The sequence below is a fragment of the Notothenia rossii genome (genome assembly GCF_949606895.1).
Source record: "Notothenia rossii genome assembly, chromosome: 1".
NCBI classification, from domain to species: Eukaryota; Metazoa; Chordata; class Actinopteri; order Perciformes; family Nototheniidae; genus Notothenia; species Notothenia rossii.
This window is the reverse complement of record NC_136912.1, coordinates 77039270-77183448: the sequence shown is the minus strand read 5'-3', so window position 1 is coordinate 77183448 and position 144179 is coordinate 77039270. Positions and strand designations below refer to the sequence as shown.

The following is a 144179-nucleotide window of genomic DNA, read 5'->3' as shown; positions in this document are numbered from 1 at the left end:
TTTCTGGTGAGCAACCCCAGTGAAGGTATGAACAGAGTGAATGCATTTTCGTTTCAACTTTAACTATCAAAAACAGGTTTTTTACAGTACCCCCTGTTGTGATTCCTCACAAACATTTACTGGAAAGGATGCAGATGCTGATGTCTGCAAGTGGTTTTATTGCCACATTATTAAGTACATGCATTTAACATGTGGGACCTTACTCACAGCCGGGATGAGAATGCAAACAGTCTTGATGAAGCAATTTTTCCAGGAATATTCGGATAGCCCGTCATTTTCCACGAATGACTGGTTTGACTGCAGGGTTAACAGGCTCTAATACTCTATTGGAAACTTCCCATGGAAAACAACATTTATTGCTATTGGTAGTGGCTTTTTTATTGTATTTACTGCAACATCTTCCGTCTTTAAAACATAATGAGGATAGTTTTGCAAAGGTGTTACAGTCTTTGTTTCTTTTTGGGGGCTTTTTTAACAAATTGGTGACACATTTTTTAAACTGGATTAACAGATTAATAGTAAATGAGCATATTCAAATATAAAAAATATTTACATTTTCCGGCTCCAAATCCTTAATGACTATGTTTAAATAACTCACTTGGAAGAAATTGCTCAAACCCATTCTAAAAAAAAACTTAATGACATGGGTTAGAGGCTTGTCTTATTTCCATCCGTGACCCTTCACAGTATATCTAATTTCATTGTGACCCACGACAAGAGCTCTGATGCTGTCTGCCCTTGTATCCACTCTAACCTTGCTAAGAGAACCATGAATGAATGATATCAGGGTCTGTCGTCCTATTCCCGCTCTTTGCACTTTTTTTTATCTTTCCAATCTCATCTCCTCCACCTCCAAGTTGCACTCGCATGTCCCACTGACATAGCCTAGTAAAAAGAAGAGATTTGATTTGATAAAGGAGTACGTGCGTGCATATGATGAAAGAAAGATAGAGGGAATACAGAGACAGAGAGAAGTTTATGGGACAGGTGGCCTCCCCTGTCACTCCTTTACAAAGGTGACCTCCATGTCTTTGTAAAGGAGTGACAGGGGAGGGATGGCTGAGTTATCTAATCAAGTTAAAAACAGAGCAAATCATTTCACCAGTACAGGGAAATTACACCCCTTAAGTTCTTCTCTGTGCAGCATGAAAGTGATAATAGGGGAGTGTCTTAAAGTCTAAAAAAAATCCCCAATGTATATTTTACATGTGAATAAATGACAGAGGCACAGTAGAGAGAGAAAAAGCACATTCGACATTAACATTTTGAACTATACAGTCGATGCATCTTAAACAAAACTAAAACATGCTAGTGTGGAGAGCATATTTGAGCTCTTTAAAAAAAAAGGTCTTGGACATTTGATAAACTAGACCATATATAGAATAGTTGTTTTTAATGTTACCAATCAGGTCATTTTATCTCTGAAAGATAAAAAACAAGAAAGGTATATTTCAAGTTTGATAATTGGATAAGAGGATAGACACACAGGAGTTCAAGACAAAGGGGGAGTGCATACAACTCTTATATAAGCTGAACAGACAAAGACTTTATTAACATGCTAGGTAAATTGAAGATTCCCGAGCCTACAAATTGTTAATCCACAAGGGTGCAGTGACAAATGTGGATTTCTTAGAATCTTGGTTCCGGGAAGCTACGTGTGTGTGCTCATGTTATCTTTGCAGCCTAAAAGACATATTTTCTTCAAGAACATTTTTACTTTTGGTCCTTTTATAATTTCAAGAGAAAACAGTATTTTTCATGTCAACTCGATCTGCAAATTGAAAAATGTCAAGCAAACAGTGCAAGTATGGGATTTAGGGTTTCGGCTTTTTAAGTCTTCACTTATTATTCAGCCTTAAACCAACTTCAACAAACTGTATGTTTGCTTAACCCTTCTTCTTTCCTGATGGCTGAAATGTCCACCAACACTGAACACAACAGCTGATGCGGACTTGGGAGCAGCATTAATAAGGCAATGTGCGTCAATGAAACTGGTTTTCATTTTCCCAGATGTTGATTTTTTTGTTTTACTTGGAAGGACTTTGTCACGATCCGTCTGTGTTGTGTGTTGTCATGTCTAGATCTGTCTTTGTTTTCCTGTTTTATTTTGAAAAGTGCCCCCCCCCCCCCCGTCTTGCCTGTTGATTCCTGTCTCTGTGTTCCCTGCCTGATTACCTGATTGTGTTCACCTTGTGCCCCTGTGTTTTCTCCTCCCTCCTCACCTGTGTCTTGTTTGTGTGTGTGAAGCCGACAATTGAGCAGCCCAGACCAAGCAAGGAGGCAGAGGCAGAACGTCCAAAATACAACCCGGTGTGGGCATTTATCACATCATAAACATATGACACAGCCTCAATCTGCTGCCCACATGAACACAGTCACCAGCCACCACAAGGATCTCACACACACTACCAGCCCCCTAACAGACAGGGAAACAGAGCCTAAATACACACACACACACACACACACACACTAGTCAGCAATTAGACACAGGTGGGGGGGGGAGGAGACAACACAGGGCACCAGGTGCACACAATCGACAGCAACAGACATGGGGAAAGGGGAACACTTTTCAACATAAAACCAGGAAACAGACAACCTAAAACACAGACAGATGCACACACTACATACATTTCGCCACCAACAAAGCTACACAATTCGTAACGGAGGCTGAGATCTATGGCCCCAAAGATCACCTCCGTTACAATGAGCTAGTCTTGTGTGCATTTAAGTTCTGTTTTTTCTGTCTGTCGTTGTGAGAGTCTTGATGTTGCTGGAAGGATTTTGTTCAGAGAGATTTTTGCGTTTTGCCTTGCCTTGTTTTACTTTGTTGCCTGGCCTAGTTCCGCAAATAAAGTATTTTGGATATCAACCAATCTCCTGCATTTGGGTCCTGTGTAACTTGCCCTCCAGCCATGACAGACTTTCCATGATGATTAAAGATTCTGGCAGTAAACACTGCATGAATGTAAGAAAGATATTCTTCATACACTTGTCAGTATGTGCATAAGTCTAAATAAACCAGTTGAGTAATTATGATTGCGATCTAAAACGTCCCATTGAAGACCTAAATCATAAGCAGGTGGACCAGAGTGGCAACATTAAGGAACCTGATCTAAATGAGAGATTGCATGTACAGGGTACATTCAGTATCCAATATTTTTAATGTTGGCTTCATGTAAGAGCATACATTTACTATGGCCCCAAAGGGTTAAATATCCTGTCTTTTTAATGAAATGATGTGGCTCCAGCGTTTGCGTCATAGTGGTTTTATGGCCAACTGTAGGGTCAAATACTGCTGCTCTCGGAGGAATACATTGTTAACATGACAAGCTTGGTCCATTGATTTTAATTTGCATGTAGAGTTATTAAGTTGTCTTGAAGGATCTAAATATCATGTTGTAGAAACAGAGTAATATTTCAAATATTAAGACTTGTTTTCCCTTATTGACAATAAATTACATAAGATAAAATACAAAGAATAAAATGCATTTTCTGATGTCTGATTTAGTCAGTTCTTAAACGTTGCCAATAAACAAGCAAAGCACCCATTCATAATATACATTGCTTGAAGACAAAAATGTGCAATTACTGTTACATTGGCTTCCAGGTGTTTCCTGAGGCTGCATTAACCTTGAAAGTGAAGTACCGGTAAGTAAATCGGTCTCATGACGGATATCTGGCTATTCATATCCCTTGAGCCAATTAGAAGACAGATGATGAAGGGGCTGAGGGTGCAGAGCAACACCACCACCAGGTTATTTAAAGGACTTTGGCGAGTCCTCATTGTGCTTACGAAAGCAGTGAGAGAACAGGTGGACCCAGCTGGCAGTGTTTTGGGGAAAAAGGCCACCACTTCAAGGTTGTCACCAGAGCACTGACAATATCTGCTGACACACCCAGTGGTTCTCTAAAACAGATATGCAGAAATACATCCATGATTGCACAGAATGAATGAAAAAGGGGTGCACGTTTATCACTGGCCCCAGCCTGGTAGCAGCAGAGGCAATGGCCAGATTGAAGACAGGCGATTGATTAGATTGATACAAGAAAAATAGTAAAAAGCTATCATCCAGAAAACGTACAAGATACAGATGCATGAGGTTTTGATTGCTGAAAGATTATATGATTTTTATCCCTTAGGCTAGGACCTCCGATACACTTACATGCATAGACATAATAAACTGTGATAATCGTCTCAATTGTTCACTCCATAAAAGAAAGGAGGAAAAAAAAACTTTTAACTGAAAGCTAGAATGAGGAATGCGTGTTTTCCTGTAGCGTGACACATTTCACAGTGGTTTCTGTTTCCTTTTCTCTGGTTCTTCCACAGCTGTGTCACTAAGCCCTTTGGTTATGTTACTCTAAATGTTATAAATCATTTAAATCATGCTGCTCTCACGCACCCTTCCAAAATTATAGAGATCTGCAGCACATGGGAACAATTGTCTGGCTTGCGTGAGAGCTTGTGATGACACACGTGTATGTGTTTGTGTTTGTGTGTCTGTCTTTTACTTGTTCCCTCGCAATGCCATTCCTTCCAGTAATCTCCTGTACTTCAGAGCATTTATGGTAGACTAAATGACAGACCCAGGACTCGAACTTGGGTCATTTTGTTCAAGAACACATTCACTGACCAGTACATAACCCTACCATCAGTCATGATTTAAATTGTTTTCAAAAGTATTTCAACCAATAAAGAAGCTATGTATTGCCTATATCATGCTCTGGAGGCTCTTGCCTGTCAAGTTACACGTATTTATATAAGCTATTATATAATATACACTGAACAAAAATATAAATGCAACACTTTTGTTTTTGCTCCCATTTTTCATGAGATGAACTCAAAGATCTAAAAGATTTTCTATATACACAAAATAACCATTTCTCTCAAATATTGTTCACAAATCTGAAAAAATCTGTGATAGTGAGCACTTCTCCTTTGCCGAGATAATCCATCCCACCTCACAGGTGTGGCATATCAAGATGCTGATTAGACAGCATGATTATTGCACAGGTGTGCCTTAGGCTGGCCACAATAAAAGGCCACTCTGAAACGTGCAGTTTTGCTTTATTGGGGGGGGTCTGGGGGGGTCAGAAAACGCTAGGGTTAACCCTAACCCTAACCCTAACATGTTACCCATCTCCTTCGCATAGAGTTGATCAGGTTGTTGATTGTGGCCTGTGGAATGTTGGTCCACTCCTCTTCAATGGCTGTGCGAAGTTGCTGGATATTGGCAGGAACTGGAACACGCTGTCGTATACGCCGATCCAGAGCATCCCAAACATGCTCAATGGGTGACATGTTAGGGTTAGGGTTTAACCCTAGGGTTTTCAGACCCCCCCAATAAAGCAAAACTGCACGTTTCAGAGTGGCCTTTTATCGTGGCCAGCCTAAGGCACACCTGTGCAATAATCATGCTGTCTAATCAGCATCTTGATATGCCACATCTGTGAGGTGGGATGGATTATCTCGGCAAAGGAGAAGTGCTCACTATCACAGATTTTTTCAGATTTGTTAACAATATTTGAGAGAAATGGTTATTATTATTATATAGAAAATATTTTAGATCTTTGAGTTCATCTCATGAAAAATGGGAGCAAAAACAAAAGTGTTGCATTTATATTTTTGTTCAGTGTATATCTGAGTAGGGCATGCCTTTGCTATAGTATAATTTGTTATTTAGCTTCCAGGATAGAAAAGATGCAATCCGATGTTACGTGTCTAGAGTACAGGCCACACAGAACATCACAATCTAGAAAACACAGAGTATATTACATACTGGTGGGTTATTATTGTCAATAATTTGAGAGAAAATTAGCCCTTTGGTTGACTGTTTCTAATACAATCAAGCATTGGTTGGGCTTTTTGAATTCCTTCTTATTAAACTTATTTTTCAGCTTAATATTTCATCATGCTCTTTTCTCAGATTATGACATATTTTTCTAAGATTTTCAGTGCAGGGGTTTTGATTTGTTCCGACATGTTGAACTGAGCATGTGCATTGGCCTGGTTTGGCCGCATAGCAATTGCTTCTAACTAACAATGGTGAACGTTGTGGTTGGAGATATCCTGGACATGTGTCTAACAATCCTCATTGGGGCGGCACAGTGGTGAGTTTCGTCAACATTGGCATTATAAGAGTTTTGAGTGATTAAAAGAAAAGAGGAATTCAACCCAAAATTGAAGTAAAATAACATTTTGTAAATGTACTCTTTTACTTAAAGTTAAATCAACCACAATTATGCTACACCAACAGGAGGGGATCTCAAAAAACGATTTGGGGAGTGTGTGGAAGTAAATGAGTACACATGCAAATTGAGAATAAAAGATAAAGAGCGATGTAGACAGCCAGACAGCAGACGCAGCGAAGTGGGATTTTCACAGGGTTTTCCTATCACAGGAATGACCAAGTCAGCTCTGTCGAACAGGTTGCCAAGGCAACTGTGCTTGAGTTGAATACTGAGACACACATTTCTCTGTGGGAGAACATCGCCACAGTCACATGCAGGCAACTTGTTGTACAGCAGGTACAGAAACAGATACAACTATACCACAAACTCAGATTCATGCTAAAAATACCGTAAGATAATACCCCTAAATATATACTACCACAACCCAGGTACCTACTGTATATAAAATACCATCTAGTATTATATAGGTACCTTGATTGTGGTATGTTTGCCGGCATGTGTGTGTACAGTATGTATGTATGTTGGTACACAATTCAAAAAGTTCATATATTATAGGATCTAAAACTATTATATAATTTAAAGAATCAACAGAATTAACTCTGCAACCATGTTGGTATAGCAATTGAGTATCTAAGTCATTGTACAAGTCACTTTTAGTATACTTTTTTTTTTTTTTAAACAGATTTTCACTTAGCTTTCAAAAATGATAAATTGGATTATAATGGCACATTTTAACTACTTCTTGAAATGTTATAAGCTAGACCAATCATTTATTCAATAAAATGACCAGCATATTTATTTATAATATTAAGAAAATATGTATTACTTGGGTGTAATAAATAAGAGTCATGTCTAATACCATGGACGTTTCTTATTCAGTAAATAAGTACAATCCAAATGTGCAATTTACATGCTCCTTGATTGATTATAAAGGTTTCTAAATGTATTTTTGTTCTGAAAAAATTACATAATTTGGTCAGGTAGTTTGTATATTCTCCAGCCAAGGGGTTGGGTGATTAAGGGGCTGGTCTAGTGCAATAATCAGTCTAATCAATAAAACATGACAGTAGGCTATGGAGCTTTTATAATGATACCGCATGCAACTGAAAGCTTAACTTTAGCTTCTGATATGTTAAGTTTCAATATGAGACTGAGGTTATTTTACACCATTTACGGTTCTTTCTAGATATCTCCAGATGTCTAAAATAATTGTATCCAAATGCAACCAAATTCCTTCATTAAATTCCAAGAACATTTTTTTTTAGGTTTCCAAACAAAGGATTATGAGCCAAAAAATAAAACTATAAAATACTTAAGGTAGACGGACAGACACACCTACTTTCACATTTAGTTGTAGAAGGATACCACATTTTCACAAATATAAATAACACATGAATCAATATCGGACCAGCAGACCATTGATTTACCATGACGATGAAAACGTTCGTTTTTGTTGATGCACGAGCAAAACGGTTGATAACAACTATGTCACTTCCGGCGTCCATGAACAGTCGCACGTTCGAAAAGGGTTCTATCGTTGGTTTCAGGTTTCATCCGAACAGTGCAAATAAGGAAATAATAAGTTGTCCATAAGCGGTAAGTGTTGTTTTTTTTTCTTGATAATTACCGGAGCTTATAGTTAGCTAGCTCTGTATTGAATGTAAACATTAGTGTAGCTAACAGTTTCTACTGCTAACTGTGAAAACTATGACAGCTCCAAGCTCCAAACTGAGGCTGATTCGGCGTTAGTGTATTTATTTGGAAATGTATTTTACCTGTGTTTTTTTTGCATCTCAAATACTACTTATCATGTTTTAAAAAGAAAAACACATTTTACTGGCTTAGAAAATAGTCAGGTGTTTAGCTAGCTCAGGTAAACAGCAGCGATCCACTACGGCCTAAACATTGTTTGAATCATGCTTGAGAAGTAACAAGCCTGGAGGAGCAAGCTTATTTTAAAACCTATGTTGAATAGGAGTGTGCTTTTGTTACTATTTGCCAACTTTAATGATTTGTGTACATGCTGAAAGTAAGTCCAGTCCAGCCCTATACTATATGTCATACATAAAAAAAAATTTTTTTTATATAATTGTTTGCCAGATAACAAGAGTTGGCCTGTGTATTTGTGGCCTTAATCAATGCTACTGTAACCATGGAGACCCTTTGCATGAAGTGATCTAAATAAACGTTTCATTAGTAACTGGGATCAACATTTATCATAATTTTCTCGTTAATGAAATTGAAAGAGGCAGTGACCACAACATCTTTAGTAAGCCACTTGCTGCTGCCACTTTATATGAAATAATGAATAAAAGCTGGGGGGAAACCAGGAAGAATGGAAATGTACTTGCCAAAAATGTTTACCTTAATTTTTGACAATCCATAAATTCAATAAAGTGTTCACGTCATGTTGCTGAAGCCTATATTCGAATTAAGAAAAAGAAAAAACTCAAGGCAAATGGTTGTTATGGAGGCTACTTGTAAAATACTTACAGATTGTTATTTTGAACCTTCTTTCCAATTATGGATTACAGATTTACAGCATTTTTTTCTGGTCAGTCCTCAAGGTTTAAATGAGACAGTCAAGCTCAGACACAAGTAATCTAGTCATTTGTAAACATGCAACCTTTTGACAATACTGAAAAAACAATGGAGCCATTCAGCAGCTGGTTGAAGTTTATTACGCAATGTTGCAGATGGTGTGGAGTAGAGAGTGAGAGGAAGGGGATACAAGACTCATAGGCTTTGTCATCTGAAACAGCTGAGTAATTGTGTTTTGGCTGAAGTGTGGTCAGTTCAATTTACTTTGTTCGATTGGCAAAGCTAACAGCATCATAATGTTTGGCAGCTTAGTAAAAATATGACCATATTATTTGTTTGTAGAAATTAAATCTGGTTAATAAATCACTGAGTATCGTTTCTAAGAACCGTGTCATTGATATCTGGGGAGATTTAAATAAAAAATATCAAAGCCCGACTGTGCACACCCCCATGTGATGTTTAGTTAAATCATGACAATAAGCAAATGTTGTTGCATCTGATGATTCGCGTTCTGGCTTGGGCTTCCATCTGAATTGTTCCATCCCGTATCAGGGGTTGCATTGACCAGCTGCATTCTGATTTCTGCAGTCTGAGTCATGGCCAGCATGTGTTTATTCTCAAATAGCACATTTCGCTTAAACACTTGTCGAACACTTCTGAAAAAACATTTGACACAGTTTTGTATTTGATCAGACACATTTTAAATATAAATCAGAGAATATGATCTCACTGTTTGAAATCTACACTATTCAAATCAATAGTCACATGCACTAAAAGGTACAAATGTTGAATTTGTTTTTAAAATAGGCTCTGATATTGTGGTCTTATCCTTTGAGGCATTGGCAGTAGATATTTTTAAGTTGTCTTAAACAAAAGCTAAGTACAGATGTAAGATGTAGCTCTGCGCTTTGGGGGTATCGCGTTGGAACAACTATTGCATCCCAGAGGCCTTCTGCATGTGTGAGAGTTCAAGCAGAGTGAGTTCAAGCAGAGGTTTGTGATATGTGGGAAAAGCTGTTGGGGAGAGAAGGGATTGCCAAGCCTGAGAGTGATGAGGGAGGAATCAGGTTTCAGTTTTAGGTGGACTTTTCCTGGGAATTCAGCCTGGGAAAATGAGTACACTCTGTTTCCTGTGTAGAGCTGTGAAAACGAAAATGAAAAGTCAAAATACTTTGGATAAATAATTGATATAGAAGAATAAGAATCCTCTTTGGCAAAATCCTGCTCAAAATAAAAATCTTAAGATTCAGACATAAGGTAATTTGCTTCCAACTTAAAAAAATGTATCTCCTACCAAGTCATGTCTTGATTTGTTTTTGGTGAAAACCAATGGATTAGACACTTTTACAAAAAAAAGGGTATGCCAGTGAAGTAATGAGAACATTTATCAGGGACCTTCACGAGGCATTGGGTGTAATTGTCCCCATGGAATGAATCTCTACTTTTTGATCGAATATACAAATATAAAGAGGTAGGAACTCTTTCTCAGCCGACTCACATGGTTAGATATAGAAAGTGTTATTACTGAGACATGGTGACTCATTCATGCTGCTTTTGCCTTGGATCTTTTCCTGGGGGAAGCCTCACAGTATGAGCTAGAGCGGAGGAGCAAGGATTTCCTGAGAGGTTCAGTAAATCAGATCTGTCTGCATGGTTAGGAAGACACCAACATAAACACCATTTGGAGAAAACCCATCATCTATGTTTGTGAATGATCTGAACATTTCTGTTTTTAATTATAAAGCAAAGTTATTATTATTTATTTTTTATATAAAAAATATATTTAACAAGTTTTCACATTTGGCAAGTCTGCAAAGTATCTGAACAATCAATGTTAAGGTGTACTTTTAAATTAATTTCTAGGATCTTTTAAAGCGTTTCATTTATTCACGCTTTTTTGTGTGTTTTCCAGGTCACAAATGGACATTGCTGTGAAAAATTAACTGGCTATACAGACGTGAAGGAAAAGGGCAGAACATCTTGGGACAAGAATTTAATTAATCATCAGGTAACAAAATTAGATTTTTCACATTAAAGTATTTGTGGTATTACAAAAATACAACGTATATATGACAGGGTATAATTAGCGTTATCAGAGGTGTTGGGTAGGTGTCTGTGTTTTGGCATTATGAAAGTTGCTGAATTTAACGCAGAGAGTTCACCGGAAGTGACTGCTTTGGGTGAGCTCCGTGTGTGTGGGTGAGCTGCAGCCTTTTGTGAGGAAAATAGATTTGATTTATTATTTGACACTGAGAAGATGGTGTGATAAAGCGGTGAGTAATTGAATGCAAGGCATGCTGTGCCTTCTGGGTAGAAGTGCTTCAGCATGTTTGCGTATGGGGCGTTGGTTTTGATGATTTTTTGTAGCCTATATCTCCTGCTGCATCCTGGAAGAGTGTCAGCTAAAGCATGGTGAGCAGGACTTTGATATGTCAGTTCAAATATTTTGTTTGTGGTGCATTTATAATATATATATATATAAGCACTGATTGTACTGAATACACATTAATAAAGTTGTTGATTGATTCCCAAGTGGGTCCACAGGACATTCCTCAGTACACTTGAACATAGCACAGACCAGAAGGACACATTTCAGTCAACACTACCAAGTAAAGTTTTAGGAAAGATCTAATACAGTATCATATTGTGTTTTGGGATACTGTATTGATTCTAAAAAGAGGCGGACATTTTTTATTAACATTAAGCTGCAAAGATTAACTTTGTACTTAGTACTAACGATTAGCTAATACTAATTCACTGACAAAGATATGTGACGTTTCAATATATATGCCCTGTACTATGATGTTGGATGTGAAGGGCATGCAAATCCTCATCCAAGTCTTCTGAATGCAGGAATAGTTTGCCTTTTTGATTTCTATGCATATAGTGGTGTAATAAGATCATATTACTTAAGATTCAATACAAAAATAGGGTAGTGCAAGTCCTTCTTGGTTTCTTTGCCTATGTATTAAAATACCTTTTAAGAGAGGGGGAGCTGGGGAACCATGATTACCAGTCATCTTTTATATTATGCCTCAAGACTTCCTCATGATCTACTATAGTATGTCAGATGCAGGTTCATTCTTCTCACTACTGTCGGATAGAGCAGTTCTTAAAAATATTTTAGGATCTATTTTAGGATGACTCATGAAATATGGATTCATTATTAAATGCGTCATTGGGAGGGCTCCTACCGGCGCGTCACAGCACACACGCACACACACATAACATATTGGTAACCTTGTTGTGGGTGTCCAGCCGACACTGAATGAGCCAGTAAGCAAGCCTAGGCAAGTTTTTCTCTTTTTTCTTTATCCGCAACTTATGGGGTTTTCTGTTCCAACCTTAGCTTCAGGCAGAACAGTCATTTAGTTCAACATCATCTGTATAGGGGGCATTTCTGGTTAAACGGAGCCCAACCTTCAAATTAAATTAAAAAAAGATGTAAATTTATTTTTAAATGTCCCCTTGTATTTTCTAATAAGCTATTAGGGAGTGTCTGTCTCATGTCTTTGCTATTTGTGTTGTCTTTTAAATACTTTGCAACTCCCTGCAGTGAGTTCATGTGGCTCCATTCTGTCATCTCAGCCATGCTGTCCAAGCAAAGGCCGGTACTCTTGGGAGCGGCCTAATTTAAACCTCTCCACTGTTTATAAATAAGCTGATTGTATAGCTAGTTTGGCCTCTGTTTATTTAGGCTTGGGCCCTGTGTGGAAATGGTAATTGGTGTGAGTAAGAGGGACTTATTGGACCGGTGTTGACATCCTGGAGATCATTAGGGAGACCACAGACCAGACTGGGCCAGTATCAGAGGGATGAGCTCATATTTTCCACCCCTGTCTGAGTCTGGAGGGGAGAACTTGAATTTCAGAGGGGGCTTGTAACAGGGGTTCTCTCTAGATTGGGTTTGGGATCATAGGATGGTCCAGGCTTTCACACCAAGTACTTTGCTGTACTTGGTGCCCAGCACTTAGACCCCGTTTACACGAGGACGAAACGGGTTGTATGCGCATAGTTTCTCTTGCATATAGCCCTTTCGTTTACACGAGGCCGTAACAAAACGATAGAAATGGACCCCGCAAACGATAACGGGTCCCAAGGTGGATAGATTTGCAAGCGAAACGCTCTGGGGGGTCAAACGGATCCGCCTGTACGCCTCTATACGATCATTTTCTGATAACGATGAAATAGCCCCGCCTCCCTCTCCCCACGTCTCCCTCTCCCCACGTCTCCTGCTCAGAGATCAGCTGCTGGGCTGTCAGAAGAGGGGGAGGAAAAGAGAAGCTCCGTTTATTATTCTTATATTCTTATTATTCTTCTTATTATTATTATTATTATTATTATTGTATAGAGTCGTTATCAATTTGTTTTAAAGCTCAATAAATAAAAAAGAAGACCTCTGGCCGGCACTTTTCAAATTTTCTACGGAAGATTTCAACTTTAACGGACATGTTTTTTTAACGGAAACTATGCCGCATGGTTCCCTCGTCCCTTGGAAGAGGCGGAGAGGTGGGTGTTTTCATCTGCTGGTGGACTACCGGAGAGATATACAGCAGGAGCACACGCCGTCCACCGTGGAGAATAAACAGAAGGGCAACCATGGCAACAATGCTCCGGGGTCTTCGTCGCTGCTTTTGGTGTATATTGTGGCGGCTGCAGCGCCACTTACAGGCCTGGCATATGTACTACAGCGGGTCGAGCGGTGTCATGTGAACGAACACGTTAATTGAGCCGAATGCGTGTGAACTAAGCTTGGGCGGTATCATTTTTTTCATACCGTCATACCTTGCTGACATCATACCGTGGTATACGGTATATGACTGTATGACTTGGGTCGACTTGAGCGAGGTGGCGTTCGGCGGCAAATAGATGTTTCGAACGGTATTTTATATGTTCGGTGTAAAATGCAGCCCGAGCCGGTAGACGCTCGCAAAGTGCTGCGACATGCGCGCAAGTGCAAAACAAGGGCTGACACATTGTGCAAATGGCACATTTTGAGATCGGATACAGTTTGTAGATGTCCGACGTTGTTTCCATTGTGAGCTAAGTTAACAATATATCATCATACATAAACATTTTCCGGGAGTAAATACTTGACTTATTGAATAAAGTTTGCTATATTGACTAACTAGTTTGGCAATATTATTCCGTGCATGTGTTAAAAACCTTATTTCCATTTCATTCATTGGATTACTCGCGTGAATGTTTAGCACGTGAATGCTTTCATTTTTAAAACCGTCCGACCTCCACTACAAAACCATCAACCAGTTGCATAGGATTAAAAAATGTCAACACTCACTCACCCCGTCTTAAACATTCCCAAAGAAGTGCCTCTGTCTCTCGTTGTGCTGGATTAAGTCACTGGCGATGAGTAAACCCAAAATAGTCCCAAACAGGCGCAGAGGCATTTTTCTTTTTTACTAGTTGTCCGAGTTCGGGGCCGGCAAATGCTGCCGCCATCTTGCTCAGCTCAGCTCTGTGCTGAGCTCTGAGAGCGGGAAAGACGGACTGCCCTCCCCTGCCCTCTGCTGGCGCGTGCTGTGCATTACAACCAATGTCGTCCCTGTCAAAACTCCGTGTCAGTGTAATAGAATGAAATGCATCTGTGATTTGGCGCACAGTCTCTGACGTCACGGTATTGAAAATCATACCGACGGGATTTTGAAATACCCTGGTATACCGTAATACCGTCATACCGCCCAAGCCTAGTGTGAACGGAAGACTTTTTTTGAAAACGCATACGTTCCCGTGTAAATGGGGGTCTTAGTACCCCCATGGAACTAAGTACAGATCGCGTTCACACCGGAATAAGTTCCCTGAGGAAAGATTACGCAAATGAAGCCGCTGACGTCACTTCTTCTTCTTCTGCTTTGGGTTTACTGGCAGGCCGCAAACCACTTCACGGCGTATACTGCCACTCGAAGTCCCCGGCCGGAAGTGCCCGGAGTTGGGGACTGGCTTCAGTAGTCCCAGCAGGTTCCACTGAAGCCTTCCGAGTAAATCGTCAGAATGCCGACACCTCCTCATCACTCCACCGCTCTCATGTCTTTGTTGGTGTTATTCTCTCTCCGTTGGTGCGCGGGGTTAATGCTAATAATGCTAATGCCAGCAAATATAATGGCGGCTTCTCAAGTTAAAAAAAGTTTTACGGGGCGTGGTTTGCAATTCGCCCAGCCAATCAGAAATTGGTACTTTTTTTCTCCCCAGGCTGGTACCACTTCTCTAGCAGGCACTAACAATGGGGGTAAAAGTTCTATGAACTAAGTTCTCTTTTTGGTGTGAACGCGAAATTCCAGGAACTATCAGAACTAAACGGAAAAAGTACAGGTAAAAGTACTCCGGTGTGAAAGCGCCTAATGTGTTTGGTTTTAATCTGGGGCTACAGGGCAGGGAAGCAAAAGGAAATGTAGTCATACAAGACTTTAATTGGAAGTTTAAAGTGTCAATGAGTTGCATTTCTTTTTCTTTTAAACTGAACACATGGAACCATTTGTTTGTGTGGCTGGTATAAAGTCAGACTGTCTGAATATCTTTCAATGTGACCCAGGGTTTGCGCCAGATTGTTCAGCCCGCTGCCCGTGCCAGATTTGTAGAACACTTTCACAGACAAATAAACTGAACACACACTCTGCAAGGTTACGTTACTGCTGACTTCATACACACTGCACACACATGCTTGCTCTTTCTCTCCCTCAACAGTGCGTACACTCACCATGGTATCCTGGGCTGAACAGTGGTGGTTCGATGTTCATAGCCAGTTAAACAAAATCATAATTAGTTAATTATTCTCTGCCTTTCTCTCACTGCACTGTGCTGCGTTCACATCGGACGCGATGCGACGTTTGGGGGCGGCGCGACTACATGTAAAGTCAATGCAGAGATTCGGACAGACGCGAATTCGCTCCGACGGCGAGCATGAAGCGGTTGATGCGAATGTCGCGGCGCGATTGAGGCGATTGGAGGGGCCCGCGACAACCGCTCGAGTTCAATTTGTTCAATTTGTTCAACTCGAGCGTCAAATTCCCGTGACACGATCTCGTGGTAGCCAATCAGCGGTGAGGATCTCAGCCTGACTTTGCAGCTACAAATACAGACAAATATCCCCAGTGCCATCAGACTAAACAATCCAAGTCCAGATCTAGCAGTGTGTGTGTGTGTGTGTGTGTGTGTGTGTGTGTGTGTGTGTGTGTGTGTGTGTGTGTGTGTGTGTGTGTGTGTGTGTGTGTGTGTGTGTGTGTGTGTGTGTGTGTGTGTGTGTGTGTGTGTGTGTGTGTGTGTGTGTGTGTGTGTGTGTGTGTGTGTGTGTGTGTGTGTGTGTGTGTGTGTGTGTGTGTGTGTGCGCCTGCCTGGGAAGGGCAGCAAGTAGGGTAAGGACAGAGAACAGTGTGTCGGCCTGCTGTACTAACAGACAGAGTATCAAGAGTGGCTACATGGCACGTAGGCACTCGACATGGCACGCTGCCACTGCCACAACATATCGCCCTTCATGCCTTCCCCTGCCGCTGAGAGGAAATAGAGTTGTTTTTGTTTCACTGCACTCACTGCTGGCTAATCTGTGGGTGGCTGTTTGTCTGTGTACATTAATTGACGGGTGCTTAATCATTGTCCCTCATCAGGGCACTTTGAGGGTTGGTGTGAGTTCGATCAGAGTGGAGGTTTGCAGGGATGTTGCCTCAGCAGCGTGCAGGAAATGGCTCGAGGCCATGGGGCATGAGACGTGACAGTTGCAACATGAGCACAGGGAAGTCCCTGTATAGAGATGACGTTGACTGAAAAAGTGTTGACATACTTCCAGGTTAAGGTAGAGTACTCTTTCTTGGTAAAAAAAGTGACAGGGATAAAGATAGAATCTCATTTTTATCAGTTTCAGGTTTCTTTTTACGAATTTCAGTGCATTTTTAATAGGGGTGCACCGAATGGGAAATTCTTGGCCGATACCGAAAATAGGAAACAGTTGGCCGAAAACCGAATGCCGAAAGGCCGAAAATGATTAATAGAAATATATATATATATATATATATATATATATATATATATATATAATGTATACATTTTCTACCAATGTTGTTCAGCTACCTGATTATGGAAAAAGACATTATTATGGCAAAACTTAACTTAACTTAAATAATAATCACTATTATGGGTCCATAAAACATTTATTCAGCACTTTTGAATGCATACAGTAAATTTAATTCCAAGTCAAGTGCATTTTCTTTTCTCTGTAGGATAACTACAACAAAGTGCATTCAGAACAAAGCCAAGGTGCTTTAAAACTGCATAAACATCTAGGCCAGTAGGCCTACAACAAAATAGTGTAAATAAAGACTGTAACAGCCAGGCCTTCAACAACAACAAATGCACCTACAGTATAAGTGCATGCATACAAATGTGCAAACTGGATAAATCCACATGAATGTAACTATTTACAAATTAAATTACAATTCAATTTCAACAATCTGTAAATAAGGCTGTCTGTCCTCATAAGCAAAGTAGTAAACATTGTAAAAAGATACATAAATTGAAAACTGGATACAAAATCCACAATCAATTACAAATTAAATTACAATTTCAAGAATCTGCAAATAAGGTGGTCTGTCCTCATGAGCAATGTAAACAACATTGTATCATTTAGATACCAAAAGTACAATATATTGAACACTGTGCTGCTGTCATTTCCCCCTAATGATAACCTGAGATGGTGAATTATAACTCACAATGAAAATTGTTCAGGAAAGTGGGTAGCGCTGAACAGTCTCTCGCTGTCAGTGCTTGTGATTTGATCTTACTCCGCATATTTGTCCGGTTGTTTTGATTTCAAGTGGTGGAGTAATCCCTGGTCTTTGCAGTTACACCCCCTCGAGAAATGTCAGCTGAACACGTTTTACAAATCGCAATCAGCGCCTCTTTCTCTGATATTTTTAAATATCTCCAAGCGCCAGACATGTTGGCTGTGACCCAGCCGCGAGCATGGTCGCGCGCCGTGCTTGTCGCCGCGTTTTGATTACGTCATCACAACAACACGTTAGGTTACCAACGTAACCCTGTTCCCTGACATTTGGTGATATTTTTTCGGCTGAAAGCCGAAAGGGCCTTTTTAACCATTTTCGGACGATAATTTTCGGCGGCCGAATATTCGGTGCATCCCTAATTTTTAATGTGAAAAGGTGACTCAAGTTTGGCATCCAGGCGCACTATCAAGTATCACACTTCCTTCCATTTAACTTTATCTGGAGGGCGATGCACTCGTCACCTGCTTGAGGGCAAAATGACTACTCTTTACATTATTTTAATAATGTATTGTTTGTCATTCCTGGAGCCCAATTTTATATATGTATAATTTTACTCTAACCATAAGCCGGAAAACAAATATACTTAAGGTGATAAGACATACAAAAATAAATATAAAAAAAATGAAACTGTCCCTGAGTCTGGTGGTTTTAGTCCTGATGCTGCGGTACCGCCTGCCAGAAGGCAGCAGACAGAACAGTTTGTTGCTGGGGTGATGGGGGTCTTTGATAATCATGTGAACCTTCTTTCTGAGCTGCTGGGTGTAGAGATCCTCCATGGATGGCAGCTACGTACTGGTGATGTGCTGTGTAGTTTTCACCACCCTCTGTAGAGTCTTACGGTTGAGGGTCTTAACATACCAGGCTGTGATGCAGCCGGTCAGGATCCTCTCTATGGTGCACCTGTAGGTCAGGATCCTCTCTATGGTGCACCTGTAGAAGGTCAGGATCCTCTCTATGGTGCACTTGTAGAAGGTCTGGATCCTCTCTATGGTGCACCTCTAGAAGGTCAGGATCCTCTCTATGGTGCACCTGTAGGTCAGGATCCTCTCTATGATGCACCTGTAGAAGGTCAGGATCCTCTCTATGGTGCACTTGTAGAAGGTCTGGATCCTCTCTATGGTGCACCTCTAGAAGGTCAGGATCCTCTCTATGGTGCACCTGTAGGTCAGGATCCTCTCTATGATGCACCTGTAGGTCAGGATCCTCTCTATGGTGCACCTGTAGGTCAGGATCCTCTCTATGGTGCACCTGTAGAAGGTCAGGATCCTCTCTATGGTGCACCTGTAGCAGGTCAGGATCCTCTCTATGGTGCACCTGTAGGTCAGGATCCTCTCTATGGTGCACCTGTAGAAGGTCAGGATCCTCTCTATGGTGCACCTGTAGGTCAGGATCCTCTCTATGGTGCACCTGTAGGTCAGGATCCTCTCTATGGTGCACTTGTAGAAGGTCAGGATCCTCTCTATGGTGCACTTGTAGGTCAGTATCCTCTCTATGGTGCACCTGTAGGTCAGGATCCTCTCTATGATGCACCTGTAGGTCAGGATGCTCTCTATGGTGCACTTGTAGGTCAGGATCCTCTCTATGATGCACCTGTAGGTCAGGATCCTCTCTATGGTGCACTTGTAGGTCAGGATCCTCTCTATGGTGCACTTGTAGGTCAGGATCCTCTCTATGGTGCACTTGTAGGTCAGGATCCTCTCTATGGTGCACTTGTAGGTCAGGATCCTCTCTATGGTGCACCTGTAGGTCAGGATCCTCTCTATGGTGCACTTGTAGAAGGTCAGGATCCTCTCTATGGTGCACCTGTAGAAGGTCAGGATCCTCTCTATGGTGCACTTGTAGGTCAGGATCCTCTCTATGGTGCACCTGTAGAAGGTCAGGATCCTCTCTATGGTGCACTTGTAGAAGGTCAGGATCCTCTCTATGGTGCACTTGTAGAAGGTCAGGATCCTCTCTATGGTGCACTTGTAGGTCAGGATCCTCTCTATGGTGCACCTGTAGAAGGTCAGGATCCTCTCTATGGTGCACCTGTAGAAGGTCAGGATCCTCTCTATGGTGCACCTGTAGAAGGTCAGGATCCTCTCTCTGGTGCACTTGTAGGTCAGGATCCTCTCTATGGTGCACCTTTAGGTCAGGATCCTCTCTATGGTGCACCTGTAGGTCAGGATCCTCTCTATGGTGCACTTGTAGGTCAGGATCCTCTCTATGGTGCACTTGTAGGTCAGGATCCTCTCTATGGTGCACCTTTAGGTCACCTGTAGAAGGTCAGGATCCTCTCTCTGGTGCACCTGTAGGTCAGGATCCTCTCTATGGTGCACTTGTAGGTCAGGATCCTCTCTATGGTGCACCTGTAGGTCAGGATCCTCTCTATGGTGCACTTGTAGGTCAGGATCCTCTCTATGGTGCACTTGTAGGTCAGGATCCTCTCTATGGTGCACCTGTAGGTCAGGATCCTCTCTATGGTGCACTTGTAGGTCAGGATCCTCTCTATGGTGCACCTGTAGGTCAGGATCCTCTCTATGGTGCACCTGTAGAAGGTCAGGATCCTCTCTATGATGCACCTGTAGGTCAGGATCCTCTCTATGGTGCACCTTTAGAAGGTCAGGATCCTCTCTATGGTGCACCTGTAGGTCAGGATCCTCTCTATGGTGCACCTGTAGGTCAGGATCCTCTCTATGGTGCACTTGTAGGTCAGGATCCTCTCTATGGTGCACCTTTAGGTCAGGATCCTCTCTATGGTGCACCTGTAGGTCAGGATCCTCTCTATGGTGCACTTGTAGGTCAGGATCCTCTCTATGGTGCACCTGTAGAAGGTCAGGATCCTCTCTATGGTGCACCTGTAGGTCAGGATCCTCTCTATGGTGCACCTGTAGGTCAGGATCCTCTCTATGGTGCACTTGTAGGTCAGGATCCTCTCTATGGTGCACCTGTAGAAGGTCAGGATCCTCTCTATGATGCACCTGTAGGTCAGGATCCTCTCTATGGTGCACCTTTAGAAGGTCAGGATCCTCTCTATGGTGCACCTGTAGGTCAGGATCCTCTCTATGATGCACCTGTAGGTCAGGATCCTCTCTATGGTGCACCTGTAGGTCAGGATCCTCTCTATGGTGCACTTGTAGGTCAGGATCCTCTCTATGGTGCACCTGTAGGTCAGGATCCTCTCTATGGTGCACCTGTAGAAGGTCAGGATCCTCTCTCTGGTGCACTTGTAGAAGGTCAGGATCCTCTCTCTGGTGCACCTGTAGAAGGTCAGCATGCTCTCTATGGTGCACCTGTAGAAGGTCAGGATACTCTCTATGGAGCACCTGTAGAAGGTCAGCATGCTCTCTATGGTGCACCTGTAGAAGGTCAGGATCCTCTCTCTGGTGCACCTGTAGAAGGTCAGGATGCTCTCTCTGGTGCACCTGTAGAAGGTCAGGATCCTCTCTATGGTGCACCTGTAGAAGGTCAGCATGCTCTCTATGGTGCACTTGTAGAAGGTCAGGATCCTCTCTCTGGTGCACCTGTAGAAGGTCAGGATGCTCTCTCTGGTGCACCTGTAGAAGGTCAGGATCCTCTCTATGGTGCACTTGTAGAAGGTCAGGATCCTCTCTATGGTGCACTTGTAGAAGGTCAGGATGCTCTCTATGGTGCACCTGTACAAGGTCAGGATCCTCTCTATGGTGCACCTGTAGAAGGTCAGGATGCTCTCTATGGTGCACCTGTAGAAGTTGCAGAGTATCCTGGAGTCCATGTTGAACCTCCGCTGCCTGCGGAGGAAGAAGAGCCGCTGTCGAGCTGTTTGGGTGATGGTATTAGTGTGAAGAGTCCATGTCAGGTCCTCAGTGATGTGGACACCTAGTAACCTGAAGCTGCTGACTCTCTCCAAATTAGTCCCATTGATGGCGATAGGCCAACTTGGATTTATATTTTTGTGGATCTTTTTCAAAGAAATGAACCATCTAAAATTGTTCAGCACTAGCCGTTTATGGCGCAAGAGCAAAGATTGTGCAAGATTAATATTTTACTTCTGCAAGGGAGGATTGCAGATGTAACATTTGATAAATGTACCAGTGGCACTATGGTGGCACTATGATACCTTACCCCCCCCTTCACTTGCCAGATGATACTGGCAGTTTTCCCCAACATACAGTTATCCCTTCTAAAAATGTTTTCATACAGTAACAGAATGATGACCCATTTGAATTTGTCTTGCCGTGTGTGCTCGTCCTTAGAAGAGCTCTGGACCTGCAACACAGATGCAGAGAGAATACATCGCTGAAAAATAGCCAGAGCAGTGCAACACTGCACCCCACTGGTGAGAGACATGTGCAAAGGTGGAGAGAAAGTAGGTCAGAGGGAGGGAGTTGGAGGGTCTGGTTCCCGACTGTATGGATTGGAGGGAGACAGACAGATGCAGGGTATAGGGGTGGAGAGAGGGAACAAGAGGCCTAAATTGGATGAGGATGGGAAATCATATTTGCTTTTTTTATTTTGAATCTTCCACTTTTGATGTAATCTGGTTTATTTTATTATAAGTCTTTGCCAACTGGAGCGTTTATGAAATGTTCCAAATATATTAGCATCCTTGCCCTTATTCTATTTCACAAATGTAGGTGTCACCCATCTATCTTCTACAGCAGGGGTGCCCACACTTTTTTGGCTGGTGAGCTACTTTTGAAGTGACCAGCTAACCGAGGTCTACCAACCAAAAATAAAAACCCAAATTGCAAGGGTTGCTGAATAACACGTTTTATTTTTACATGGGATAACTACAATAGGGCTGCAACAAACGACTAATTTGATTATCGATTAATCTATAGATTAATGAAACGATTAATCGGTTATTCGGACTACTACTGTGTGCCTTGCACAATTTCTCAAACGCTCTTATTTAGCCATCAACTTTTAGATTTAGTTTGAGGTTGTTTTAGGCATGTGGAAACTAACAATGAAGACAATAAAGATGAATACTTGATTCAAAAATACATATATTATTAAATTAACTTAACAAATTGTGAACAAAATTAACATTGCTTTTTATTTGAATTAAATAAATAATATTTCACATCAAAAGAAACAACAATGTTTTAACAAATCTTATTAAATAATCTGATGACAGAACTGGAAAGAGAATAGCTGAAACTTTAACAAAATAAATAACTCAGTTACCTCTAATCATTAACCCATGTTTGTATAATGTAGTTAACTCCGTGTGTTGCTGCTAGCATACATAACACCTGACGTGGAAACGTTACTCGTGGATGGGGCTACAGAGCTACTCGAAAGACAGTCGAACCCGGTGCATTCCTCCGTCTGGATGTGGTGCACTTTTGCAAAATGTTTAGACAAATTGCTCGTGTTACCGCCCTTACATGCTAAACACTTTTGGTGACGAGCATTGTCCACCTCAAGACGGGTAACATGTAACCACACCTTGAAGCGCTTCTCTCCACCATCTCCTCCGTGTGTTGCTGCATGTAGCGGATGCGTGTGTGTAAACTGCCCCGCCCCCTTGCAAACAGACGGGGGAGAGAGAGATCTCTTCTGGATTGGAAAGATAGAAAATACACCGACCATAGACGCATTTGTTTGTCTTTTTGCATGTTAGAAACGAGTTGGCGACACTAAGACTAAGAGATAATGTTTGTGTAGCAATAATACATGACCTTTCTCTTTCTCAACTCGCTACTCGGAGGGAAGTCGCTGTCATATGCCTTGTGAACACTCCGATAATGCCTCTCCACGTTACCTTTCTTTGGCAGAGCGACGCTTGCTTTACAAATAAGGCAAATAACCTTTGAATGTGACATCACAAAAAAAGATTCTCCCTCCCATTCTGTGTGGAAGTGGTATGTCTTTAGCTTTTTGCTCGTTCCCGCACTCAGTTTGTTGTTTGTCTCTCCCGGCACTTGACTGATTTTGTATCGCTTTGCATTCTGTGTTAACAGACTGGAAAGCAATAGGTCGCTTTTTCTGTCAATCAAGTCAACTCCTGAATTAAGTGGCAGGGAGGCCAAAGGAGGAGGGATCAAAACCTGTTTTGTCTATTTTAACGGAGCTGGATTTTTTTAAATTTATGAATGACTCGCGATCTACCAGCATTGCCCCCGCGGTCGACCGGTCGACCGCGGTCGACGTACTGGGCACCTCTGTTCTACAGTATCTATCTATAATTATGACAATGAAATGAAAATATGTAATTGGTGATACTCTACCTGCAGGTATCAAGTTTATAGTTTAAAGCTAAAATATTATAGCTGACCTGTATTACCTGATGCTTTCATAGTTTAAACTGGGTTTAGTGTTGCAGTAACCCAGCCTGAATTTGATAGTGTGGATGTTTTATCTTGATACAGGAAAATCAAATAATGGCTTTGACTTGGATATCTCTTTTTCACTGTGTTAAATGTGTGTTTTTAACAACTGCTTATATATGTGACTAACTTTCACTGACTGTACTGAAACACAGCAGCTGTAGAGGTGGAAGATGGGTTTATTGGAGAGATATAGTATAACTATATTCCAGATATTTGCAATGTGTTAAAGTGAACAGTAGATGGCGCCAGATAAGTTTAATCTGGGGTTCTTGTTGTGAAGTAAACCAATTTAGTTTTGTTCATAATTACCTCCAATTGCCAATTCTGAATGTGCTTTTCTCTCATTAAATTAAATTAAATACATTGATTCATTTTCAGCATTTTAAAATGTGACCACATTTCAACATTTCAACACTACATTGCTTTTATCTGAGGATAAGCAAAGGAAAATATTAAGGTTGTTTGTATTTCTTTACAAATGTGTGTGTTTACTGCAGCAAAGGACGTTTTGACCTTCAATGGCCGACTTGTCTCCCCTACAGAGCCACATTAATATTCTCTACAGGTTGTGTTCCATCCTAGTTGTGTGTACGCCCTCATCGAGACTTTCAGTTGTTAATTGTATATGCTGGCATCAGAGTATGTGCTTGCCCTGTGAACAGTCCATTCATTTTCACTTAGTGACAATAGAAAGAGGTGTTTCATGGCTAACATGACTTTGACTTCTGCTTCTAAGATCACGGGTTGATAACCATGTTACACGCTGAAGTGCACTAATAAGACTTGTGGCTGCACTGTTTTAATGCTATTAAAGCACTGCAGTTCATAACATTACTGTAAATGTAGCATTTAGCTGACACTCATGAACACTACATTTGTTACAGTTTCTTATTCATGACATTTCGGAAGATTCAAAACCTAATTAAATTGATCTCTCAACTATATAAAGCACCATTGGTGTCATCTTTTTTATATATATTTTATTTAATAATAATACGAAAACATTAGGTTGCAACACAACCTTTATTTTTGTTTTCAGTTATTTTCCCCAGACATACTTTTTTTTTTTTATATTGGTAAAAGTGTTTTAAAAAGGGGATGTAGGCCCACACATGACAAATGACGACTCTTTGCAATATTTTTTTTAAATGCGATTACATTGTTGTAGTTTGGAAAATGTCTGAATTTAGGTTCATTTAGATTTATACTTTTTCCAAAGAATGAGGTTAAAACCCGTCAATATAGTGATAATGGGAACATTTTCTGATGTACTACACGTAAAATCCCGACCTATAGCTTAGGCGTATTGTCTAATCCGTTTCATATTACATGAAATAAGTGTGTTGTTATTCAGGCTGCTCAAACTCCTCCAGCTCCAAAACAGAGCTTATAAAGCATTAGGCTTTATTTAGCAAATCCCCCCCCCCCCCTTCTTTCTCCCTCATGCTACACTCCTCCACTCACTGGCATGGAAGCATTGGTCAGCTGCAAAATAAATGTACATATTTTCTTATTTGTTTGACAAAATATCAGCCTAGTTGCCACAGACATTGTCAGTACAATGTATTGATGCCATTGCAGTAGGCTGAGCAAATACTTAGCTATTTCTCCCTCCTCAGCATTAAAGCTTCAACACCAACACAGTGCTATTCATCTCCCATCAGTGAACACAAGATGGCAGTGCAGGATAATGTGCTTGTTGTCTCGCAGCTAAGAGAGTGAACAGGGGTGAGAGATGAGGAGTCAATGAAGAAGAAAATAGGAGATGAGAATTTGAACAGAACAGATGAGGTAGATAAGGAGACAAAAGAAGGGGAGGCAGCAGAAACAATCAAAAAGGTGAGAGGACTGGGAAGTCACAAAACACAGCTTTGGGGTGAAGGGATAAAATGAAGGGGGAGGGGCTAAGGGAGTAATAGCTGGGGGCAGGGTTGGAGGGAGGGGACCCTCTCTTTGGGGAGCATCTGCTGGAAAAGGAAAGACAGGAAGGAAAGGACGGAGGGAGGTGGCGTGTGACAGAATAAGCCACATAAAGGCAGCATGAGAAAAATCACGGGTTAACAAATAGAGACAAGGGATAAATCAGTCAATGAAAAGGGGAAAAAGTGATAAATGTGAGAAAGAACACTGGACGGACTCTCCATCACATGGCCTTAAGCATGACCGGGCAGGGAGGCACTTGGCTGGCTCTGGTTAAAGCATGACGACAGACTGACAGATGGGAGGAGAAATACTTATTTGTCCTTCTGAAATATGTTGATGATTTGCTATATACACACAGCATATACAGAATACGTACAAGGATTTTTGCATACAAAGTAATCTGTGTGAACACCAAACACTATGCAATTAGTTTTATGAGGCAGAGCCACTAAATACTGGGCTTCCATGGGAATGCTCAAAGGACTTTTGGTATAGTGTACTGGGCATTCCTATCAATTATAATTTCCCAGGAAGGCATCTCACTCTTCACAATAATCAAACGGATATATAAATTACAAATCGAATAAAACAATTCTTAATAACCAGAAGTGAAATTGAGTTTGTTTAATTATCTGTAAAACTACAGATTACTTGTGTTTTTTTTAAAGAGACCTACAAAGTAGTATTTGGAGAATTAAAGTACAATCAACAACTCTCAACTATTGGTGGAAAAAAAGACTATAAAGTGCTTTCTTTTAAAAAATATAGATAAATAGTGCATGATTAAATATTTGATTATGCTTTTTAGTTTTTTTATTATAATTTTTTTATGTTGAGTTATCTTTTGGTACTACTACTAACCCCAGGCTTTTTATTCTTTTCATTTTTTTCTTTCTGTCTTGGTCACAGCAGTACTTGTGTATAAAGTATAACATTTATAAAGCTAGTCAAATAGTATATAACCTTTTTGAGTTTAGTATTTCAGACTAATTTCACGTTTATATATAAATAATCCACACATTTGAAAGGTGTTTTGATTGTGTTTAGTATGTCTGACTTTACAAAACAGACCTAATACATTGAAATGGGAAACATGTGTGGATGAGTTATACAGTACATTGCCATACTTCATTGCTTACTCTGAGGTACATACTTTGCATGCATTGTAAGGGTATACAGTAGGTATTGTAAGATTATGAAGACAACTGTCATACTACATACATACAAGAACAATTAGCAATAAAAGTAATAACCCCAGAAAAAATACAATAGACTCAGTGAATTAAGTATCATTTTAGTATATTATTTGTTGTTGTTGTTGTTTTGTAGGTTTATCTAATTGTAAGTCTCCTCTGCTCTTTGGTTTGTCCACATAGCCCCCCCCCCTTTTCTTTCTTTCTCTCTCTCTCCCTCTGCCCCCTCTCATAGAAAATGAATCAACACACACACACACACACACACACACACACACACACACACACACACACACACACACACACACACACACACACACACACACACACACACACACACACACACACACACACACTCAAACAGAAGCGCACACCCCTCTCCGGGGGCTCTTCTGTCATCGGCCCTTCCTGCTCGTTGGTTGCAGCTGTAGGTTGCGTTGCCATGACGTCACGCGGTTCGATCCTGTGCAGTGTGAAAGCACAGGGACAGAAAAAGGCAGCGGATTGAAGCAGACTGGCAGAAAGAGGGAAAGGTGGGAGGGAACGGGGAGAGGAGGAGAGAAAGAGAGCGCAGAGTGAAACCACACCTTATTGCAATGAGGGCGGGACACAGGCAGCCACACACAAGCAGCTACTACAGGAATAGTCACTGTGCAGCAGAGAGTTATTATAGAGTGTGTATGTGTGTGTCCTGACCATGGGCTGTCACTTTGCTCACACCTGCATGTTACTCTATCCGCGACCGAAAGCAAATAATTAATGTCATTCACCGCTTGGCAGGCTCGGCACACTGACATAAGGTAGGGAGTGCAGGGGAGGGGTGCATGTGTGTTTATGTTTGTTTGTTTAGCGGATTTGTGTACCTCCTGTATGAACTCTGCTCCTGTTTGGTGGCTGATTCTCTGCCTCTATTTGTATGTGTAAACATGCGTTTGTATTTAGTAATTGCGCACAAGTATTTGTCAAGCAAGAGCGGTTACTAATGCAGAGCTCTCCTGGCCCATGTTGTCAGGAGATTCAAGCTGTAAGCCATGTGACTCCACGAAGAGCTGCAGGGATTGGCTGAGGCCATCTCTGACCTCAGCAAACTGCCTCCGCCCCTCCCTAACAATACCGCCCCCCTGCCAAACACACACATGCATAAGGCTCCCTCCCTCTCGTTCTCTCCTCTCTCTCTCTCTCTCTCTCTCTCTCTCTCTCTCTCTCTCTCTCTCTCTCTACCCTGCCTCTTTTATTTATTTTTTTCCTCTAGTTAGCCTTTTCCCCCAACCTCTCAGCATCCTCGGCTGTATGTGTAGGTTAGAGCCGCAGCAGCAGCAGCATCCATGGCTTAAGCCCCAGCTCTGATAGGCAGCTCGCCCGGCCAGGCCCCTACCCCTCCTCTCTCTCTCTCTCTCTCTTTCTATCTTTCTCTGTATCTCTCTCTCTTTCTCTCTCTCTCTATCTCCTGGGCTATTTGACAGGCGACGTCTGGGGGTGTTGGAGGCTCACTGTTAGCCAGGGCGTTAGCCACATGCACACGGCTGCTCTGCTGCCCATCAATTCTACTGTATCTCTGTGGTAACCAGGGGCTTCTTCTCTTCTCTACCCCCCGACACCTCCTGCTTTCAATTCAGGATCCTTGGAGATAGAGGAATGCAAATCTGCAACCATGATGGAAGGTAAGATGATTTTTTAAATGTATTATGAAATCCCCTTGGCTGTTGTTATTCAGGGTAATCCCCCTTTATGTCCTTGTCCTACTGCATCTGCTGTCAAGCGTGTGTGTGTGTGTGTGTGTGTTTGGGAGGTTCAAATGTCATAAGCTGCCCTGCTATTTTGAGTGCATACATTCCGGTGACTTGCGTGTTATTCTTAGGAAACGGGCACAGCCACTGAATGTCTACCACAGCGGCACAATGGCGAAGCTAATTGAACCGTGTGTACCTTTTGTGAGTGTTTCTGCGCGTGCATATGTCTGAGTACCCCCCTAACCCCACCCCCCTTTTCCCGCTTCCCATCGTAAAGGATTATTTGGATTTATTGTGCAGGACGGCTTATGTGCCCAGCTGGCTCACTTGTATAAATTCTCTTTGTATGGTTTCTCTGAAACACATACAATGACACATGCGTACACACTTGCAGTACTCTATGTCTCAGCTGTGTATCTGCTCACACTTCATTTTACCCTTTTTACTCAGCACTCATCTGTGGATTGTATGTCTGCACGGGTGGGTGCATGCGTGCATTTGTACCCACCCAAGGTTGCAGTTATCCCTCTCTGCGGGGTTAAGTGTAGGAGCAAAAGGAGAACTGATGTTTTTAGTTTCGTGTCCCTTTAATTGATGACATCATCAGTAGGAAGGCCAATGATGGAGGCATGAATCCCTACAGCTCTGCAGCTGGCACACGAAAGCCTCCATCCCTCCATCTGTTTTATACGATATCTAGTTTTCCTTGTCTATTGTTCAGGAATCGAACAATATCCTAGACCACTTGCCATTTGTTTGAGCAGAACAACACAAATATAACGACTTATACTGAATGAACCTTGGGTTATGTAAGCTTCCATAGTCCACGCTACATACGCAACACTCTGAGGCAGTGAACATTGGGAGAATGGTTAAGGTTATTATTGTTTACAATATTTAGCCCCTACAGTTATGTTGTTTCCTCAGAGTGGTTACTTTTGTGTATATGCTCCAAAAAACATAGACAATGTTGTCACTCAAGCCTAAACTGGTGTTATATAAAAAAGGTTTCACCTGTTTTTCTCGATTGACAAGATTATTATCTCTGACAAGGAACACTTTTTGTAAAAAAAACTGTTGGTTTGATCCCCAGCCTCTTCCGTCAGCACGTCAAAGTGTTCTCAGGCAAGATAATGAACCACAAGTTGCTGTAAATGTTGATCTCTCTGAAGCAGATTAAACTATTAATGTGTGTGACTTGGTGAATGCTGACTTGTGTTACTGTAAAGTGCTTTAAGAAGTCACAAAAAAAGCTATATAAATGGTGTCCATTTGCAGTTTATTTTAGAATTAACAAGATTGTTAACAAAAAGATTCAAAATCGTGCACTAAAATCAAGATTGACTACGACATTTTTGATATTATGACATCCCTATTAGTGAATTAACTCAATGCCAGTGTGTCTGCTGCTCAGGAAGAATCTCAATCGCCTGCTGTCTGTTTGAGTTGATGTCTATTAGTGCTTAGAAAGGAATAATACTATGCTCCCCTCAGCGATCTCTCACCAGAGAATAAAGGTTTTGTTTAGTTAGTTGCCAGGACATGTTATTTCAGTAAAAAGCATGTTTAAAACCATTCAGTGTATTGATTTTGAACTAATAGCTCTCAGATATTTAGTTATCTGTGTAGACTGGTGATTCTGCTTGGACACATTTTACAGAATTGGAAGTAACAATATGTTGAGCAAGATGCCAGTGAGAAGAGTTGAGTGAAGTATTGAGCATAGAAATAATAAAGGTTAACTTATTGTATTATAAGATGAATTTGGTTTGTCATAAAAAAGTTAGCACTAAATAAAACAATAAAGTCCCCATCCATTTGAATTACTGCCACATGCCAAACAGGTTCCAATTATTAAACATAGTTATCTGACAAAATGGGTTTGTAGATCTGATTAACTTGATAAATAACTTCTTAATCGAAGGAGACCATGATTAAACTGCTCTTCATGTCCATTCTCAACGTCAACTGCCCATGCATGAAAGGTACAGGTCTGTGATTACATGCCTGCCAGTGTGAAGTCAGAGTTCATCTACATTTAAATGTAATGATTGACATTTTATTCAGGTGAAACTGCTGAAAAAACAAAAATGGCCTCGCCTATATCTTTGATAACAGTAAATTAAACTGCCCTGCTACTGTATCATAAAAAGCAAACTGTCTGGAGCAGGTTGTACTGACAACAACCACACTAGCAAAGTTGAACACACACAAACTACTAACTAAACTGCATTGATAGGTTATCATTTAGAATAGATGATGTGTTGTCTTGTGTATAAGACAACCTATGACCTCCCTGCCCTTGTCAGACTGGGACAGTGTTGTGATTTGAAGCACGCAGCCACCTTTATGAACAATAGTTTCAAATATACACTCATGCTGAATGTCATAATAAAAAATGTTGGATCTCTAAGAGTAATACAAACATAAAATGCTATAGCTTGTAGTTAATGATCAACCCTGTGTGGTTCAGTGTTTTCTTATAGGTATTTAGTTTATGATACTAAAAAAGCGTGTTAAAAAAAAGTTGAAAAAAGTGCAGTAAAGGAACAGATTGATCCAACATGTCTTCTTTTTTAGTATCTAGAATTCACCAACTTTACTTTAACTTTATGACAGTAGGAAGTTACGAGCTAATCGACTGCCCTGTGAGCCTGCTGTCCTGTCACTCTCTGTATTTGCCACAAGCCAAGTTGTTGTGTAACAGTTGTGAAGAAAAAAATAGACCGTCTGCAAACTGCTTTCCGTCCATTAGCATGGCTAGCAAAGGCTTAGCATGGACTGTTTGAGGGCAGGATTACAGTCAGGTGTTAAAATTGGATGCTAATCCTGGTTAGCTCTGCTTTTTAAAGCCCCATGTCATGGCCGCGTAACACAGTGGGTTATTTTGGGAGAGAGGCAGGCATTTAATAGTCCGTGTTAGTATTTGTGATCACACCCCCTTCCCACTTAAAACAACATATCAGTTAGAAATAGGGATTCCGTGATAAATATAACTGTTTGTGGACTTTGGCCTCCAGATGATGGTCACTATAAGACTCGCCCCCTACAGTTCATCCAAAAAATCAGACATACTTTCATAAAAACCTTTTTCTGAGCTGTGTTTATCACATCTCTTCTTATAGAAATGTAATGTTACTTAACATGATCACTTGAAATGAATTTCCTGGGTTTACTGTACGTGGGATTACTCCATCTGTGGCTGTGCATGCATCATTTGTTGGGCGGGTGTATTTTCAAGTAAAGTATCTCCAGTATACTTTTCTGTGCTCACGAGAGCTTTCACTTCTTGCGGTGGTTGTTTCACCAGTAATTTGCTCAGCTCTCCTCAAGGTAATCACACTGGTGCGGCATGGGATTCCTGATCCCTTCAGACTCTGAGGATAGCAGCGGAGGAGGAGGCTGAGACATGATAAAGACAAATGTGAAGTTTAGTAGATGCAATTTCTAACAGAAAAAGTGCAGAGTATCACTCCTAAATCCTCCTTTGCTACTCTTTCTTAACATACAATAATGCTTGTAATGACCCTTCGACCTTTCATCTAGCCTTAACATTAAGCCAGAACTCCAAGAACTTGAAATAAGAGCAATTTATTTTAACATTATAAAAAAATTGCACTTTCAGTCAGGGACAATTATAAACTGTGTTGTTAAATTGTTACAAAAAGTGCTGAGTTAATTGATGCTTCCAGTGGGAGAACCCTTTTGAATGTAATGAGTCCATGGCATTTCCTGTCGCACAATCATCAAGAGAAACATTATAGACCCGGCACTGACAAAGCTCCAAGAATAGCAGAATCAGTGTGTTGTTAGTATTTCTTGAGTATTTTGCTGCAGTTTTGTTGACTCCATCCAATCATTCTATGGCTTGTAATGAACACTTCTGCCTCTCGTAGCCACTAACAAGGCTTTAGACCTGTTGTCTTGTTAATCCTTTAGTTAGTAGCAGTAGGAATCAGACTGTCACCGGGAGGCCCCGTACTTAAGGATGGCCCGGCTGAAACTTGGATAAACCCTTGACTGGAATGCTGCAGAGTAGAGGGCACAGAGGACACAAGGCCATATGGTGGGCTCCACTTAATTCCTTTAACGTTCCATTATCCTACTTTATGTTACACTTGATTATAATGTGCTTTTGTGATGATAGCCTAGTTGAGGGATTGTAAAAGAATACCTTAAATCGGTATAATTGTATTGTTTTTGCCATGATACAAAAAACCCAACAATTAGGTTCTAAATCCTCTCATTGTGGCTTTGCACATGGTATACCAGCATGCAGGGTCATATCCACTGACTCAGTTCATCAAAAGCATCTCAGCGTAAAATGTCATCTCTTTCAATTAAGTTGTAACAAAATATGTTATGTTGCTCCTCAGATTCCTGTGGAATAACCACTGTGTTTTGCCTATGGGTCTAATGGCAACATTTTGACTACAGCTTATCATTTACACATCATTATTATCAACATTTGTTAGTTTTGCTCAAGGCCTGCTCACATGAGCAAAAATAATCAGGCTGTTGGAGTCCTAGTCGTGTTTTCCAAGTTTTCTCTTTTCAAACCGTAAGCTTCATTAGAGGCATGTTTTTCCTTCCAAACAAACTCACTGGAGCAACATTGATTTAAACATTAAAAAAGAATCATACTTTTGTGTTGGACTCTAAAGCTAATGTTTTGTTCAGCCGTATCATACTATAATTATGATACTGTTCCAGCCTAACAGACACAAAAACTGTGTTATTGTATTACCACAAACAGCATTACCCTCTGAGAGAAAGAATAGTGATGTGTAATCATTCGGCATATCTCCGGTTAACTCTGCTCAGTTTATCATGGCATCCAATAGGCTGTAGCTCTTGAAGAACTCTGCTGCCATATGGTTTCCCGGGTAACGACTGTGGGCCTGACTCATGTCTAGGTTGGAAATCAGATGGGCACAGGCTCCCAAGTGCACATTTTCATTGATTTCTGAATAAATAGGTTTTTGATGAGTTCATGTGGGCAGAAAAGCATAAAAGATGATGACCCAGGCTTGTCTATGGTGAAAACATTGTTAACGGTAGACGTTTCCTCTTGAAGCCCTCTGTGCAAGGATTTATACGCCGCTACCGGTTGCAGACCCCAAATGAGTAATTTAATGTCTTGCCATTGGCCCAAACATATAACTCATGTGGGCCGATGCCTAAGAAACAGCCCTCAGTGGCCTAGCAGGAATTCAACAATGGTGTTAAACAGAGCAGCACACCGTCTGTGAGTGTGAAATGCATAATTGTATCTTCCTGCCATCTGTAACAATTGGTGCTACTTATTTGTCATCATGAGTCATAGTTTGAGTCTGTTTTTGCTGGTTTTATTATAATCTGGTCCTCCGTAGACTCAGCCGACTATCCATCCACATTTATAGCAAGTGAAAGCTTCACAGGTATACAGTGAAGCACAGTACGATGTTCATGCTTTAAATGTGTGGTTGCAGTACATGTGTGGGTCCAAATATTTAGTACGTACATGGTCATGCTGACTTAATTGGAATATAATTACATTCATGTTTTTCAACCGTATATAAATGAATGTAAATATGTGTTAATTGAAATGTTTGCAAAGGATGGGGAGGTGTTTTCCAGAGTGAAGTGACAAGTCTGAGTCATTGGCAATGCCTAATAATAACTAATGCTAACACGACATCAGACAATGCTGCATTAAAAACGTGTGCATGCTTGTGTGTGTTGTTGAATGACTCACAGTAGAATGGGTCCATTGTGACTGTGCTTGAAAATAAGTTTGCAATGGAGACCCAAATGAACTTTCCCACAATAAAGACACGTATGCAGGGACAGACACTCAGAGCGGCATGAAGAGAAAAAAGTAAAAAATCAATCAGCTGGGACTTTTTTTTCACACCTCATTCATTAATCTTAACAACAGCCCTTCACATTCCTTCTTGTTTTTGTGCACTGTAGACACACTTAGATACAGAGAAGCATGTGTATTGATTCAAAGCCAGATAATCAGACATGTTTGTGTAGTCTAGTGGCAGCGTCTTACAGCATAATCATACTACGGTTGTCTTTATGTCCTCACATAAACAATTAGCTTAAATCTTTATGTTTGCCATGATCATGCTTACATTATGCAGAGTAGTTCAAATGAAAATGTTTGCATTGTAAACCCTTCACATACATAAGTAGATAATAGTCCTTTACCTAAAGCGGACATATTATGCACATTTTCAGGTTCATGTTTGTGGTTTGTGTTTCTTCTGTGACTTTAGTGTTCAAACATGTGCTTTTATTTTTCTCATGATGCCTGTGCTGCAGCACCTCTTTTTACCCTGTGCTCTGATTGGTTAGCTGGCTGGCTCTGTTATTATTGGTCAAACGCTTAGAGATGTTTCGTAAATGTCCTGCTCCTTGGCAGATCATGTACAATATGTTGGAGCTTAGCCAATAGAAGTGCCAGTGTTACATATTGTAGTAATGTCATTATTTCACGGAAGGAAACAAAGGAGTCCAATAAAGGCGTTTCAGGCACGGGGGGAGTGTGTGGGAGAGAAAGTCCATCTGGCATAATCTTTGGGATTTTAGCATTTGCAGAACATTTACATGCATAGGCATTTAAACAACACACTACAGGAAAGGGTAAACCCCAGGGCCTCTTTAAGGTTTTCATACTTAAAAATATATATAAGTACTTGCTTCTCTTCTTTCCATCATTGCCATTCTGGTTTATTGGAATTGAAATGTTACACATAGCACATTAAAAACAAACAGGATGTTGCAGAGACTGCTAACCAACAGGGCCCAAGCAGAGATTAGAGGACCCTGCTGTCGAAACAGTAGGTGATTTGCTATCAAAGATGTGTGGTCTTCTAATTTAATCAGTGGATGTTGTTTTATCATCAAAAGTGGTACTTGTGTTGAGACTGCTGCTGTTATACTAATACAATCGCTGTGGTGGCACCATGGGGGCTTTTGAGTCGCAGATTTTGACACGTAAGGTGCAGGGAAAGTCTCTGATGGATCCATCCACAAGCAGAATTCGGAGAACAAATCAAATAGTTTATGATCTTGCTGTTGTGTTTTGTGTCAACAATATACAAGTCTTATTTGCACATATTTGTAGATATCATTCGGTGTTATCTGTTTGACTGACTCATCTCTTGGTCCTTTCACCCTCCACAAGTACGGTAGGTGTTTTGGTCAAAGCGTAGGTCCTCGGTGAGCCTGACTTCGAGGATAACAAGGTCTTCCTGTATCCCTTTCTGAGTCCTGAGGCACACACACATTTAAAAAAAATGCTGCTTTCATAATAGTGTCTTTTACAGAGTCCATGGCAGTGCTGCCAGGAGAGTAGCAACCAATTAGAGAGGAGATAGACAATGAGAGACACACACAGAGAAAGAAGCTGACACAAGATAGAAAGGGAGAGTCTTTTCAAGAAAGCCATTTCCAGGAAGAAGCAGGTTAACAAAATGAGGAGTGGTAGGGATGGACAAATAGATGAACTGAGTTAATGTGCATGTAGGATAGCGTGAGAGGGGAAGAGATACACAGGGAGCAGCAATGCGTGTGAGAGCCCCGAGGGAGAGGGCCGAGGACTGTATAATCACAGTGAAAGGCCTGTGTTTTGTTGAGTCACTTCCTCGCTTGTGGCTTTTTTTGGAATCTGATCAACTCATGTGGTGGGAAGGGGAACTAAGAAAATATTAAAGGGGTAGATTTGTCCTAGATTTTTGTTTTGTTATGATTTTGTTCTACACTTATTTTTTGTCTGGATTAGCATATTTTTTCAAAATGGCAGCTTCAGGTACATTCTGATTTGCGTCATCACTTCTGCATGTACAGAATATAAATCAACTACATTGTGGATTGGTTTACGAATGCATTGCTCTGCTCACAGAAAGTTGTGTTGCCCTGTCCAAGTAAAATGACCAGTGATGCATGTACATGCAGTTGCTATGTAAGCCCATGTACTATCATACAGTGCTCTAGTGGCATCTTTTTAAAAAGGTTTTTCCTTTCTCCCCTCATATCATTCCTTCTCCACCTGAGGACCTTTCTTGAATGTCTAGGCTTCCATTATTTCCATTTTTGCGCGTTGAAACTTTTGAGAGAAATAATTGATTGTACCCAGAAGCGCATTTTTTCTCGCCGATCAAGCCATTCTGCTCCTCTGCTGTCCTTCTCTATTTGATGTCTTTCTATCTCTTCTTCGCGCTTGCTCTCCGTTCAGACACAACCAACAAATACGGAGTGTACTGTATATAACTTAAATAACACAACAGTTACAATAGGATATTTCTAGTACATATTAGGGATGGGAATTTGAAAGCAAATGTATATTCGACCCCCCAAAAAACGGTTAACCGAAATGTGCATATCCTATAAAAAAAATATACATACTGTACGTGTTCAAATGAGTATAGAAACCAAGTCGAATTTGTCAAATGTATTGAACTGGTGATCACAGTTTGAACAGTTGACAGCTATAGATCTAAAGCTTTCATGCTTAAAACATAACTTGGTTTTTAAATTAAAGAGGGATCATACAAGAACAACATAACGGGTTAGGGTAACGTAACCCTATTACAACAGAGACCAACAACCTATAACAGGGCCTATGCACAGAATGCAGCTATTCAATATTCATTCTTGTTTAAGAATATGAGCATGTCTACATGCTCAGGGGAGAGGCAGGTGCAGAGACGATTCACAATCAGGCCAGCTGTAGAGAAGACCCTCTCAGCTGGAATTTGGGCATAAGATGAGGTTTGAGTCTGCGTGATCTGCGTGTAGGGAGGGGCAGCAGCCATATCATTAGCTAGAACTAGCTAGATCTGATGGATTTGGACATAAACGCGAGTGAAGTATAACCGGACGCAAGAGAGAGAGAGATCAGCACCTGCAGTTCTGCCCGCTGTGAGGGACCGTGAGCGGAGCAAAACACACCTTTAGCCATAACGCACTTTGCTATGGCCTTGTTTATTACAATAAAAATATTCATAACTCATATTCGAATACCTGAATAATTTCGAATATTCGATTAATCGTTCCCATCCCTAGTACATATAGTTGATGGATTTTAAAGTAAAGGAAACAAATTGTGGAATTCAACGTCCAGGAGAACAGCAAGAAGAAAGAAGAGAAAACTCAAAAGTGTTAGCAAACAGGGGATGCATATATAATTTATACTATATAATTTATATTGTTTATAGTAGATGATCAGTTTGCGTTGCCAGATGTGCTCGCGGCAGTCAAGGAAAAATATTATCGACTCCAGAACTATCACTGAGGGTCGTGAAACGGTGCTTCAGCGTGTCTTTTGTGAACAGCCCAATTGGTAACACATGGCAACACTTCAGCGTCCAGTATGGCAGTCACGTCTCACTGACCAGGGCCAAAACGTAGCAACCCCCCTTCTCCCCCTCTAACAAGCTGTGTTGCGAGACTCCACTCATGTCAGTGGAGGAGACCGGAGAGAAAGCCGTCTCTGTGTGCTCAGCTCTCACTGAGTCTGTAGTTGGAAGCTCTGTTGCTTCAGGTTTTTGTTGATTTGGACTTGATTAGCACGTTAACAGTCGCAGTGGTAAGCGACGTGGATAGACACGGTGGCAGGGAAACCCCCCCATGGAAGTTGGATTTATTTGGCCATATAATATTAATGTGCTTCTTCTCTGCATAATGTATTCAGCTTCCAAGCCGACTGTTAGTGCTTGGCACAAACTCCTTTGACTCTACTTAATTAATTAATTAACATGACATTCTATTGCAGTTAAACCGATTTAATTTGTGTGGTATTTTCTTTTCTTTTTTTGTCAATTAAACATCAGAACACATGCTCACATACACCCTACTCATTTTGAGTGTTAATGATGAGATGCTGTGTTCTGTTTTTTGGTGTACCCACTTACCTTCAACTTGCATCATCTACTTTAATTAATGATTCCCTCATTTTCCAGAATACCTTTCATAAAGCCCCAGGGAAACAGCATGACTTATTTTTAACAATGATTTACATTAAATGAAATAATACTGTAAAGGGTGAAACAGACGTGTAATAAAAATGCTGAATATATAATGACATATTAATTAATAATAAGTATGCCCCTGTTTTTAGTTTGTTTTCCCTGCATTTTGATCTTGAAATAAATATTTGCTCTTGAAGCCGACATTAAAAACCTGCATTGATATTTTAGCTCAGCTACCCCTTGTACTTTATGTGCAGGAGTAAGGAAATACAGCAGGGAGGAACAAAACAGAGAATGAAATACAAGATATATGTGCTGACTGACTTTTTGTTACGTTCTTTTAGGCTTCAGTTTCCTCCTTCCTCCTTCCTCCTTCCATTTTTCTTAATATTTTCTTTCGGTGTTTATTTTATTAAAAAATGTGGCATTGTATTTGTCCATGTGTGTGAAAAACCCCTGTCTTGCCATATCTGTGGATGTGTTTAAGTCCAGCACTCCCCCTGTGTTTGTGCTGTATGGCTACTAGCCTGACTAGTGCAAACAGATGTCAGCTTCAATCAGCGGAGGATGCACGAGCACAGTGATGCAGGGACACAGCTACAGGAAGAGATTAGCAGCGTTTAGATTGAGACTGGCTCGCTTGAGTGATGTAGTGATGAAGGAGAGATTTAAAGGTTGCAGAAAGAGAGATCAAAAAGAGATGTAGGTTATGGAAAGAGAAATGTAATTCATGAAAGAGGGATGAACAACTGAGTGTTTTGATGATGTGATTAAAGAGAGCGGTTGTAGATGTGTCTCGCCAGCTGTGTGTGACATGTTTTTCAGGATCATACTGTTCGCATAGACAGTCTCGGTTTGTGTAAGTGTGCACTTGTCTTTGCTCTCTGTGTACATTAGGCTGTAGGCCTGATTGACATTCAGGCTTGTGTGCAAGAGCTGAAGATAAATCCTCTGCATTCTTGCAGTATTTTAATACTTTGGAATTCAGTGTGTTTACATGCACAGATCTGTGGGACTTTCAGTTGAGTGTCATGTTATTGGCCACTATACAATCATTAGTATCTATACATTCATCTCAAAGTACCAGTCATTATTAACTAGTGCAGTGCCCATTGAAAGTGTTAGAAGGGGCTGAATAATTGGCCTCTTGTAAAAATGAATATCAGCATCATTCGTCACACTCAGGCTACAGGATGAGCTCATCAGCCCATTGTATATAATGTATGATTTAAGTAAAGATTATAGATAAAAATCACAGTAAGAATAATTGCATGGTGACTTAACAGATCATCTTGGAATGCTTTCAGATGAAATGCTGTATTCTTTTATCATTCATGCGTGACTTGTATCCCTTTTGCATTTTCACTTGCACAGTGACCTCAAATCCGGGCTTACACATTTATGTTTGCATGAATTGATGTGCCCATAAAGATGAGCTTGTTGTTGCGCGAGATGATAACTGATGCTGAAGAGACGGCCCTTCTGCCAGCCGTTGTCCCAGCAGCTATCAGATTGGTGACTCATGGCAGATAGGATTTCATTAGCAGACATCAGGCCCTTCACAGAATAGAGGAGCCATTGATTTTCACCATATCAGCAGGGAGAGAGGCAGAGGGGAGAGAAAGGGGAGGCAGGGAGACATGGGAGTTAGAGGTATAGTGAAGAAACTGCACATCAGTGAAACTAAAACACAAGGCACAAAGCACCTGTCACCTGCAGACCAACTGTGAATCACTAGTCTGGAGTACTGAAGGAAGCATCTGCTGAACAATGTGTCTATAATGAAAGATGGCCGCATAGGATTTTTGATATTCCCTTAGTCTGTGAGTCACTTTTTATACCAATATCTGCCATAACTGCCAAGGGAGGAAGGAGAGAGAGCCTCTTCTTCTCGACTAGGATACTGAAGTTTGTAATCTCCGCTGCACCTTAGCTTCTGTGCTTTTGTTTGTTAAGGTCCTTACACACCGAGCCGATTTTCGGCATCGATAGATGTTGGGCCATCGATGAGCGTCGACTAGCGTCGGTGAGCGTCGTGTCGCCCTACTCAGATTGGTGTGTACTGCACTGTCGTGTCTTTTCGGCTGTGCCGACACCTTCCGCCACCGATTCGACAAGTTGAATCGGTAGGCTGTCGGCCAAAGTCCGTCGGCCAAAGAAATCACTCTGATTGGCTGTTCAGCTTGGCGAATCAGTGCATAAGAAGCGAAACGGAAGTGAGGGACAGGATCAACTCCTGAACAACAACAAAAAGCCCGCGTTTTATCCAGTTTATACACAACGATGGAGAAACTTAACCAGAGTTTCAGTGTTTCTACCATAGACTGTATAAATAAAGGTTTCTGTTCATGGTGAAGCAACGTGCCTGCGTGTTAAGGTGGAACCTGAGCATTCACGTTGATCACCTCTCATTATAACTTTATAAAACTATAAATATTAAACTTTACTTCATGTGTTCATTTGAGAACAGCTGTTACATACAGTACCTGGGTGAAGGTTACAGTTCATTTAAATGAAAGATACAACGTTACTCCACACTCATGGTTCAGTCCACCTTAAGAAATAAGACCGACCTCGGAAGCAGTTGTGCTTTTAAAAAAACCTTTATTGACACGAGTACACTTTTTTATAAGAATATAGTCTAAACCACAGAAATGACTCCGGAAAAGCTGCAGATATAGCCATAAGAAATTAATGCAACTGATTTAATCCGTGCGGTTTGGCTTTGTGAAGCAGGTACGCAAACGGTTACGTCATGACGCAAACGATGACGCAATGACGCATTACCAGTTGCACTCTGGGCGGTGTGAAAAGAGCCAGAGCTAAACCGAAGAACTGGTTCTGAAACTGAAAAGCTCCAACACGGAGCTTGAACAGGAGTTGCGTTCGTGTGAATGTGGTAAGAGTCACCACTGTATTGAAGTCAAACGAGAGGCTATACTAATTTTTCCTCATTCATCCCAATTAAGAATTTCCTTTAAAGTTGGCATTGGTGAACTGTCAGACTAAGCAAGATACAAAATGGGGTCAGAGTGCTGCCAAATGCATCAGTTTACACAGAACTGTACTCGGTGATCAGGCTGAAGAATAGAGAACCGCAGTGACGAGTCCAAAAACCCGGAAGTAAGTTAGCATTTTTAGCACTTCCGGTTCCTTCGTCAGAAAGCAATGCATTTTTTCCATAGGGTTTTGGAAAATAGCTCGAAATAAGGTCTGTGGTTGACACAAATTTAAGAGATAAATCACGTTGTGTTCTACGACATTAAATACATCAGCAGTGACCCCACTGGTGATTTTTGAAGAGTTTATGTGTCTGAAAAACAATGGTTGTTACCGAGTGGCTGAATAGGACTACAGAAATTGTCGAGGCCGTTGTACGTCATTACGCCTAACACGTAAACACTCACGCTAAGTTTGTTTTCCCCTGTGTTCTGCTTGAAAGCAAGTACATGCCTATCTTTAGTATCTGTATATCTATATCTGACCATTAGAATCTGTATTTTTGAAATTGTCGTTTTTAACACCGTAGTTTTACAAATGATAGAATAATTAATTACCAGTGTTTTCCAATTTTACTCGGCAGTTCGTTTAGTTAGCTAACGTTAGCTAAAGCTAGCGCTACTAGTTAGCTACGCGATGGTTTGTTGCTTTGCTCCGGGTTGCAGCCACAGGTCTTCGCATGAAACGTGCTTGTTCTATCGTTTCCCGGCCAATGTTTTCCAAAGGAGAGTCTGGATTCGTGCCATGAGGTAAGCTGACGTTACATTTTTGTCCATGTCACGGTGAAATGTAAATGATGGGTAGTGACTGTATCACAGTTTTAGAGATGGCACTTCTGAAAAGACCGCAACATAAGTAAAGATAATGAATAAATCCGATTAAAACCTGTGTGGCTTATATGATAAGTCTAATTAGTACAAGCAGCATAACGTTTCACCATGTAACTAAAGATTGTAGTCAGGGAAATCAGTTTGACATATTGAACTAATAACAAATCACCTCTTGCTGGCAGAGAACTCTCTGCTCCATAGCTTCTCTTGGACGTAAAATCACATGTACATTTTACATTTATATTCAATTTAATATCCCATCCCTCACATACTTTTTTATATATAATAACTTATATTTCGTTTTTCTTGTTATGCTGCTGCAACACAAACATTTCCCAAATTGGGATCAATACAGTAATATCTTATCTTAATTAATTAAGAAATATAACTATTATAATTAGTGTAGCAGCTGACACCTATTTTCTATATGGATTAATCTACCATTTATTTCTTTAGTTAAATTTTGATCTATAAAAATGTCAAAATAGTGAAAATGTTCACGAGACTTATCAAAGTGCAAGGTTATATCTTTAGATGTTTTGTTTTAGCCTCTGTACTGTATGTCTTAATGCTCTTATGTGACGGGGTGACTTCTATGAAACTAATATTGTATATCTTCCCAACAGACGAGCTGACAGGAAACCTAACACTCTAACAACCACAACATTGCAAAGGCGAGTAAATGTAAATGAAAAACGATTCACAATTTTTTTATTTCTTCTTCTTTCTTGCAGTGAGGTGAAGCTGACCTTGCACTTGGTGCCAGTAAGGATGTTCCTCTCGCAGGCTGAATGTTTCTCCTTCCTTACTGACACAGAAGCCCTTGATTCGCAATGCTTCACTAATTGTCATTTCCCTGGCTCCGTAGGGACACTTTACCTCCAGCACAACGGAAGACCCTACCAGACCATCTGGAGATGCCCTCAACAATCCTGACTCATGGACCTGCATCTGGGTTGCAGTGGTGAATGCCCTGACGCCCTCACATTCATTCATAGGCCCCCACTGTACAGACAAAACACCATAAAGTAGAGATGTCCCGATCCGATCACCTGATCGGGGATCGGAGCTGATCACGTGATTTTCAAAAGATCGGAACCGGGAGAAAAAGATCGGGGATCGGGTTTTTTTTTAAAATAATTTTTTTAAATAATTTTATTTAATGTTACAAAACAAAAATGACAATTTTCACGTCTTAAAGTCATCCTGAGGCCTTAGTTTTGGTTTATAATTACACAACATCATGTTTGTGTTGCTTCTTTTGGGCACTCTGTTGCCAGATTTGAGAGAAATAAGCAACCAGCTCTTGGTTGCTTATTTCTCTCAAATCTGGCAACAGAGTGGGCATGGCGCAGTGTCTAATAGTAGCAGTAAGCTAACGAGAGGCTACATTCAGCTGGTGACTCCGGACTCCGGACAGAGAATATGTCAGGAGTTTGGAAGTATTTTAAAATTGAAAGCGAAGGCAGTGTAACAGCCAGATGCAATGTTTGCAAGGCGGAGGTTCCGCGTGGTGGAAAGAACAGAGCTACGTTCAACACTACCAATATAATACACCACCTAAGAAACAAACACCACCAAGAACACGTCGAGCACAAAAATATTTGAATTGTGTTACTCCAGTAAGATGGAAATATAATACTTTGTTTATTCATGTTATGTTAACATGTTATGTTAAGCTGCTGTTGTTCATTGCATTAATACTAGACTAGTTAGTCTTAAGGCTAGAATTATGCACTAAGCCAAATTTATATTTTATTATTTGTGACTGAATGTGAACTTGTGAAGCTAGTCAAGCTACGTCTTTCCAATAGTTATTTTTGTTTTGTTACTGCACCATCTGTACTCAATTTGTTTACATGGTTATTTTGTGGTGAACCACTGATAAGCTTTATTTTGTTTTGATCCAATGCTGCTGTGAAGCTATCCATGTTGGATAGAATGGGTCATTTCAATAAAAAAAAATACCTTAAGGGACAACTTGAATGCTTTTTCCCTTTTTTTTCTCTTAATGCATTGCATAAAGATCGGATCGGGAAAAATCGGTATCGGCAGATTGTCCAAATCAAATGATCGGAATCGGATCGGGAGCAAAAAAAGGTGATCGGGACATCCCTACCATCAAGGGCCTGTTGTTGCCCTAGCACCCTGGCAATAAGGGAAGCAGTCACACGCTTTGACCTCAGGACAGCTCCAAAGTTGCTGGCAGTCAACCTTCCTTTCCTGAACAAATGCCAGTTTGGGTTGGTTCGCTGACCAGTGGTAACCACCTGAATTGCCCTCTGTTGCTCTTCAGACAATGCCATGCTTGCCACAATTGCCTCAGGTCCCTGATGCCCAACAGATTTGATAATTTCAGGAACAGTAAGTGTTTCCAAGCTGCAGTGTTCCTCTTCTGGCTTGGGAGAGAGAAGCCAAGAAATTCCTGAGAGCCTGCCCCCGAGTCTGTCCCTCAGCCAGTCACGATCTTCGGAGGTGGGCTCTCTTGTCAGCGGGTTAAATTAGTTATTGGTTGGAGGAAATAGCTCCTCCACTGAATGTGTACGTTTAGCTGCCTTTGGCTTCTTCCACTGACGGGGTGTCAGTGCAGCTGAAATTGTGGATGGCAAAGATGGCTCATGCAGCCGCATGACTGCATTTCCATTCTCCACATGGGCATTCACATTTTGTGGAGAGAATTCCCTCTTCTCCTGTAGATACCTGTGGTGGTGGGATTGTTTTATTATTTAAAATATATTTACATTTGTAATGCCTTCCCAATTATCCCTTTAATTGTTTATAGCCTACTGTATGTTTATTTCATGGATATTTCCGTGTTTTCTGGTGTGTAATATTTGTAATCTTGGGGCCTCTTCTCTTTAACGTCTACATGCTACCACTGGCTCAGATAATAATGAACAACAAAATAAGTTACCACCTACTGCAATGGTGTCTTCACAGGTCTCACTAAAAAATCTATTAGAAAGCTGCAGCTAATTCAGAACGCTGCTGCTCGAGTCCTCACTAACACTAAGAAAGTGGATCACATCACTCCTGTTCTGAAGTCTTTACACTGGCTTCCTGTGTGTCAAAGAATAGATTTAAAAATACTGCTGCTGTTTATAAAGCTTTGAATGGTTTAGGCCCAAAATACATTTCTGACCTCCTGCTAAATTATGAACCATCCAAATCTCTCAGGTCTTAAGGGACTGGTCAGCTTTCTGTCCCCAGAGTCAGAACTAAACATGGAAAAGCGGCGTTTAGTTATTATGCTCCAAATATCTGGAACAAACTCCCAGAAACCTTCAGGTCCGCTGCAACTCTGACTACTTTTAAATCCAGGCTGAAGACTTTTATTTTTGTCGCTGCTTTTAATTGAACTATTCATATCTTCAACTGCACTGTAACTTTTATCCATGTATTTTTTCTTTTAATGTTTATTTTATGAGCTTTTCTTTTTAATGACTGATTTTAAATGCCATTTTCTTAATGTCTTTCATTTTTTGTAAAGCACTTTGAATTGCCTTGTGTTGAAAAGTGCTATATAAATAAACTTGCCTTGCCTAATAAAGATTTCATGTGACACATAAAATGGATTTGTTGATGGGAATTAATGTGAATAAATTAACTCTAGGTTAACGGTACTCTTGCTATCACTACTCACAGACACTATAAACCTTGTCCCTCATGCTAGCCCTGACAACACCGGTAAGCACACCTTCATCTAGGCTGCACTGTTTTACGTGTCCTGACTTGTAGTGGTTCTCTCCTCTATCTACACTCTTCTTGTCATCTTTGTAAAACGATATCAGACTGGTAATTGACACAGCCATGACTTCTAGTTAAATTCAGTGTGGCTAAAATGAAAAGCTTTGTTAAAATATGTAAGCGCGCGAAAGTCAAAGTCAGCTTTATTGTCAAAAATTCTACATGTGTTATACATCCAGAAATCTCGAAATATCGTTTCCCACAGTGTGACATGTATACATAAAACAAAACAAAAAGGTCCTAGATAAACGTGGTATACAGTAAACAAAACAAAAAGGGCCTAGATAACCGGGGTATACAGTTTAAAATGTTAAAATATTTAAAGTATTCAATGTGCAGTTTCAGTGCAAGTGAGTTGAAACGATCTTAAGTTGGCGTGACGTTGAAGTCATGCGACCCTGCTGCTGTACTGGCTTGTAGTTCGTCTATAGCATAACGTTAGCATTTTGCTTCTGGCGTCTAGATTTATGATTCAAAAATTATAAAAGTAGGGTTGACATGTGGAGATTATCCGGCTGAACAAAACGTGATCCCTCTCTTAAATGTGTGTCAACCACAGACCTTATTTCGAGCTATTTTCCAAAATCCTATGGAGAAATTGCATTGGTTTTTGACGAAGGAACCGGAAGAAGTTTACTTCCGGGTTTTATGACGCGTCACTGCGGTTCTCTATGGTCACAATAACCTGTAACCAACATAAAGTCAATAAACCAAAATGATTTGACACTTCTGTGCTTAGCCAGGCAGTATAGGAGAAAATAAGTGTAAGAGAGGGGAGTGGATGTGAACTGCATGGAGATGATTTATAGTGTTTCTCATCACATTACAGAATCACCACTCCTGCCAACTGCAAAACATTTTCTCAGAAATTCAGCACCTCATTGACCTTGTTCTTCAGGAACTGAGTGAGATTCATATTCGCTCAGTGGGCATCATTTCCAAAAACCAATGAGCTAGGAAGACCCATGTGATTAGAGAGTCATTTGTCCTAATTAGTAAGGAGTTTGGAGTAAAAGAAAGTCACTCCCTTCACTTTACCATGAGGTAAACCACTGCTGGTGGGAGTGATACAGAAAAAGAAGTCCTGTCTTATTTGTCTGGAGTTAAGACTGGGCTGTCCATCACCACCTTTAGGTATAATTAGGAAGTGTCGTCTTTCAGGGTTGTTTTTGGATTTGGATTAAGGACGAAAGCAGGATGGTTAACCCCCCTAAGAATGTTTTATCTTTCTGTTCCCCCTGTGGTCATAAAGCTATGGCAAATATTACCTTTGCTCACATTTGAGAGTTTGTAGTCTGCAGCATCTTTGTCCATGTCAAATATTTCAGCTCTTTTTTTTTGCTCTGCTTTATTAGTCCGCATCATGGGGCTAGAATCTACTTTGTTTGTATCCTAATGAAAGAAGTTGCATTATTAAAACCGTCCCAGTTAAACTACAGTATATGTAAAGTTAGGTCTAAACAGAATTGTGTGAAATGTTTACTCAAGGTTCTTGCCCTAAATGTAACTGCAGAGCTAAAATTATCTCTTTGGTTCCTCAATAACACATTCAGAATTCATGCCTGCTGCTTTATTTCATTGACCTAAAATGTAAACTCTTATAAAACATCAGCAATACAAAAGGGTGTTTAGTATTCATTTTAATCACAGTGTGCGCCAGATAGAGAGAGGGGAGCAGGCTGTAATCCAGCAGTTTTAACCCTTTGTAATATTTCACTAAAGCACACTATTGTAGTTCTGCTGGATGCACGCTGCATGGATCTGTTTCTATGTGCAATAAGTGTCTGCACATCAATGCTTCAGGACTGCCGCTTGTTTAACAGTCGCTCTGTCCTTCATTTGGCGTGACTCCAGTGCAGCAGTAGTTGCAGAATTCTCGGTATGTTACACAACATGCAGTCACCAGGAAGAAGGTCCTTTTTTTATCTGTTCCTGTTACACAAGATGTGTACTGAACATAAGCACATACATAAATATGCCAGCCCTATTGAGAAATAAAGTGATGAACAGAGCTAATAGGCACTTATTAAGCTACACTAAAATAAATATAATTAATTTAAACATTGAGCATCCTGTTATAGACAGTTGAATCATCATTAAAACTGATGGCCTTGCTGCACATGGTGTGAGAGCACAAAGAAACTGAGCCAACAGGTTGACTGAAGTTCCTAGATGGGGTCTGTACTGTAATCTGCTACTGTATGTTAAGATAATATCTTCAGGTATTCACTGACTGTGTCTTCTACCATGAGGGTAAGTAGATGCAGTCAGAAGTTATATAAGATTTTTCATAACACCAGATTGCTGGCCATTACTGTGACACTGCAATTGATGGTTTGCTCCCTCCAAGTAGTTCCAGAGCTTGTGGTTCATCACGGTTTCTCCACATCCCCTCTCTCTTTCTGCCTCCCACCCTCCATGTGTCACTTTCGCTCCCTCTCCTCTCCAAATTGCGCTCCACCTTTTTATGAAGTTCTTTATCTGAGAGCTGTGAGAAGATGCAGTCAGAGGTTTGTCATAAGCCCTTGCCTTAATTAATGAACCAAAGACAGTCAGGACATTCTTTTGGCAACTAAAAACGGACCAAAAATATAATCTGGGTGTGAACAGGGGAGGGGTGGAGTCAGCGGTCTGCCTCAACCAGAATGAACTGAGATTAGATTTTTTTGGAGGGAATAAGGCAGATGTAATCCACAGGAATTTGGGCCAGCTTTTACGTATCCTGTCTCAATGAGAGGAACAAGAGATGGAGTACATTTGTTGTTGATCTGATCCATTTCAGGCTTGTCACTTCTGTGTTTCTTCAGAGCCTGCAAAGTTGACACTCTGTTGGATGCTCTCTTCTCTCATTGCCTCCTCCCTTTTCTGTCCTCATTTTCATGTTATTTTTTTCTACAAACGAAGTAATTTCCTGTGCTCCCCTGGGGCACATGGAAGGAGGACGTGACCAGGCTGCATCCGAGCTACTGATACATATCAACTTTCTGTCAGGCCTCATCTGGACAAAACCACACAGACACACACACAGAAACACACATAAACAGAGAGCCTGGGAACACATTGTGTTCAGCACTGCTTACTGCTCATGTGGAAACTTTTCATTCTGGGCAGCCACATAATCTGACTGGCAATCTACTGTATGCCTCTCTGCCTGTGTCTCGTTCCCTTTTTATCACACATGGACACATTCTTACATGTCTTTCTCACAGACTGTATTCACAACACAATCATATAGCTGGCATGGTAACAGGAAGACACCCGATTGGCTGCTGGAAAAGCACTGCCCAGAGGAGAAATGATGCTGGAGTCACATCCCTCTTCTATGTCTCTTTCAGTTGTGGCCTCATTCATCCTGCTGCTGTGTTCTGCCTACTCCCTAATTGAAATGTTGGTGTTTTTGATGATCCCCTTGAAAAAAATGTAACTCCATGCACACTTTAGCGGTACAAAATTAAGCAATATATTTAAAACTGAATTCCATAACGTTTAATAACACTAAAGAGATACACTTACTGGTTCCATACTATGAATTCAACTCTAAAAATGCTAAATCATATATTTCCCATAGTACAATTGGACCGCATGTTTCATTGCGAAACTCCTGACATCAGTTTAATAGTGTGTTATAAATCTGTAGTATCCAAGGCCATGCTGAGAGAACCCCTGGTGACATTGTAAGTGTTATTTTCTCAGACTTGACCAACTTGATTTGTATAGGCAGTAGTTCTCATGACCCATGACACTTATTCAAATAAGGCCGCAATTAAGGAAAAATATAGAAGTAGTCATTTCTCCTGTCCTTAAATGTCACCGGTCAAAACTAAGCCATGATGCTTCAAAAGTGTTCTATTACTCAAACAAATGTCTTTGAATTTAGATGAGTGATACATGATAAGCAAACTAACTGGCTAATCAGTCAATAAAATAAGAAATTAATCATATGCCAATATTAATCATACACCTAATCAGATCTTCCATACAAAAAGTAAAAATTGGATGAGTGGGTCTTTAAGTAGCATGTCTCTAGAGAATCTGAAGTGCTTAGTCTATCTGGTCTTTGTGAAGTATTGAAGCAGTGCTGACCTATGAGGAACTGACACTCTGATGAATGGGCTTATTTGTATTAACAGGATTTGTGGGAGGAGAGGTTGTTTAGTAATTACCTTCTGCTTTACTTAGAGTAAAAGAGGAAAGGGAACAGAGGCAGGAGGAACAAAAAGATAGGGTTGACACTGACAGACTAAAAATATGGAAGTGAAAAGGGTTTCTGCATGAGGGCCATTTACCTGATTGGTGCATTGGCTGACAGAGAGGTGATTTGACATTGAGAAGAGATTCCATATACACTGGCAAACTGCCAGGATTATATCTGCTAACACACACACATTCACACACACACCTTTATTATAGAACCTTCATATAAAGCTGTGCTGTGGATCATCAGGAACATGTTCAATGGGTGTAATTGACAGTTGAAGCAGAGTTTCTGTAGCATTCCGTTTTCACCATTACACTCATTTAATTGCCATGTTGATTCTTTCCATAAAGGGTCAGTTTTGCCATCAAAGCAATCCAAGCCAATAACACTCAAATTGCTGCTCCAAGATTCCACTTCGGGCTTCGACGGTTACATTTACCGAAAACTAGCTTGTTAACTTAAGTTTCTTATATTCTTAAGAAACTTTCCTAAAACTGGTTTACTGTTTTTTTTGTTGTGTTGTACATCGTGTATACAGTAAAATAACAACTGAGCAAATGCAGGCAGATTTAGAAGTTGTAGCAATATAGACTACATGTTGTTATAGATTGGCCTAAGCAATCAGCAGTTTCCAGTATTGGCTCTCTCATTTCCAGTTTTGGTAGAGCATTGAACGATATTGATCAAACTGTCTTTTACAGTCAAGTCACAAGGCTGTGTGTTTCAGGTTGATACATTCACAGAGGAGACAGAGAAGACTGTTAATGAATGGAATTAAAGTTCACCTTTGCTCTACTTGACAACAGTTGATGTTACCTGGCGTTAGTTAGTGAACATAGATAATTGATGATACTTCTGCTCAGAAAACAGCACTATATCTCCAGTGTTTAGTTTGTTGTATCCTTGCTCTCCCCACTGTGTGTTTGCAATGATACTGTAAAATGTAAGAAACTGTAGGACGTGTGCTCAAGCGTCAATGGGCTGTATCCAAGTTTCTGTTTAGTAGCTGTTTATTCTTAATAATTTTTGGCCTCTTTTCTATCTAAAATTATAAAATGTATTCATCGTGACTCATTAAATGTGGGCTAGTTCTTGCTTCTTAGGTAGGTGTAAGCGTGTGTTTATGTGTGTCAAATGTTTTCTCACCACATACCCGCCACCCTCCTGCTTATCATCCTCCATCTCCTTCACATATATATTGTATTTACATTTGAAATATATATCCATCCATTCATTTGTGAATCACACTTCATTATACACCCACACTGTATTTTGCCTTTGGCTCATTTACTTTAAATCATTGCATTTGATATTAAAGGAAAGGGGAAATCTCTGGAGAGTTGAGTATTTTTATGGTTTTGGCATTTTGGCTTTCCAAAATCTTAGAGTTGCAAACAGATGTCAAACAGTTTAAAATGAAATAGTATTTTGGTATGTTTTGTATGGGTTGTTAGACTAGCAAATCAAAAGGTTTTTGTGTTAAATGTGGTCGAAAGCTCCATAGAGTTACATTCAGGACCATTGATAGGTGAAGTCAGCAGTATTAGCGACCTTTGCAGTCAGTTAAAAAAAAGATTGGCATAGATTGAAATAATTGGTATTTCTGCCGCCAGTTGGGCTACGCTGCAGTGCTGTAACCGACAGATAATCCAAACAAACATGTTTACAGGATTGGACTATTGATCACTTGTCAGCAAACACAGATCACATGGCAATAAACACACAAGGGAGCACATCAATTACTATATATACAGGCTGTGGTCGTACAGTGGGCAGACTCGGATTGGTTTGTTTTTCTTATTTTCTAAGACGGAGACTTTCACAAAAATGTCTCTTTCTTTCTTATATTTTCATCTTTTTATTTCAAGTTGGTATATGGATTTATTTCAAATATATATTAATATAATTTGATTTTGATTCTTTACAGTCAGCACTTGGTCTTCTGAGTACTTTAGTTGAACTATTTTTAGACTGTGTGCAGCTTCTTACTTTAGCACACTGTGCATTCCAGTTTAAGGTTGGTCTGTCGTTCGGAGTCAATTATATTTTGTCACTTTTAGAAAATTACATCTAGGAGACTCTTGATCAATATGGAATTGTAACTGTGCCAGGCTGGAGCACTGAACTTATCTTGAGCCACTCTTGAATGAGAAGAGCGATCATAAAGATCCTTGCTGTTTTACTCCTGAGCCAAAAACAAGCGGATAAAAGGAAACATTTAAATTGCATTTGCTTAAAGGTCAACAGTCATATCAGGCATATAACAGCCTGGCTTTTGGTAAAGGGCTGCAACTAACAATAATTGATATCATCCACTAATCTGCCAATTATTTTCTTGATAAAAAGATTGGTCGTCTGGTCCATCAAAATGTCAGAACAGTAAAAATGGCCAAGGTGATGTCTTTAATTAATTATCTTATTGTGTCAATTCAAAACCCAAATATGTTCAGTTTAATTTTTCAGACATTAATGCATCTGTCGGTTAGACATGGTTGGTACTCAGAAAACTACATTTTACATGAACTACAACAGGATCTTTGTTATGTGTAAGTAAGACAAGGCTGAAGTAGTCCAAAATTCCACTAAATGTAAACCCAAGGCCTTTGAAGTATTCATACTTTATCCAGTATAATATATTTGCAGATGTGTTGCATCATATAACAACGTGTCGTTAGATTTCCAAGCAACCACCTTTTGATCACATTACATTAACTGCTGGAATAATGTTTCTAAAATAATGATTATACAGCAGGGATAGAAATGTAAAACGTGAACTTGTCAGGATCCCTGTAGGTCGCAAATCACTCGAAGGAGGTACAGTATTCTACATTAGTTATTTGTTGTTGGTGGCCAATAGCTAAAACATGGACAGAAACAATCTTCAAAACCAGACCATCTCACTCTTTCTTACATCATATGTGGCCTTGCTGTCCCAAAGGAGGCTTAAACTGACACAATAAATCATTTCTGTCCAATTGTCTTCCAGAAGACAATCTTCAGGTTTTTGTTATGCAGTAAATAACACTTCATTCTCTCATCTTACTGGCAACCATCAAAGTGTTTTCTCCACTCTTTTCCTGTATTGTGCAGATGCGGGGGCGATCAAATTCAACATCTTTATCTGTGACTTTATTTAGCCATTTTACAATAGTATTATGCATCTTTAGGAAAACATGTACAAGACTAGAATAATTTTCCCAATGGAGGAGGGACAGCAGTCTCTTTCACGAGCACACAGGACGCTAGTGAAAGAGGACAATGTGCACAAAGTGTACATTTTGGGAGAAGGCATCCAAATAAGACTGATAGCTTTACTTCTCTGCAGCATCCGTGGAAGGACTACTGGTCTAGCGGAACTGAATGTTGAATGTCATTTCCACGCCCAAGCCAATGTGCCATGTAAAAATAACAATGAAATGCAGCTGCGTAAAAAAGAGGATATCTTTCTTGTCTTGCTGATGCATATTCCTATGCTAATAGGTTCTGGCTGGGCAGCTCCAGATGACATTTCTGGGTACTGTCAGAGAAATATGGATGGTAGAAAATAATTTCTACTTCCTGTCAGTGGTGTCTATGGTGATCTGGTTTGATAGGCGGACATGACTAAAATAGCTGGGGAGTCGTCTCCAGGGGACAGTCAGGGGCCTATCGGGGGTTTGACAACTTTACTCTGACAACAACCATGCACACACTGTTTGTCTGGAGACATTTGAAGGAGCTTGTTTGAAAAAGTGTTATCTGTCAACTATATGCCATCTTTAAGGCCCCGTCCACACGGAGACGAAACGGGTGTTATCCGCTATAGTTCTTTATCGTATGGATGCAGTGTTTCCCCTACCATTGTCTTGGAGGGGCCCTGCGCACCCCCAACGAAGCCCCGCGCTACCCCCTGAAAAGTTGTTTTTCTTTTTTATAAAAAAAAAAGTATATATACTGTACATATAGCACCAAATTGCAACTAATCTATATCTACTGTCCCTTTTCACATTGAACATGTGCTCTTTTATTAAATAAACAACGCTTTCATTTTAAGTTTCGTGTTTTTGACCCTAATGCTGCGTTCACACCGAACGCGATGCGATGTTTGGGGGCGGCGCGATTACATGTAAAGTCAATGCAGAGACGCGGACAGACGTGAATTTGCTCCGACGGCAAGCATGAAGCGGTGGACGCAAATTCCGCGGTGCGATTTAGGCGATTGAAGGGGGCCGCGACAAACGCTCGAGTTCAATTCTTTCGACTCGAGCGTCATATTCGCGTGACGATCAGCGGTGAGGATCTCAGCCTGCCGTCACTGACTTTCAACCAGAAAACATCAGCCGTTAGCTGTTAGCAGTTAGCACACAGAGCTCACAGCTCCTCATATCTGTTCAGGAACTGGACAAAAGTTAAACAAGTACAAACCACAGACTGTCTGTGTCATGGTGTCACAGTCGCTGGTTTATTTATGTCTGTAGGCCGTTGTTGTGAGTGTGGACGGAGCATATACAACGTAAGCTTAGCCTGGTCGACCCGATCTTCATTCAGAAAACAAGCATTTTAAAAGGTTTTTCGCCTGCTGGCTTGTCTGCAGACTTGTCAAGCATTAATTCATGGTTTTTACTAACCCGTATCAGCATGTTGTTACTTCGGCATCATTTAGAAACGTGTATTACAATTTAATCACGGTAAAATATGTTCATTTTGTTCTAGTTGTAGCTCCCGAGCCAGCGCATCTTGTTTGAATAAACACAGCTGACAGCCGCGGTGAAACTCGAGCGTTTAGAGCGATGCGATAGGAGCGATTAGAGCGCAGCGAATATTCGCATCGCGTCCGATGTGAACGCAGCATAAGAAACACTGATGCATTAATCAATAACAATAATCCACAGCTCCTCTCTCTGCTCTGGAGGATTTAAAAAATATATGTCCCAATGCGGAGAATAACCAGAAAGGCAACCATGCTCGTGGGGTCTTATTCGCTGCTTTTGGTGTATTTTGTGGTGGAAGTACAGCGCCACTTACAGGCCCGGCATATGTATTACAGCGTCTCCAGCAGGTCCAGCGGTCTCGTGTGGACGGACACGTTTCTTGTGCCGATTCCGTGTGGACGGAAGACTTTTTTGATATCGACCTCGGTTCGTTTTCGTCTCTGTGTGGATGGGGCCTAAGTTGTGGCACTGTTAGTGTCAAGTTTAGAATTACTCTTAGAGTCTGTGAATGTGCAACAGACGGCACTAAAAATGTCAAAAATATTTTTAAAAGATCTCAGCACTGATCCCTGCTGGTTCGCAGGAACTTAGAATTGTGGTTTGATAGCTTTCGAAAGAAACTCTTTAACTTTCACAGCATGTATCTTAAACTCGATCTTGCAGACTAACACATCAGCTTGATAATGAATCACATTATCTTTTAGGAATAAAACATACATTTTCTGTCTTTATAGTTCCCATATCCTCCTCTCTGATCTATTAAAATCTTGTGTCAATAAATGAAGGGACGAGTGAAAATACATCTTCTCTCAATGTCTTTGTGGCAAAAATCCATGTTAAAAGCCACTTTGTTGGCCCAGCAGCAGGGTCATTTACCACACAGTCCTTGGTAGAGGCTATTTGAAGCCTTGGGGTTGGAACCATGAGAACTGTCTGTTTATAGAGAAAGGAGTGAGGATGGTGAGGGGAAAGGATGAAGAGGGGGGGACAGAAGGAGAGATGGACAGAAAAGTGCTGCAGATCATCTTACAGCCAATAATATGTGGCATTAATCTTATGCCGTGGTGAAATGATTTTGTGATTGTTGGACAACTTGGGTATGTGATTAGTATTTACTGTTCTCAGTCAGGCTTGCTATTTGTGATTGATAAGTTTACTTTTTTAAATTGCTTTGTCTGTATAAGAACATTTACCAGAGCACAATTTGAATATAATGTTTCTTTTTTTCAAATAAAAGTTGTCACATTCAAGAAAAAGGAGTAGAGTGAACATTTTTGTTTAAAAATGACCTGAAATGTATTGAAGGTTGTATGTTGGTGCTGAATAACCTTTTTTTCAACTGGCTAATCTATCTTTAAGCAATAGTTGTTATATTTATCTAAATCAAATGAGCATAAACAGACAAATTAGCTATAGAATTGAAACAGAGTGATTGCACAGATGGATGCGTCAACACCCTCTTGGCATTATCAACATCTTTTGTTCATCCTTGTACTGCCAGCATGCTGCTATATGGTTTCTGGCCCTGACCCACTTTTCTTAGGAGTCTGTGACGTCACTCGATGAAACATCTCTTTTCCACAAAAAGAGTGAATCTGTGCAACCAAATAAACATGAACCGTCACATTTCTATTGTGTGTTTGTGAATACGTTGGATACGTTATGTTCCAGTTAATAGCTCACAGTGCAGCCACCTGGACAGTATAGTCCTGGTCTAAATTTAGTATCCACAAGCACAACGGCAAACTGACGCCCTCTCTTTGTGTTCCCTCTGCCACACTGAAACACACAGTGAGGATGAAGATGATGGCTGGCGACGGCCATTCCCTCCCAGCTTTCTGTTTGTGCGGTCAGCTAATGAGACAGAAGATATTTGCAACACAGCTCTTCTTCGAGTGGCCTCTTCTGTAAGATTCCCCTTCCCATCTTTATGTTAGAGGCAGGAAGCATATAGGAAGTTGTGACTTAAATCCTGAGCAGGGAAAAAGTAGGTGGGGGAGATTGAGTAAATGGCTGTCTTCCTTCCTGTGCTAGGAGATATGTTGTGACCTGCACAGCATTGTTTGTGGTACATTTTTACAAATGTTGTTTGTGTCTATGGCATGAGTCAAAGTGAAATACAGAGACTTACTGTCTTGTAGACATGATGGCAGCATTATAGCTGCTGAAAAGAAGCATATATTCTTTGTTAGCACATCCAGAGCAAATAATTAGTCTCCTCTGCACTTCTTCTTTCAATAATACATTTCAGTGTTAAATCTCTTTAGTTTTTCAGCTCTGCTCAGGTCTGCATGAAATAAGATGGAGGTAGCTTTCTCATATCTGCACATCACGTGTCTCCTCCTGATATTAGAGCATTTTTTTCTGCCATTGTGAAGTCATTGTAAGTGTATCTGCCAGCAGCCTTTCTCTCTTCACCTGCCTCCTCTTCCTGCCTCCCAGGGCCAGGAGGATGGATGAGTCACTCCAAAAGCCTTTTAAAGCTCCCGTTTGCAACATGCCTGTCTGTCTCTGCATTCGTCTACCGTATGCCAGTCTGCCTGTCTCGGTGCATGCTGTCTCCCTGTCACTACAGTTTTTTACAGCCTGTCTTGTTTGCAGTTTGTTTTGTACTGTCTGCTCGTATATTTGCCCGCCAGCCTTCGTCCTGTTCTACTAATTACTTGTCTCCTTGTCTGCTAACCTGCTTGCCAGTGGAACTTAGTCAACAGCTTGACTCAATACCAACAACAACCCGACGCACCGTCTCTTGAACAAGTTGTTCTCCCTCCTGAGCCTGCTACACAGGAATATACTGTAGTCACTAACATGTTTTTCCATCCATGGGAAACCTGAAAATTATTCAGGCACTAAATTAGATTTAGAAAATGTTTTCAGTTTTCATGTTCCATTACAATAAAGCAACAAATGAAAGTTTAAAAAAGGACGTAAAATGCTCTCTTATCTAAAATAGTATTTAAAAGCCATACATGTCAGAATTTTAACCAAAACTGGTGTAGATTTACGATTTTGGTAGCTTTCAAATCTTTGATGTCCTTTCTAAGTTGATTCTTATGTCAGGCTTGAAACAAACTCTTGTGCACATGCACTCCAAATGAATAATGGGAAAGAGGTATAATTGTTGTTTCAAGATGGTATATTTTATTAAAGGCAGTGTTAGTCCTAACCTCTAACTGTAGGTCGAAGAGTGGACCTCACAGTTATGATAATAACACACTGCTGCTCTGAGCGATGTTCCTCCTCTTGTGAGTTTGTTTTCACTTCGTGGGACCCTTTGTAAAGTTAGCTTTCCACACTTTTGAGATTATTCTCAACCTTACATTATACATTATTTTCAGAGACCAGATAAACAAAATGTTGAAAATAAAGCTCTAGAAATGTAGTCCCACAGAAAAAAAAACTGGACATGTATGTGTCTTGGAAGCAAAATGTCTGAATGTGTTGGTCAGTGTACCGTTGCTGTTCAGTTGTCAGCTAGTTTTTTTTTTTTTTGGCAGTGTCCTTTCCTGCTTGGCTTTGTGTCCTTTGGCTTTCCCTACAATTACATTACTGTGTCTTGAGAAGAGACCACTAATTATGTTAGCACTTGTGCTAGCATCTCTCTGAACGGAAGCCATTAAGTCATTAAAGCTGTGTGTGTGGCACACTGTGTTATTTCACGTTAATGAACACCAGCCATACGGACTCATGTATTCTTTCACGTCAATGTCATCCAATCAGATTTAGATCCTACTGCTCTTTAAATTTGGGATGGTCATTTATTGCATAATTTTTGAATTGCGCTGGTCAATTAGCTCATGAATGGATTCAATTTCTGCTATGGTTTTTTTCTGTGTTTGAAATGTGTGTATACAGAGAGACTTCAACATTAGACCTTTGAATGATCTGAAGATTAAGGTTACCTTATGTGTTTTAGTTATGCCAAACTGCATAGCCAAATAGAACAGAAGAAAATGGGCACTGTAAGGACAGATATGCAGGAAAAGAGCTCTTGTCAGTTGCTGCACCTAGGCCTGTTTTTTTCATATCTTTAAGCAGTCTATCAAGTGTTTCAGTGCCATTAAGTTAAACGATACTCAATGGACCCACAAGACAAACAAACAATAAAACTAATTAAAAGTGAAATAATTATGCAGATTTTAATCCCATGTATTGCATACTTTCTGTAGCCAGGGTACAGCTGCCATGTGGACCCCGTCCCGTTCAAACAAAATACTCTTTCATTAACACAGCTGTAAACCTGGCAGCTCTTGACTGGGGGTGATTTACAGGAGAGGGAATTATTCCTAAAGTGGAAAAGAGGGCAACAGAGAGGCATGAAATCTAGAAAGACATCAACTTAAGTCTGAAACATCATGTCAGTGTGAAGACATTTAAAATGTTGGACTTTTCAGTGGCATCATTATAAATTAATAAACTTAAGTGAAAAAAACAACGATATAAACTTAAACTAATGTGTTATACATTGTTGGCTTTGCAGAACAGCTGTTGAAGGAAAAATTAAAGCTCCCATTCTCTACTACGCTACAGCCTGAGAGAGCACACAGTGTCCTCTAACAGCGACCTCAGATAGATGCCTCACCAGGATCAGAGAGAGGGAAGCCGTCAAACCATAGCATAAAAGAAGACAATCTTTAGTCTGGCCTTACAGGAATGAGTCCTTCATTAGTTTGAGGCATAACACTTGGTCTCAGTTATGAAGAGGTGTCTGTCTGTGTGCACATTTCTTTGTTTCTGGAATATACAACAGAATGTCCAAACAACACATACTCAGACCCCCACAAACTGTATGACAGTTCCAGCACTCTCCATAAATACGTTTTTTTTCCTGACAAAAATACTTGAAGGTATTTGGCATGTATTGAATGGCTCGGATAACTTTGGTGGCTGATATAAAGCAGATGCTGTTTCCAAACACCTGATCTTCTCCCATAAATATTCATCAGGCTCTTTTTCTTGAGGTGCGTGCATGTGTCTCCATATGCTCTGCGAGGACGTGTGTGCATATCTTTGTGTATAAAGGGACAAGCCTGTATTTTGGGAATGTGCCGTTGTTCTATATTTATGTATGTGGGTTATTTTTCTCTAAAGTTTGAGATTTTATTCACAATGGTCGGATTCAAGGTGGAAAACACCGTGAACAGATTTGAGTAGTAAAAAAATTGCATCAAATGAAAGAAATTGACATTTGTCTTTTATTTATGAGTGAAGTCTCTGCCGTTGAATTTGAGTACCAGACACAGATCAAGAAAAGAAGTGTGTGTGTGTGTGTGTGTGTGTGTGTGTGTGTGTGTGTGTGTGTGTGTGTGTGTGTGTGTGTGTGTGTGTGTGTGTGTGTGTGTGTGTGTGTGTGTGTGTGTGTGTGTGTGTGTGTGTGTGTGTGTGTGTGTGTGTGTGTGTGTGTGTGTGTGTGTGTGTGTGTGTGTGTGTGTGTGTGTGTGTGTGTGTGTGTGTGTGTGTGTGTGTGTGTGTGTGCGTGTGTGTGTGCGTGCGTGCGTGCGTGCGTGCGTGCGTGCGTGCGTCTAAATGTGTTGGTCAGTGTACCGTTGCTGTTCAGTTGTCAGCTAGTTTTTTTTTGCTAGTGTGTGTGTGTGCGTGTGCGTGTGTCTGAATGTGTTGGTCAGTGTACCGTTGCTGTTCAGTTGTCAGCTAGTTTTTCTTTGCTAGTGTGTGTGAGCAAGAGCAAGAGCAAGAGCAAGAGCATCAGGTTCCTGCTCTAAGGCTCAGTGTGAACCTGCCTGTGGTGTAAGGAGGAGCTAGGTTGTTCATGAGATGATGTGATGAGTTCAGAACCAGGCGAGGAAGAATGAGAGTCGAGGAATTCTTAGGAAAAAAATGGAGGGGGACAACTGGGCTTTCATCTTGGGTAAGAATAAGCTGGAGCATTTAAGAAATTGTTGTTTGACATATGTGTACAGTACAATTAATAAAAGTAATCATATTGGATCTGTAGTGAAGCTGGAATAAACTAGATTTGTATTGCGATTGAGTTCCTTTGAATGAAATAGTACATGATTGAGTATTTCTTTTTTAAACATGAAGCTATATAGACATATATTAAAAAAATACATTGCTCCAGTTCAAAACAATGGCATTTTGGGGGATTTTCCTACGGGGATCAATAAAGGTCCATTTTAACTTATTTTTAAAAAGATATTTGCTGTAAACTTCTGTTATCACTTCAGTACATCCATGACAGTGCAGCAAAACGATAAGAAAGATGACGCCAAAAGCTAGAACAAACACACAAAATCTGCAAATCTTTCACTGATAGAAAATGGAGTGTAAAATAAGGAGAAGAGAAATGTTTTTCTTTTTCTTTGTAAGGTTGTTTCTACACTGCACACAAATAGGTTTGGATGTTCATACCATCCATTTCCTTACAGAATACAATTTAATTGCCTTTTTTAAAGTCCAGACTTTGCATTCAAGACTTTATTCCTTAAATCTTCTAAACTGTTTCTTAACCTACCTCTCTCACTTGTTGCTCAACAACAGAGCCATTATCGGTACTTACTTTCAGTCAGTGAGCAGCTCCATTAGTGAAATGATCCACGGGTAGTTACGTGTCAATGACGTCTCACACTTTTTTTGGCATTATTGATTGAAGTTTTGTATATTTACAGCTGTGTGTCCTACAACAGATTTGTGCACCATACAGTAGCTCCTGCAGTGTTGTTCAATTCTTAGCACATTGATTTTGGCAGTACTGATATTTCATTTCAAAAAAGTGCCTTGAGAATTGCAAGGCTGTCTGTCCATCTGGGTCTACCGTGAACCAGAGTCCTGCATCGGGTCGGGTATCCGCGGGTACCCGACGGGTGACCCGCAAAAAAGGTGATTTGCGGGTGGTATCTTTTCAAACGCTTTTTTCCGGGTTCACTTCTTGGTAAAACAAAGATGATGCGGGTCCGGTTGCGGGTGTTGCATAATAAATATATTTAAACAATAATAATTTAGTTTAATGTTTAAATCCTCAGACCTCTCCTCCGCGGTACCGAGCATAATCATAACCTCTGCAGCGCATCTATCTGCTGCTGAGCGCACCACATTCTGAATGGCTGAGGTGAAGCTCTCTATAGCGGAGAATACAGCATTTTCAATAACTCTTCCTCAAGAGCAAAATCCAACGTCTGGGAGGCTTTTGGTGTCATCCTAGATGGAGAAAATAAACAACATCCCAGGCTTTTTGAGCCAAATATGCAACTGCGTGTGTTAATAATTGCACGTTGTCACTGCTTATATATATGCGGGTTCGGGTCGGGTTGCGGATCATGTGCCGGCGGGTCGGGTCGGGTTGCGGGACTAATTGGCAATATGTGCGGGTAGCGGGGCGGGTTCGGTACTGCACGTCACGGGTGCGGGGCGGGAGCGGGTCTTGAAAATCAGACCCGTGCAGGACTCTGCCGTGAACCCATTTTTAGTTCTGAAAGACAGTGTTTGCCTTGACAGCGATGCAGCCAGTCACTCAATAATACATAAAAACGTCCTCTTTAATCTCCTGGATGACAGATGAGGCGCAGCTGACACCACCTAACCTTTAACCCACCTAGATACACCACCTTTTAGTCATGCCCTTGGTGTCTCTAATTCGCCTTGTTTCTCTTGTTTTTTCTCAGGATTGAAAAAACGTACCAGGAAGGCCTTTGGGATACGGAAGAAAGAGAAGGACAATGACTCCACGTAAGTCCTTCACTGTATGAACACAGAGCACATTAGTCCTTCTACTATTGAAAGTATTCACAGTGGGGCTATTCTGTGGAGCTGGCTTAAACCTCTGAATTTGAGTAGTGTCCATATACATTACAGCAGAATGAAATTATGAAATGAAAATACGTAAGAGCCATTACAGGATTAGTATTAAGTATAGGTCTTGTCAAATGAATGTTGGACGGCTGCTTCCATTGAACAGGCACAGTTTCAGAGTATACCTGTCAATTATGAGCTACAGTGGATTTTGTATTGTATTAATCAATTTGTAAAACTCCCAGTATTAATCTTATGTGGCATATGGTACTATTGATTTACAGAATAATAAGCACACCTTAAATATACACTGCTTGGGAAATTGCTTCTTTACACTTAGCTGAAATATTTACTATACTTATCATGGCAGATTTGTTTAAAATTATATAAATAAAGCAGGATTGAAATAAGGCTTTGAACAGTTGGAAAAAGCACATAGTGAGCTTGCAAAACCTCTGTAACAAAGATCATTTTACAGGGGTGTTTTTTAAGCCGTACATGTCATGCTGCTAAATGTTTGTGTGCTGTGACGTTTGAGTGAATTAGCGTGTGGGTAAAGTGGCTTGAAAAGGTTTTCTTTGAATACCGCTTTTTTAAATATTTTGGCTTGACTAATTACTGTGGCAAAGCACTTGATTTTCAAATGAAGAGCTCATATGGGAAGTGACTTTCATGCTTTCCTTTCATCTCTCTGGTTCTTTAAACTCTCACAGGGGGTCCCCAGACAGAGACAGCGGCGTAAGTAACAGAACAAATGTACGGTAATACATATCAGCTAATTCATATATTTGTAAACTTGAATTTGACATGAATATTACTGGAGGAAATCAAGTCTGCTAATTGTGAGGTTCATTTTATTTTCTGTGTTCTTTATACTTGCCAGGAACCCCAGGAAGTTGAATCGGTACTGAACCCTAGTCCCTAGTCCTTTAAGTATATTAATTTCTAGTTAAGTCTAGACTAGATTTTAGAGATTAGTCTGGTTATAGGCATCAGTGTACGTTCTTAAACTCATCTGTCGCTCAGTGTTGCTGTTTTGACTATCAGCAACTATTATTAGCAAAAAACGCACCAAACTAAAGAGTCCTTTGGTGAAGCTTGAAAAGACCAACGTCCTGAAATATTATCCAGCACTGTTGGACAATTTGCATCATGTTGGATAATAACACTAATCATCGCCATTATTAGGTCAATAGTGACCAGGCGGATGAAACGGGGAACAAATTAGGGCCTCTGAAAGGACGACGGTGGAACAGTCTCACATGACAGCCAGAGTACACAGGATCAGGGTTTATAGGCCGGTATTAGCTACGCCGTAGTTTCCTTAAATAGTAGCTAGCAAAGACACACATCCAGTTATGGCACAGAATATACTGTACCTTCTCTGTCTGCTGGGGTTTTAATCAAAGTTTCTCTCTCCTCTCAGTCTCAGAAAAAGGCTAACGGGGCCCCTAATGGCTTCTACGAAGATATTGACTGGGAAAGATATGTAAGTAATAGGACAATTATTAACAGCTTTTTAGCTCAGTTTCCACGACTGCTGCTTTGTTTTCATCTGCATCGATTGACCTTACAGTGTTTATCCATATTATTGTAAAATGTGTTATTGACTAAATGTGGAAAAAGCATGTTTAAAAATAGTTCCACATACTGTAGCACTGTATATCTGGTTGAATGTTTGATATATTCTCACATGGATTTTAGCTAGAGATTATGACATTATCATTATGCACTTGGTCATGTTTCGTGCCTAATTAACTTGTGCTACTCCTTGAACCAACTGCTATTTGTCTGTTAGTATTTTATCGGCATACAACTAAATTCATTGCAGCGTGTAACTCAAAACATCCAACAAACATCTAAAGAGATTTATACTTTGTGTTCCAGAACTCTCCTGAAGTGGACGACGAAGGCTACAGCCTCAGACCTGAGGAGGAGTCCGAAGAGGGAGATATCCTCTGCACTGCTTCATTTGTCATTTAACACAATCAATTTGTCTATTTTTCTAGCCAAGCTATGTTGGGTCACAAAAGTGGGTCGCTTCCACTGTTAGTACGGGATTTGTGAACTAAGTCTACTGACATCAGTTTGCGTAGTAAATCTCATTCTCTCCGATAGAGAGGCGAAGTCACGCCCATCTACTTCCGACCTATGGGAACTTATTTCGGAAAAATTATGTATTGAATTCAATGGAGAGAGAAAACGTATCTTTCGATCCCGTTTGAATTGTGCCATGAATTACACATATGATGTTTGTTAAAAAGGTCACAATTTGTCTTAAAACTGTTGAAATATAAGACTATGAAAAATACGCAACCAGAAAGACTACAAATCCCACAATCCCGGTCCCGCATGCTGGCTCTTACGGAACCGACTAACTCCCCTTGTGTGTATGTACAGCTCTAAACATGCCCAGACTTGTGGTGATTTTCACCTCTTTTAATACTTTTCTGCTCATTCTGAAAGAAAGAAGTGAAATGTGCTAACGTGACGGCCGTCTTGGTGGGTGGTGCGAGACCAGAGATGTAGTTTATTGAGCGTTTCACACAAAAAAAGTGTTACTTCACAGTTTTACGACACATTTTAATTTTTTTGGCTTGAAAAATTATCTTTTAAATTGACAAACATCATATGTGTAATTCGTGGCACAATTCAAACGGAATCTAAAGATAATCTTTCTCTCTCCATTGACTTCAATACATACTTTTTCCAAAATAAGGTCCCATGGAGGTCCACCGGAAGGGGAGGGACTTCGCCTCTCTATTCTGCTGGAGTTTCCAAATCAGTGGAGTCGCATCTAAAAAATAATTTCCTTGTGTTTCACAGGGATCTCGAAAGTCAAAACACAACTTAAAATAGAGTGATGAGGATGTGTTTTGAGTCCTTATCAAAGCTTGAAAACATTGAACTAACAAAGGTCTAAATCAGTTAGACGGAGCAGCACGTAACACTGTTACAATGAGTCATTGGTGTTCCAGACTCCAACAGGAAGTCATAGATTAGTGTTTGAGAAAAGCCTCATACCCCCTCTCTGATACGTGGAAATATCACTCTGATCAATGTACTGATTAACCAGCCTGCCAACTCATATTGAGCAGAGGTGATTCTCTGTTTGTTATGCTGGCAATACTGTATTCATCCCTTTGCAATTAGCTCCTCAGTGGGTTGACAATTGTATTTGATTTAGAGACACCATCGGCCTGTGGGCACCAAAATCAAGTCAATATTTGTATTAGGTCTTGTCTAGAATTGCAAAGAGGTTGTTTTTGTTTCTGTTGCAGGAAGACAATCATTTAAACATTCAATACAAGTATGGACAATGATTAGGAATATGGAATACTAACATGAAAGTATACAAAGTTAAATTACAAAAACATATACATTTAAATTGTGATTTGGGTCATGTAAATCCTGGACAGTTTAAGGTAGGGAACTTTGTTTTTTCCTTGATTCTGCACCACCGCCCACCACCAAAAAGACACACTTCTTTTCCTCTGATGAGTCGGAAGGAGAGGAGGACCACAGGAAAAAATTTAAAATCAAGATCAAGCCGCTGCCGTCAAATCATGTCGTCGCGGTGCCCTCGGTCGACGAGCTCAAAGCCTCCATAGGCAACATCGCCCTGTCCCCGTCTCCTATGGTGAGTAGCTCTGACCTCACTGCCTCTCACTGCTGGCTTTCATTAACACACGCCTGTGTTAAGATGGATGTTAAGTGCATGTGCTAATCACTTTTGCTTCTTCTTCCTTTAACTGCATTTTATCAAGATATATTTAGTTTGTAAAGATTTTTCAGTGCATGTCTTTCTAGTTTCTGCTGAGCTAAACCTCCTTTTGTACATTTGTATTCTACTTTATCCGACTGTTTCGTTTTGTTTAATTTATTGTTTTGTTGGGCCTTTTTTATGACAACATAACTCCTTGGTTATAATAAGCCAGTATGCAACAATATGTCATTATGTATGTCTGGTTTGAGCCTTAGACTGATTACCAATCCATCTCCCTGTATTTTTTAGTCAGTTCAGCTGTTTTATATGATAGTTTTAGTTCCACACGGCTCATTTTTGGGGCTTCTGATATTTGAGCTGTGTTGTCTTGTGTAGTCCGTTTAGTGTTGCAGCTCAGTTATTGAGTCCACATCAAAGCACACATCCCCTTCAAATTGTCTGTTATCGGCATTAGGACTCCAAAACAGGGTTTGGCCTCCCTCACTTACCCACAATTCCTTTCTTCTTCAGTGAGGACAGTTAGCTTGGCCGCCGTCTTGAATAATTCAGGTAGGAAAGTGGGCACAATGGACCTGTGTGTCAGTCTGCTGTACAGTGAGATGGCTTGTGGTCATTTGATCTTCTGGACTCAATAATTTAATCCAGCTTCTGTGTGCTCACCCACTGGCTCCGTTAACCTGATCAGGTGTGAAGGATGTTCCATGCTGGTAGTGTTTGCGTTCATGTGCGTAATACATTGGAGACATTAGTGGTTTTGGCCATATTGAGTAGTTTGCTATTGGTCGATCGATGAACATTAAATCATTAAGAATAACTCTCATCATGGATTCATCCTTAAAATTTGAAACAAGTGAACTAATAATTCAATATTTGAAGGTTGCAGTTTTCTTATTTTAACATCTGAAACATCAGTTAAAAATAATCTAATGAATATTTACCAAACTCAGGACATTAAAATGACTGGCCTGTAGTCGTGATTACACAATTACCTTTATTCACCTCTATCATTTCAAATTAGCATCACGTTTGCCAGGGCAGAGCTTTACCCCCATGCATACATTACACAAGTCACTCGTCACTCGGAGTCCCTGGTTACTTTGCGTTACCTTGGCTATGGACTGACAATAACATGTCCCAATCAAAAGAGGAAGACAGGCCAAATGTAAACAGGCCTCCAAAAGCAAACTGCTTCTTTCTGCTTGTTTCCTTTTACTTCCTTTTCCTTGAAGTGATCCAGGAGAACTTTTATCCCAGACTAAAACATTTAGGTCTTGGCTGTTATTTTCAAAGTAAGACCTAAACTTCAAAACAGCCCATTTGAATATCATTGAGATTCCCTCTTGACGTTGGGTTTCTGCATGTATCAATATGTCAAAAATGACAAGCAGACAGATTCGAAGTGTTGGACATACCTAGAAACTTAGTTTTATATTTATTGGACTGAATGAGCTTAGTTCATATGGAAATATTTTGCATATTCTACATGAATTATGCATATATACACACAGGCTGGAAAGAGGGACATGATGATGCAGGTTAACAGCTTATTTCACAGCAAACCTAGGCCAGGATTAGCTGTTCACATCATGGTATGAGGAATACTGGGGAATGTGTAGGTGGTGTGATGAGTACATACTACTACGCCAGATTCATCTGTCTGTATTAATGATTGCAGTTGATGTTGATGGCTGTCTACATTCTGAATGCCCTCCCTTTTTTTATTTCTCTTTTGTTTCTCATTCTTTTGCTGCCTCTAATAATGCAAACCTTTGTAGAAGAGTCCGGTAAGCATTTTGCCTTGCATGCTGTTGTGTGTGTGTTTTTCTTGTTGATAGATTCTACTATGTTGAGTTTTTGCTCATGTGTGTTGCCAAAAATAGAACTACAAAGGACCAGTTAGTAATAACTTAAGGCTTTATTATTGGTGTGAGTGTGTGTCAATGTAGTGTTATTTATAGGCACATTAATGCATGTGCATGTGTTCGACTGCTCAGCATTCTCATGGCACGTGCTGATTTTTTTTTTGCCTCGAGCAATGTTTTTTCCACTGACTAAGATGTCTTACATCAGATTTTAATTGGTCCTAGAGTCAAGTTTGAGTTTTTTACATTCCAAATGTCACAACTACAAGCAGTAGAGTAGGCGAGGAAAAGGTCAGGGATGGAGTTAAGAGGATAGAAACAAAAAATATATATCGTGTTTTCACATATAATTCTCCTCTGTTTTGTTTTGTGCCAGCATTTTAACAACAAAGGCTTGAACTTGAGGACAAACATCCTATTTTTATAATGAATTTGTCATATTGTATAATATGTGCCATTGCTGTAGCCTGCTCTATGTTTCGACAAAGATTCCCCTTAGGTGAGGTCGGTCACTTTACAGCCAAGACTACACTGTTCAGATATGACCTGCCTCAGTTACAAAATGTGTTATATCTCCAGCACCAAAAACAGAGATGCAACATATATATATATATATATATATATATTTTTTTTTTTAAATAACCAGGACAAATAATATGCTCTTATGATTTCAAATATATCACACATTTGTAAAAAACTATCTGTGTGCAGAGACCAATGTGATTCCCTGGCGGGCTCAAAGGTCACTGTGTTTAACTCTGAACACTTCCTGTTGTTCTTCCTGTTTGCTTACGGCAGGGAGATAATGATTGGTTATGACGAATAGAGTTGCGCAGTGTCCTGCATCAGTTTACCCAATGAATTGAATCCCTTCCACCAGCCAGTCCCACCCCTTTGTTGCATCACTTTAATCACTCATGGCTCACTGCACAACTGGAACAAGAGTAAGAGATGGAGGGGAGAGAGGGTGGATGCGACGGAGGTGACGCAGGCAGATGGAGAGATTTCAATCAAAGAGACCAAAGAGGGGCAGATGGGAGAGAAGAGAAAATGAAAAGAAACTTAAAAGGATTAAACGGCAAAAATGACATTGGTTTAAACAAAAACATGATCATAAAAAGGAACAAGGATAGAGATGAAGATAGAAATTAGAGAGCATTTGGATAATATTCAGTAACAGCAGGTTCACAGATGACATTGAAAATTCAGGCAAAAACCACAATTTATCTGAAGGCCTTGAATCTTTACCCTTTGTTTTTTCTCACCATAAACAGACAAAAAAGATGACAGCATAAACATAAACACACAGATGAGTTTAAGTTCAGACTTGGCTATTCTTTATACCCGTATTATCCAGGACTTATTTAACTACCTGCATTTATGCTCACAAATCCTATGGACATTTTATCGTCCTGGGGCGATTACAGATACCTCCTATCTTAAGTCTTAAGTTAAGACTTAAGACTTAATCTGAGGTATAATTTTTCCCAATTTGGTATTAAATAAGCAATTCATAACTTGCTTTATTTCATGTTGGAACATCTTAAATACTCAATCCAATATGGCTCATCATCTGTTCTGTATGTTACCCTACAGTAACACCTAACAAGCAAATACGATAAATAGCACTTAACTTCAAGACAGGTGAGTTGAGAACATCTGCAAGAAATACAAAGATCCTTTTTAAAGGGATATTTAAAAAAAAAAAGTGAAAAATATTATCATGGTGAAACAGTACCTGGGAAAAAAGTGGAAGTAGGAGAGAGGTTATTTAAGATTTTGCGAAGTAAGGATCAGGTCTTAACCCGATTACCAAACAGTTCAGTTCTGCTGCAATAAGATGTTTCTGTAATTCTGCATCTTATCCCCCAATCTGTGCGACCAGGCCCCTACTCTTTTCGTCATATGATGTGTGCTTTACTGATTTGTCACTCTCTGACCAGGTGTCTCTTCTCTCTTCCTTTTTGCTGGTCACAGAGACGTAGCCCGGTAAGTGTCCTTTTCCACCGCTCCCTGGGGTTAGATACAAATAATGTCACATACTTCCCGTACACTTCTGCTCCTCACCCTGTTCTTAGATTCGATTAAATAAGACAGGACATTCGTAGATGGGTTCAGTGGCTGAGGCGTGGGTCAAAACTGTCAACTCATTTGTTTTGACATTAATATTTAAAGGTATATACGGTAAATAAATACATATTTACACCAAAAAAGAAATACTCCTAGATTCTCAAGATCAGTAGTGTGCTTGTTTTGATCTTGAATAATTTCTTGCGAGGTCTCTGTAGTGGGAGAACATTTGCACTTTTGACAGTTGGACCCTTTGATGTCTTACTTCAGTCACTCCCCATCGTCGTGTCTTCTTCTCTCATCTGCTGCTGTCTCTCCTCCTCTCTGCCCTTATCTGCAATCTGCCTTTCTTGGCCTCTTGTGTTCCTCACATGGTGAATTCATACAAACCTAAAGACGAGGGTGTTTAAGATCTCAGCTGGAGAGGCAATATGATGGTGCTGTTGCCTCTCCAACAACAGTACTCGTTCCTTTTTTTACTTTCTCACATTTGAACTTTATCAGGCTCACGCCTTCTCTAGTACCAGGGGTGGCTTTTTAAGACTTCAAAGCATGTTTTGAAAGCTTTCCAATATTTATTTGTGGCTCTGACACCTCAAATCACTGCTTACAGCACAGTTGGCTGACTGCAAGCAGCAGTTGCCATTTTCTAATGTAACAATGTTATTATTACTGGAATACCTTGGTCTCTTTAATTTAAACTGCATCTCTTATAGCTAATAGATATCTTTCCTTATCCGTATGATGTAACGGATGTGATTTGTAAGCACTCGCTGTGCCATATTTCACTGAATATACAGTGTTCAAATAATCACTTTATAAAGCATGTCGGCCAAGTGCTACAGTGTCCCTGTTTTTTGTGTCAAGATGATAACCTTTATTGTACGTACCCTTTATTTCTTCTTATTTCTCTGCTGTCTAATAAAGTCTAAGTTATTGCTTTAGAACAACTGTGTGTGTGTGTGTGTGTGTGTGTGTGTGTGTGTGTGTGTGTGTGTGTGTGTGTGTGTGTGTGTGTGTGTGTGTGTGTGTGTGTGTGTGTGTGTGTGTGTGTGTGTGTGTGTGTGTGTGTGTGTGTGTGTGTGTGTGTGTGTGTGTGTGTGTGTGTGTGTGTGTGTGATGCCTATGTAGCTGGTCAGGTAGTCTCATCAGATTAAGTAAACCTGAGGCTGTAGTTTCCTCTCTGACCTTCAACACTGTAGAACCTACATCAATGTTCTTTTAAAACCTATGTGGCTTTTTATATCAAAAATAAATGTGTCTTTGATCTGCCATTCAACTACGTGTTATGTTTTCTGTGAATTTGCAGTGTTCTTTGCTTAAATGGGGCTATGTAGGATGCTGATTCTAGTTTCATTAAAGACAGTTGTATTGTTGGAATTATTACAACGTTGTACTTGTGCGTGACTGTTGCTATTTTGTGTCTTTATTTTTTACATTTTACTGTAATTTGTTCATGTTTCAGGGTTTGAAAAGGAACACATCCAGTAAGTATCAATCTTGTTGCACCTTAGGACACGTACATATTTAAATATGGTGAATTACAGAGAATGTGATCGAGAACACATGTGGTAAACATATTTAATTGTAGTTCCAGGGGAAGAGATTGCCAGACCGAGGCGCATCATCCCTACTTTACCCACTGTGTCCCCAACTCTACCCACTGTGGCCCCAACACCAGCTCCAGCACCACAACCCCCCAGGTATGACCCTCACTCTTCTCTGACAACAGACACCTATTTCCCTTAGAATTTGTGAAAAGGGGTTTTATGAGGTACCTATTAATCCTACCTATTTTAAGAATATTAAAAACTGTTAAAGTGTGTGCTAAATTCAGAGATTAACCCGGCTTCATTTTACTGTTCTGTGCTGTTAAAAGATGAACCTTTATTGTAAAGATGTGCAGTATATCTGCAGTGTACAAGCTAATGGAGGTGATGTTAGTGGGGATATTCCTGGCAGGTTACAGTAGTTATGTCATGTCATCATTTATTTGTCTTCATTACTGTGTGACTTTAACTTTAACTATATTTATTTGTTGTTCTTTTCTTTTCGCTATATCTGCAAAGCGTCTTTGAGCACCTGTGAAAGCGCTAACAAAATAAATCTATTATTATTATTCCAAATATATTACATGTAGCACACAACAGTGTGCTACATGTAATAAATTCATGCTACCATAGAAAGAAGGGAACAACATTAGGTAATACCCTTGTCTTAACTAAAGGCCGAGAGATTATCTTATGCGTTAGTTCTAACATAATGGCATAAAAACACACCCCGATTTTGTTTTAGATTTCGCCGAACCTTTGCCTTCCCACAAAAATATAAGATGTCTGGGACAAACACTGTTTGTTTTGTCGGAGGCCCTCTTGAGGCTTCAGTGCATCCACAGAACTGTCACTGTGTTTATCTACCAAACAACACTGTGCTGCTTTGTGTGCTGCGGGGACATAAGCGCATGTTCTTCTAGTATAACTGTTTGTGTTCATGGTGGTGATCATAGTCTTCCTCTACATGTGTTTCTGTGGTTTGTTTGATGCCAGACTTTACTGTCCACATGAGGCTGTTGTCTGTTGAGTGCCGTTAGCCATGGTCCAGCTGCATGTTTAGATATTCCTCCTGTATCACTCTACATTACTACAGAACATTGTTCTACTCTACACTGCATGGTTTTGTCACAGCACAGCCCTTATAATGAACCTGTAATAACTAATAAAAATGATTTGTAATTGTAGTAAATATTGAAGATATTTATTTATTTTATCATGCCATTGCGAGCTTTTGCAATAGCTGTAGTTTATGGTTCCACACGTTAAGAATTGTCCAAATGAATTCATAATACATTTGTGAAAGCAAGATCAAATTCAGCAGATTTTAAAAAGGTGTATATCTAGGGATACTGATGTGTTAAGATGCTTTCTACCTGTACCATGATCAGATCACGTAAGCTATACTTGCTGCTCATTCCTAAAATGTCCTTCTTTACAATAATTGCTCTCCTAATGTCGTGTGTGTGTTGCAGCAGTCAACAGACACCGTTCTCTGAAGACACCACAGCCTTATTTGGGCCTCCCTTGGATACAGCCTTTGGAGAATCAAAAAAAACTGAAGGTAACCCTCCTCCATGGTTATTTGTCAATCCGTGTCTTTGTCTATTTATTCTGTTTACGTCTTTGTGTCCGTTGTTAGAATATGTCTGTGTTGACAGTTGTTTCCAGTGTTGTTGTTTTTCTCAAACTGTGACACAATGAAAATATCTTTCTGAGCACACATTTATTGTCTCAAGAGTGCCAGATAAGCCCTGCTCAGCTGTCAAAGCAGATACCCCCCCCTCCCACACCAATTTCTCTAACACTGCTGTTCTTCCCTCAGTCTTACAAAGCAGTTGTGGATTTACTCAATCTGTCATCATTCGGGTCAAAGTTGAAATTGGCACCAGTCATGTTAATGTTCACGGTGCATTTGTTAATATGCAGACTCCACTGTCACCCTCTATCAGCCAATCCAGTTGGAGTTAGACTCTGAGAGAGTTCTTAGCTGTTATGCAACTGCAAGTCAGGCAACATCCAAGTGTAGGCATGCGTGATATAAATTATTATTTAGTTGGGGTAAACATTAGTTTGCACTCAATTGTAAGGCTCAGGTGCAGGTTGCTTAAACCAATGTATTCATGTATAAGCTTGCAATATTTGGATTTTATACGACCAGAAAAAGGGTGTTAAGCTATTTTGTTATTGCTGGCAAATGCTAAATGTAAAAAAAGCCTTAAGAAAAATTAGGCTCTCATGGCATGCCAGGGCTAAGATAGTATAGTCAATGAAAAAAAATCTATCAAAACATTTAGACTAGGACAGATGTGTAGCAAATGTTGTTCTTTATAAAACGGACAAGTAAAATCAAGCAATCTGATTGGTTCTTAGCAGTGATATACTGAGCGTATACCACGGGTAGAATTGTAAATTACTTTTCACAACAAGTCAGTATCCCTCCGCGTCTGAGAAAAACAGTATACCGTTGGGCTGAAAATCAAACTGCCTGCAGTTTGCTTTTCATACTGGAACAAGAAAGCAGCGGAGAAGTAACGGGGCAGAAGCTGGGCAGAAGCCCTCCTTTTTGACGCATCGGTCCAGACATAGACATCAAACGGCAAAACATATTCAGTGTGCAGTTCCTTTGGCATTAGGGCAGGGATATCTAGATACTTTTGAAGGTTTAACATAATGAATTGTGCTACTTTTAAAGCAAGCAACGATGTTTTCAAATCTGTAATCAAAGAGGTCCGCAAAAACGCTATCGACCAATCAGATTGCTTGATTTGACTTGTCAGTTTTATAAATATATTTTAATTTCTTCCGTTACGAAACAAACTTACAAAGCTTAAAATGGAAACATTTAAGATTAACTTCGACCTCCGGGGGGGTCTTACTATAGTATGTAGGAGTGGATTGAGCAGTTCCTATCTCCAGAAAAAAAAGCACCTAAACTACAACATGCAGAGCTACGTGAAGAGCAGGTAGACCAACTGGAAAAGTAGCACCATTCAAAAGCTTTCTGATGCGGGTCTTGAAACAAAGCAGAGAAATTATGACCGTTAGTGGCCACAGGTGCGAAAGCTCTCTCCAGAGCTACTGGAAGCCCAATCTCGGGGACCGGAGAAAGTGGAGCAATATTCTCGCCACGCCAAGCAACAGCCTCGAACAACCTCAACCTATACAAGTGACCACGTAAGCCATGCTACTGATGCTGGACAGTTTTTCAGTGGCTGCACAATAAACAGCAACATACACATTAATGTAAATAAACAGCCAAATAATGGATCAACGCTCTCTGTCTAATATGTTCGCTTGCTGTTAGTGTTGTTGCATAGCAACCACCTTGCACTATGTTTTGTGCAGAAGGCAACGGAGGGACTATTTTATTTTGAACATCATTATTTACTAATAAAAACTATTTAAATTAGAGTGTGTATTTTTCTTTCATATTGCCACACTTGGTAACCGTTTCGCGTCGGGCCGAACCACGCCCCTTAGCTATTGCTTAAGTATATCATTTAGAATTTAGCCTTCAGAATCAGTTCTAGTGAATAAGGTTGTAAACATGTATTGAGACACATTTAGTGCTGAAGTCACCATGGCCATGAAATTGCAATCCTTCATTCTGCTTCAGTTATAAATGAAAATGTATTTTAGATGTTCTGCTGTTACAACACATCCTATGTACAGTTTGTGCCCGAGGCTGATAATCTGTTTCGAAATATTTTATTGACATGCTGATCTTGTTTCACCTCTTACTTAAGTCTCATAAGCTTCGCAGCATTAGACGCCCTTTAAATGTTTTGGCTCTAATGCCCCTGACTCGTCCTGTTCTGTCCCCTCCTGAACTCAGTGGGTGTGTTTGAGTCCGATGCGTGGGGGATTCCTCTGTCAGAGCCTGAATCCTCTTTGACAAGATCCTTCCCGACAGGAAGTAAGTTTTATAATTACGTGCGTAATGTGTTGCACTTCTTCTTCTCCTCCCTGGAATGACTGCTCAGATCCATCAGCTCACTTCATGATCATCATCCGACTAACAAACAAAGCTGCACACTGACCGATCAATAACACGCTGCTTCTCATTCTCATACAAAATGCCAGCTCTAACTTGGGTCATTTCATCAGCCATTTCACAACCAATAGATTTAGAGTTGTTTTTTAATTATTATGGGAAAGTTCAGTGCCCGTCTCCCATACTGCACCCATCCTACCTCACTGGCTTCTCCTTGCATTTGGCATGGTGGTGAATGAATGTGCTGTGCTGCATGGTGAAATACTATTGGGATTTGTTTTTCAGGTGTGGTAAGGCCTTTCATCTATGGGTCCAACTTTTTAAGGAATGTTACTTCTCATTTGAAGAATAAGTCGTTGTATGCAGCCCACCGTATATTGAATTCACTTCATCCAAGCATGTCTAGACAGTGATCTTCTGTTTTGCCCCCGCCCGCGGGGCTTAACTGGTTAACGGGAGTAATCATTGTTACATTTATATTTGCTTTACAGCTCCACCTCCACTTCCACCCAAGATTGTCCCGCCCCCCGCCCCATCAACTGGCCCTCCCCCTGCAGATGATGCTGGTAAGAGGTTTTCTTATCTATTTCTGCCATCTAGGCTATCACACTGTCTTTGGCAACTTCAGGAAACATACAAAGTCGCTGAGAGGCTGAGATCGGGCCTGGTTGAACTTGTCTGACGCGCTATCCAAAAATGAATTGGTGAGATCAAAATGTGGTGACATTTCTTTTTTATTCAATGAAAAAAATTAGATCATCAACATATTAAAACGGGAACAATGAAATTGTATTAATAACCAAAACAATCGTTGTGTTTGTGGTCAACAAAAAATACAGCGACACTTTCACACACTCCTCACACAACAGGTGATTATAATCCGAATGAGTGCCGCCCATATCCATGTGACCCATACAAACCAACGCATTGCGATCACACAATAAGATTATGATTATACAAACCATTACCCTTACAAAAACATAAACTAGTACAAACCTAATTGCTATTAAAAAAAATACACCACTTTGTTAGTTTCATGGCTACACTGTCACTGCAGGATAAAGCTAACATTCGACATCATCTCAGTGGCTTCTTTCTCTTTAAACGTCTGGCTCGACTTTTCCCTGTCTGTCATGTTATATGTTTTTGTGTAAACTTGCCAAGGTCCTCTACAAACCCTTTGATTGGTCACTGGTTGTCTGTGTTTCAGAAGTGTCCATAGAAGCCGACGCCCCCACCAGAAAGCCCTCTATAGCGGACTTAGACAACATCTTTGGACCAGAGCAGCCTTCGTCTGCTGGCGAGGAAACGAGTGACTCGTGGGTCAGCTTTAGTTTAGAATCAAGTGAGCAGCGGCCTCTCCCAGAAGAAGCAGCGCCTCCTCAACCAGCCTCCCCGCCTCCACCTGAATCTCCTGCCCCACCTTTACCGGCATCACCACTTCCTCCAGAAGACCCCGCACCACCTCTTCCAGCATCCCCTCCCCCAAAAGACGAACCTGTACCCCCTCCCCCAATCTCCCCGCCTCCCACAGAGGAGCCAGCTGCACTTCCTGTCCGCTCAGGTCCTCCCACACCTGAAGACAGGATTCCTCCCACGCTCGCCACCTCTCCACCCCCTGCACCGCCGAAAGACATTGCCTCCCCTCCCGCTTCCTCTCCCCCTCCTCTGGACTCGCCCCCCAGCGTCCCACCAGCCCCTGCTCCCAGAGCTAGCACCCCTCCAGCCGTGACTCCTCCCACTGAGCAGCCTGCAGCGTGCTCTGTCCCACCGTCGCTTGTCCTGTCTCAAGAGGAACAGGCCGAGAACACAGAAGTCACCCAACCCAAAGAGGACGGAGGGCAAACTCTCCCCTCGCCCACCGAGGCTAACCAGGGGAGTCGGAGTACGCCTCCCCCACCTCCTCCCCCCACATATCGGGCAGTGGTTTCATCACCGGGTCCCACATCTGGAGCTGGCGGCACGAATAGCGGTGAGCAGTCAATGATTCAAACTAGAATATATGTTTATGGAGGACAGTTCATTTGGAGCTTGTGTAAGTAAATCACACCTAGATATTAACAACTTTGTTTGAGAGACACATATAAAACTGGAATTATGACAGCACATGGTGAATTTCTTTGTCAGCATCAGCCATGTGACAATTATTATCAATTACCATCCATACAGTACCTACAAATAAAGTCAGGTAGAGATGTTTTGACTGGTGTTAAGAAGGGATTGTATCACCAGCATTACACCATCTTTGAGTTTGCCTTCAGCTGATTGCAGTATTGCTTTGTTGTTAAACTGAAAAGTAAATATGCAATTGTATTTATCCCTCGAAAAGAGGTTATGTTTTGATGGGGTTGGATGTTCTCATAGCATAGGTTGTTATTCTGACTTACTCATATTTAATGGGACTTCACTCTGGTGGATTTCTTTTTTAGTTTTTTCACATACAGTAACTCTGTTAGAGTGGCTGACTAATGTTATGAACATTTAAACCGTCCATTATGCAGGATAGAAAATGTTTTCTCTGGTACATTTTAATTATACGTAATTGTGTGAGAAAGATATCTAAAAACAGGTGGAATTATTTATCATAGTTTGGCCAGTGTTTCGAAAGAAAGCCATATAGAATGTATTTTGTCTGTTTGCAGCTTTAGGAAAAGTCAATTGTGAGAGGGAACAGATACTCAAGGCAGCTAAAATAGGAGGTTGACTGTTCTTAAACAATATTATAAAAACGTAGTCTGTATCTTTGCTATGCTCTTTCATCACATTGTATGCATGAAGAAATATTTCCAAATAATCTGTGTAATAAAGGTTCTGTCAACCCAGCATTTATTTAGCATTTGTACTCCACTGGTTCCGCCATGTTGAAGCGTCTAAAAAGAACAGTAGGGTTTATAAATACATCTCTATGTGTCTCTGCTCTGTTTTGCAGGTTCCTCTTCTCCGGTGCGACCTTCCACTCCATCGTCAGTCAACCCAACCCCCCCACCACCTCCACCTCGCCCCTCTTCACGGCCCAAACTTCCTCCGGGGAAACCCACTATAGGAGATGCAGTAGGTGTTGCAGTTGATCATATGTTCACTTCTACTGTAGTTGACGTAGTGTTTTGGTACAGGTAAGATTAACATAAATGTATTTTAATCTGTCTTTCTCCTACGGTCTTTTTCTCCCTTCAGAGTGGTCCATTCAGCCCGCCGGTCCACTCTGCCAGCCCCCCTCCTGCCGCCCCATTGGCGCGGGCCGAGAGCACCTCCTCCATCTCTTCCACCAACTCCATGAGTGCCGCCACCACCCCCACCGTCAGTAAAGAGCTCTCCGTGTCCGTGTCAGGTGTGTGCTCCCTCAGCGGTCACTGTCTGCGGTCTTCTGACGCCTGTGATAGCTGAATTTAACTCTTCCATGTCTTTTATTAAAAGTTCATTATTGATTTTATGCAACGGCCCTTTCCTTCCTTGTTTGTGTGGAATGAGTGTAGTTTTGTATTTATTTATTTTTTTCCTTCTGGAAATGGTGACAGCTTCCTGGCATTTATGATCCACTGAATGATATATTCAGTTATACTGGGCATAACCCATGCATGACAGCTGTTACTATCTGGAGATAAATTGGTATAAATGTAAAAAAAAATATCCTATTTATTTAAATAAGATTACAAGAGCATTGTGAGTGGGTGGTGTAACAATTTGTTTGTAAGTCTCGATAAACCTTTATTATAGGAATCGATGGTTTAACACAATTTCACACTCATTGATCTACCTTTTTATATTTTGGGATTGTAGGACATTGCAGTGCAGAGTTGTTGATGTAAATTAGGGCAGATTAACACGGCTGAGTCATAAAAGATTAAATCAATTAACAATCTGGAGGCAGCAACAGTTATATGAAAAGGAATATAGTCCCTTTTTGGAGGTTGCTTTTTTCATAACTGATTGGGCGGACAAAGGATTAGTAAACAGCTTAAGTACATTCAGACTGTAACACACATGCTGCTCAGTTATCAGCAGTCTCTTTTATGGCCCTACATGTAAATATAATGTATCCATTGTGGTTTTGTTGGTAGACCACACAGCTGATGGAGTAAACGTCACCAGAACAGTTACAATTTTAAACTGACTGTATTACAGTTTAAGTTTCATTTCATTTAGACATTTCCCTCTCTTTGTGTTTAATATGCTTATTCCTTTTGTTTGTTTTCTACATAATTAATTGTTTGTGTGCACTGCTTTTCAGATTTTCTACATTTTGTAATTTTTTCCTTGGTTTGATTTTCTCTCTGTATTTTTGTTTTGCCGTTTGTTCGTCTCTTTATTTGTCCTTTGGCTTGTCAGAAGATGATGCTTATGTAGACAAACTACCCACCTTTGAGAGACACTTTGATTCGTTTGCAGGTATAGTAAAGATCCCCTCAGAGAGAGGAAAGGGGACGGGTTGGGGGAGAATCTATTTGATGCTCTTTACCCAGTGTGCACTTGACGTAGAAGGGTAAAGGGTCTATCAACGAGTGTTTTGGTGCTTCTCAGTTTTGGTGTTTCTCAATTAATGTCAGTCAAAAGGTGACGGTATAAGGACACTGACACATTCTCCTTTTTGGGTCTTTTTCCCACGTTCTCACATGCATAGTTTTATAAAGCCTGTTTTGATGTAGAAGAGTTTTATAAAAATAACATCTATGTGTCATTATCCGTATACCTACTGATTTGACTAGTCTACTTACAGTGATGCAAACTTGTCACCTTTCGGCGAAATTCGCCGTTTTGAATCCAAAATAGGTCGTTTGTGTGTGATTCATGTAGATCTGCAATAAAAATATTTTTGGGGTATGGGGGGTCTGGGACCCGGAGTAATCTGCGGTCGTGAGCTGTTATGTGCCATCATGACACGCATGGTGTTCTTCTTTTATATATTATAATGAAGTGCGAGCTGTGTGCTCGAGTCTTCCTGCCTGTCGGCTCTGCTCATGGATGTATAATAAGGCTCTGCTGCTCCGAGATGATGGTCTAGCTTCAGCAGCTACATTACCTACGGGTGCGTTCGTTAATATTAAACAGCATCTTGCAGGTTTTTATTTTTTCTACATTTATGCTTAAACTTGCTTGAAAATTACAATTAAAAAAGTGAATGCAGGATTTTATATGTTTTACGAGACATAAGGGCCGGAATTCAGAGGGAAAGGAGCAATTTTGAGCTCTGCTTTTAAAAACGGCTTTTTTTTAAGGTCATACGTCAAACGCGTCATATTACATCACACAGGGGACACATCTCCGCTCTCTGACCGCGGGTATAGTTAGTAGTTGCGTTGAGTTGAGCGGTTGTGTTTTAAGGAGCTGGTATTTTTCGGTAGTTTTACATTGTATTTCACCATTTGTAATCATGGTGCAGTGTTGTGTTTGTGCAGGTTGCACAAATACCAGCCTGTCAGGACATCGAGTCCACAGTAAAAAGGACCGGAGCTAGCGTTCGTTCCTGGGTGCGTTGTGCATCCACCTCCCTGCAGCACATACTCTCCACGGCTTTATCAGGAAACCTTATTACTTCACTGTGGCACAGACTGGACCGCTGGTAAACAGCTGTTAGAACGGGCCGTTCAGGTGTACCTCTGAACTGTAGTGGAGTAGAAGAACAAAGTAGCAAAACATTGAAATACTTAAATAAAGTACAAGTATCTCAAAATTGTGCCCAAGTATAGTACTTGTTGAGTTTATGAACTTAGTTACTTTACACCATGTGGCTATAAAGATAGAAAGACTAAGCCCTGCACAGAGGCATGAAAATACATTTTCAAAATGCTCAACAGTGCTGCCAAAATTATAAACTGACTGCTACAAAATTAAAATACATGTTTTTATATATTTCTATTAGATGTGACTCTTTGGCGTTTCTGTTATTATTAACACTGCTGCTTTAGTTGTTCTGACTGCTAAAATCCTCTGTTATTCCTAATTTTCAAGCCGATATTCCGTGGGGTGGGGGAGCCGGGGGCTCGGATCCTTGTCACCTTTTTCATACCTGATGAGTTTGCATCCCTGTACTTAAGGTTTAGATCATAGATGTAGGGACAAGTCACATGCTCATTCTGTTCTGTTTAAACATGATAGCGTTTCAGAGATATTGCCATTTTTCTACATTTTTCTTCCAACTCATACCCTTCCACACATTTGCCAATCATTGAGTTGTAACCTCTTTCTCTCTTTTTCATTCTCACTTATATCTCTCTTGTTAGTTCATGATGATATCTGCCAAAAACTGAAAGCTTTTGGGACACAAAAAGCTGCATCTGTTGCATAACTTATGTTATTGTTTTTACAAAAAAGTTTTTGAGTGTCTTTCCCCTTGCCCATCTGCCCCCTCGTGAGACTTTTCTCTCTGTTTTATGACTGTGCACCAGTGGCTGTCTCGCCATGTCACTATGGCAACCTTGTCTGTTGGCGACACGTGTGTGTGTGTGTGTGTGTGTGTGTGTGTGTGTGTGTGTGTGTGTGTGTGTGTGAGCCAATCAGCGGTGAGGATCTCAGCCTGACTTTGCAGCTACAAATACAGACAAATATCCCCAGTGCCATCAGACTAAACAATCCAAGTCCAGATCTAGCAGTGTGTGTGTGTGTGTGTGTGTGTGTGTGTGTGTGTGTGTGTGTGTGTGTGTGTGTGTGTGTGTGTGTGTGTGTGTGTGTGTGTGTGTGTGTGTGTGTGTGTGTGTGTGTGTGTGTGTGTGTGTGTGTGTGTGTGTGTGTGTGTGTGTGTGTGTGTGTGTGTGTGTGTGTGTGTGTGTGTGTGTGTGTGTGTGTGTGTGTGTGTGTGTGTGTGTCTAGAGTGCATTGCAGACCCTTCCACATACCTTCACTCTCAGTCTGCACCACAGGAGTCTGTTTGGGTGTTCAGTGAGCATGTCTGAAGAGCTCCTTATATGTGGGCCCTTGAGATCCATATTGTCTGTTTTTCTCTCTCTTACACACACACACACACACACACACACACACACACACACACACACACACACACACACACACACACACACACACACACACACACACACACACACACACACACACACACACACACTCAAACTCACTCTTACACACACTGTCAGATCAGAGCTGCTGCTCTCAGAGTCGTTTGAAGTCTGGCATGAGAATTAGGTCAAATTAGACAGGCAGCAGCTGTTTGGTATTCATGCCATCCTCTCTACCGCTGGAGTAGCATGACACAGCCTCAGGTTCAACCCAATCCTCACCGGGACTAAAGCCTCGGTGTACCCCCACACTCGACCCCTGACGCCCACCTGTCACACATGTCACTCTCAAGCCAAAGAAAAACAGAACTTGAAAAGCCCCGCCCTCTCACTCAGAACACCTGCCCTTTTGTTTTCTTCGTGAGGCACCAAACTGCTCTCATCACCTAACAACTCTGTTAGTCCACTCACTCAACAACACACATTCACCGCTGGGAACCTGCATGGAAACAATAGTATGGACTAGAACAAGCCTGCTCTTATACGAGGTACAGGCTCACATTGAACTTTAGAAGAGTCCTGGTTTTTTGTTTTGTTATTTGGGAAATCGTGCCGTATTTTAAGACAACCCCTGGTCATAATAGTTCCACTCACACTGCACTTGAATCCCAGTTCAGGGCCTGGATCCCCCAGTCTGAATTTGTAGAACCAGAACATCCTGATCGGAACATATTAATATTGAGATATTTCTTTCCATACACATTTGTGTCAATATGTATTAAATTGAACGTTGTCAAATCTAAATTGAGGAACTAATCTGAGTTTACCACCATAATTATATTAAAGAAACATTATAATGCTGTACTGGCTAATGGCCATTCCTTTGTATACTGTAGCACTCTTTCATTTGTATCATTGGAATGGTGTTTGCACAAGAGATACTGTAGCTTTGAATACACCAGTAAGACCAGTTTTTAATATTTAATACGTTATGCCTATGGCCCTGAATTCTTTTCATGCAGATTATGAAAAGTCATGCTTGTCTTGCAGTTTAATTCTTTGAATGTAGGCTTTTCCTAAAAATGTCAGACTGATGTACCTATGTAGAAAGAATATACCAAATACATCCATCCATACATCAGCTTGCTTTTAAAAAAACGAAATAAAAAGATTTTTAAGAGCGGCAAGAAGTAATTTAAATATCTGTTTTGTCAAATTAGACATTTACACAATGACTCATGAATTTTGCTCCAAATATGATATTGTTAGCTGTAGAGCATTCTGCCACATTTTTGAAATGTAGACATTAGTATTAAACTCTCAAAAATGTATTTTTCTTATATCTGCCAACAGACAAATAGTTAATGATACTCTGCAGTGGGATAGTATTGGGCAATGTATCTGTCCTTTGAACTGATCTGTTAACTGAAGCTAGTTTTGGTCTCTGTGAGGTCAGACTTCACCTTCACAGTCCGTGTCCCCTGGAGGATGCAGCCCCTGTCATTGGGACGGAGCATCTCTCCCTGTGCACCACAGATCCTCTCTCCCTGCTCTCCGGTCTCAGCCTCATAGCTTCCCCCTGCAGGGCGTTTTTAGACACAACAGTCTGCTTCCATTTGTTTCATAATCATAGAGGGCTGGAGGTAAATGTGAGCACAGTCAGACACAGAGAGACAAGTCTAAATATATCAACGCAATATGAACAATCTGAAGAAAGTAGTGCCAATCGAGTGCTTCCTAGAAGAGAGATCATTTGCTGCTGCTCCTGAAACCTGCAACCTCCAAACTGTCACTCCTGGCTGCCCCTCCCCCTTCGACAGCCTGGACTTCTTCTCTGATATAGGCTTACTGTATTTAGTCGTAACACTGCCAGCCTACAGCAGTGCCCACCTGACCCTCACGCATGCACCCACAGAAAACCTCCACCCGTGATGTCACATGCTCTGTGTCTGCCCCTCGTTCTGGTCCCCGGCCTCCACCCCCACGTTTCACTCAGCTGTGACGTGTGATAGACCTACCATGTAAAAACTCACGCTACTGTCCTTCTCTCCTCTCCCCCCTCTCACCCCAACCCTCCCTTCCATCCCTCTACCTCCACCCTCCTCCTCTCCCCACCTCCCCTCCTTCCTCCACCCCTCCACCCCACACAGAGAATGACCAGCCATCCCTTGTATGGTTTGACAGAGGGAAGTTTTATTTAACCTTTGAAGGTAAGTTTTCTCTACACCAGGGCAGCACACATTCTTCTGAGGCTCATTTGTGCAAGCTTCGCCCCCTGCCCTGCCCCTTTCTTTCCTTCCTCCCTTCCCTCTCCTTCCTCTTCCTCCTTTGCAATCCCTTCATCACCCCTAGCCCATGCCATGCTATCTCCTGGCTCTCTCATATGCAGTCAACTTGCAATCTTACTTCTCTTCCTGACATTGTTCATTCTCGTTTTTTACTCTGCGCTGACTGCCTCTCATTTCCGAAAAAGGTCATCGTTCTTCCTGTACTTTACTAATCTCTCTGTCGTCACTATTGTCCTTTTGGTTGTTGGTCTGATCTTTGGGCTCTCTGACCTTCTTTGATCTTGTCAGAATAATTTAGCTTTAACGGCATGCTTGAAAAAGCATGCACATCTCTCTCTCTGTGTCTGCTTCTGTCTTCCCTTTCTCATCTCCCTTCTACCTCACTCAAATAGAAGTCTGTGTGAAACGTACTGTGTAAATAATAATAAATTATTTGAATTAATTTTGTTTGACTCTACAACTTCACAGTCAAAGAGCAGAGAGAAAATGGCAATCCTCTTCATACCTAACCTGCTGTTTTCATACCACCTTACTAACGCTCATTTGTTCTCATTTCAAACTCTTTTAAGGTGTCATTTCATCCCGGTAGTTTGCACATAGTGTGTTTTGTTCTTCATTTAATCCGCACACTGTTGGTTAGGAAGAGTGTAGAGTCCTGGTTGGGGGATTTGGAACATGTATCTATTCTTAATCTGTTGACCCCTGTTGGCTTATGTATTTTATTCATACATGTTTATGTGTCGAAGCTAAAATACATAGATTTTTCATGTAGCTCTGACTTTAGCTATAACAACCAGATAATGACAGTAAATAGCAACTCATTCAGTTAATTGGATTGCTAATTATGAACAATGGTTGAGTGTGTCTTGCCTTAATCAGACTATTTTAACATGTGTGTGCATGGGTGTGTGTTGCCCTCAGGCTGCTCTAGAGGGCCCAGTCCTCTCACCATGGGGGCTCAGGACACTCTTCCTGTTGCTGCTGCGTTCACTGAGACGGTCAACGCCTTCTTCAAAGGAGCTGACCCAAGCAAGTAGGTCAACAAATATCTGCTCACATTTACAGCACATCCTGACATCAGAGAGGACAGTGGGATGCTCTGACCTAGATCGCCATTTCCCTGCCCTTTTCTGTGTGTGGCTGTCGGGAAAAGAGCTTGTTAATTCTGCTTATGAAGTGAATGATAATTCCTGAGTTGGTCAATGTAATTAATTGCCTTCATGTTTCATATTTCTAAAAAGTATTTATACAGTTAGAAACTATTCATACCACACAATGCTTTAGATTTAAACAGATATGAATGCATTTTTTTAAGACCTCACTGCACATGCTCAGGGTTTCTGTTTAAATTGCTCTGAGGCAAGTTGAGAGGAATACAAATAATTTCTATAAACTATTGTTTTTTTTACAGCCTGTGTAATTTTGACTGAAACTGTCCCATTGTGACATTTTTGGAGAATTAAAACTTAAGGAAGAAAAACAAATGAATCAAAAAACAATGATTTACTCTGTATGAGTTTCTGTCTCTTCCTCTCTTTCTAACACACTCCTTGTCTTCCTCTGCCCCTCAGGTGTGTAGTGAAGATCATAGGTGAGATGGTTTTGTCGTTTCCGGCGGGAATCACGCGGCACTTTGCCAATAACCCGTCCCCCGCCGTGCTAACCTTCAGCATAACCAACTACAGCCGACTGGAGCATGTGCTGCCTAACCCCCAGCTCCTCTGCTGGTAAAGACCACGCTGTGAACTCACCACCTCACTCTCAGAAACGCACCATAAATACAGTTTTTAACTCCAAAGAAGTGAACATAACTCTTAATGCATTCTCTTCACATGTGAGGTTGAAGTATGAATGCTTGGGAATTCCCACTAATGTTTTAATTTTTCAAAACTGTTTATAATTTAACCAAACCATTGTTTAAAACCAAATCAAATACTCACTCTGCATTTTGTAATCTGTATTACATATTGATTTCACCCAAAGAACATCTGAGATAGGCTCAAAGAGCATGTTGCATAATGTAATCAAAACAACTTCAAATAATGAGTTGATAGGGTCAACTGTGCAAATATAAGTATATTCAAACTCCACATAAGCTATATTTCTTTCCAATTCATTGTACTTTATTCATAATCCTCATATTAGTGTTTTTTTACACAACAAATCCTACTTAACAAACTTCATTTGTACAGTACATTAACATATCAAGATCTAAAATAGGGGGAACTGAAAAAGGAGATTACATTTGCAAGAAAACCATATATATATACAACAATATATTCATTGTGTTTTTAACTTAAAACTTCAGATGTGATTATGCACATATTCTGTATTTGGAACAATGGATTTAACTGCAAAATATCTGAGAAATGGCTGTTAAAATATTCATGATCCCATATGGAGGAGTTGTTGTTGTTAACTGGGATGAGTAAACGTTAGATCATTTCTGACACTTGTGATGACAGTACTTTGAGTCATCGTGAGTTAACTTCTCTGGACAGAGATCGGGTTGTTTTGTTTTATCGATCATCTTTGGGATGAATTGGGAAGTTCCTATTTTCAGAAAAACTCAACCGTCGCATTACAATTCAAACTCATGAATCATCTACAAGCTAACCAAACATCACCATGTAATGGGTAGCAATGTTTTTCCTCATGGGGGAATAACTATTGCTGTTACATATAATTCCTTAAAAAGAATATTTCACAGCATCTTGTTTTTAAAATATTTTCTTTCACTCTTTTTAGCAAGATGTCTTTTATAGTACCTTAAATGCTAAATAGTGTATGTAAAACCTTTGTAAATAAGGCCCTCTTGTGGTTCATTGTGGAAAAAGAAATGCAACATCAAGTCATTACTGCACATTTAAGTTTGAGTCAAACCTCCCTTTAAAACAAAGGCACTAGGCGCCACATACATTATCCACATAAAGAGACAGCTAATTCTTCATGTTACACAAATCACCAGTACATATGTGTTTTGATAGTAATTCTCCTCATGCCTCCCCACCAGCGACACCACCACTCAAGCCAAGGCTGATGCCAAGGACTTCTGGGTGAACATGCCAAACCTGATATCCCATCTAAAGAAGGTGGCAGAGCAGAAGCCTCAGGCGACATACTACAACGTGGACATGCTCAAGTATCAGGTGATGTAACCCAATATCTTGACTACCTATATCACTAAGCTTAATGATTTCTTGTGTTGCTGCTTAAATGAAATTTCGAAACGATGCAACATTTTGTTGGTATCCCTAAATGTTTGCTTTCCGTGTGCAGGTGTCAACGGAGGGGCTGCAGTCGATCCCTCTGAATCTAGCGGTGAGCTGGAGATGTGAGCCCGCCAGCACTGACCTGAGGATAGACTACAAATACAACAAGGAGAACATGACGACGCCCATGGCCCTAAACAACGTCCAGTTCCTGGTCCCTGTCGATGGAGGGGTGTCAAAACTACAGGCTGTCTTACCCCCTGCTGCATGGTACAGCCTAAACTTTATTATATTGTTGAGTATCGTAAATATTACCGGGCAGCATGCAGTAAGATAATAAACTGTATATATCACAGAAATAATTACACCAGGTTTTGAAAGTAGTTGAAAGCAAACTTTTAAATGGTTTGAATATAAATAACTCAAAATCTTTAATGTGTTTTTTTGTCGTCTTGTAACCTTGACAGGAACGCGGAGCAGAAAAGAATCCTTTGGAAAATTCCTGAAATCTCGCAGAAATCTGAAAACGGAGGTACGTACAGAATGATAGCATTTAGTAATATTGATAGAGAGAAAATAGCCTTTTTGCCTGAGGTGAGAGTCCTGTTTTTATTTTTGTATCCAGCAAATCAGATTGCATCAGCAGAGAAAGGATTGCATCAGTATTTGGAGGTAGCCCTATGTGTTTAAAGAAAGAAATACAGAAATAAAAGGCCCCAGGAAATGTAAGTTCAGGTTTTTGAACTCAGAACCTGATTAAGAGTCATTCATGCAGCTAAGCAGGTTGCAGGAATAAAGTGTAGTACATGATACTCCTCAGGAAGAGATGGGGCCCAATTGTGGTTCTCAGCTCTGCCAAACGTCAACAATGCCCCCTTGTGTCTAAAAATGGTGCTAAAACAACTCCACCAAACTGCCTGATTTACAATTTTCTGACTTTTTGGCGCTCTTCCCTCAGGTGTGGGATCGTTGTTGGCACGCTTCCAGCTAACAGAGGGCCCCAGTAAACCGGCTCCCCTGGCGGTGCAGTTCACCAGCGAGGGCAGCATCCTGTCGGGCTGCGACATCGAGCTGGCCGGGCCGGGGTACCGCTTCTCTCTCATCAAGAAGAGGTTTGCCGCAGGTCAGTACAGCGTTTGAGCTCAAAAGGTTTTCCAAAACAAACAGTCATTATTATTATTGTCACTAATGTCAACTCATCCATTAGATCAACTTTAATGAGCTTTCACTGAAGTTTGAATAGCTTACCATGCTTATCTCGTCAATTATTCTTATGATATAGTTAGACATATAACTGCCACTGTTTGGTGCCAAATATTATTATGAATTATTTCTAAGAATATTAGTCAGATTTTTCATCCGTTATAATTAAAATGAATTGTTTTTAATATTTTATTTATATTTAAAATGTTTGCTTAAAAATGTTGTTTTCTCCGTTAAATTGCAAATTTGAAGTATAGGATACTTTCTTCAAGGGTAGATAATATTATTATTTATTTTGATATTATAAGTGAATGTTTTGACATCTCCATTGGAAATCTGGTGATGTAGGAATTCTCCCTTCTTAAGAGGAAAAAAAAAATGTCCTGCCAATTTGGAATTAATTGTAGTAGCCAATTATAATATTTGTATCAATTCATTTTTTGTATTTATAGTTGCAGCTCTTCTCTGCAGTTACCAATTTCCTGTCAAAGATCCACTCGGACTTTAATGTGAAAGCTTAAACTTTCTTTCCTGCGTTTCAGGAAAATACCTTGCCGACAACTAACCCATGCTCCTGACAACAGCACTGTTGAACAAAGCAATGAAAGTGGCCTGAGGCTGACTCCGAGGACAGAGGACAGACCGACACCAGACCGACACCAGACCAGACTTCCCGTTGACCTTTACTGAACCCACATGACAAACCGCAGCCTACCCAGCAGTATTGTATAACTTGCATATAGCATCGTGGAAACTGTTTTAGGTCATGTAATTATTGTGTTTGTATTCATTTCATAACATCTGTATTGCTGCAGTGAGACACCTGGGTTCTTCCTCCCTCTGAAGTTTGTGCCTCTGTCTCCATCCTCCTGCGGTCAATGTGTGGTGGTGGTGGTGGTGGTGGTGTTGTTTTTAAGTTTCACTGCAGCTGCCTGACAGAAGAGTTTCAGCCAGATTTGAACTCCGGGTGACAAGCTGTTTGTTGTCCAGAGTTCAGGAAGATTTGGCTCTTAAAAATACCCTTAAATAAGATATTTGCAGTCAGAGACACACCTCAGCCTCTAACACAGGGCTAACACCCCAGAGTTAGACGAGTTTAGGTTGAAGCAGGGCCCAAGACGATATGAAGAAAGCTATACAACTTCATTAATAGGTAGAAAAAGCCGCTATTTAAATAATCCTCCTGTCAGAGTCTGAGATGGACGCCTGAGACAGTTGTCCTCACTGTCTCGCCCTGACTGCAGCTGTTTGGCCAGCAAGTAAATGCAACTGCGGGTGCATCTCGACAGGTTGTCAAGAGCAATTAGAGGAAACAAATGTTTTTGTCAGTGCTTGAAACGGAATCAAGTAACTACAAAAACTAGATCTTTCATGCATCACCTACTGGTACTACAGGGTCACATGACTTTGGATCTCATCCTTTTTTTTTATATAAATGCACTGATCAGTCAATCAAACTGTTAATTTTTATTTTTGCCTGAAAACACAGACGTGGAGATGCTTTTAGTTAGTTAGGCAGCTGCAATGATCAATCAATTTACTGGTTGCAAAATAAGAAAAATCAGTTTTTCCGTCAGAAAAAAAGATGTGTATAAAGTGTCATTTTAAATCAATAATATATATCTTAAAGGGCGTTTGGTGTTCTCCTCGTATTGTCCGATAGCCTTTCTGTTGTTCCCAGGGCAGCAGTGATAGACTCCAGAGTACATGACAGCATTCTATTTTTATTTATTGATGACGATGATTTGTTGTATAAAACATGTGATTCTGTATAAGAATAGAAGTTGAATGGTATCACACGACTCAGAACCTTTAAAGGTATAAATATTTCTCTTTTTTTTGTTATCTGTGTAGTTGGGTAACCTGTGTACAGTATAAGGTATAATTTTTGAATTGATTTCAGATATAATTTTTTAACTCAACAGAAGATTTGAGCTATATATGGGTGAGGGGGGGTAATTTAAAGAAAAATATAAATATCTTCCTGGATGCTGTGTTATGCTTTGTGAAAGCAGTGTTAATGTAGAGTTATCCCATTAGCGAGGTCCACCCTTTAAACAATGAATTTGACATTTGGGGAAATACTTGCTTTCTTTTTCGAGAGTTATAAAAGATGATCTACTTATGTTTGTTTGTTCAACATGAGGCTGGAGCTAGGTGACGTTAAGCTTAGCATAAATAAGCGATTTAACAGGTTTAACAAGATAAAAACATGTTAAATATGTTGCCTTTAGACATTTCTTAACTTTGGTGAAATACTACTGGTCCATTATTTTTGGTTTATGAAAAAGCTAATGGCATTTCCGTCAGCCTTGCAGCTGAACTTTGTATGTGGGCAACTTTGCTAATGTTAGCATGTTAACATGCTAAACTAAAAAGGGGAAACTGGTAAATATTATATCTGCTAAACATCACCAGTTTAGCATTGTAATTGTGTGAAAGAGAGAGTTAGCATTTAGCTCAAGCTAACTCTGTAGACTCTGTGGTTTACATTTGATAGAGCCTAGCTAACTGTTTCTCCCTGTGTCCAGTCTTTATGCTAAACCAAGCTAAGCTAATCGTCTCATGGCTCCAGCTTAACATTCTCATATTTCCCAAATGTTGAACTTTTCCTTTTTATATGGCCGAGACAATAATAACAAAAGCAATGAGTGTTCGTCTGGAGCAGTGATGAGGTTTGGTGACTGGTGCCACTTCTGGAACAGGATTTGTCAACTGGGACCAGCTTGTTTGTGTTAGTATTAAACCAAATTCATCTGAAAATGGTTTTGTATAAATGCAACAGTTCCCACATACCTATTCAATTATTCCCTAACTTTGACCACAGTTCTGATCTGTTTCCATTCCCCTCAGTGATACCCAAACTCCTGATTATATCATGAGCAAAACCCCGATCATCCAACCAGCGCTTAAATCCATGGCTTTATTTTGCATATTCGTAATGGTCTCTGTGAGATGACATGAGTTGAATGAGGTTGTGGTGTGAGGTTAAGTTGACCAAAATGCTTTTTTTTGTATTTTATGTGTGTGTACCCCGGACAGTCAGTCCTCTGTTAAGGAGAATAAGCTGAATATTTTCACGGTTTAACGGTTCAAAGTAAAAAATATTATATTGTTTAATGTGTAATAAACACTGTGTTGATGATGTTGAACTTCCTGAATGCTCTGACACTCAACACGAAGAACAAAAAGTGTGTGTGAAGTGTAGCCGAAGAGCTCCGTACTGTACTGTGTGTCGGCATCCTGCTAAATGCAACCAATCATGGTCCTTCCAGAGCTGTCGTACAAGCATGTTAGGCTGGATTTAGAAAAAAGGACTATAAGCAACATGTCAATATTCCTTTAAAATGATAGAGTACTTTAATCAGACATAGTTTTAAAATATATGTAGTTTTTTAGCTAATAAAAACATCACCTTTGGGCTGTGCAGTTAAAATATGTAATGTTTTTTTCCTGTTTGGCCTCGGTCTAAAATAGCACTGTGTATTTTCAGATTTTTCTCTGGTTGCATTTTAGTCAATCGATGCACGGTGATGATGATTGGTGCCATTTAGCTCCCACATTGGGTTAGTAACATTTTTCTCTCAGTCATGTCAGTCCTTCCTCTAATGAACTGGATGGATCCACATGCCTGACAGGAATCTGTGACTATCTGTGTATTTTGAAGCATCAGTGCAACAGTCACTACAGCAGTATCTACAGAGACCCACCGCACATCTCCCATCATGAATTTGTTTTTGTTTTGAAACACTACACTACAGGCAACATGTCTTTCAACTTGAAAGTCGTGTTGCAGTACTAAACTCACTCTGTCTGTTGGTTGCCAGACAATTCATCTCGTTAAAGACTTTCAACAGTCTTTTCCAGTTCTTCATCTCTGTGGTGAATTCTTCCTGCAGTAATTCATTGTTGCATGCCTAGCATGCAGTGAAAGGTGGGGCATCTATGATGATAGATATTACTGAAATGACGTGTTGTGCTGAGTGTCGGTTACCTGTATTAATGTTGAGAAGAGAGCAGGGAGTGTGTTTATGTGTGCTATAAGCCAGAATGCTTTTTGGTTCTGTACCGTTAACCTCAAACACATGTGCAAGCTGTTTGTACAGTACATAACAATGCTAAGATCAACTGAGAAACTTAGTTTGCTTCTTTCCAAAACCAATAAAAGATATAACTGGATGTCTGCCTATTTGTATTATTTTGTATTTCTTATGAATAGATACAAAAACACATTGGAGCACCTAGAGACGGCTTTGTTTACAACAACTTTAGTCCAGACTAAAATATCAGAACAACTTGTTTAGATTGCAAAGTTTGTCTAGAAGTTCATGGTCCCTACATGATAAGTCCTGCTGACTTAAGTGATCCCCTGAATGTGTATTTAGCTTGACCAGCAAGTCAAAAATGTTCACTAGTGAAAACGCTCAATGATTACGTACTGACGTGTAGTTCCAAAGAATTACTGGTGATGTATGACAGCGTCTCTTGTATCAATGATCTGTGGATGGATTCCCACAATATCTGGTAAATGCATGATACTTTCTTTGATTGATATTTGTCCAGTCCTTTGGTTTAGGACCAATTACCTGCAAAACTACTGACATTCACATCAACCTTTGTGTTAAATGCTAGTTGTAAACAAAGCATGCTAACATACTGTAGGCCTACTAGGATGCTGAACATGGTAAACATTATCCTGCCTTAACACTGCCAAGTGAGCATTGCCTTTTTGAATTTTCTGTCACATGTTGATGTTATGACGATCATATTGACTCGTCGTATGTAGTGCTCAAAACTGCAATTTTAAAAAGATGAAAATGTAAGCATGCAATAACATTTATTTGACCAAAAAGCAAAATGATAGAATAAAGCGCAAGTTTACTTACAATATATTTAAAGCAGAGATGGACATTTTATAAACCTGCAACCCTGTGGTGACATACGGGACACAAACCCAGACTTAATATCTGTCCTCTCTGAGGGGGAAGTAATATAGTCCCTGAGTGCACTAACCTTAACATAGTTTCCTAATTCTCATACAGTAGTTTCAATTATATTTTAATGAATATATAGTTTTATGGTTACACATATCTTCCAGCTCAGGTTCAGAGACATGTTAACAGATTTGATCCACATTCACATCAGCAAACCTTACAAGTTCTAATATCTCAGAGAAAATATCATAAGCAATTAGAACACAAGTGGCCATAAGCATTATTGTACATACAGTACAGTGATCATGTTGTTTATACATCAGTACTTTGATTTATTTTCTAAGGTGAGATGGTAAAGAGCAGAGTCCTTTGGAGAGAAAGAGGAGAGGGGGGTTGGCCTCAGCAGAGGAAGGTGAGGTCGCTCTTCCTGCAGCCCACCTGGCAGCACACGCTGGTCAGCACGTTGTTCATGTCCCGTCTGGAGAACTCGGAGCCCGGGATGCTTCCGGTCAGCCTCTCCAAACTGCTCTGCTCCCCTGTGGGCAAAGCTGGAACTACAAAACACAACAGTTGGTAAAGAAACAGCTTGACGTAAAACACATTGTGGAAATGCAGTCTGATAACCAGGTTCACACTTATCCTCTGCAAATGTCAGTTTTCCAAGTATCACACTTAACAACATAATGATAGACGTCGGACTGTTTTCAGATCAGTCTTATGTAATTAAGGTCTATGTTCCCATTTAAATAAGGAAACTCTAAATGATTGCACAGATTAGCTCTATGCCATTTGTCTTCTCCAGTGTCACTTTACTCTTTCTAATCAGCACGACTGATAGGCTAACGGGGTTTGTGTTTGACAGGCAGTAAGTTAGAGGCTGCTGCCGGGGAACACACTGTGTGTATTTAATCATGATATGTGGGATCCTCGTCACTAATAAGGTAAAACAGCAGGCGATGTCTCTGCGCTGGGGCACCTGTCTGTCTGCACACCCACTGCTCGGCAGCCTCGGAATTAATAGCAGGCTATACATTGTATATGCTCCTTACAATGACTACCTTTTTTTGCATTGATTTTAGGATATTATTGGTTACTTACAACATAAGAGATTATTATTATGATGATATTTACAGTATACAGTATATGAAGTAGAGTCACAGTAAAATTCATAACTTAAAAAGCTATGAATGAAATGAAGTTTTAACTTTAGCTAAATGTGTGTAACTCAAACAGCTGTATCCTCAAACATTCAGATAAATGGCTCAATACATGTTTGCATTGAGGGAGGATTGCAGATGTTGTCCCCTATCGTTAACCTATTTTAACAAGCGTATGACGAAAGGACCCTATAATGATCAGCATAAATGCTTACTGCCAGCAAAACCTGTCCCCATATTCATAGACAGCAGATTATTATTTTAAGACAGACTTCAACATTTCTGAAGCTTTTTAAGGCCACATTTAAAAAGAAGAACAACAGGTTAAAGGTTTTTCTGCCTTATTCATCCTTGTCTGTGTCTAAACCAAACTAAAATGTTAGATTTGTCTTCATCACCAACCACTAACACTGTCTGTTTTGAGAAAAAAATAGGTTGTCTCACCGTCCATGTCTGAGTCACTGAGGAATCTCCTCCAACGGGAGCCTCCGCAGGTGTATACGACGGCCCTCAGGAACTCTCGTCCGCACAGCTTCACCGCCTTCACCTCAGCTCTCACCTGGAGCACACACACCACTGCACACAACAGCATAGGCAAAACCCCCAGAGCACGCATGCTGGATAACTGACAGAGGAGGTTTTCTCTTTAGGGGTCCGGTCTGTTTAGCTGCTCCTTTATCTCGCCTTGAGCCTTCTTTCTTGGTCCAATGCCTGCATCTCCTTGTGTTATATACCGTCCACCTTTCAGTTCATTAGTCTCAGCATCTCTCCACTTCCTCCCTCCTACTGGCCCATCCCAATCACCACACACACACACACACACACACACACACACACACACAAACACACACACACACACACACACACACACACACACACACACACACACACACACACACACACACAGACTTAACTCTGTCATGACAATCAAGTCCGTTTAGGTTTCCGGTCATCTCCACCAATACCAATGTCAATCATCTATGACAGAGAGAGGAGCATTAGCCTTTTACAACCTTCAACTGACTATCACAGATGATTGCTGACTCCTCTGTGATTATGTGATGTAAGGCTGCGATTGCACCGACTGCACTGTAAGGCTAATTGAGTCATGCAAAGTGATTCCCAAACAGGTGTTTCATCTGTTTACAACATTCGATGGCCCGTAGTCTTTGTCTTTACAGCAGTTTGGGTCCATATGAGAGGATAAAAGTCAATGTTGACAGTCCCATCATGAGGGTCATTACGGTGCTGCTGATGGCACGGTGTGATACTCAGCAGGACATTTCATTTCGATCATTAACGGTGGAGGTCCCACTTAGGATGTCAATGAAATTATATTATGGTCAGTTGGCTGTTTGGTTGTCCCTATGGTAGTAGAAAACCACAAATGAATAATAGAATAGACCACATTTTCTGAAATAGATAATAAAATGGATTGCTTTAAACATTAGAAGTGACTTGAAATCTTGTCATTGTTGCTTTAAATTGGAAAGAACAATATGTAGATTTAAATGACAAGCAGATTAATGGAGCTTAACTAAACTTCATAAGAAATAACACAAATAACACAATGTGCATTTTTCTGGGATAAGGCCGAGAGTTTAATCAATGAGTAGGAGATCTGTAGCCTTAATTACACTATTCTAACTCTTTAACAATGGATTACTGAAAGGTGAAATGGGTCATAAGATAACTGACTGAACTTTGCACTATATAATTTGTTGATCCAGCCATTGTTAAATTGGAGAAACCAATGCGAGGGTAATGGGTCAGTGAACATCATGTTCTTATACTGAAATGGAGCAGCAGCTCCTACATTGATGAAGACTCTGTGATACATTTAAAATCTCTGCAAAAAGCCAGTGAGTGCAATTTCATTTTGGATTTTTTTGAGGTGAGGTTATCATGCAGAATCAGCAGACACAGGTTTATTCATTTAGACTGGATGGATGACTAACATGTTGTCTGTCTTTTTTTTATGTTGCTCTGGCTCCCAGTTTTCTGTAAGGTTTCTCAGAAGTATACTCAAAAAGCCGCTGGGGAAAAAATTGTATTTACATTTGGATCTGGGGTATGAAGTCTGTATTTTCTTTATCTGATATGCATTAATAGCTGTAATGAGAGCTTCTATCATCATAATAACTCAGGTTTGTCTGACTGTCCTCAATGACGGACTAAAAGAGAGGTGAAGAAAATGACCTTAAAAACCCTAAATGACGTGGAATCAGCAGGCTGACTGACATAATGACAAACTAACAACCTGTAAACAAGTGCTTCTGGTACTCTTTAAATAAACGCTATAGCTTTGATTGCTGATGTTGTGCCTTGAGTCAAATCCGTGGTTTTTCATTTGAATTCAAACAAGAAGAGTGTTTTATGCAATTTGACATAACAGAAACTTGCTTTTTAGCAAACTGATCAGCAGCTGGAGTAAAGATAAAGGTTCCCTCTCGTTACCGTGGGTAGTTGTTGTCTTTTATTTAATTACAAAACTCCTACATGTTTACAGTATTCAGTTTTGAAACATGAAGTTTGGTATTGGTTCTGTCCTCTTTCCAGCTCGCCCAGGATCAGCGCTCTGAATATCTTCACATCCTGTTTGAAGTCCGCCACAAAAGTGATGAGTGTCCCGTCTCCCTGCTTGAATTCGACTGATATCAAATCTCTCTCAATGTCCGCCTCCAAAACCTCCTCGGTCACCAGCCCGTCAGCCAGGGCAGGGGTTGAATGTCTTATTGTACACAGCTTTATGAAGATCTAACTGAAGTGCAGTTTAAGACATTTGTTGAATGGGGATGCCCAGCTGCCATAATCAACAACAAAGGGTTCGGATCAAAATTCAGCCTGAGAGAAATACATATATTGTATGTGTGGTTTATAATATCTTTAATATTACCAAGTCAAAGCAACGTTCCTGGTGGTTAAGATGCCAATATAATAGTATTTATAATAAACAATGGTGAATGTTCTATCAAGGAAACTAAACAGAGCATTTCTGGTTTTCAAATTATATCATTAATAAGAACCTGATTAATTTTGTCAAAATATGGTCTATGAATGATTTAACTGAAGTATCATTCTTAAAACTCACTTCATTGTGAAACTAAACTTAGTTAGTTTTGTTATTGTACTGACTTTTAAAATCACACCTATATATTTTTTAATTGCATTTCCAAACCTTGAAATAAGTATTTATAACAGTAAAAATGTTATATTTACTCTAAAATCCAAACAGGCAAGTTAGTTGTTTGCAGATAAGATCCACCCTAATGGGATTCTGAACGAGACAAGCAGTCGCCCATTTCTCTTAGAACCAAATCTTACAACAAGAGCCTGGAGTTAAATGGATGGAACAGGAACAATCCTAATTGGCTGTGTGTGTGTGCGTGCGTGCGTGTCTTTAATCGATCTGTAACCTGCGACCTGAGAAATTCTGTTTGCTGTGTGAGCTGGCCATCAGGTGTCCGTGTGTCATTGACTCACATAAAATGCTATAAAGCCAGTTAGAGTGCACTAAAACAGATTGCAGTACAGTATAATATCAACAAAAGGTAAAGATTACATGATTGTAATTGTAGTATGTTCAATAAAAACAATCTACCAAAGCTCAAAACTCTAAAAGTTTAATGTATTCTTCACTTTGTCTTTAATTATCATAGCATACTCGTTTTATTTCAAATAACATTAATAATGCAATCGCATATTATTTCCTCAGTTTGACCTTATTGCCCTCTTCCATACAACTGTCTGTCTAAAGCTGACTTGTGACGGCGAATTTTGTTTTGGGTTTGAAATTTGACAGCCATTTGCTCTGGATTGAACTGCGTCCTCTGGGGTTTCAGTTAGGGACCATCATTTTCACAAATCTGTTGTTATTTTCAATACCTCTGTGCCATCTTGCCCCGGAATAATTTGTCTAGTGGCATACCTTTATGATGTGCCAGGCACCAGTGGATTCAAATGAGTGAGTCATTGTATTATTACACTTCATACTGGATTTCAGTCCAATATTTATTTCATTGAACGTTTTAAATTAAGAATTGAATTTATTTTCAATAGCTTCCATGTCATGTGACACAGTGGCTCTAAATCAATGCAGCCTCATATAGCTAGACTTGACAAGAAGGAGAAACCTATTTATTATGTTTTCTTGTCATATATGAATATTTGTATCATTGTGGATAAGCAATAAAGGGACCTATACCTTCAGTTTAAAATCAGTAAGTAAGTAAGTAAAACTCTATTTATATAGCACCCTTCTCAACACGAAGTGCTTTACATACAATACACAATACACAATACAACTATCAAATGTATAACAGAATGCATAAAACACAGCAAGTAAAAGATAGGATAAAACACAAATGAAAAACAGCTACAAACTCACCTCCTCCGACGCCCCAAAAGCCTGTCGGAAAAGGTGAGTCTTTAGCTGCCCCTTAAAAATCTCTATTGAGACAGAGGCTCTCAGTTTCCGGGGGACGTGTATTCCAAAGCCTGGGGCCACCGGCTCAAAGGCACGGTCACCCTTAGTTTTTAGCCTGGTTCGGGGCACCCTTAAGAGGCCTTGTTTGGAGGACCTCAGGGCCCGGGTTGTCCTGTGAGGGTGGATAAGGTCGTTAATGTAGGCTGGGGCTTGGCCAAGAACAGATATGTGTAAACAAATAATAGGCTACCTTAAATTGGGTTCTGAGATGGAGAGGGAGCCAGTGCAGGGCAGAAAGGATCGGACTGATGTGTTGTGTTTTTTTGGACCGAGTGAGTAATCTGGCTGCAGCATTTTGGACTTGTTGTAGCCGGTTTATTGATGTTTTGTTGAGGCAGGGGAACAAAGCATTACAATAATCAAGCTGGGATGAAATAAAGGCATGGAAAGCAATCTCCAGTTCTGCATTGGATAGAAACCCCCTGAGCTTGGCAATGTTCCAGAGGTGGAAAAAACAGGTACGGGTCAGGAGTTTGATGTGTTTGTCTAGTTAGCATAGACTGATCGAAGGTTACACCAAGTTTTTTTTACGTTTGCCCTAATGTTACCACTAAATGAACCCAGGTGGCTTGCTACGTTAGAGGCGATGTTATCAGCCGCTAAGATCAAGACTTCCGTTTTCGATGCATTGAGCTGTAGGAAGTTGCTTGACATCCACTCCTCAATTGCAGAGACAGACATGTAAGGGTGTTTAAATTCTCAGCTTTGACGGGTTTGAAAGAGAAATATATCTGGATATCATCTGCGTAACGGTGATACGAGACACCCTTGAAATGGCTAATTAAGGGGCCTAATGAGAGCATGTAAAGGGAACAAATAATCACTTATCACTAAGGAGGTCCGTGGCAACAGGTGAGGGATATATATTTACTATCTGCAAATGAACACAGAAAACCGGCATTAACACACTACGACACTAGATGGAGCAAATAATAAGCATTGACTTATATATCCCCTCTTATATCAAATTTAGCCCCAGCCTTGTAAAAATTATACTTTTCTGATAAGGGCCCCCCCTTATCAAAATTACACTTTTTTGATAAGAGTCCCCCCTTATAGGCCTATAAGATTTTACTTTTTTGATAAGGGGGTACCCTTTTTTTTAATTATTACCATAATAATTGTTGTGTTGTTTCCAATGAAGAGGTAGAGTCACCCTAGTCAGTCCTTCTACTTTTACCAGAGTATTTTTAAACACGAGTATTTGTACTTATAGGACTTGAGTAAAGTGTGTACTTTTGCCATCTCTGCAGGAGGAGAAGGAGAAACATTCCAGAAAAAGCCTTCCTTTTAGAACAGATCAGCTCAGTTTTTATGTTTAAAAAAATACTCGCGTTAGCACCATGTCAGGTTTTTGGTCGATTTAATCACGTCTTGGATTGCAGAGTATGAATGTCCTCTTGCTATTTTCAGTTGATAAATACTTGTGTAAAGTTTGTGAAGGCAGGAGGAAAAAAGCTTCCGCGATCACCGTCTCCTCTGTTCCTCCAACCCCCCCCCCCTCCATGAGTGACAGGCTGATAGTAACCTGATATAATAGAAACGTTATTATTCACTTAATCACTGATTGAGATGATAAAGCTAACTTAATCTCATACATTCATGGGATTTATGTAACAGTAAGACAGAGAATAAGTGTGCACCCACATGCACTATTTTAGTTTTTATATGCTGTTTGATATACTCCTGTTGTCTCCTGTGTGTGTTCAGACCATAGGTTCAGACTCAAGTCATGTTTGTGAGGCCACATTCAGGACCTTCAGATTCCTTTTTTTAACAGAAGACCATTGCTAGAAGCTGCAGCTAGACTGCAGAAGCATTAGTTTTTTGTTTTTGGGGATGGAACAATTTCACACAGATATAGGGAGGCTAGGCCTATACAATTGATTTATTATGGTTTATAATTTCATGTCAAGACGAAGAAAAAGAAGAAGATGGCTGAACTGTTCAGTGTCAATCCTGTGGAGATGGAGATGGAGGTTATAAATCTCCAAAATCAGCTTAAGTCTCAGCAAAACTCACAACATTTCTGGAGCCTTGTAGACCCAGAAAACTATAAGAACATCACCAAGCAGCACTGCACATTTCTGCTTTATTTGGCTCTACAGTACATACCTTTGTGAAGCAGCTTTTTCTGACATGAATGTCATGAAATCTAAATACAGAACAAGACTGACTGATGAACATTTAAATGACTCTATTAGAGTGAACCTAAGTGGGTACACTCCAGCATACATCTAGTGGAATTCATGCAGTGCCAGTCATCTCACTACTTGTAAAAAAGAGTGAATGCCACTTATTTTACACATGTGCCATAAGATGCTTGATTAAGATTATGTGGGCCATAATAAGAAGTGAAACATATATGTGAATTTCAAATTTTTACTTACTATGTGGGCCACAATAATATATGAGAAATTGTCGTTTTCTTGGACCTTGATGTGAAGTAAAGATGTTTGATAAGCTTTGGGTATTAAAATTTCACACGTGTACAAAAGTAGCTTAATTCAACTGATGAGTGCTATGTGAATAAATGTATGCGATGTGATGCAAGTAGCTCTTGGCCACTTTCATTTTTTCAAAGTGGCTCTCAGATGAAGAAAGGTTGGAGACCCCTGAACTAGAGGGATACAAATGATATTCTACTGGATCCCAACCATAGACTGTATAAAGATCCCAGCCACTGAACCGTCGGTGCTCCTCCCGGCCTGCAGGGGGGGATGTAACATCGAGGCGACGAGCCTCCGGGGGAGTAGTGAAGAAGACAGCATGGCGAAGGGACCTTCAGTATTTTGTGGTCTGTCAACTTCATAGAAATTAAACTCTTTGCTTATTTTCTCTCGTAGTATATAAAGAACAATCATACATGGGTTGTTGATCCCAAAGGTAAGTCTTGTTTACTTGTGACTCCGTCGTTAAGTGCTAAATGTGGAGGCTAATGATAAAAGCTAGCCAAAGAGCGTCAGGACAGGACTGTACCCTGTCTGCTGTGCACACTTAGGACATGGGTCAGTGGTATCAGCATTCACAACAAGCATCTGCATTTACGTTATATGCCTGTGGCTTAGTAAAAATAATGCAATGATTATCTGTAGGGAAGTTGACGACCTTGAATTCAACTGTCATGTTACGCGCATGCATAATTGTACCTAGATAATGAGTACTGCCAGAGTTAAGCAAAAGTAGCAATACCACTGTGTTGAAATACCGAAGAGAACAATTAAGTGTTATTTATATTCATAATAATACATCATTGTAGTTTTACATTTAAACGTATTTATTGATTAGAATGTGTATTACTAATCTGAACCTCTAAATAACTAGTAACTAAAGATGAAATGTAGAAGTAAGTAAATAAAAGGCTGCATGAACTAGAAATACTCAGTAAAGTACATGGAAATTGTACTGAAGTGCAGTACATCACTGAACTCCGATCCTTTCCTTAAGTAAACATTTTAGTAAATATAAACTTGTTATTAGTTAAGGTGATAAGAATAATACTTATGTGAAATTACTTAATAAAAAACGGTACAAAACTACATACCGGTTAAAGTACCAATGTTATGAATGCCTCTCAAATTAAATGCTTAAGTAGAATAAGATGAAAAGTTTAGTTGACCGTCTGGATTGTATATAACTATAGCACTTAAATGAATGTACTCATTGGGGTTTCAACACACATCATTTTCAATAAGGACTCATCTGTTGATTATTTTTTAGGATTAATCTGTTTTTTGTAAAACAAATTAAATGCCAGAAATAAGGAAATTATCATTACAATATCTATAAGAACAAGACTTTTTCTCAAATGTCTGTTTGTACAAACAAACAGACAACTTTCCCTGGTAAAATAACACAATAAATCCTGATCACAATAATTCTCATTACTCCTTTATCTAATTTACTAATTTATTTTCCAACTGATTTGTCTTTTTCAGTAGGTCTGCATTTATCATGGAGCCCATTATGAATCAGATTCGCTCAAGAGTCTTCCAGCGCCTCCACAGAGCCATAGTACTACCCCGGAGGAAACATTCAGGGTGTGCTGAACAAGCTGCTGTTCCCGCCCCCACCAACTCCAGAAAAAACAAACCCATGCTCCTGGTGTCGCGCCTCTACCAGCCCGCAAACCTGCGTGACATGGGACTGCAAGGGGAAATGACGTGTAAGAGTCAAAGGCTCATGCAGCAGGCCGGGCTCATCTATCCGTCCAACCCCGGCTGTTACTACTACCTCCCTGCCACCGTCCGCTCCATGGAGAAGCTGGTGAGACTTGTTTTTCTTAAAATAAATGATACATGTAAAGTGGGCATGTGTCATGCTCGAAAACAAGAACAGGAAATGTCGATTACGTCCTGCTATAATAAAAATATACACTAGTTCAAAGCATACTGAATCACACAGATGTATATTGTTGTTACTCTTTTATTTGTATTCATATTTAGATTCACTTTTGGATCACCTTTTCATTTTTGAAATTGGTTCATTTATTTACCTGGTATTCTGCTCTTTAATATTATTCCTCTCATCATTTTATAGATTGCTTTTTTTTTATTAATCGCAAAGCCCAGCAACCACTTTAGGGAAGCTAAGGGTATCAAACTAAAATAAAAATGTTTATTGTGATCAGATTCTTGATTATAGGTTGCACAATCTGTCTGACAGTCAAAGGTTGCATTGAGACCTGAGTAGATGATGCATTTTAAAAACATTATGACAGAAAAAGGAAGGATTACAGCAAAGTGTATTAGGGTGGCAATATTGTGGAGGAATATATAAGTGTAAATTCCCCCCCCCCCCGAACATGCAGTAACTGTTATCTTGAATCAACAGGTGAGAGTTATTGACCAAGAGATGCAGGGGATTGGTGGGCAGAAGCTGGACATGCCCAGTTTGTGCTCAGCTGATCTCTGGAAAACCAGTGAGCGCTGGGACTTGATGGGAAAGGAGCTGTTCCGTCTGAAAGACCGCCATGGAGCCGACTACTGCCTGGGCCCCACACACGAGGAGGCAGTGACCACTCTGGTGGCTCACCAGGCGACTCTCTCCTACAGACAGCTCCCTCTGCTCCTTTATCAGGTACCGTTTATTCCTGTTGGCACCAGTGCATTTGTTGATAAAACTACAATTTGATCTTACCTCTTTCTTTTTTTTAGATCACCCGTAAATTCAGAGATGAACCAAAGCCTAAGTTTGGTCTGCTTCGAGGGCGGGAGTTCTACATGAAGGACATGTACTCATTTGATGTGAGTGAAGAAGCAGCTTACGAGACCTATGAATCTGTGTCCCAGGCATACACCAGGCTCTTCGCCCGGCTCGGTCTGCGCTGCGTTCAGGTGCAGGCGGACACGGGCAACATTGGTGGTAAACTCTCCCACGAGTTCCAGCTGCCAGCAGACATCGGTGAGGACCGGATTCTGGTCTGTGGGAACTGCTCCTTCTCTGCTAATGTAGAGACCCTGTTACCAGAAACAAGTGACTGCCCAAACTGCAAAACTGGCAAGCTGGAAGAATCAAAGGGTGTAGAGGTCGGCCACACCTTTTACCTGGGTAAAAAGTACTCTAATATATTCAATGCCACCTTCAGCAGTGCCCAGAACAAGCCTTGTATTGCAGAGATGGGCTGCTATGGTCTTGGGGTGACCCGTATTCTCGCGGCAGCCATTGAGGTATTGTCGACAGAAGAGGGGATCCGCTGGCCTGGCATTCTCGCCCCCTACCAGGTCTGTGTTGTGCCCCCAAAGAAGGGCAGTAAGATGGACGGGGCAGCAGTCTTAGCTGAGGAACTGGTTCACACGTTGGGAGAGACTCTGCCTCGTTTGAGAGGGGAAGTTGTTTTTGATGACCGTACCCAGATGACCATTGGGAAAAGGCTGAAGGATGCCAGCAGACTCGGCTACCCGTATGTGATTGTGGTGGGACAGGGAGCCCTGGAGGAAACACCCAGGTTTGAGGTTATCTGTCAACTGACAGGTGAGACATTGTTTCTCAGTAAAGATGGACTCTTAGATCTATTAGGAAGAGTGGAAACTGTATGAATAACAACTGTGGAAATAAAAGTTGTATTTTATGTTTGTGTGTACTTTGTGCGTGATGCAATCAGAGAGATAAAACCCTTATATTTCTTTATTAAAGTTTTTTTATTAAGAAGGGGAAATTATTTTAAAGATATACAAATCTTTAACAAACATCCTGGTTGACTTTGCCTTATGTAATAACATTTTCTTTGAGGATCATACATACTGTACATACATTAAAGTTAGGAATGCCAAAATCAATGTCAAATCTTTAAAATAATACATGAGGTGAACATAAATAATGATTTGCTGTTGTGTCTTAATATAGATTTGCATCTGAAACATACATTACAACTCAGTGCTTGCAATTGCAACTCAAATAATTGTGATGAAAAGTAGTGCAAGGCTCATATAGCTGTTATGTTAATTATGTAGCATTACATTTGTATTCCCTTAACAAATGTGTTTGAAATGAACAATAATACAGCGTAACATGAAATACTCAAGGTAGAAACATTACCTTTGTATTGCTCTTACATTTTTAATATCGTTTTTTGGTCAGGCCGCAACGGAACTAATGTATCCATGGTGTGTTTCCGCACGGATCTGTATGCAAGTAGTACCGCTACTGCACATGCGTAAACAAGGAGCTGGGCAACTTTCTTGAAGATTTAACATTGTTACAGCTAGTGTGCTGTTGGCAGTAGTCACTTGTCATAGTTGACAGCAGATTTATAAACAGGGGAACAGGCGTCAAGGCTTTCAACGCACATTGATACAAACATGGCGGCCCCTCAGGATGACAGCGACGATGGCATGGACGAGTTCATGGAGAAATTCAAGACAACCACATATAAAAATGCCTTTAGTAAAGACAACTGGGAAGAGGTAAGCATTAGAAACAATCAGTTGCCAAGATAAGAGAAGGAAGTTATTTCTAAGTTACAATATGTTAACTTGAATGTTATTGTTGTGGGCTAGCATGCTAACTCACAGGTACATATGTTGTCCATCCACAGTGAGCTCTCTGTTTCTTTACATCTAATTTAGGAGTTTGATAAAATACCTATGTTCATGAAAAAAGCCCCTGAAGAGATCGACTCACAATCATACCCAGAACTAGCCTGTCTGCAGGCCATGATCCATGATGAAGATGCCCCCCCAGAAGGTAGGTGGACCACAAGCCCCTTTTATATCTCCTGTGTTTGCTGTCCTTCTTTAAAAAACAGCTTTTGTAGATTTCAGAAACTGTTATTGATTCCTTTCATTTCCCTCATTATTGTCAGAGCAAGCAGCTAACCTGAAAGATGAGGGGAATGAGTTTTTCAAGGAAAAGAACTACAAGAAGGCCATACTGTCCTACACAGCAGGTTTAAATAAGAAGTGTGGAGACCAGAACATCAACACTGTCCTCCTCACCAACAGGGCAGCAGCACACTTCCACCTGGGTAAGGAGCTCTTTACATGCCACACAAATACATTCAATAATAGGATACAGAAATATAATTTATAACTAGCATCAGGATTTGTATGTGCAACATTAACAATAAAGCAGTCATTGATAATTAATGTTGTGGTTCTCAGGCTCCCTTCAACAATCTAAATGTAGAATCAAAGATATAAAATAACACAGTTGTTAAATGTGATTTACACTAAACATCAGCCATCTAGTATTAGAAACAATAACCCTATTACACCAAACACCCACTTTTCGAGTAACTCATGTATTTGTATACTGTAAATTCACACTGTTCACCGGAAACATGTAAATATATGTTGCATACTCCGCTGCATACTCTTAATATAAAATCATATTCACCGTCCTCATGTAAAGCAAGCAACCTTTCACACATTTATCATCTCATGTCATGTATAAGCCAGACCCTTACAACTAGTGTCCCCACGGTTACATATGTCATTGTATAGATTGACATATAAATCTTTGTATAGTAGCCAAATATTTATGTTTACCTTGTTCAGCTTTGTTGTCCTTGTACTTCATTTACAGTACACATACTGGGCCAATAAAGCGATCCTGGATATGGGAACGTCTTAAAATCTGCATGTGTTTCTTTACTAATTTCCATCTCACTCTTTCTGTATTTTTCCTCTCCCCCCCCCAGGTAACATGCGCTCTGCATTGAACGATGCTGCAGCGGCAAAGAAGATCAAACCAGACCACCTAAAAGCCTTGATCAGAGGTGTGGGATATTAGCTTATCTTCTTGCAGTAATGGTGCTTAAGCATATCAATGTATAAAATAAGGACATCTGTGTACATCGTGTGTGTTTCTGCAGGTGCTCAGAGTTGTATAGAGCTGCGTAGCTTTGCAGAGGGCGTTCAGTGGTGTGATGAGGGGCTCAAGGTCCATCCCACTGACAAGAAGCTGCAGGAGCTGAGAGCTACAGCAGATAAACACAAAGTACAGTCACTGATGAGTTCAAGGGATTTTGGGGTGGAAGATTTAGTTCCACTCAAGTGTAAAGCCCTGTTTTTTTTAAACAGAGAGCAACAGAGAGAGATGCCAGGAAGGCGAAGATCAGAGAAAAAAAGCTGCATGGTGAGAAAGAAGCTCTTCTGGCTGCTATTACGGTAAGCATACCATTTAAACTCAAACTTGTTCTCAGTTAAGCATCTAGCCTATTGGACTTTGTAATATGTATGCGAAAATTATTTGATATCTGAAACGTAAAATCTGAGCCTTTTCTATATCTGTACGCCAGTTTTCCCATTTTCTTTGTGGGCTTTGTGCAGGATCGTGGCATCAAGCTCTTCCAGACCAGCAAGCCTCTTCATCGTGAGTCAGACGGCGAGGAAGAAAGCTCCTCGGCAGCGTTGTCTCAGCTGAGCCTGGACTGCCTCAGCTCTCAGGAGGCCACGGGAGCTCGGGTGTTCCTGGACGAGCAGCACATTCTGCACTGGCCTGTTCTCTTCCTCTATCCTGAACACCAGCAGACTGATTTCATCTCTGCTTTCTGCGAGAACGACTGGTAAATGTTTTTTGTCTCGTCCTGAATTTATCTTGTTTTGTCGCACTTCTGTGGGATACTCTACATGTCAACCTTTCCCCATTTCACCTTAGTAACGTTTAATCTGTTGGTAGTGTTTGTAAGAATGCTACAATATAACTGTGTTCTACTTGTCTTGTTCAGTTTCGTTAATCATCTGGCGCTCATGTTTGGAGAAGAACTCCCCCCTTGGGATGCAGACAGAAAATACCATCCACAGAATCTGCAGGTTTGTGTGTTTTCCTTTATTGCATGAATGTTATCAGTCACACCTATAGAAAGTAGATTAAGCTGAAAGCACTTAGAATATCATTTGGGGGATTTTCTTCTTCACCACAATAGATCTCATGAATATTTGACAATACCACTCTGAAAAAGTCAACATATTGTCATTTTTACTATTTTAAGTGACACGGATTTCCTACATAATGCCACTATTTTTTTTAAAGAAATATGATGTAGTTGTCCAATAGGGAAATCATAAAGAAATTATTAAACTGTTTGTAAAAAATTAAATCTACAATTTTAAAACCACAGCGAAGGTTTGTCATAACAGAATGCATGATTTATACTCTGATGGCTTTGTGATTAGAAATTGTGTATTAAATATGGGCATTTTTGACTACGCAGTTTATTATAGACTTATTATAGCAGCCAAGTTTAAACACTTGCAAAAATGTGTGACATGAACCTTAAAACAGAACATTTCATACTATGATGTTACTAGTATTATGTCCATTATTGGTTTCTGATGAATACAAGTAATCAAGACTACAGGGTTAGATTTCAATACTGAAAAGAAGTCAGTAGTATCTCTAGATGAAATAATAATAATAATGCATTTTTAACCCCCCCCCCTCTCTCTCTCTAGCTGTACTTTGAAGATGAGGTCAAGGACACTCTCTACCAAGTGAAACCGGAGACTTTACTTTTAAAGGTGTTGCAGCATAAAAGGTGCGTCCATATGAAGTCTGCTTCTCATTAGGTGTTAGGGCTGCACGAATTTTTTGTTTTAGGACGTGCGATATTAAGTAGGCAAATTAACTCAAACACGTCATGTTACAATTATGTTGCTGCTTGCTACAAAAGGAAAACTCGCGTGGCTCTCATGTCAGGGGTACTTGAGTGAGTGACATGCAGGCTCTGCATGCACAGCAAACCACCAATCACGATCAAATCTCCAAAGCAAAGGGACCCGGTGATTAACGGTAAAAACACTGAATCAAGCAGTTTCATGTGTTTCTCCAGGGCAGTTCGGCGCAGCTAACCGAGCTAGCTCAGCTTGTTGCTCTGATAACTTAAGATCCAGACGTCCATGACTAAAATCCTTCATCCAGTTAAATATAGTTAGAAAAATACCAATTGTATAGCATTACATTTCAAGAAAAAAAAAACTGTCTTTTCTTCAATTCCTGTATTTTTTCATATCGCAGGGGAAAAAATATATCGCAATGTCAGTTGTTTCCAATATCATGCAGCCCTATTAGGTGTGATTTCATTTTGATTCATAACATGGCCATCAAGAGTTCTTCACTTTCATCCGTTTGCAGGTGTTCAGTATTATCTTGTTATGGATATTTTAACCTTCACCTCTTTTTTGTTGTTTAAGAATAATTGTTTCTTCTTTAATATCATGTATATAATAATTGTGTGTTGCAGCCTATGAGTCAGTTTTAAGCAGTGTTGGGCAAGTTACTTTTAAAAAGTAACTTTATTAGTTACTAAATTATAAAAGTAACTAGTAACAAGTTAATTGACTTTACTTTAAAAATAATAACAATAAAAATACAAGTTTTTGTGTTATTCTGTGGCACAGTAAGAGAAAAGATAACTCCCCATCATTGTAGCAATTACCATTATGAAATGTAGTGGACGAACAATAAAACACAAAAGATATGTTTAGACATTTTGACAGGCTTCTTTATTGTAGCCTCAACAATCAAGTTCTAATTAGTGCACTTGGTTAGTAGTGGTTATATCACCAAGTTGTAAATGCGCTGCTGCTCTCGCTGATACTCGCCTCTGCCATTTTGTGTGTGTGTGTGTGTGTGTGTGTGTGTGTGTGTGTGTGTGTGTGTGTGTGTGTGTGTGTGTGTGTGTGTGTGTGTGTGTGTGTGTGTGTGTGTGTGTGTGTGTGTGTGTGTGTGTGTGTGTGTGTGTGTGTGTGTGTGTGTGTGTGTGTGTGTGTGTGTGTGTGTGTGTGTGTGTGTGTGTGTGTGTGTGTGTGTGTGTGTGTCTGTATTTTCCCCATAAGGCAAGACCCGCCCAACTCTGTCTCTGATTGGCTTACCCTGAAATGTTACCCCGCGTTAACCAATCATCACTCCTCTCTGCACTTTCACTTTTCCATGGTGCTGTGAGAGGACATCACTGTATTTACCCATTTAAATCACAGTAACTAACGGCGTTACTGAATGGGAATAGGTAACTAAGTAACGTTATTAGTTACCGCAAAAGTTAGTTGCGTTAGTTTGTAACGCGTTAGTCCCAACACTGGTTTTAAGTAACGTTAGTTGTTGCATGCCCACACAACTTTGCATATTATTGGTATTGTAGTTTTTACAGTATGAGTTGATCCAGCCAGTTTAAAAAAACAACAATGAGAACCATGCACATTTCTTTGAAAACCCTGCTGTCAGTTGTTTGCTGTTTTCTAGTCTATAGGCAACTTTAATCGAATAAAGGTGATCTGTTAGAAATGTGTTACTACCACGGTGCCAAGGTTTCTTTCTAACACTACACTGACACTAAATTCCTTCGCTCTCATTTCCTGATTCCCTGTCTCTTTGTTCTGTTAACAGGTTTTTCATCAAGGCAGGCTCTCCCAGCTTCATCGTAGTGGTGAAGGGCTCGCCATTCTGGGAGCAGTTTTCAACAGGAAAGAAAATACGAGGATTGTAAAATCATTACACATTTTCAGTAAACTGACTTCTCCCCGTGGAGAAAAGACTAAATGGAACATGTGCAGGAAACCATCATCAATACAAAACGAATGAAATCGCTTATTTGGATTTTGTGTGTTTCTTTCTGTACATATATAAACTGAAAATCTGTTTTATTATAGTGGTTTATTTACAAACAAACAAAATAAACAACCATTCATTTAACAGATCAAAACATGCTAAAGCTATAAACAAGTAACGTAAATGATAAATCAACAGTGAAAAAAAGTTTAGATTACATCTGAATTAATCCCTTCATGCTACAAGTCTCACAATGAGTCAACAACAAAAGCAATAACATCTCAAGTTTAAATGTAATATCCTCTAAGTCAATTAGAAATGGAAAAGTTTCACATTCTTTAAAACAATAGAATTCTTGAGAAGTGAGAGGAGTGACTTAGTTTCGCTTTCAGAATAAATGTGCCGAAGCAGTCAACCGAGTGGATAAACCGGTGTGTCTGCTTCATGACTTGGAAAAAACCTCTCAGAAACAAAGCGCGGTTTAGGATACATCCAGAAATAAGGATTAACAATAATGAAAAATTATTTGAAACTAATGGTTAACATTGTTATATGGCTATAAGTGATGTGTGAATGAAGCCTCATGGGCTTGAAGATGTTTTAAACTATTATTAGGAAACTGAAAGTTGTTCTTCATACCATGGGAACAGAATACAAATGAGCTTCAATCTTTGTGTTTTATACTTAGATAAACAGCCGTACGATCGGAGCAGAATCACATTTTTTTTCATAAGACACAACCGACCAATGAGATGCCACAGAACTCAGGGTTACTTCTGGTATGCTGGTGGGCTCACATAACCAACTGGCTGTGGTTGAGCCGTCGTCACAAAGAAAGGCTGCATTTGTGGCATGTTTTGATCCTGCATTGGAATCATGTTTTGATTCTGCATTGGAATCATGTTTTGATTCTGCATTGGAATCATGTTTTGATTCTGCATTTGTGGCATGTTTTGATTCTGCATTTGTATCACGGTTTGATGTGCCATATTGATGACAACAGGAATGATATTGCGATATTTTAACTCACGGTGCATCTGACACCAGGAGCACCACGAACAGAAACAGGACACTACAGCGTCGTCGCAGAGAGAACCCTGCAGAGATCCAAAGAAAAGTAACATGTTAAGTTGTATACTTGACAGTGCTTCACTTTGATTAAACTTGTCGTGTGAAATATAGCAAATATCATTAGTATACACTTCACATGCGTCATACCGTACCCTGATATGGTATCTGTTTCGCATGGCAGCCCTAGTAGACAGGGCTGCAGGAGGCACACAGATGGGTATTCCGATCAATGCTGACATGTACATGGGTACTATGTCACATAATGGGAAACAATAAGTCTCTCCAAACCGTCCTGAAACGGTGCAGGCAAGACAAGGGCCGCACCAGAAACCATAGCAACCTGAAAACCCACAAAGACACACCAGTTGTATTGACTCACAGTGACTTTTAAATGAAGGCCCTATAGGACCAAATAAGGCCTTGTCCCAATATAATGAAAATGTATCAACATAGCTGTATTGATTCTTACACGTATTCGTGTCCTCAAAGCAGTCGAGGAGAGCGCTGTTCCAGGCTTTCTCTGGTTCTCCTGCCATTGTTGTTGGGAAACTTTCGCCAAAGACGGTGAACAATGAACCTCTTAACAAAGAGAAATCAGAAAAACTAAATGTGTGGCACCAGTGCATGATATGCTTTATTATGAATCGTATTATAATTGTCGTATGACTATATTATGATATATGAAGGGCATAGCACTATTTCTGACTTTTTAAGACATTCATTTATTATTTTTCTATGAAATACTAGACCATGGCTTTTACATGCCTGTTATAGGACATACTGTATTATGCAAATTTTGTTACATGTTATGACATTCATAAATAATATATGTTATATTAAGACTTTTATCATCTTACTATATTATGATTATGACACAACAGAGTTCTGTATGGCATCCACTACGTTTTCTATTAAGTGTTTTATTTTTATTTATCTTTGCTTACAATGGAGTAAACCATCACTTTTTTGTGAAATACTTTATTAGACTTCTTTTTTTATGGCTACTATACAGTTTTGATGACAGAGTGACTAGAGTAGCCGGGATATGGTTCAGGGCAGTAGCCTACAATGAAAGTGCAAACTAAAAACAAAATATATTTTCTAACTCTCTCCCACGATAAACCACTCACACTTTAGCCACATACTTTTTACAAGTTGTCTTTCCTGCCCTGACACACCTTTAAGCTCAGTTTGACGCAGTAGGCGAATGGAAGTGAAAGCATTGTACATTTTGTAAGTCACCTCATATTATTATATTGTAGCACATTAAAAAACTTTTCACAGATGCAATGAAGTCATAGGAATTGTTACAGGGTTTATAAAGTGATGGTAAAAATGTGCAGATGTGGTTTTTGTCAATTCAGATTTAAAAAACTGTACTTAGATGAACGATTAAAGTATCTGACATTTTGTTTACAAATATATCTTCATATATAAAAACAGCTGCATATTCCTGATACAAAGAAAGTGAAATTCAATTGATTTGGTCTTACCTTATGTAGCTGGATATATTCTCTGCACCTTGCCAGGTGCATCGTATTATATATATCACTTTCTGAAACCTACGTCATCAAAATGACTAGAGCTTTTATTGGATTGCTTTTGTATTGTTTTTCTGTGTGCTTCACCCAGCAGGTTATTTCTGTCTCTCTCTCTCTCTCGCTCTCTCTCTCTCTCTCTCTCTCTCTCTCTCTCTCTCTCTCTCTCTGTCTCTCTCTCTCTATTTTTGTTTTTAAATTAAAAGCTAAATGTCAGAATTAATAAGAGCAGTACAAATCAGTAATTCATGTTTTATTTACATATGGAGTGAAGGATGCAAGCTAGTTCCGGCAGTGAACTTGAGCAACATCGTTTCTTTTACACATGCACACGTCACATGCCTCATTTGCTGTCTCTTTGTTCTGCGACAACACTCCCAGCTTCATCTCTCTGTTTCGATTTACTTCGATCATTTTACTCACCCTGTCAGCAGTCGGTGGACGGCTATCCCACATCCAGCCCTCACTTTTCACCACAGGGTTTCAATAAGGGAACAGTGCTGTGGTTCTCATTATAGACAACTTTATTTATTCTTTTAGTTACAGACCACACTCAGTTCCTAAGATTAAAGATCTGATCTTCCCAAGAAAATGTAAACAATAACTGTCATTATAAATTAGAAACGGAAACTCAATCAGAAAACTCTGATAAAAAATAGATGGATTTAAAGTGATTACATTTTGTTAATTTCAAGTGATTGCACTTTGTTTTTTCAATGATAAACATGCAAAAACAGCAGCATGAGTTGAATTTCCTTCAGAAGACCCAATGAGAATCCACAGAGCTCAGCGTGACATCACGGTGACTCCTGGTTGGGTCACATATACAGTTTGGGGAACCATCATCACTGCAGGCTGCATTTGTACAACAGGTTGATTTTGCACGACGATGACATTGGGTTCTTTTGTTTGATGTTTTAACTCACGATGCATCTGACACCAGGAGCACCACAGACAGAAACAGGACACTGCGATGTCATTACAGAGGGAACCCTGCAGAGAACCAAATAAATAAACGGATTGTTGGAAATTCATCATACAGTAGCTTCACTTTCATGAAATGTGACATGGGACGTCCAGTATGCATCAGCTTTACATCATACCTTGATATGATATCTGTGACGAATGGCAACCCTCAAAGACATGACTGCAGGAGGCACAAAGAGGGGTATCCCGCAGGACGCTGTTATAGCGGGGCTGAGCATGTCACATAATGGGAGACAACGGTTCTCTCCAAAACGTCCTGAAACTGTGCAGGCAAGACAAGGGCAGCACCAGAAACCATAGCAACCTGAAAAACAAACACAGAGATACTCAACAGAGTTACTTGCTAAAGAAGGGGTTTGATAATCCAATAATAAAAGTGTATTATTCTTACAAGTGCTCGCGTCCTCAAAGCAGTCACAGAGACCACTGCTCCAGTCTGTCTCGGGTTTTGCTGCCATCTGATGTTGGATGAGTTTAGCTGTGAACAATGTACCTGTTCACACAGAAATCAGAGCAAAGCAAAAACAAATACTCAACTTCTGATTATAAAAAGTTCATATATTGCAATTATCTTTGCTAGTAATTCATTTGGAGCCCCTATGGAAAGGCCATTATTGCAGCACATTCATCTTTTAGCAGATGAACTGATCAGATCTCGGAGAGCCTTTCATAACTTGTTTAGACTTATCTGACAGCTGGCTGATAGCAGACAATGCTTCGAAACCTGAATAAATGTGCACAAAACAATGTGAAGGGAAAGTATGAGGAATAGTTTGACTTGTTTCGGTTTACTGTAATATGACTTTAGATCTTGTTTATGAGAAAATGTGAAGCGCCTTTAAATGTAAACCTTCCAACTTCTTGATATCTACCAGTTAGCACTTGTAAAGGAAATTAAAATATTTCCTAGATCAATTGCTAGTAAAAAATACATTTCTTATTGTGAGATATGCGGAGCATGCTGCAATATATACGGTATATATTTATACACTCAAGGTTCCAAGTGTTTTGTGTTCAGAGATGTTCTTCTGCATTACTTGGTTTTAACGAGTGGTTATTTGAGTTACTGTTGCCTTTCTATTGTCTTTAACCAGTCTGGTCATTCTCCTCTGACCTTTGGCATAAACAAGGCATTTCTTCCCAGAGAATTGTCGCTCACTAGATATTTTCACTTTTTCTGACCATTCTCTGTAAACCCTAGTGATGGTTGTGTGTGAGAGTCCCGGTAGATCAGAAGTTTCTGAAATACTCAGACCAGCCCGTCTGGCACCATCAACCATGCCACATTAAAAGTCACTTAAATTCCCTTTCTTCCTCATTCTGATGCTCTGTTTGAACCACGTCGTCTTGACAATGTCTGCAAGCCTAAATGCATTGGGTTGCTGCCAAGTGATTGGCTGATAATATATTTGCGTTACCCAGCAGTTGAACAGGTGTATCGAATAAAGTGTGTGTGCCCCCATTACTGTGTTTCCACTCTATCATGTGTTGATATACTGTACTGTGTTCAGCTTTGACTAACAGTTAATAAGGAAAACAAACTCATACCCCAACTTTTCACAGAACATCTTAAAAATATTTAATACTTAAGAATTAATGTAAAGTACATTCAAGTCCATGAATGATAATATTTACTTACAAGACATAAAAACAGTTCTACTACAGGGCTATAAACAAAATCTGACATGCCATTCCATTTTCTAATGAATTGTTACTACCAAAATAATTTAAAGTCCATTTACTTTTAAGACAGAAGAGGAAATGTACAGATCAACAAAAAAAAACAAATATTAAACATTTGCAGGTATGTTTGTCGCTGCAGGTAGAAACCAAAAGACTAAGATCTGTGTCTAAGAATTTATCATATTGTAATCCAATCTGACCTTTGATTGTGTTTTTATATTTCAACATAATGAAGTTAATTCTTTAAAAAAATCATTTTTGACTTCAGAAAGATTATACTGTTAAATTTCTCTCATTAAACTTTCATTTAATAGTTAGGATAAACTAACAACAGGTGTAACATGTTTACCTGATGGAGCTGGACACCTCTGCGACTCTGAAGCTGTGAATGAATGAGAGCCTATGTTATGGTTTAGAAGTATCAATCGGTGTGTTTCGGACAGCTGAACTCAAGCAATGCTGCAAAACCTGAATCCATCGGCACAAAATATTGGAAACGGAACTACTTCTGAGGAATGGTTTGATAGTTTGATGTGCTAGCCCTTGACATTGTTTCATTATGTAAACTGTACTTTAGTTTAAGCACTCCATAATTTGTACTGTTTTATTCTGTATCCTTAATTGTTGTGCATCAGTTCAAAAAAGTGACACTGATTTTCTACAATGTCTTTTTATTTTGTTTATAATGAAGTTGTCTATTAGGAAAAACATAAAGACATTGTTAAACCTGTTTGTGAAAGGTTAAATCTACAATTTTAAAACCAGAGCCAACGTTTATTATAACTGAATGCATGATTTATACTCCGATGGCTTTGTGATAAAAAAATGATGGATTTAATATGGACATTTTTGGCTACACAGTTTATTATAGACTTTTTATAGCAGCCAAGTTCAAACACTTGCAAACAGGTAGGCCATGAACCTTAAAACAGAACATTTGTTGAAAATACATTTCATACTATGATGTAACTAATATTATGTCCATTACTATTTTCTGATGAATACAAGTAGTCAAGACTAAAGGGTTAGATTTCCTTACTGAAAAGACGGCAGAAGTATCTCTAGATGAAATAATAATAATGCATTTTTATAATCCTAATAATCCTAATTTAACCCCGTCGTTCCCTCTAATTTTCTGATTCCCTGTCTCTTTGTTCTGTTAACAGGTTTTTTGTCAAGGCAGGCTCTCCCACCACTCGTAGTGAAGGGCTCGCCATTCTGGGAGCAGTTTTCAACAGGAAAGAAAATACGAGGATTGTAAAAACATTGGACTTTAAATCTTGAGACTTAACACAACATTTTCAGTGAACTGACTTCTCCCCATGGAGAAAAGACACAATGGAACATGTGAAAAAGTAGCAGCCTAAGAATTCAGTTACAAGTTATGTTAGCAGTTTTTATTTCAAACATCTTAGCTTACACTAATTAATGAAGTTTGATAAATATGAGTTAATATGTTTAAAAGTGTTCCCTTTGTTTAATGACATTTTCTATGACTTTAAAAGAGATAGCCAAAAGACAAAGTTAACTCTGCAACATTTCTTTAAAAACCCTGGTTTCATCTGTTTGGTGTTTCCTGGTTCAACAAGCATTGACATTTTAATACAACGTCACTCCTTCGAGTTCCTTGTAATAGAAAATTTCCTTTTGTGAATGTTTATCTCATGATAGATAATCTGTGAAGGAATTTACTTTTACAATAGTGTGAAGGTTTCTTTCTTGACAATAACTTCCCCCACACAAATGTCCTGATTTGCTGTCTCTTTGTTCTGCGACAACACTTCCAGCTTCATCTCTCTGGTTCGATTTACTTCGATCATTTTACTCACCCTGTCAGCAGTCGGTGGACGGCTATCTCACATCCAGCCCTCACTTTTCACCACAGGGTTTCAATAAGGGAACAGTGCTGTGGTTCTCATTATAGATAACTTTATTTATTCTTTTAATTACAGACCACACTCAGTTCCTAAGATTACTCATGGTGAAATAAAGATTTTAAAGGTCTGATCTTCTCAATACATTTTAAACAATATCTGTTATTATAAATTAGAAACTGAAAGTCAATCAGATATTGTGCTAGCCCTTGACCTTTTTTTAATTATGTACACTGTACTTTAGTTTAAGCACTCCATCATTTATCCCATTGTGAAAGCTATATTGAAGTTTTAATGGTTATTGTTTAAATAGGTGTGTCCTGCTTTCAACTGTATGACAATGCTGCTTACAATTAGATTTTCCAATAAAGAAAATGATGAATTGTAATTCAAATATCCATATAAATAGAAGATCAACTAAAATCCAATGAAATGTATGTCCTTGTCCTGTAAAGTGATACAATTCTGCATTGTTTTGAAGTACCAGAATTAGATAATGGACAGCATAAAATAATTAAGAATTTTCAATAAAAAAACAGCAGGAGGTGTTTCCTACTCGTCAAGGGTAGAACAAAAATAGTGCATTGATTTGGAGTGACTGTGTCACATGGCATGGGACTATAGAAAAGGTTTCAACAAAAACTGCTATAACATATTCACATAACATTTATGTGAAGTACTGTCATTAGAGTATAAGAGTCAGATTAAAGATAAAAGTTTTAATAAAAACACTGCTGATTTATACTATAGCAGTTTCATGTTATTTTTTTAAAATATTGATGAAAATCAGAAAAAGCCCAAAAATCCTAAATATGTCTTATTATTCAATGTAGTGATACTATCTGGTAAGGGGAGGGTTGTGCATCCCCGTTTGTAGTTAATGATGTCTTTTGACCATCAATCTGGATCATAGAGTGCCCTCTGTTGACCTTTAGGATGAAGTGCACTTACAATGAAGACGCTGAGTAGTAGGCCTACTTTATTCCTCATTCTACAACTTTATTATTTCCTTTATTAATAGACCACACTCAATTAATTTGGGTAAAAATTCAAAAAACCAAATGCTTTTTTTATCCTTGACCAAATACATGCAAAGTACTTTTCCCAAGAGATTTGAAACAAGGTTTGTCATTATAGTTTAAAAAAAGAAGAAATCTCTATACTTTTGACAAAAAGAGATTGCAGTGTAATTACCTTTGATAAACATGCACTTAGATATATAGATGTTAATAAAACAGACAGCAGCCTGAGCTGAACTTCCTTCACAGGGCAGACGGACACATGAGAGTCCACAGAGCTCAGTTTGATATCACGGTGACTCCTGTTTGGGTCACATATCCAGCTTGAGGAACCATCATCATTGGAGCAGGCTGCATTTGTAAAATGGGTTGACTTTGCATGACGATGACATTAGGGGTTTTATTGTGATGTTTTAACTCACGATGCATCTGACACCAGGAGCACCACTGACACAAACAGGACGCACACATGTCTCCAGAGAGAGAACCCTGCAGAGAACCAAACCAAAATATGTTTATTAAGTTACATTTTTTTACTTTTATGAAATTTGTTTTGTGACATCTAGTATGCTTACAAGCATCCTACCTTGATATGGTATCTGTTTCGCATGGCAACCCTAACAGACAAGACTGCTGGAGGCACATAGACAGGAATTCCACAAATGACTGATGTGCACATGCTCAGTATGTCACATACTGGGAGTAAACGGTTTTCACCAAACCGTCCTGTAACAGTGGAGGCCAGACAAGGGCCACACCAGAAGCCGTAGCAACCTGAAAAAAACAGGGAGATACACCGACAGAGATGCTTGCTGAATTAGGCTTTGATATTACACAAAAAAAGGAAAAAAAACGTTTTAAGTCATGGTTTTATTTCTTACATGTAGCGTGGTCCTCAAAGCAGTCAAAGAGATCGCTGCTCCACTCTTTCTCAGGTGGTGGGGCTCCCATCGGATGTTGGATAAGTTGAGCTACCCACAGTGAACAATTAACCTGTAAACACACAAATCAGTGCAAAGCAAAATACACTTCTGATAAACAAAAATCTCATTCTGTAAGTCTCACACCACTTATTCAGTTGGAGAACTCTGAAAACATAATTTTTGCACTATATTTATCTTTTAATAGATAAGCTGATTAGATTTTCAATGCGCTTTGCATAATTTATTTGAATGAAAATGAACTGTGCTCAGCTTTGAAACATTAAGAGTAGAAGAGCCACTGTGGCAAGCAATCTCTTTTCCAGTTATTAAGAGGATCTTTGAATAAAAATTGCCAAAATAAAGTACAGTAAAAGACGACCCATTGTCCTTACATTTATACTGCATACATTTTAGAGGTTAATAGAAAATAGAAGCAAACAACCAACAACTATCTTTAAATAAACAGAATAGAAAAGGCAATAAGTATTTTGCTAGTGTTTAACCAAAGATAATGGTGAATTATGTCCTTATAGTACAGTATAATTCAATTTCTAAATTGATGCTATGCGTATTACACAAATAAAAGAATGTTAATGATAGCCTTTAAAAAATAAATACAACTTAAAATAAGATGAAGTCTCTTGGTACAACCACAATACTAGATGACAGATAAATTGAAGATTTAGTATACTGTATTTCTTTTTTATAGTTAGTTTAACACAAATCAACTGGTGACATTCAGAATAACCCAGGATGCCTGTGGTTAATATACATTTCAAAAACTGCTCTTATACGGGTAAATTGTATCATAAAGATAAAGCAACACTTACTCAGAATAACAGAATAAAGCAAAACTATGAGTTTAAAAGAAAAGAAAATTGAGTCAAGCAAAATAAAATAAATTAAAAAAATAAAACTATAAGTTGCAAACAAATCAGTTTTGTAATCATGTAAACTATAAGTCTTTTTTCTTTGTTTTAACATAGGTTTTTGTTTGCAGTTCTTGTTTCTTCTTTCTCAATGATCAGACTTCTGCTCTCGCTGCAGCTCTTCTATTTTGCGCTCCCTCATTTTTTGTTTGAGATTCTGACACAAACGTCCCAGGTGGGCGGGACTTTCAGGGGTGCGTCCCCATTGGCTACTCCGTTTTTGAGTGACAGCCCACTACACCACAGATCATACAGTGCAAGTCATGCAGCAAACTCCGGAGTCCACTCGGCCACGTTAGTGTTGGTGCCTCCTGGGGAGTTTCATGAACATATCGGACTTCTCTTATGGATTGCTGTGCATTATACTTGTTATGTGTAGTTTATACTTTATTCCAACTTTAAATATTTTAATACCTGAATACACTGCTGCTGTTAAATAATTTCCCAATTCGGGATTGATAAAGTGTCTGTCTATTTATTTTATAGATAAAAAAAACACATCTATGTATTTTCAAGCTAAAGGTGATACACAATATAAACTGTATACTATTATGTTTCAAAGACATGTTTCAAAAGCATATATTGCTATGTTTAGGACAAACAATTAAAGACTGCTTTAATTTAACAAATTCTACAATATAAAAGTGGCAGATTTGCTTTATTAAACAGAGCAGACCTAGTTTGCATACCAACACAATTAGGAACATGCTCACATCTTACTATGTTGGTCTGAAGAGCTGAAGCATTCATGCACAATGGATACAAACTGTGTTGTCTCATTCTATATCCTGTGAGAAAATGATATACATTTAGCATTAAAAATTTGACAAATTCTCTTGAGGAAGATATGAATATCAACAGATTTGAATGGAATCTCTAACATTTTTATGTAGAATAAAGACAAAAGAGTGATTATACAAATTAGATTTATTGAAATTTGAACTAGAAGATGAAGTCTCAAACAATGTTTTAAATAAAAAGGACATAAAACAAAAAGGTGGATAGTAATACAATCTATTAAATGTATAAGACATTTGGTCAAATGAAATGACACTGAGCAAGTGATAACAGTAACGCCAGCGTGGATGAAGCTGGCAGGTCTTTCTTCATGCCCCCCCTCCGTGCTGTCCCCTCAGAGGAAGTGGGAAAATGGGATAAGACTCTGGACACCACGCTGTCTCAATGATCCACACTGTTAATATGAGAGGAAAATAAATGTTTTAGGAAATGAAAAATATGAAGTTAACAAATAAAACACAGCTCAGGGGCAGTCATGGACGGTAGGTTTTCATACAAAGTTAACTCACTATTGTACAAAGTTAACTCAGGATGAGTTAACTTTGTATGAAAACCTACCGTCCATGACTGCCCCTCATCCTCCATTGATTTTCATATCAAATTAGCGTTAATAAAATAAGCTATCATGGCTTATACTTGCATATCTAAACAGAATCATGAAAGCCTGTTGGTAGAGTCAGGCACACGAGTCAGTTTGAGTGTGTGCGCCGGTGTCTGAACTCACTGCTAGCTATGTAGCTAACTGTTAGGCTATTTAGCTTGCGTTGTTATGGATCTAAGGTAGCAAAAGCTAACTTTCATAGCACAGCTTTACTTCTAGTACCGTATAGTACAGCACAAACAACACAAATGATCAATACTTACATATATTTTCACTTGTAGTATTATAATAATTGAAATGCTGGTTCTTCTGGGGGTCTTCTGTCCACGCTCAGCTACCGCACTGCAGCTGCCTGCACTGTACAATCGCTGGAGGACTGGGCTGTCACTCAAAAACTGAGTAGCCAATGGGGACGCACTCCTGAAAGTCCCGCCCACCTGGGAGGTTTGTGTCAGAATCTGCGTTCACACCAGGTTCACACCTGCCTTGTATAGTCCGGTTGAATCGAACCCTGGTGCGTTTAGCCGCTTGGTGCGGTTCATTTGGGTCGGTGTGTGAACACAATCCGAGACCTAGTACTTCATACTGCTTCACATAGTGAAGCAGTATGAAGTGTTGAACAGTGTCGTGTAAAGTAAAAATTCTCCGTGAGCTACATAAAAGTAAGAACACCTGTCGTCGGTGAAACGCCCCTCCTTACTGCAGAACGTCTCTCATTATATGTGTTATAATGTTTTTTTGACGGACGTTAAAGCAGAATGAGAATAACCTGCCGAAAGTGCCGATGCTCCATGGCGGAGGCTCCGGTAATTGCCGGGATTTGCGTTTAAACCCCCTTAATGTCTGACCAATGCAGCATTTCCGTGCACATGACTTGTGTTTAAAGTTTATAGTCCGTTTGAGTTTTGCCCGTGTGAAGCAAACTGAACCTTCTGAAAAATGATACAATGTAACAAACTGTCGTCTGGTGCGCACCAGAAAACGGACTATTAGGTGTGAATGCACCAAAATGAGGGAGCGCAAAAGAGAAGGCTGCAGCGAGAGCAAAAGTCTGATCATTGAGAAAGAAGAAACAAGAACTGCAAACAAAAACCTTTGTTAAAACAAATAAAAAAGACTTATAGTTTACATGATTACACAAATGATTTGTTAGCAACTTATAGTTTTATTTTTTAAATTTAATTTATTTTTCTAGACTCAGTTTTTTTTCTTTTAAACTCATAGTTTTGCTTTATTCTGAGAAAGTGTTGTTTTATCTTTATGATACAAAACTAATCCCATACTTTTACTGCCTGCATTAAACTTATAATCAACAATTACTACAAATATATTTTACCTGATGGAGCTGGAAACACTCTTGGCAACTCTGGAGCTGTCAAAAAATGAAAGGATGCGACTTTGTTTGGGTGTGGTATGTTTTGCATGTTTGAAAGAAGAAGTTAGAAACAAAGCAGCAAACCTGAATCCATTGAAATGACTGACAACAAAACTTGTGGAGAAAGGTTTGACCATCATGTTTTTTAAAAGTGATTTGTATTTATATTTGGTTATCATTTATGGATAAAACGTTTCCAATGTATGTGTTTTCCTCCTCTGATAACAGAAAAGGATAAATACAAATTATATTTATAATTTTTCTTTTTTAATTTGAAACATTTGAAAAGCTTTAACTTTGACTCATATGTGACTTTTAAATAGCGGATATTGAGAGTATCAGGTTATTTCACTCTTGTTGTAACAGAGGTCTGAAGAGGTCATTCAAAGCTTATTCAAATGAAGCAATTTGCATTTCCAGCAGTGGTGGAAAAAGTACTCAGGTCCTTTACTGTGTGAAAATGAAAATTGAATTAATGGGGTCTTAAAAAACTCCAATACAAGTAAAAATCCTGAATTGAATAATATTGTAGGAGCCATTTCATGGGTGTTGTTGGTGTCTCATTTACTTTAATTTATATGTAGTGAAATATTATTTTTGAACACTTGGTGGCGGGGTTTAGCTGCACCAGGTGTATAAAAGGGGTCATAGGTGACAGGAGAGGACGAGGACACAGGAGGAAGAGCATACCGATTCCACCAGCCCAGCCCAGCCCAGCCCAGCCCAGCCCAGCCCAGCCGGCAGATACTCATACCCTTTGACACTGTATATTTAAACCTTGGTATGTAAAGCAATAAACATGATTCTAAACTGCAGCAAAAGACCGGAAATTCATCTGTTTGTGTCTGCGTCAGGATCACTCTAAACACTCCTGTGAAGTAATGGCAAAAGGATATAGGACATTGGAACATTAAAATTGCCACTACAAATATAATAATATATGCGGAAGTATTAACAGTAAAATGTACTTTGTGTATCAAAAGAAAAGTTCTCATTATGCTATATTGTACAGTGTTGTAGAATAATATTATTCAGTTTTTATCAGTAGCAAATACATTTACATTTCAAATCATTTTAATGTTGTAGTCTGGCAATGTGGAGCAAATTTTGGATACTTTTTACTGTGAATATTAAAATCAAAGTATTGCATCAATATGTGTTTTCCTATGTACAAAGTCCATAACTATAAGTATTTAATACATGTATTTGAGTAAAAAGTACAATACTTGCCTCCAAAATGTAGTGCAGTAAAAATATTATTGGTATTAAATGGAAATACTCAAGTATAGTACAAGCATGCATGTCAACATTGTAGTAAATGTACTTAGTTACATTCCTCCACTGACTTCCATTGATAGTCTAAACAGAGAGTGAGTTCTAGGTGTGCACCAGACAACACCTGTTGTATAGATGTGTGTCCTTGCATTACCAGTTGTCTTCACACTATGTCAATTCTTGCTTTTGTCATGTTTTATTTTTCCTTTCTTCTGTAAATGTATTTTCATTTTTTTTATTAAGCGTTTTTACCTTATACTAATACGATTGTGGAGACTCATTGGACACAGTGATGAACTGTAAATCAGGGTGTTTCCATGCAACCCTGGAGGAAAAACGCTTCCACCAAGTGAGGTCAGTTCTGTCTCTGTGACCCGGTTTCTGACATTTGAGGCCAAAAACCCCAAAACTGTTGTCCTGCCATCCCCCAGTATGATCCTCGCCTTGAATATATTCAGACCTCTTGTCATAATTTATAAAACAATATTCATTACTGTTATTTTTACTAAGACCAACACACAGACACCAACTTACTCCTCTCACAGGCAACAGGAATGAATCAGAGGTTTTTAATAAGCAATTAAAAAAAATATGATTCTTTATTATTATGTTAAGAAACTCAGTCAACACAGTATTACATGTTAACTGGTAAATGGAAAAACTTAACCTCACTTTTTTTTACAAACAAAAACCAACAGAATCATTTGAAAGTCACAAAATCATGTAAGGATTGAAGAAACAAAGAATACATTTTCTAGAAAATACTTTTTTTAACTTTTATGCAATAAATGCTGCATGTAGATTAAAAAGAAATACTTCAAAATAAAATTAAAATCTACACATGGTTAGACAAATCTACAGTGGTTTAAATATCCTTCAAAAGCCATTTGGGTAAATTCTCATTAGAACCCGAGAGAAAGGGAAACGTTTTTTGGAAATGTTCAGGAAACAGGAAAGTAATTTATCTACCAATTGGCATGATTATCATTATTGTGGCAATATGGGACTGAAATTGAACCCGCATGCGTTAATGCCAAGGAGACATGATTCAAAAATTATTACAATACTGAAAAACATAAAGCAAGGTAAAACAAGCACTGTCTCCCACACCTAGACACAAATAGTATTTTTTTACACTAAAGGACCACAACACCACCGATAATCTGAGCTAAATCAAACGTTGTTCACAAGATAGAGTGTTAAATATGTTCTTTATTCTCGCGTCCAGGAGAGAAGCTTTAAAATGAGACTAAATGGAGTCTCTGAAAAGATTCAAATGGGATACTTTAATTAAAAAAGGCGCGGTAGTGTTACAGACAGAATATTGTTCCGGCAGAAAACAGCTGTGATCTGGTTCTCCTGAGCAAGAAGAAGACACTCGATCTCTCCTCCGGCGCTGCTATATATATCCTCTGCTGGCTCCTCCCCGCCAGCCGGCTCACCTCGTCTCCAATGTCCGTTATTGCATTTCAACAGAGGATAGGTTCTTTTCACATTCAATATATGCTTAACACGCAGTTTCTCCTCATATTCTCTTTCATCACTTTTCATTTAACACATTCTAAACGCTGTAATCAATACTCTAAACAATACTTCTCGGCTCGTTTGGTTTCCGGTCATTCCGGATGTTGTCACATGCTACTCTCGTCTGTAAACAATAATGTATTCAAATAAACTGTACTTTCATTTAATATTCAACATGGTAGTACCTCGACATCTATAGTTGTAGTGTTAAATCCGTAGGTTTCGATTTGCACCACTCCATATCATTTAGCTACTCAATTCACCTCTTTAGGAAATCGTATATTAGCCACATGCTAAATACTAACCGTAGATGAAGGATTTTCAGAATAAAAGCTTAACTGCTTGTGCACAAGAATTTCTGGTTTTTCAGTATAAAAGAGCATTTAACTGACGGTATGTTTAAGCTACATTATACCATCAAAACATTGATTTTAATTTCTAACAGTCCCTCCTTACACACCTAAAAGGTGTGTATAATACTGAAATCAATGAGTTCTTCATCTGAACTTCGCATAGTAGGCTACATATCTCATATTACAAACATACAATCTAAATGGAATGGTTCAATAGGCTTAACTTTACAAAAATACAAAATAAATTATTTGCCTGGTTCAAACCTAAAAGTTGTCCCTTGTGTATGACTTCTAGTGTTTGCATTCAATATCATTCTTCAAAATAGCAGCAATGGCTTGGTATCAGAACATTTCTTCCTCCCTCCTTTCACAGAAACCGTTCTCATACCACGCTCAGTGTTAAGGCACTTGTTTTTACAAAGTGAAAAGAAACAAACCATTTTAGAATAGCAATGATTTATACAACATGAAATCTACCATATTAGAATAGTATAAAATAATAAAGTCAAATAAAATGGACTATCTTAGAATAGTGTAAAATTAATTGGAATAATAAAAATATTAAAAATATACTATCTTGGAATAGTATGAAGTAAATTGAAATGGATTCACTCCATTTTAATTTTGCTCACTTCTTCACATGATATCATTTAAAGAATCACATCGGCTGGACATTCATTGATCAATCTCATCTCCGAACATCCATATCATTTAAACTAACTCATCATTGTCATCCACATCTGTATACGGGGTGGGTCGTCTTGTTCTGCTAGCATTTGTAACTGTCTCCTCCTGAGAAATTTACCCTCCCTCCTTTCATACCATTTAAGGTATGAAAGTAATATGTTCTCTAGAAGGGGCCGTTGTACGTTCTACTCTGGGGTACGGCATTCTAGACAGTCATTTCTGGGAGAAGATTTTGGTCAGTTACAACAGTTGTAGAGTTTCATCACTTAAAAGTTCCTACTCAGTACCTTTGGGTGGTCTGTTCTAATGCAGTGATAAAGTCCCTGAAATGGTGTGAGAACCTGTGGAATATCAATAACTCATTATACTAATTTATTTTCAATTCTGGTCTACTTAAATAGCTATGCTAACCCCTTTAACAGTGTGTGGAACCTTGGGTGCCCGAGCATGTGATAATTACTCCCTCCTTTAACAAGGATTTTAAAAACAGAAGTCATTTCATTAATGGTTTGTAGTTTAATTCAGGAATTTACATTAATGGCAGATATGTTTCTCCTTTAAATAACATCTCTAAAAGTCAGGTCATCTGGTGAATGGATGACCTTTAGGAGCTGGTGGCGCTTGTCTTAGCAGACCAATGAGAAGCTGAAAGGCTCAGTATCTAACTCCTGGTTGGACCATGAAACCAGCAGGAACACTCATGACTGGAGGAGGCTGCATGTTGACAATGACCACATTGTTTTTCTTGCGAAACTTTAACTCCCGTTGCATCTGGCACCAGGAGCACCACTCACAGAAACAGGAACTCGCAATGTCGTTACAAAGGGAACCCTGTGGAGAACCAGAGTACTGATAAGGCCCTTTTTTTTAATAAATGTGTTCTTGTTATTTTTTAAAGTCTTACATTATCTACAATGAAAAAACTAAAATGTTTATTTTAATAAAAGGGATTATGTCAACAGATTTTACATAACTGTATTAGGTTAGTTGAAAGCAATAATATTAAGTTTTACAAAATATTTTTATTTTATTTTAATCTGAAATGATTAGGTTCAACTTGATGTTATTGCTTTTAACTAACCTATTACAGTTATGTGAAATCTGTTGACATAAAACATTTAATTTAAGTCATCGTTTCAGTTGTTTCAGTGTAGTTGTTCCAATTATGTTTTAATATGTGAACAGAGAAAATGACAAACATGTGTTCTTGAACCTCAGGAATGTAGGCTATATCATTATTCATGCTTAATTGAAGTGTATAAATACAGGCTACATTTTCTGTCGATGTTTACCTTGATACCGTATCTGTGTCGAATGCCGACCCGTAGAGCTAGCGCTGCAGGAGGCGCACACAGCGGCAGGCCGCAGGCGGCTGTGATAGCGGGGGTGAGCATGTCACATAATGGGAGACAACGGTTCTCTCCAAACCTCCCTGAAACTGTGCAGGCCAGACAAGGGCAGCACCAGAAACCATAGCAACCTGAAAAACAAGCAGTTTTAATAGATGTGTAATATCAAGTTTAACTGGTCTATTAGATTAAAGAATAAAACACAAATTACTCAAACATTGAAGCCTTTTACAAATGAATCTGACAGTAATTTGAATGAATAGGATTGAAGGTTGTGGTGTTGATTCTTACAGGTGCTGGTGTCCTCACAACAGTCAAAGAGGCCCGTGTTCCAGTCTGTCAAAGGGTATGCCATTGGCTCTGTAACTTCACCACAGCTGGATAGAAATGAACCTGTCAACACACAGAAAGTTGGTTTAGCAAGAACATATAGGTTAAATAATTTAAAAGTTACACATGAGGAATGCAATATACATATTTAATCCTTAAAGAATTCCAGATTCTTTTCTTTCATAGAAGATAACAAATAGGAAATTTCTCGACAATTATTCTATATCTTTTGTGTGAAAAAGTCTTCAAAAAAGAAGCAACAGGATGAGTCGTGGTGTAGGCTATTCACTTGTTAAAGGAGAATATTTATTTCAGTTTGGGCATAATGTTTTTTAGATGGCTAAGTGAAGCCGATGCACAAAAATGTACAGAATGACTCACAGACGCGGACGGCTCTATTGTGATATAAATCACAACAGAGCCGGTATTGAGGTCCTAAATATTATAATCATAGAAACACCGGTTTATGTTAATTTCATATCAGCAACAACTTATTCGAGTATGCTTATCATCAGATGCCACTGCGTATGGTTAGACTAATTCAGCCTTGATTTCTGTGTGTAGTCAGTAGAATGAACATCTTCCATAGTTCATCAAAAATATATAATAAATTGATCATCTAAAGCCAATGTAGACATTGAGAACATGGAGGGAGTTGCAGTGACAGGGAAAGGTCTCTTCACATTGCTTCAGATAAGCTAGTGTACACAGCACTCCTCAGGGTGTGTGAGCAGGAGTCTTTGAGGCCTGGGCAGCACTGATGTGAGAGTGCTGCTGTTACCGAGTGAATGACTGCAGTTTGCCTTTTAAATAGCCATGGACCCAGGAGGAGCCACCATGATACAAACACAGATTATTTCCATGTATTTATGGAAATGTAATACGAGCAGATCCTTTTTTTGTTTTTGTATTCCAGTTATTCTTTCATTACATTTAAGTAGCGTTGCATTTGATCTATATGGCCCAGTAGTAACTTGTAGTATTAAATAAAAAAAACGTTTCTCTGTTTTTGTGATAAGGTTACAATGACTTGCAAATATGATGCATGTGGCTATGTTAAAAATACAATTATAATAAACACCTTTTGTCCCTCCTTTACCTCCTCTTCACTGGATCATGTAAGCTGCCAAATTTGAGAATCAGCTTTCATTTTTTCTTTTAAAATAAATGTACTTAATTTCTTGACAGCAACATTAAAAAATCTCACCTGATTAAGCTGAAAGCCTTGTTGTCACGTCCAATTGCAGGGGGAATATGCCTTGTATGAGGAGCGGCACCTCATGCATTGGGCAAGTAAGCCCGAACAATGCTGCAGAACCTGCCTGAACCCAAAAGCAAGGAAAAGTAGAAACAGCATCAACAGCATTGTGCCGTTTTTATGTTAACACAGGTGTGGCAAACCAGTCAGACACGGTCCTTGCAAAGGATTGTGAAATTTTTTAAGGACGGTGAAAATGAATGCACGGTTGTCATGGCTAATTGTTTCTTACCTTACCTCTGTGTTTGACTCTGTTGGGATCCACTTCATGTGTTTCGTAGTGAAATTATAAGCTGAGGTTGAAACCTTTGTGTTTTAAGTAAAACCCATTTGACGATAAGACATTTCTCCTTGGTTAAAGGTGACCTATCATGCAAAATGCACTTTTGTACGTCTTTTCTACATGAATATGTGTCCCCGGTGTTCCAGGGAACTCATCAAGTGTCAGAAAACACAACCCTCTCTATTTTCCTCCATACCCAAATCTCTTAAAAAGGGGCTGCAACGGATGTGATACAGACTGATCCAGATTTGAACACTTCTATGACGTCACAGAAGTGGTGCTACGGCTATTGGGCCAACTCCACCAATCAGGAGGAGACAGCCATGGACATTGCCGTTCGAAAGCGCTGGAGACGCTGTAGTACATATGCCAGGCCTGTAGATGGTGCTGTTCTCACAGAATCAGCCCATGCAAAGACAGTGTTAAATTGATCGAAATGAGGAATGGATAAAATGCATGATCTGTTTGGTATTTTGAAAAAAAAAAAGTATAAATATGCCTTATATAGGTATGGTCCTACACTATTCAAATATAGCATGATAGGTCCACTTTAAGTTTTCCAAAAGAAAATTTGCATTATAATTGATTCATCCTAGTAGAGCAGGGGTCAGGAACCTTTTTGACTGGGAGAGCCATAAAAGCCAAATATTTCTAAATATATTTCATTGAGAGCCATATAGTATTTTTAAAATATAATAAATTAAATATGTCTTACTTTTAATGCGACTTCTGGTGCTGCATGGTTTTGCTGATGGCCTTGTAGTCTGGTTCATACGTGGTGAGGTTGAGCTTCATGCAGGCGTTGAGGCTTCCATCAGTTAATCGTGAGCGTAGGTTGGTCTTAATGTTCCTCATATGCGAGAATGACTGCTCACATGCATATGTAGAGCCAAACATGGTCAATACGGCAATACTCACACGCTGCATTGTGTGGTATGTCACAGGAAGCTCGTTCCAAGTTTTAAGAATCAGCTGGTCTTCAGGTTGAAGATTTTTCATTTTTGTCCACTTGTGTTCCCTCGCCAGCTCTGCTCGCTGTCGCGCAAGACTTTCCAACTCTCCATTAAGTGACTTGAACTTACTCATCCACATGTCTGATGCCTTCAGGTCAGCAACTTCCAGCTCAAAGTCTCCCGGGGATGCATGTCAGGTCGATTTTGTCCACTGCACACTCATGTGGATGAGTGATGAACTTGAAAAGACCAGTGCGCGCACGAAATTCTCCAAAACGTGCTTTGAATGACTGCAGGAGATTGGACGTAAAGCCAGCTAGCTGCTGGAGATCCAGATGTTGAGTGGAGTCACTTGCTAAGCATGCATCTCTAAATTGTTGCAGTCTTTCAAAGTGCAGAAGACGACCTGTTTCAATGTCCCTGAGAAAGACTTCCAGCTTGCTTTCAAATGCAAACACTGCTTGTTGAAGGGATGAGATTGTATTTCCAATACCTTGCATTTTCACATTGAGCTGGTTCAGATGGCCAGTTATGTCAACGAGATAGTGAAACTGCAGGAGCCAGTCAGTGTTGTCTAGCTCGGGATGCTTGACGCCTTTCATTTCAAGAAAAGTCCGGATTTCACTCAGGCAAGCTGCAAAACGGCTGAGCACCTTCCCCCTTGACAACCAACGCACGTTGCTGTGTAAAAGCAGACCGGGATAATGATTCCCAACTTCTTCTAACAGAGCTTTAAACTGGCGATCATTTAAAGCTCGGGCAACAATAAAGTTGACCACTCGAATGACCAGTGACATCACCTCACCAAGCTCCTGGCCACACGTCTGAGCGCAAAGCGCCTCCTGGTGCAGGATGCAATGAAAACTTAGGATGGCTCTCTTTTCATGTTCACGGAGAAGCGCTACAAATCCTTTGTTCTTCCCCAACATACAGGGTGCACCATCAGTACAGACAGAAATAAGTTTATCCATCGGTAGTTTTTTTTCTTTAGCAAACTCCATAAAAGACGTGAATAAATCCTCTCCTCTTGTTTCATTGGCCAAACAGCCAAGCTTTCCTCACGCAGTGTGTCACCTGCAGCATACCTGGCAATTATACTGCACTGAGATAGATGGCTAACGTCTGTTGACTCATCTAACGCGAGAGAAAAGTATGTCCCGGCATTTATGTCCTTAATTTGTGTTTCCTCGACTTGATTTGCCATCATGATGCTACGATCGTGCACAGTTCTTGCTGACAGGAGCATGTCTTTTATTCGTTTGATTATCTTGTCTTTATTTGGGAAGTCATCAAACAGTTCATTGGCCACATCAAGCATGAATGTTTTGGCATAGGGCCTACTCGTCATCTGTGAATGGCTTTCCATCCCTTACTATTGCCAAAGCTCCCGCAAAGCTAGCGGAATTCCCGTCACCTTGCTTGGTCCACACACGTAGTTACTGCTGACTCGTCTGCACTCTCCGCTCTAGCTCCTCGCATGCCCTTTTCCTGCTGTCCCCCGCTGGATATTTCGATGCAAATGAAGCATGGTGCGTATCGAAGTGCCGCTATATATTTGACCGTTTCATCGATGCAATTTTATCATTGCATATTAGACATACCGCAGATCCTGCTCTCTCCACAAACGCAAATTCCTCTGTCCATGCAGCAACCTGGAATGCACGGTAATCATCGTCTTTTTTTCTTTTCGCCATCTTTTCCGTTACAACCCACGGGTGACCCGTGACCCGTGACATTTATCTTCAAAACTAATTTCTATTTACTTTAAAATTACACAGTATTATTAAGAAATATCACAAGTATTTTAAAATCAGTTCCAAACTGATTTTTTTTTTTTTTTTTTTTTTAAACTCAAAATTGTCTGGGAGCCATATGCCATCACCGGAAGAGCCATATATGGCTCGCGAGCCATAGGTTCCCGACCGCTGTAGTAGAGGTTCCACATAACATAGCTTAACATGTGCTCTCCTATTATATCACTATATCGCTTTTTTGTAGTTTCAAGCTTTAAATGAACATGACATCAGAAATCTGTTTTTACAGGTGTCATACGGTTTTTCTATACTTCTGTCTCACGATAATTGAGAGAGGATACAGGAGGAGAAAGCTGTAGTATCCCAGCAAAAAAGTAGTTTTCTTTAGTTTTTTAAATCAAGGAGATATGTTGTGCCTGGCATGAATGTAACGAACAAATGTAATTCAATAACATATTGCTTGCTACCATAAAAGCCAAGTTGTCTCTTACATAATAACATCTCCAGCCACGATTCTATTAAAGTTGAGATTCCTTTATATGATTTATTACAGGGAGTTTCCTTACAGCTATATTTTGTTACAATGAAATGTGAGTGGAGTAAATAAATAAAGTGCACAGGTAACTAAGCTCTCTCTATATTTGTTTTTATGTTGACAGGAAGACATGCCATCATGAATACCTCATCAGGCTGGAATCTGTTTCCACAGTTATGGCTGAGATCTGGAACTGCAATGGCCAAACACTATCCACACTTCAACAGTGTCAGTGTCCCCTCGTGCCCTGTATTAATTTATTCCAGTGTTTAATGTAATGTATTTGTCTGTAGATAAAGAACATAGATAACATAACGAGTGCTTAAAAACGAGTCTTTTATTAATAGTGTTGTATACTACCCGCTTCTGGTAATCACATTGAAATATAACACTGTTTTAGACATGATTTAAGTATTACTAAGCAGCAATAAAACGTCCAAATGATCATTTACATAGCCAAGATGGAAGGGCTAAAAGGGCATCCTGACCATAGTCATTTAATTATTAATACACCAAACTATTATTTCTTAAATTCGTCAATGCTCTCAAAAGGGGGCATCTAATCTAATATGAAAAAAACATGTTTCCACCTAGAAGTAACCATAAAAAGCAAAATCCTTTTCAGTTTAACACTCCAACTGTATTAATCTTGTAGGTCCAACCTTGCCAAAAGGCTCTTCTAAAAATCTTAATAATGGAAGAATCACAAAAAAAAAATATATATATATATACTGTTGCTGTATACTGTTCATTTTAATCTGTGAAATGCTGTAAGAAGTTTTTTTTACTGCATGTCAGCTCATGTGCTTGTATGTCATAATTTAGCTTCATGTATAGGAGTAAGACCGAGCCACTGGTCTCTTTTTCACCAGTTGTTTAGGCACCACTGTTTCCAGCAGCCTCCTCACTAGGTCCAGTCTGCCTGTCTTGATCAGAGAGCGGGATAGCTCTGTGACCTCCTCTGTGTGAGTCCTGTAGAGGCACCTGAGCTCGGATTTTACAACGTCCTTAGGGTACTTCCCCTCTGCCTTTTGCACCCACAGCTCTAGTTGGGCGATGGCGAGGCTTGGGTCAGGGCCTCCCAGCATGAACAGAGTCAGGAGAGCCTGCAGGAGGCAGCGCAGGGCCGTGGTGTCCGTGCTGCCCGGCCTTTCCAGCTCCACAGCCAGTTTGAAGCAGTCTGCAGCGTTCTGCTCCTCGCCCTTCAGCAGGAGGCAGCGTCCTCTGAGCACGTGCAGGTCCGGCAGGCTGTCCCCCAGCTCAAACTGAAGGGCATGGGACAGACTCACCAACGCACTGTTCACTGCGCCCTCATCCACCAAAAGGCTCTCCTGAAGGGCATCGACACCCATGTAGTAGTACACCTAAAAAGAAAAGACATGAATTATGTTTGTATTTAATATATATTTAGAAATCTATCTTTATTGCTCATTATTAGTTTGTGTCTTTACCTGTGCCATCTCCAGGTGAGTCCGCAGACACGGACGTACAGTCAGGACCTTGTCCAAATCTTTTCTGGCCTCAACTAGTTTCTGTCGGTCTGGAATTCCACCTTGAGCATATTTTGCCTTCTCCAGGTCCCTGACATAAAGCATCACATTGATCTAAAGAAAAAATAAATAACTTTGAATAAATAAGGGAATATAAATACTAAGGCTGCACAATATACATTTGTTGTCAATGAAAACTTCTCGAAAGACTGATATCGCTTGTGTTTTTGTGATGATTTCTTGAGTGATTTGAATGTACGGCAAGTTGGTCGAAACCAACTACGATTTTCTACTTGCATAATCAGTAATTTTATATGCATGATTCTTTGAGGAGAAAACTGTTTTATAGATTAAAACAACTGAACTTTCAGTCGACGAAGAAGTTCAGGACAATCGTAACAGAGTATCAGTATAGAAAACCGTACTTCAAACTGTAATAACAATAATTTATTTTTACTTTTTTTGTTCAGTTCAATGCTCAATTTGTTCGCAAAATGAATTATTTTGAAATAATATCTTGAACTAACAATTTGTTGTATTTTAGTTGTATTGTGAAACGAGCGCAACTGAGTACATTGAATTTAGTCATATTGTATTTATTATTCAACAATGGCATCGCCCATTGCCAATGTGTTTCTCATCTGAACAGCCCTATTGAATACATACTGTACCATGCACAAATGACAACACCAGTGATTAACATCAGGAATTGGGATTTCTGTGCATCTTTCAGACAAATTAATGCAAATTGTCTTGCATTAAAAGGGATTTCACGTTGTAGGTTTTGCCAGCTTGGTTTCAGGATGCGTTGCCGGGCGGCAGTACCTTAGCGCGGGTGCAGTAGGCCTGCCAGTTTAGCTCTGGGTCTGGGAGCACGTTCAGGGCCATGTTGCAGATCCCTGTGGCCATCTCATGTTTGCCCAGCAGAAAGAAGACCTTTGCCAGAAGGTTCAGGGTGAATGCATCCTCACTGGCCAAGTTTATGGCCTAAAGGACAAAGACAAGTATGTTACGATGAATATATACAAATATTATCACTTGACATCGTTATTGAATCAGGTTTTCCTGTAAGTTTATCTATTTCTATTTGAAACAGGGTTTTGGTCGGCATAAACGCATAGACACAGCAAAGGTGGATGTGTTTAACAGGAAGTAACTTTTACAAGGGGCTTTGTCAATTCAATTTAAACTGAAATAGCTTTATTAGCATGACCATAATGTACATACAGTATTGCCAAAGCTCTGTACAATTGCAAAATCCATACACAAATATACATTTGAAACAAACTGGTAAACTGCTTTTTCTATTACTGGAAGAAACTGTATAATGTATAATATATTGATAATGATATAATGATCATGTCAGGTTGATTTTAGTCAAATGATTATCATACTGTATAGGAGTCCCTTATATTCTCCAAGCTTGCCTGATATTTGGTGAAATATCTCAATGTGTGAGTTAACTTACAGTTCCATAGCAGGATAGAGGATCAGAGGCAGAGTAGCCACAGTCATGTATGGACATGGGAACAGTGGTGAACTCTTCCTTCCTCTCCAACATGATGCCAACATAACACCAGGCAAGAGCTGAGGGGAGATACCAAAATCAGAGTGTATACCAGTTTCTGACAAAACCAACCATGTGTTGTTTGTCTCCCTCTAGATTAAAGAAATTGCTACTACTGTGTGTTACAACATCTTAAATACAGTCTTTGTTATTACTAAAACACTACAATAGTTGAGGTTCCATTGTATGGATTTCAATGTAAGGTTTGAACTAAAGTAGGCCCATATATTTGCAGCATGTAAATAAGTCAGCACAGCTTCACTTCACGTTCAACTTTACGCCTCTAAATGTACAAAAGAGCAGCTATGCTCACAGATAAACCTGATGTGATTACCTTTGTGTTGCGATTTTTCTGAATCTAATGTTTCTTTGAGAAGCTTCAGACCCTTATTGTAGTGAGAGAGTCTGGAGTATTCAGAGTCCGCCTTGGTCTTTACTATGTCGTCAAGTCTGCGGGGAGAAAGTTACTTAATAAAAATGACACATCATGTGATGTGGTGGTTCATCATATGTTTTCGTTTTGTACCTTATGTAGATAGTGGCCATTTTAAAATACCAGCTTCTTTTTTCCTCTACTGATATCTGAAAAACAACAATACATACAAGTATTTAGTACGTTCTACAATTATATTTATTTTACAGGAATACATATTTGCATTGGTTTTATTGCTATTCCACCTTAAAGGTAGGGTAGATAATTCACTTCAGAAACACTTTTTGTTATATTCCATGGAATGCTCTTAACATCCCGACAGCAATGAATACATTAAATGCTTTGGCAATAAATACATTTAAAAAATGTCATCTGTGGAAGCCGTAGTACTGTAAAAAGCTAGACCAATCATCTGAGCCGGCCCGGCTAAAATAACTGGATGGCCTACCTGCCTGTCAGCCTTCCATCTGTGCACACACTTATCTCGTGCCCTCATTGGTCATGTGCACGTTTGTGTGTGTTGGAGGAGGGGCTCTGTAAGGAAGTCTGAAGGAAGGGGCAGATTTTTTCCGGTTGTGTACTTTCAAATTCTAGCGCACTCGATCTGGTTTCTCCGTTCTTACCTACCCACCTTTAATAAAGAGCGTTTTGCTTTGATCGTGAAAAGTAGTAAGCTGTGGACAAGTGTTCTGAAGAATAAGAAATGTGAATATTATTTATATATCAGTTGTTGTGAACCAAGTTACATATTTATAAATCTTCTGAGCATAGCCCAATCCTTAAACTTCAGTAAAAGATGGTGGATCAATTTAATTATAGACGAGAAGTATATTTAATGATATTAAAGGATCATCAACATAAATACCAACCAATGAAATGCTAGAATGTTTGGAGATATTGCATGATGGATGTAGGGTAATAGTTTCAATGCTCCTGCTTACATTTAAATTATACCAACAAATATTGCTTTTGAATCTCACCAGATGACCCCCATAGTCCAGGGCTCTGTTGTAAAGCGTCAATGCTGCTGTCAGTCTGTCTCTCAGGTCCTCTTCACTGTCCAGCTCCACATCGTAGGGATAAACGTAAGCCTGCTCCGCCAGGCATCGAGCCGCCAGGATCCTGGTCTCCTCCTGAGAGGCCTCTCCAGCGTCTAAGCCCATGAGGTGGGACACTTTCTCCACACACTCGGTCGCATCCAGCTCTCTTCCAAGCTTGTCATAAACGTAGCCCAGATTGGCCCAGGCATTGAGGTTACCAGGGTCTTCTTTACAAATAGCCCTGAAAGGCCAAGAGACAGAGATATAGACAGAAACAGAGAGGTTAGAATAAGCTTCTTCCATCAAAGGGTCTTCAATATTGAAAGTGATTTATCAGTGAACTATTTTATGTTCCTATTTTGACAAGAATACAATTATTGAAAAGACCTTCATGGTCCTCAGAAGATGAATAATACTGGTGATGTCCTCACCTTTTATGTAAAGCATCAATCCGTTTGACATTTAAAAATAATTGTAATATTCTGACAACAATCAGATGGATTTCCATGAAAATTGGTACAAACATTCATGTTACCCAGAGAATGAATTGTGATAACTTCGGTTGATTTTTCGTTTTTCATCTCATTTCATCATAAGGTTAAAATTATAATTAATACCACAAGTTTATATGCCTCCACCAACTAGTCAAGTTGCAGTTTTTCATCCATGTTTGACCTAAATGTCAAAAATTCATAATTTTATCCTACTAGATATTTGTGTAAAATTGTCGTTATTAGCATTTACATGTTAGAGGTCACTGTGGCTTTTAATCACCAAATTTGAATCTGTCTTTTATTGTCCTTTTTTTAGGGGACATTTCTGCCAGATTTACTAGACACCCCTCAATGTGCTCATGTGTGAACACTAGCATGACAACAATCCTAAAATGGTAAGATTTATACTGAGATTTAGTTGAAAGAACTGCTGTGCCTTTATCGAGCGTCACAGAGAAGCTAGCATGCAATGGGCTCTGGTCATTTGTTATTCCAATGAACCGAGGTATCAGGATAGGCTGATCTGTAGCAGCAAAGAGGAAGTACATAAAATTATGCATAGATAAGATAAAATCAAGTAAAATACAATTTACTAGTGAAATATAAAGTTATGAGTATCTTAAGCTTGAGAGTACTATACCAACTACAAAAGGTAAAAAAAGGAGAAGTAATAGTTAATCGGAGGGATATACATTTCAATCATTAGAACAACATTGCGGTTTATTACGCATGTTATTGGGTAGTTAGCATGGGCAGCAGTCTTTTTCTTCAGAAGGTGACAAGACAAAATTAAGAAATAAATCCATTATTCTTGAACTCGTACTTTTGTTTATCATGCCTAATTTTTACTAAGGCCAAACAAGTCAAATATGTGTGTGTTCATATTAACAGCATGTTTGGTATGCTGATTTCTGTATTTGGGGGATAACATTCATAATCTGTCAACTACCGTGACTTCATGAAAGGGGGGTCTTGACTTTGGTTGATGTTTGACTATTGCAGGTAAAAGGGGAGGTTGGCCTTTTGTGCTGCTTTCATGTTGCTGTGAACACATGCAGTGTGGTATTTCTTGGTCAGCTCACAGATATTAAGCATAGTGAGACAAATTTTAACCTGTGTTGTATGTCTGTTTTAGAGACAGAATAAAACACATAACTAGTTAAGATCTGGAGTGAAATCATGTCAAAACAATCATCATCATGTACTCAAAACTCTTGCTTAGTGAATGTTAGGGATATTCTGCCTTCAACAAAAAAGCAGTGTGTGATCACCTGAATATTTCCTCAGCTGTGTCAAAGTGTTCCAGGTGGAAAGCCAGCAGACCCAACAGATTTCGGACAGCGTACTGCAGATATCCAGCTTCAGCCTCCAGCTCCCCTCTCAGGCTCTCCTGTTTCAGGTAAGTGTCTCTGAGTCTCAGCTTCACAGGCCCCACAGGATCACAGTTGAGACTGAGGTCCAGGTGGAAGTGGCCTGGGATGTAGTCCATGTCTTCCATCAGAGACTCGATGTCCTCTGTGCCGCCTGCCTCCATGGCGTCTAACTCCTCCTATTAAAAAAGACAAGAAATACAATAAGGAAACAGCTTTTATATTTTATAAAATATCCAACACAATAAAATACTGTGTCCTCCTTACTCTGAGGTGAAATCTACTGCAACAGAAGCCACCCACCCACTCCTGACACCCAGGTACAGACAGGTTGAGCAGGTTAGGCTTGGGAGTGACTAGGGAGTGGAATAGCTGATGAAGTGGGGGTTATGCGTATAACTATGGATACATATCTATCTCTATCACTTTTTCGAAATTTTTACTTCCTCTTTCTTAAGTCTTTTCATTTTTTCCTCAATTCATAAAGAACGTTGTACAACTTAGTTTTTTTACAGGAGAACCAAATGACATTCCTTTAAGTCCACCCTGACAGGGTAATATTATGTTTGTCTTGAGTTTTGTGAAACATAGGTTTGAATTCTTGTTTTAGAGAATGTTCCAGTTTACCATATCTGCCCCTGCCTGTCAGCTGTAGGAAACCAAAGAATGTGAACCATCAGGATACGTGCGACTTGGGAAAACTGTGAAGGAAACTCATGCTACAACTGTAAATGAACATTTTAACACTTACATTACAAAAATTTGTTTATTATCATTAAGTGATGCACATGTTTATATTGAAAACATCTTGTTCAGTGTTTCCACATCACAATGTTTATACAGTTAAATGGTAACATATGTATAAACATTTTCTGAGATCTATTATTCACTCTATTGATTCCTTTATACATTACATTACATGTCAGATGCTGTTTTACCCAAAGCAACTTACACACACTCAATACTGTGGGCAATCCCCACAGGAGCAATTTGGGCTGAAGTGTCTTGCCCAGGGACACAGCGGCATGCTGGCTGCATTGGGATTTGAACCTGCGCCTCCACTTGTCCATACAGTATGCACTCCTTTATTATGTACTTTATACTTCTGGTCGGGAGCTTATCTTCATTTTGTTGAAATGTATGTGATGACAAATCTAATATAAACTAAAATGAAATACATGGAGCTGTATTAAAAGCTGCTAATATAATTTATAAACCCCTAAAAGCAAACATTAACTCTGAGTCTTCATTATACTGCAAATCATAATTACCTTAAAAAAGCAGGGACACACAACAGCACATTTTCTTTTCAGAATGCTTCTGCATAGAAGTTCAAACACTTCCACCAAAGGGTAAACTTGCTTTATAATAATGCAGTATAACAAAAAGGAGAGTGGATATGTGTTTTCAAACTCGCTGTCAAATGCATAATGATGGGCATTACAGGCCCACATCAAACGTGGTTCCCAAGCAAGTTTTTGCTCTCCAACAATGCAGGGAGAAACTACACAAAGCCTCAGCACATGAGAGACCCTTTAGAGAGATAGTTCAAAGAGAGATCAGAGAGATCCCTCCTCTGACAGCTGAGGTGCAATACCAGCTGTAAATGGGAACAAATCGATACAAAAAAAGTCCGGGAGGATTATAGAAAGAGCATCTTGCTCATGTAAATGAAACAGTTTCCTAAAGTTTGAGCAGACTACCCGAACAGTTGGGCAGTAAAATTAAGGAGTTTGAAGCAGTGGAACATCGGCACACATGTAAATGAGGAGTACTCTAATGAAAACCACACCTCAGCCATGTTAGAATAGGACTGATTCACCCGTGCTTCCCCTGGTTACTGTCAATGTGTTGCATAATGTATATTTAGTACTGCAGATTTGCCTCCTCGTTGGCAGCGTTTTCCATTGTACCATGTGGGTGTACAGAGCTCTGAAAATGTTTTCCTCTTAACAACCGTTGCCATGGTGGAAACCAGGCTGATTGCATGGTAACATAATGATTACAGATGCTCGTTTTTGTGGCTGTTCTGTGCACCCTCTTATCCAAAGACAGAATTTGAGGCTAAAAAAGGATCCAGTGTGGATAATGGATTTTTAAGAACAGCAGCCAAGAGACAACACAAAGGTATTATCGGTAAAATGTTGACCCCTAATAATCCCTATAGCATTGGCAGTACTCCCCTTTAAAGTAGGATTAGGATATGTGTCCCACATACTGATATAGGTCTTTTTACTAACCCCTCGTTAACCTACTTCATTGTTTTGATGTCTGTCTTAACTTCTGGCACAAAGGAGAGACAGTCAAGGGAGGAGATTGGTATATTGTGAACAGTATGAACGTGTGCAGAGATGGCAACCCCACAGTATCAAAGTTCTCTGAAATCCTTTTCTGCAGAGATGTTACATTTACATTGACAGGAGCATA

The 144179-nt window shown here is 39.7% G+C and overlaps 8 protein-coding genes and 2 long non-coding RNA genes across 11 annotated transcripts; 3 read left to right on the top strand and 7 right to left on the bottom strand.

The window, feature by feature from the left end:
- The first annotated feature begins 28160 nt into the window (after window positions 1-28160).
- sgip1a (SH3GL interacting endocytic adaptor 1a) lies at window positions 28161-93873 on the top strand. Its single transcript, XM_079677714.1, has 23 exons — window positions 28161-28598; window positions 62715-62778; window positions 63555-63579; window positions 64268-64330; window positions 64729-64792; window positions 66303-66481; window positions 70408-70419; window positions 71966-71987; window positions 72092-72203; window positions 73526-73614; window positions 75889-75969; window positions 76539-76613; window positions 77258-78019; window positions 78977-79098; window positions 79222-79375; window positions 85142-85201; window positions 86201-86312; window positions 86851-87006; window positions 88293-88428; window positions 88559-88761; window positions 88959-89023; window positions 89450-89614; window positions 90237-93873. The coding sequence occupies exons 1-23, from the start codon at window positions 28589-28591 to the stop codon at window positions 90257-90259; spliced, it is 2754 nt and encodes a 917-aa protein (XP_079533840.1). The 5' UTR covers window positions 28161-28588; the 3' UTR covers window positions 90260-93873.
- Window positions 93874-94514: 641 nt separating this feature from the next.
- Window positions 94515-96494, bottom strand: insl5a (insulin-like 5a). Its single transcript, XM_079677702.1, has 2 exons — window positions 96230-96494; window positions 94515-95182 (listed from the first exon to the last, which is right to left on the bottom strand). Exons 1-2 carry the CDS (start codon window positions 96399-96401, stop codon window positions 95028-95030), a joined length of 327 nt encoding a protein of 108 aa, XP_079533828.1. The 5' UTR covers window positions 96402-96494; the 3' UTR covers window positions 94515-95027.
- Window positions 96495-102981: 6487 nt separating this feature from the next.
- On the top strand, window positions 102982-106341 carry pars2 (prolyl-tRNA synthetase 2, mitochondrial). Its single transcript, XM_079677644.1, has 4 exons — window positions 102982-103157; window positions 104210-104537; window positions 105105-105350; window positions 105428-106341. Exons 2-4 carry the CDS (start codon window positions 104226-104228, stop codon window positions 106307-106309), a joined length of 1440 nt encoding a protein of 479 aa, XP_079533770.1. The 5' UTR covers window positions 102982-103157; window positions 104210-104225; the 3' UTR covers window positions 106310-106341.
- Window positions 106342-106888: 547 nt separating this feature from the next.
- ttc4 (tetratricopeptide repeat domain 4) lies at window positions 106889-112299 on the top strand. Its single transcript, XM_079677656.1, has 10 exons — window positions 106889-107176; window positions 107339-107456; window positions 107575-107736; window positions 108412-108489; window positions 108586-108710; window positions 108794-108880; window positions 109043-109278; window positions 109441-109525; window positions 110168-110250; window positions 112098-112299. Exons 1-10 carry the CDS (start codon window positions 107072-107074, stop codon window positions 112195-112197), a joined length of 1179 nt encoding a protein of 392 aa, XP_079533782.1. The 5' UTR covers window positions 106889-107071; the 3' UTR covers window positions 112198-112299.
- On the bottom strand, window positions 112114-114812 carry LOC307037021 (uncharacterized protein). Its single transcript, XM_079677734.1, has one exon. It carries the CDS (start codon window positions 113954-113956, stop codon window positions 113030-113032), a length of 927 nt encoding a protein of 308 aa, XP_079533860.1. The 5' UTR covers window positions 113957-114812; the 3' UTR covers window positions 112114-113029.
- A 557-nt stretch (window positions 114813-115369) lies between these two features.
- Window positions 115370-117979, bottom strand: LOC307037011 (cornifelin-like). The gene is made up of 4 exons (XM_079677725.1): window positions 117888-117979; window positions 116247-116348; window positions 115972-116159; window positions 115370-115861 (listed from the first exon to the last, which is right to left on the bottom strand). Exons 2-4 carry the CDS (start codon window positions 116311-116313, stop codon window positions 115655-115657), a joined length of 462 nt encoding a protein of 153 aa, XP_079533851.1. The 5' UTR covers window positions 116314-116348; window positions 117888-117979; the 3' UTR covers window positions 115370-115654.
- A 2423-nt stretch (window positions 117980-120402) lies between these two features.
- On the bottom strand, window positions 120403-125070 carry LOC307037042. Its single transcript, XR_013807580.1, has 4 exons — window positions 125019-125070; window positions 121313-121424; window positions 121018-121205; window positions 120403-120920 (listed from the first exon to the last, which is right to left on the bottom strand). It is a non-coding gene; the product is annotated as an uncharacterized lncRNA (long non-coding RNA).
- LOC307037030 lies at window positions 123193-124134 on the bottom strand. The gene is made up of 2 exons (XR_013807573.1): window positions 123946-124134; window positions 123193-123475 (listed from the first exon to the last, which is right to left on the bottom strand). It is a non-coding gene; the product is annotated as an uncharacterized lncRNA (long non-coding RNA).
- A 2063-nt stretch (window positions 125071-127133) lies between the features above and the next one.
- On the bottom strand, window positions 127134-131904 carry LOC307036987 (cornifelin homolog B-like). 2 transcript variants are annotated; one of them, XM_079677681.1, is made up of 4 exons: window positions 131787-131898; window positions 130537-130640; window positions 130189-130376; window positions 127134-129727 (listed from the first exon to the last, which is right to left on the bottom strand). In XM_079677681.1, the coding sequence occupies exons 2-4, from the start codon at window positions 130598-130600 to the stop codon at window positions 129551-129553; spliced, it is 429 nt and encodes a 142-aa protein (XP_079533807.1). In that variant the 5' UTR covers window positions 130601-130640; window positions 131787-131898; the 3' UTR covers window positions 127134-129550. The 2 variants fall into 2 exon arrangements, with proteins under 2 accessions (XP_079533807.1, XP_079533806.1); XM_079677680.1 differs by having other exon boundaries at window positions 127135-129727; window positions 130537-130638; window positions 131783-131904.
- Window positions 131905-135680: 3776 nt separating this feature from the next.
- On the bottom strand, window positions 135681-142035 carry ttc22 (tetratricopeptide repeat domain 22). The gene is made up of 8 exons (XM_079677633.1): window positions 141654-142035; window positions 139829-140129; window positions 138942-138997; window positions 138750-138865; window positions 138317-138435; window positions 137674-137835; window positions 136810-136962; window positions 135681-136722 (listed from the first exon to the last, which is right to left on the bottom strand). The coding sequence occupies exons 1-8, from the start codon at window positions 141914-141916 to the stop codon at window positions 136186-136188; spliced, it is 1707 nt and encodes a 568-aa protein (XP_079533759.1). The 5' UTR covers window positions 141917-142035; the 3' UTR covers window positions 135681-136185.
- Window positions 142036-144179: the final 2144 nt, after the last annotated feature.

Bases quoted from the DNA above. Each gene is read 5' to 3' on its own strand.
- pars2 (XM_079677644.1), top strand. From the start codon at position 104,226: ATGGAGCCCATTATGAATCAGATTCGCTCAAGAGTCTTCCAGCGCCTC. The intron at 104,538-105,104 runs GTGAGACTTGTT...TTGAATCAACAG, and splicing joins TCCGCTCCATGGAGAAGCTG to GTGAGAGTTATTGACCAAGA. The intron at 105,351-105,427 runs GTACCGTTTATT...TCTTTTTTTTAG, and splicing joins TCCCTCTGCTCCTTTATCAG to ATCACCCGTAAATTCAGAGA.
- LOC307037021 (XM_079677734.1), bottom strand. From the start codon at position 113,956: ATGCACTGGTGCCACACATTTAGTTTTTCTGATTTCTCTTTGTTAAGA.
- sgip1a (XM_079677714.1), top strand. The intron at 64,793-66,302 runs ATATCCTCTGCA...ATTCTGCACCAC, and splicing joins GGAGGAGTCCGAAGAGGGAG to CGCCCACCACCAAAAAGACA. The intron at 85,202-86,200 runs GTAAGTTTTCTC...TGTTGCCCTCAG, and splicing joins GTTTTATTTAACCTTTGAAG to GCTGCTCTAGAGGGCCCAGT.
- LOC307037011 (XM_079677725.1), bottom strand. From the start codon at position 116,313: ATGGCAGCAAAACCCGAGACAGACTGGAGCAGTGGTCTCTGTGACTGC. The intron at 116,160-116,246 runs GTAAGAATAATA...TTTGTTTTTCAG, and splicing joins CTTTGAGGACGCGAGCACTT to GTTGCTATGGTTTCTGGTGC. The intron at 115,862-115,971 runs GTATGATGTAAA...GGTTCTCTGCAG, and splicing joins GTCACAGATATCATATCAAG to GGTTCCCTCTGTAATGACAT.
- ttc22 (XM_079677633.1), bottom strand. From the start codon at position 141,916: ATGGAGGCAGGCGGCACAGAGGACATCGAGTCTCTGATGGAAGACATG. The intron at 140,130-141,653 runs GTGATCACACAC...TTGGCCTTTCAG, and splicing joins ACAGCTGAGGAAATATTCAG to GGCTATTTGTAAAGAAGACC. The intron at 138,998-139,828 runs GTGAGATTCAAA...GTTGTTTTTCAG, and splicing joins TGGACTATGGGGGTCATCTG to ATATCAGTAGAGGAAAAAAG.
- ttc4 (XM_079677656.1), top strand. From the start codon at position 107,072: ATGGCGGCCCCTCAGGATGACAGCGACGATGGCATGGACGAGTTCATG. The intron at 107,177-107,338 runs GTAAGCATTAGA...CATCTAATTTAG, and splicing joins GTAAAGACAACTGGGAAGAG to GAGTTTGATAAAATACCTAT. The intron at 108,490-108,585 runs GTGTGGGATATT...GTGTTTCTGCAG, and splicing joins CCTAAAAGCCTTGATCAGAG to GTGCTCAGAGTTGTATAGAG.
- insl5a (XM_079677702.1), bottom strand. From the start codon at position 96,401: ATGCGTGCTCTGGGGGTTTTGCCTATGCTGTTGTGTGCAGTGGTGTGT. The intron at 95,183-96,229 runs GTGAGACAACCT...TGTGTTTTGTAG, and splicing joins CAGTGACTCAGACATGGACG to TTCCAGCTTTGCCCACAGGG.
- LOC307036987 (XM_079677680.1), bottom strand. From the start codon at position 130,600: ATGGCATACCCTTTGACAGACTGGAACACGGGCCTCTTTGACTGTTGT. The intron at 130,377-130,536 runs GTAAGAATCAAC...CTTGTTTTTCAG, and splicing joins TTGTGAGGACACCAGCACCT to GTTGCTATGGTTTCTGGTGC. The intron at 129,728-130,188 runs GTAAACATCGAC...GGTTCTCCACAG, and splicing joins GACACAGATACGGTATCAAG to GGTTCCCTTTGTAACGACAT.